Genomic DNA, 144,179 nt, shown 5'->3' with positions numbered 1-144,179 from the left:
TGGTGTTCGTGTGTTTTAAACATGTGATTTAAAATTCAACTCGGAAGACGGAGGAAGAGACCTTTAACTAGGAATGAGACAATCTGTCAGTTTTGGTCTCTCCCAGTTTCACAATTTTCCAGACTTAAATTCAGTTCTCTACATTTCTGCAGCAATTTGCATTATTATTATTATTGCAGTGGTACCTCCGGTTGTGAACGGGATCTGTTCCAGAAGTCTGGATGCATCCTGAGGAATTCACAACTGGAGGACCGTTTCTGTGCACGTGCGCGGTGTGATTTAGCACTTATGTGCATGCACGTGGCACGTAGAGCATTTCTGCGCATGTGCATGCGACGAAACCCGGAAAAATACTTCTGGGTTTGCCATGTTGGCATCCCAAAGTTTACGTATCCAGAGGGATACGTAAGCGGAGGTACAACTGTATTATTATTATTATTCCTCACAGTTTCAACAAATACATACATTTTTCAAAGCAGTTTCCCCAACGATGTGCACTTTCTGCACGTTAGTTTCTCTAATGTTTTTTTTTTTTAAAATATTTTTATTGCTTTTTAGAAATACAGAAAAAAGAATAAAGAGTGGTTATAAGAAGATAGGGTATAGGTAACAAGTTTCCATATTCTTTTTCCTTCTATTCTATAGGACTTCCCCACATCCTCCGAACCCTGCGTTCTCTGTCTTATAAAGCATCAGCAATTTGTTAACTTATTTCAAAACTTATTGTAACTTCCATTTTATCATGTTCCCTATTTTCAATTTTACTGTCGCTCAATTCTTATATGTTTTATATTAAACACAATAAAGTTATTTCATTATTTTACCTCTGAATTCTTGTGTCTTAATTTTCATTCCAATAACTTACATTTGCTGAAGCTAGAATTTCCTGAAAGGTGCATTTTTTTTAACATTCATACAACTTATAGTGTTTTTTCAAATAGTCCTTAAACTTTTCCCAATCCTCCTCAGTTGTTTCTTCTCCCGCGTCTCGGATTCTGCCAGTCATTTCAGCCAGTTCCATATAGTCCATCAACTGCGATTGCCATTCCTCCAGCGTGGGTAAATCTTGTATCTTCCAGTATTTTGCAATCAGGATCCTTGCTGCTGTGGTAGCATACATAAAAAAGGTTCTGTCCTTCTTAAGCACTCTCTGGTCCACCATGCCCAGAAGGAAGGCCTCTGGTTTTTTAGGTAAGGTAAATCTCAATACCTTTTTTAGTTCATTATGGATCATTTCCCAGAAGGCCTTCACTTTCGGGCAGGTCCACCAGAGATGGAAGAATGTCCCTTCCGCCTCTCCACATTTCCAACATTTGTTGTCAGACAGATGATATATCTTGGCTAACTTGACTGGGGTCATGTACCACCGGTATACCATTTTCATAATATTTTCCTTCAAGGCAATACATGCCGTGAATTTCAAACCGGTGTTCCATAACCTTTCCCAGTCTGCAAACATAATGTTATGCCCCACATCCTGAGCCCATTTTATCATAGCGGATTTGACTGTCTCATCCTGTGTATTCCACTTAAGCAGCAAGTTATACATTCTCGAAAGTAGTTTACTTTTTGGCTCTAACAATTCAATCTCTAGTTTCGATTTTTCCACCTGGAATCCAACTTTTTTATCTATTTTAAATACCTCTTGAATTTGCGCATAGTGCAACCAATCTCGTACCTTAGTTTTCAATTTCTCCAAACTTAGCAACCTCCAATTGTCTCCAGTTTTTTCAATTATTTCCCAATATTTAGGCCAATGGGCCTCCATGTTGGGTCTCTTACGTGCCTTGGCCTCCACCGGTGAGAGCCACCTCGGAGTTTTACTCTCCAATAAGTCTTTGTATTTTATCCAGACCCTCCAAATTGCTCTTCTGACAATATGGTTTTTAAACAATTTGTGCACTTTGGCCTTGTCATACCACAAATATGCATGCCACCCAAACGCATTGTCAAACCCTTCCAGATCCAGGACATCAGTGTTCTCCAATAAAATCCAATCTTTCAACCAGCAGAAGGCTGCAGATTCATAATATAGCCTCAAGTCTGGCAGGGCAAATCCCCCTCTTTCTTTCGCATCAGTTAATATTTTAAACTTTATTCGGGGCTTTTTGCCCTGCCAAACAAACTTAGAAATATCCTTCTGCCACTTTCCAAAACATTCCACCTTGTCCACGATCTGTAGGGCCTGAAACAAAAATAACATTTTCGGCAATACATTCATCTTTACAGCAGCTATTCGGCCTAACAAGGAAAGTTTCAGTCTTGACCATATATCCAAGTCTCTTTTGATTTCTGACCAGCATTTCTCATAATTATCTTTAAACAAATTCAAATTTTTGGAGGTCAAGTACACCCCTAGGTATTTTACTTTTTTAACCACATTCAGCTCCGTTTCTTTAGAGAACTCATCTGTTTCTGTAACTGTCAAATTTTTTGCTAAAACCTTGGTTTTTTGCTTATTTAACTTAAACCCCGCCACCCGACCAAAATCAGAAATTAATTCTAACACTCTTTTAGTGCTGGAGACTGGTTCCTGAAGTGTTAATACCAAGTCATCTGCAAATGCTTTCAATTTATATTGTTTCACTCCGACCTCAATCCCCTGGACCAACCGGTCCTTTCTAATCATATTTAGCAACACCTCCAGGACTGAAATAAACAATAGGGGGGATAGGGGGCACCCCTGGCGTGTCCCTTTTTCAATTTTAAACTCCTCTGTCACCACATTGTTTACTATCAATTTAGCTTTTTGTTCTGTGTAGATTGCTTCTATACCATTTTCGAACCCCCGCCCCACTCCCATCCCTTCCAAATTTTTCTTCATAAACATCCAAGAAATATTATCAAAGGCCTTCTCTGCATCAACAAAAATCAAAACCGCTCTGGTATTCAGATTTGTTTGTAGAAGTTCCAAAATGTCAATAATGTTTCTTGTGTTGTCAAACAAATGCCTACCAGGGAGAAAGCCAGCCTGGTCTTTGTGAATCACTTCATTTAGTACTTTTTTAAGTCTATTTGCCAAAATATCTGCAAAAATTTTATAATCCACATTTAGGAGTGAGATGGGGCGGTAGTTCTTAAGTTGGGTCTTTTCAGTCTCTGATTTAGGTACCAATGTGATGAAAGCTTCTTTCCACGTTTCCGGTGCCCTCCCTCCCTCCATTATCTGGTTGCAAACCTCCATCAAAGGTTGTATCAAATAGTCCTTTAAAACTTTATAATATTTGGAGGTTAAGCCGTCCGGGCCTGGGGACTTGCCAAGTTGAAGATTTTGAATGGCACTTTCAATTTCTTGCTGTGTAATATTACAGTTCAGGTTTGTTCTCATTTCCAGGGGTATTTTTTGTAATCCATTAGTTTTTAGAAATTGATCCACCTCTGAGGCTTTTTGCGGCCCTTGTGTATAAAGTTCTTTGAAATACCTCTGGAAGCACTTTCTGATTTCCTCGGGTTTCTGAACCATTCTCCCTTCGATCTCTAGATTTGTAACCGTATTAAGCTTTTGTCTCTTTTTCAACTGCCAAGCTAGCAGTTTCCCACACTTATTCGCCGATTCGAAGGATCTTTGTTTCATTTGTTTAATTTTCCATTCCACCTCTTGGTTTATCAGTTTTGAATATTGCGCCTGGAAGAATTTCACTTCTCTTAACACGTCCTTCGACTTAGGCCTAGATCTTAATTTTTTCTCTCCTTCTCTTATTTTCTCCAATATCTTCTCCTTCTTTTCATTCCAGAGCCTTTTCTTAATTGTGTTTTGTTGTATTAGAAACCCTCTCATAACTGCCTTACTTGCGTCCCAGATTGTTCTTTTTTCCACGGTGGTATTCAAATTTATCTCAAAATAGTCCTTTAAGGTTTTTTGGGCCTTCTTCACAATCTCCTGATCTCTTAATAAGGTGTCATTCATTTTCCATCTGAAGGTACCGGTTGTGTTAAGTCTCAATTCCACTTTCAAAGCACTATGGTCGGAGCAGGTTTTTGGGCAGATTTCCACTTTTCTAGTCTTAGGTGCCAGTCCTCTAGTTGTCCAGATTTGGTCGATTCGTGTCCATGTCAGATGAGCTTCAGAAAAGAAAGTCCCTTCTTTCCCTAGAGGGTTCTTAACCCTCCAGATGTCCACTAAGTCCATATTGTCTGTCATTTCAAAAAAAGTTTTGGGTAGTCTGCCGTCTTTCGATATGTTAGCACTTTGTGACTTATCCATATGTACAGAGACAACCCCATTCATATCACCCAGCATAATGATGTTGCTATAATCCAAATAATCCAGCATGGTCTCATGCAGCTTCCTGAAGAATTCCGACTTTCCCTCATTTGGAGCATATATTCCTAATATCAAAATTTTTTCTCCTTGTGTCTGTATTTCAATCGCCAAAATTCGGCCGTATTCATCTTTAAATAAAAATTTCGGTGACAGGCTCTCCTTTGCATAAATCACCACTCCTCTCTTCTTAACTTTGTCCGAAGAAATAAATTCTTGGCCTAGTCTTTTGTTAATTAACACTTTTCTATGGAGCCTTGTCACATGTGTTTCCTGTAGGCAGATAACGTCCAATTGTTCCTTTTTCAAAATGTGAAAGACTTTCCTTCTTTTTTCCGGGGAATTTCCGCCATTTATATTCCAACTAAGAAGCTGCAGAGACATCCTGAATCAGTTGACGGGTTCTACAATGGGGTATCTAAGCTTCCTCCCGATCCCGGGGGAGGTAATGCTGGTCCTGGTCCTGGTGGTATATCTCTTGGAGATGGTCCCGGTGGTGGTGGAGGCCAAGAAGCTGCGGCTCCTTTTTGCAGGTCCTCCTCGTGGTCGTGTAGGAACTTCTGCTGGTCTTCAGGTGATTTAATCTTTATTTTCCTTCCTTTGTAAGTAAATGAAAGTCCTTGTGGAAACTCCCACCTGTAAGGAATTCCGTTGTGTCTCAACAATTTGGTCAAATCTATATAGGTAGTCCTAAGTTCCAAGAGATATTTGGGTATATCTCTGTAAATTTCGGCCCTTTTACCTTCTACCTCCAAAGATTTCTTAAAATGTAGGCCTAGTATCTTATCCCTTTCTTCTCTTGATCTCAGAGCAACCAAACAGTCTCTGGGCTTATCTTTCTTTACTGATTTTCCCAGTCTAAAGGCTGTCACAATTTTAAAGTCCTTTTCTTCCTCAATTCCCCAGAATTTGGTGAACAAAAGTGTCAAAAATCCCTCTAAATTATTTTGTTCCAATTCCGGGATAGCCCTTATCCTGAGATTACTATCTTTACTCTTCAATTCAACCAATGCCAGATAGGCTTGTTGTTCCCCTACCTGCCTTCTCAAAGGTCTTACCTCTCCTTTAATTTCATCCACCTTTAAGTTCGCCTGTTCTGCTTTTTGGTTGGCTTCCACAGCTAATTTAAAGTTTTCTGCCGTAGCTCCTTGCAATTTCTCAATTGCCTGAGTGTGCTGCGAAACCTGTTCAGTTAATTTGCCAATAGAGGATGTAGCTTGGTCAATCTTTGATGTTTGATTGTCCACTTTTTGGTTTAAGACTGCCAATTGTTCCAAAATTTGTTTTAAAACTGTTTCAGATCCTCCAGTTGCCATGTCTTCTGCAGCAGGCTGCACTAGTTCCACCTCCTGTGCTGTCAGCACAGTTGGGACAGATGATCTGCGATGATGAGTTAAAGTTGTTTGCAAAAGTTGCCCAGATTTTTTCTCTTTTTCTTTATCTTTAGCTTTAGCTGCTCTTGTTCTCCCTGTGCCGCTCATTCCACACCTGCCTCTGTTCAAGGTCAAATGGTCTTTTGTCCCATGAGAAAAACAAGTCCCAAATATAAATAAAAAAACCACGAAAGGTTTCAATAAAACTCAGTTCCCATGCAACTATGTTTCCACAGTCCTATAGGGGGAGTATTCCAAAGCTTCGAAAAAGAAAGGAACTATTTTCCGCCATTGAAGTTCCTCAATTCCCCATATTGAGTTTAGTAATTCCCAAACACAAAAGGAAGGTTTCCAGGACTTCTAGTTTTTTAAAATCCAGCCATAAAGTATCAATACAAGTCCATGTAACAATGTTTAATATTAGTATCTCAGTCTATGCAACAATTTCGATCTCTGCAACAATATCGTCAGTTTGACAGCAGTTTGACAGTTCTTTTTCTATGCACTGGCAGCCCGGTGACGGGGTTATCTCTTTCAGCCCCGTTTAGCCCAAAGATTGGAGGATAGTTCTAAAGAATAAAAGTCTATACAACCCACAGTTCTTTTCCTTTCCTTTTGAGTCTCTCAATGCACCCTTTCTTCCACTTTAACAATCCCTTTTTAAATACTTCAGCTCGTTTCCGAGCCCTTGCTTTGATCTGATTAGCAGAGTCGGAAGGCGGACTTCCTGTTACTCGCCTCCCGCTTTCGGCCGAATTTCTTCAATTTAGTTGGAAAATTTAGGACCCTTACTCACGGGTATGTTGCTCCAATTCCGATAATTTCAAGAAGAAAGGTCAGCGCTCATCAGCAGCAGCAGCGCGGCTTTGCTTCCACGAAAAGAGCGATGAACTCACAGCGCCGCTCCCCCTTTCACGTTCCGGAGCCTCTTACGAGGCTCCTTCACAGCTTCTGGGGGGGCTCCAGGCGCCCGCCGAGTCCCACGGCCGCAGGCTCACTCTGCCTGCGGTTTTTCTTGATGGGTCTCCGCTTTGCCGCAGCGGACGACCCTTTTTCGCGGAGCCCCTCTTCACAGCGCAAAGAGGACCGCCATTGCTGTTTCGCGCCGCCTCCGGAGGTTATGATGAGAGTAATTAGCCTCCCTACCCCCCCCCAGGATGGTGGGGGGGACTGCCTTGCCTGCTGTGCCCTATACCACCCCCGAATTTGTGGGGATGGGGGCACTACGCACAAAGCCCTCCTGTGGGATTCCTGTGTTCCTGGACGCCGTCCCTGATCCGCGCCACTAGCTGCAAGAACTTCAAAAGAAACAATTTGGATGAAGGAATGCACATATCTCAAGGAAGAAGGGGGAGTAAAGACTGCTAACAGAAGAGATCTCTGATAAAATAAGACGAGTCAGAGGAACAAGAGAAATCATGAGAAGATACACCAAGACTCGGTATGGCAAATGACTGATGGGGGAGGGTAAAAAAACTTTCCTTTCTTTCCTTATGTGATTAAACAAGAATCCCCTCCCCTCATGAGTCAGAAATGTCGTTTTAAGGACTTAAGCTGTGGATTTAAGGCTGTCTGGAGATAAACTTTCGAACCAAAGCATGTTTTAAGAAGAGCGTGGAATGTATAAGAGCTTTGGAATGACGCAGTTAAAAATGCCGTTGCCATATTGGGAAGTTCTGTCGGAGGACTTAAGTCTGAGAGGAGAAATAGAGAAATAGAGCTGTTTTTATATTGTGGGTGAAACTTCTCAGTGGGACTTAAGAGCGACAGTTTTGCGACATTAATGATGGAAAGAGCGATGTTATCTATGAAGGCGATGATATATGGAAACCATCTCGATTTGAGGATTGGAAGAACGGAAAAATTCACACAGGATTATTATTGGTGTTTATCGGCTTAAGGAGACTATCAGGAGAGATCATAAAGAAAAAAGAGAAAATATATGAACAAGATGTGAAGTGGAAACAGCAAGATAAGACTGTATAGAATTATGAACTCTGTTTGGATCGATTTGGACTGATTTGGACATTAACGCAGTAGCAAGAAGATGATCAGAATCCCCCTTTGGATCTTGAAATATGGGTCCCCCCAATAAAATTTAAAATTCGGCTTTGTAATTCGGAATTTATGTGATGTGATTTAATTTGATTTGATTGGCCGGTTAATAAAAAATATTTTTTTAAAAAAAGAAAGGTGAGTGACTAGGTTAGCATATTGCATAACTTTAAGTGAAACAAGCATTTGCCTCTTCAGCCTCTCAAAACACATCCTAGCTCACTCCCATGGCATTCAGGGACACACACACAAAGCATTGAGAAGCACACGCAGTGGCTCGAGGTAAAGGAATATTCAGCCACTGAGACACCCTTAGCTGAGTGTAGTGCCTTAAATATTTCACTGCTCAGTTGGTAATATGCATTCAGCTCACAGTGCAGAAGAGGGCAGGATCAGTTGCAGCCAGAAACTTCTGGCTCGTTTTCTGGTGCCTTTCTTTTCTGATCTCATATTCATGAGCGGGCTAATGCGATGCAATGGGCTCACTTAGAGAAGGTGAATTGTGCTGAGAATGTATAAAGGTGTTTGAGGTGCAAGCGGGGGCACTGAGCTTGGGAAAACCCGGGGCCTGGTGTTCGTGTGTTTTAAACATGTGATTTAAAATTCAACTCGGAAGACGGAGGAAGAGACCTTTAACTAGGAATGAGACAATCTGTCAGTTTTGGTCTCTCCCAGTTTCACAATTTTCCAGACTTAAATTCAGTTCTCTACATTTCTGCAGCAATTTGCATTATTATTATTATTGCAGTGGTACCTCCGGTTGTGAACGGGATCTGTTCCAGAAGTCTGGATGCATCCTGAGGAATTCACAACTGGAGGACCGTTTCTGTGCACGTGCGCGGTGTGATTTAGCACTTATGTGCATGCACGTGGCACGTAGAGCATTTCTGCGCATGTGCATGCGACGAAACCCGGAAAAATACTTCTGGGTTTGCCATGTTGGCATCCCAAAGTTTACGTATCCAGAGGGATACGTAAGCGGAGGTACAACTGTATTATTATTATTATTCCTCACAGTTTCAACAAATACATACATTTTTCAAAGCAGTTTCCCCAACGATGTGCACTTTCTGCACGTTAGTTTCTCTAATGTTTTTGTCCACTTTGTTTGGCAAAGTCCATCGCAAAATTCGGAGAAGGGTTAATTTCAGAGCATACCTGGGTTTCCATTTGCCTACTTCTGTTTCCCATAGGTGTCTGGGTGGCCACTGTGAGAACAGGATGCTGGACTAGATGGGTCATGGGCCTGATCCAGCAGGCTCGTGTAATGTTCTTACTGGTTTGTGAAGTGCAAATTAGGTCATTTCTCATTAAAATGCAAACAAAATTGAATTTCTCCCTCATCCCTAGCTTTAATCCATAGCATTCTATGCATGGGTGACATTTCAGATTTTAAAGGGGACAGAGGAGCTGCATTTTAGCAGAGAGGGCAAGAGTTAGCAAGGTCTTGTGATCTGCTAGATTTAAGGCTAGATTGGAGAAGCCGTGTATTTTAAAAGAATTTGTTATCGCTTTCTTTGACATGGTTCATGATAACTCAAGAGCAATGAACAACATTGGACAAGTACCCTTAGTTTATATGCAGAAGTATTTCTGAGTTTGATAATCATACCTAAAATCTAGCACCATCTATAGCACAATGCTGTTCATGTCTATGCAGAAGTAAGTCCCAGTGAGTTCAGTGGAGCTTAAAAGGTAAAGGGTAAAGGGACCCCTGACCATTAGGTCCAGTCATGACAGACTCTGGGGTTGCAGCGCTCATCTCGCTTTATTGGCCGAGGGAGCCGGCGTACAGCTTCCGGGTCATGTGGCCAGCATGACTAAGCCGCTTCTGGCATACCGGAGCAGCGCATAGAAATGCTGTTTACCTTCCCGCCAGAGCAGTACCTATTTATCTGCTTGCACTTTGACGTGCTTTTGAACTGCTAGGTGGGCAGGAGCAGGGACCGAGCAACGGAAGCTCACCCTGTCGCGGGGATTTGAACCTCTGACCTTTTGATTGGCAAGTCCTAGGCTCTGTGGTTTAACCCACAGCGCCACCCACGTCCCTTCAGTGGAGCTTACTCCCAGGTAATTGTGTATATTATTATTATTATTATTATTAGTAGTAGTAGTAGTAGTAGTAATACCTCTCATCATCCATAGATCTCAGGGTGGTAAACACCCAAGAACTGAAGGATACATATTTGTGCAGATCGAACTATGCTAGCCATTGTGACACCAAATCCATGGTATTATATGATACAGTTAATCATGATTATGAAAACGATCTATAGGAATTTAGTAAGTATCCAATTAGGAGAGCATTGGCACTTCTTTCCACAGATGCTGTCTGCTGCTTTAGATAGACATTCAGTCTGAGACATTGTATAACTAGCAAAGGTGTAATGGATGATAGTCTTTCATTTTCATTTCATTTTATTTTTGTTGTTGTAATGATTAGTCTACAAGGAGATTAGACACAAATCTACTGACTATTGTTTTTGTTTGTTTTAGTATTGAATCATGGTCTGTGCAGCAGAAAATATAGAGCTTTTTCTAAGGAATATTACCCCAAAGGTTGCTTTTTATGTTTTGTGTCATTGAAATTTTTAAACTATGGATGGAGTAGATTGCTTCAATGATAAGTAATTGCATATTTTATGACACATATTTTATGTGTTGTTATTATTATTATTATTATTATTATTATTATTATTATTATTAGGTTCATGGCAGGGTACCTAAAGTGGTGTTATAGCTTAACAGGCTCAACAGATAAAAGTATTCATTTATTTGTTCAAGGAGTGCAGGGGTTATTCCCCCCCCCCCCAGTTTTTAAATTCAAGAGCACATGTGATTTTTTTCAGCACGGTGTCTTATTTAAAAAAGGGGAGAGAAGAAACATAGCCATTGTAGAACGAAAGAATGACGGCTTAGTAGTCATTAAAATTCACAGACACCTCACATCCAATTTCAGAAGGCTTCTGTCATTATTATATATACCCACATATACTGCTGTTGTTGGGACTGTTTCATTTCCTACTGCTTTGATCTACTGGGAGATGCAGTGATTATCCACAGATACAGGAACATGCTGACACCTTGCTTGTTTTAAATGCTGTTGTGTGCAGCCCAGACTGAGAATTTTAACCCTTATGGAGGCAGGAGCACTTGGCATAAAAATGTGGCTATGGGCGAAAATGCAGTAAAGTGTGATGGTGGTATTGGGGTGACTAAAAGATCAAATTGGTGAAACTACGATGTAACACCCAATGCATGGCTAACCCTCTAAGTAAGCACACAAGACCACATTGGGTAGAGGGTTCTTGAGCACCAGCTTATCCACAGCAATACCTGGCAGAGAGATGCCAATATGGTTCAGTGCAAGCCATTTGTTGTTGTTATTTAGTTGTTCAGTCGTGTCCGACTCCTCATGACCCCATGGACCAGAGCATGCCAGGCACTCCTGTCTTCCACTGCCTCCCGCAGTTTGGCCAAACTCATGCTGGTAGCTTTGAGAATACTGTCCAACCATCTCCTCCTCTGTCGTCCCCTTCTCCTTGTCTACGGAGGGCAGATTTCCTGTACTTCTAACAATTTTGTAGAAGAGAGAACTTTAGCAGATTCATCTTATATTACAGGGATAATAAAATCTTCCCCTCCTAAAATAGCTTCTTCTATGTACAATTTTTAAAAGATACAGGAACCCCATCTTCCTTTGTATCTGATCACTCTGGCAATATGATATAGGAAAAGACCCTCCCCTACTCTAAACTGTGTTCACCATGTTTGTTAGTCCGTCACTTGACTTCATCTATTTCCATTTTTCCAGTCCTTTTCCATAATAACTCCTTCGTTTGCACCTCCTCTGCCTACACTTACATTTGCATTCTTCATATCTTTGCATATGCAAATGGAAGTGAGGGGAAATGGAAAGCTTTTTAAATGCAACTACCACATCACAGACATTGAATTCCTTGTGGGCAAAGGAGCTCTGACTGGCAGAGTGAATTTCCCCAAACTCAAGGGGTTTCTCCTTTATACACAAAGAGATGCATATGTAGGCATGCCCTTCCACTGAAGTAAATAAGGAGAAGGCATATTTTGTGCATTCGTGGAGCTCTGAACTGGCTGTGAAATAGCTAGTTGCCTTGTGTGTATACAAGCAGATGGGCTGCAGTTGTCCACACAGTCTTAGCTCTGTGGTGAACTCTCCTTCCTTGGAAGTTTTGAAGCAGAGGATAGCCACCTTTGATGGATTGTTTTGCTGTGATTCCTGCATTGTGTGGACTATGACTATGATTAGATGACCCTTGGGGTCCCTTCCAACTTTACAAGTCTATGATTCCATGAAAGTGATGAGAACTTCCAGTGTCAGTCCTATCTGGGTTTGGTTTCCTTTCAAAGGGACGTCACAGGAGGCTCATGGCTTCTGTAACAGTTCGTTATTCTTGTTTGCAAATACAGTGGAACCTCGGGGTAAGAACTTAATTCGTTCTAGAAGTCCGCTCTTAACCTGAAACTGTTCTTAACCTGAGGTACCACTTTAGCTAATGGGGCCTCCCACTGCCGCTGTGCCGCCACTGTACGATTTCTGTTCTCATCCTGAAGCAAAGTTCTTAACCCGAGGTACTATTTCTGGGTTAGCGGAGTCTATAACCTGAAGCATCTGTAACCTGAAGCATCTGTAACTTGAGGTACCACTGTATACCACTAACAAAAATTGGAGGCAAGCAGCATTCACACTCCTGTCAAATCCACATCATATCCCTGGAGAGAGGTATTAGCCCACCAAGTGCCTTCAGGTCACAACTCACCATTTGCCTCTTCCTCTTTCTGTGTTTTGTAGACTGTTTCATAGAGTTGGAAGGTACTATAGATGCCATCTAGTCCAACCTCTTGCCAACACAGGAAATCTACTGCTAGAGCATCCAGCTTCTGCTGAAAAGGATCAGCAATGGAAAGTCCATCACCTCCCAAAGCAATCAGAAATCCAAGGCACTCTGTTCTATTGTCTCCACATGTGCACCACCATAACCATTACGCAGTTGTGGGGGCTATCCCCTTCTCAAGTGGATTACTTTCTCTTTTCAGTGAGATTTCTGCAGTAGGAAACCATGCTCTAACAATCTGTTCCCATTCAGAGATATTCCCCTCGTCTTTAGTTGCTGCTGTGAAAGTAACAACCACCCATCCCTAGCCTTCATTACCTTTGTGTGATCCCGGCTAGTGATTCAGCATTGCTTTGGGGCAAACCCAAGTGATAATTTCACTCAAAGGGGAGAAGGGACTCAACTCTACCTGCCCCACCTTCCTGCTATAGAAGGGAAGAACTCTCTGTTAACTATGCAGTTGTTGTTTGCACCTGTCTATCTTGACAGACAATGCACCTCCAGGGGCGAAACATAGATTTGTAGAGTTGGAAGGGACCCCAAGGCTAATCTAGTCCAACCCCCTGAAATGCAGGAATCTCAGCTGAAGCATCCATGACAGATTACAGATGGCAAAGTCATACCACTGGAGAATCCAGCATGAGAACTGAATTTCAGACTTTTTCTTTTTTAAGCAGACAAACTGCTCCATTTTACCACCAAACTTCACTTGACTTTAACTCTGCAGTGGTTGCAAAAGGTCACTGTGGAGTGAGAAAATTTGTTTTCTGAATCCACCTGTCAGAAACACCATGGAGCATCAGTCTGTGATTAATAGGTCACGCGTACATCTTAAAAAACAACAACACCTTGCACCACATTGAATATCTAATGAAGACCTTTATCCTCCCTTGTTGGCAGTTGAGAACAGTTACTATGATCTAGGAGGCCTTTTCGATCTCTGATATCTCTTATCTGGCAATTTTCTTGGAAAGGGTTGGATGGCTTCTGAGTAGAAGCCATTACATGCTGCCTATGAGGCCAGCAATAACCAGGAGTTTATTCATGACAGAGCAGGGGAAATCACCAAAGTAATAGCTGTGACTTTGAAGTATGCCAGATGATGCTCTGTATGGAAGCATCAGGTAGGAACAAACTGCAGGGTTTGAATTTGCCTTGAATTCCAATGCAATTTTCATTATTAGCATTATAAACAAGTTCATGAAAAACCCAGAGAAACACCTTTCCCACAAGCATGATAGGTTTTTATGTCTGTTGTTGTTGTTGTTGTTGTTCTTTAGTCGTGTCCCACTCTTAGTGACCCTATGGACCAGAGCACACCAGGCACTCCTGTCTTCCACTGCCTCCTGCAGTTTGGTCAAACTCATGCTGGTAGCTTCGAGAACACTGTCCAACCATCTCGTCCTCTGTCGTCCCCTTCTCCTTGTGCCCTCCATCTTTCCCAACATCAGGGTCTTTTCCAGAGAGTCTTCTCTTCTCATGAGGTGGCCAAAGTATTGGAGCCTCAGCTTCACAATCTGTCCTTCCACCCCCAATTCCATTTCCTGTGGAGCATGATCAGAAAATGATAATAACATGGGAATAAAAGGTGACAGCAAGCGATCAAACCAACAGCAATTATGTACAAAAGGCTAGATGCTTTGCTTCTTCACTGTGGTTTGATCTCACAACAACCCTATGTAGCAGGGCATGCTCTCATCCCCATTGTACAGATGGAGATCTGAGGCAGGGCTACCTTATAAGGCAGAAAATAGGCTCTGTTTGGCAACCCAGGGATGTGGTTCAGGGAGAAATGCTACAGCATGATCCAAAAGCCCATTTAAATGGGGTGTGCTACAGATTGTGTTTATAACTGCAGCCTTAGTTAAGAGTTGTCATGAGCCCTTTTTTTATAGAGCACAGTTCTCTATTTGACGGTGTCCTCTGTTTGAAAGCACCATACAAAGGGAGAGCAGAGACCTTGAAGTTGCAACTCAACCATAGCTGTCAACTTTCCCCTTTTCTTGCAAGGAATCCTATTCAGAATAAGGGAATTTCCCTTAAAAAAGGGGAAAACGTTGACAGCTATGAACTCAACTGTTTCCCATCAGTTTTTAGCGCATGATCTACACATTGCTGTAACGAGTGCCCAATGATTCTGTCTGCATCAGCTCGCCCTGCAATTCTCTGCAACCAAGATCCTCCATACACCTGATGGTGCATGAAAGTCTGCATGGAGAGAGTTGCAGAAAACCAAGAGGCTTTCCTCGAATGCATGATACTGACCTCAAACAGAAGCGAGGTCGTTGAGAAGATAATTTTTCACCATCATCCTACAAGCCATTTCCTTCCATATAAATTAGGCAGCTTGTTGGCAGCCTGACTCCTGGCTATTGTCCAACACATCAAATTAGAATGCAGTGATTTGTAAAACAGAATGCTTTCTAGTCATACAAATGGAAAGCCACACTAGCCTGTGGTGTTCACTCTGCGTGGGCCGGGTGCCTTGCTTATTGACAGGGCAGAGGGCAAGCAAATAAATATACTTTATTGCTCTGGATGGATGCAACATGCATCATTAACTCAGGACTTGCCAACTTAATTAGCAAGCGGTAATGACTGCACAAGGACAGATATCTGCCACGTCCATGGAAAATGCCCTTCATATTTCCTTGAAGCATCCCAGGTTTCACACAAAGAAATACTTGCAAACTAGTTTATTATTATGGTTATGGTCATAGCTGTCAAGTGTCCCTTATTTGAAGGGACAGTCCCTTATTCCAGCGCCATGTCCCGCTGCTGTCCCTTATTGATGGATGTCCCTTAAATGTCCCTGAAATGATGTCCCTTAAATTTCAAAGGAAGCAGCAACTCTCCCTCCCTCCTGGCCGGCCAGGGAGGAGGGAGGCACCAACTGTGTTGCTTGGCTGCGTTGCTCACCCAATAAGAAGTCTAAGAACGACTGGGGGGGGGGTGGAGCTTGCATGCCTTGTGCTGATCAAATCGGCTGCGTTCCCTGGGGACTCGCCTTTGCTAAGCGCTTCCCAGCAGAGAGGTGACGATGGTTTTCTTTGAGGCTTCGTTTGGCTGCTGGCTGGGCTTTCTGCCTTTGGCTCAGAAGTTGAACATACCTGTGCTGAGTGCTCGGATCGGAATCGGATGGATACGTCATCGAAGGCCCACTCACCCTTGCCGGTGAAAAGGTCTGTCTGGAGCGGGGGCACATGGTGGGGGAAAAGGAAAGGAGATCTCGTGGGAGGGGGGGAGGCTGTGTGTGTGTGGCTAGTTAATGCAAGCTGAGGGGTTTTTTGAATGCTGGACACCATTTTGTTGCATGTGCTGCTGCAAACTTTGCTGTGCAAAGCCAGGCCGGGGAGCCATCTTAAGTTGAGGCTGCATAGGCCTTGTGGTGCATGTGATTCAGATTCTATTCAGTTGAACCTCTGGTTACAAAGTTGGTTGGACAGTATTCTCAAAGCTACCAGCATGAGTTTGACCAGACTGCAGGAGGACAGGAAGACTGGAGTGCCTGGAACAGATGAGGCTGCAGGTCCCTTATTTTGGCTGCTGGTCCCTTATTTTCAAGGCTGCTGGTCCCTTATTTTCAAATCTGTAACTTGACAGCTATGGTTATGGTTATTTTTTAGGAATCCACAAGATAGGTTTATTGTGGGCTTGGTGCTGCTCATGCCAGCAGGTTTGGCAGAGGGCCCACACAAGTCATCCTCATCAGACCACTGACCAATATTATTATTTTTGCCATTCAACCTGAATTAACCCTTTCCATGGAAAAATCCAAGGAGTGAAAAAGAAAACGTGGGGAAATTTGAAGGTGGTGGAGATATGGGATGGGAATTTGATGATGATGTCTCATGTGGATGCTGCAATTTTTTTTTAAAAAAAATGCATTTTAACCTGTTGTAACTGTTATGTATACCAGTGACTGCTATCTTTCTGTGCAATGTTTTTGGACCTCTTGAGCTCCAGTAGTTTGCATACCACAGAGCTCCAGGGTACAGTTTCATTTCCAGTCTTGTTTTGTAGCACCAGGAGGACTGTTATGTTTGAGAGGCCTGCTTCCTCCTGATAGGTTTTCCTTCTATCCCAAGACAACCATAAACCATTCTGGGACCTTAGGGCAGGTAACAAAGCGAAAGAATAAGAATAAGAATAATAAGCACCAAATCCACAGAAAACTGAAAGAGCACACCCAGTCCAAACAGAAGCAATATTAAAAATTATGGTTGCACATGACCACCTTTTTCAGCAGTGTTGCTTTATGGCAAAACATTTCAATTCACTTAGAGGAGCATATTCGAGTTTTGCATGAGAAAGTTGCTGCATAATTTCCTAAACGATACATGAGCCCAAGAGGTAGAAGACAAATTGAGGAAAAACAGACAAAAATACACTTTGTGTTTATTGTACAAGAGTAAAAAATTTCCTGGCTCCTTCTAGAAAGTTTTTGTAAGTATAGCTGCAATCCCCCACACACAATTTCTTGGTAGTATTAGCACAATAGAATGCAATGAGACTTAGGCCCTGTCTGCACTACACATTTAAATCTGCGTCATACCATATTCCCCTAACGATTTAACAGTCAATCGCTGTTCCCGAGGAACTCTCTGAATTGTAGTTCTGTGAGGGGAATAGGGTTCTCCGAACAACACTTAACAAGCAACAGTTCCCAGGATCCTCTGGGGGAAGCCATGACTGTTTAAAGTGGTATGCTACTGTTTTAAATGTACAGTGCAGATGGGGCCTTTGTGTAGAGTGAACATTCATAGGGTTGTACTGCAAATGAATTGTTCAGAATTAAACATAAGCAACTATTCTACACCTGGGATGGCATCACTGAGGACGCTGAGTAGCTTGAAACCACCCACCTCACTTCATTTGTAGCAGGGCCTCTGAAGAGGATCTCAGCTGGATGATTTTCCAGTTTACTATTGAAAGAATACTGCCTGCGTGTGAACATATTCAAAGGAATGATGGGAGGTGGAGAGGGCCAAAAAATCTGATTGTCAGGGGAAGGATGGGAGGGAGAACCATATCCTGTAGACTGCTGTAATGAGAAGATGCTGTGGGTTAAAATTTTGAGAAGAGTTAGAATGAACAGATTCTGCTCTTTGCTCATTGGCTATGTAGCAATCTGGCCAAGCAGAGTTTTACCTCTGCAGAGGACAGCATCTTGAGGGAAAGATATTCATCCTGAGAAAAAAACAGAGGAAGAGGGAGCGGAGAAACAGGAGCAAGAGATGATATCAGTCTTTATTCTCTCATATGAAGATGAGCTCCAAGCTTCTTTCCCTTCAGAAAGACACCATCAAAACATTGGGGAAGGGGGGGGGGGAGAGATGCTCCAATTTCAGATCAAAAGATTTAAACGAGGAAATTATTTCCTGCAGAGCAATCAGATATCGAGCCTTTTACCCAGATGGTTATGAATATTAACCACTGCTTTTGTCACATTTGAGCTATGCCAGCTTAGCTTCACATTCCCTGTACAACCCAAGGAATCGCAGCAAGTCATAAACCAGTGGCACATGCCGCTGATTAATTCCCCTCCTTACAGTTCACACTGCCTGCATTCTTTTCTTTCTTTACATTTGCTGTAAGATGTCACCAAGAATAAAACATGTCTGACACTCAAGAAGATCCCATGTCCTTCATTGTGGCACCTGTGAGAGAATGAGGGGGGGATGGCAGTTTTGATGTGATTATCGTTATGGAGGCAGAGCAATTAATTGTTTCATCTGTCAGCTCTGCCTCAAAATTAAATAACCTGACCATCTTTGTGACAGATTTTCTGATGGATTTTAGTGTGTGTTGTTCATAATGGTGCAATCATAGTAAATATTATACATATTAATAAGATCAGCAGCACTGGCGTACCCATAATGTTTTTTTATTACTATAGGCAGCATTCAAATTGCATTACCAGGGAGCGGGGGACTCCACTTGGCTTTCTGGTCTTTGTTGCCCATAGAAATCAAGCCACGTTTTGTATCTAATTTATATCTTGCATCTGGAAATATAATCAGCCAGAAAGAGTTCTGCCAGTATATCTTGTTAAAGCATTATTGTGAATGGGCCGATCACTATGGTTTTTTTTAAAAAAAATGATCTGTACCTTGATTGTGGACAAAAGATTTTTAACCGGTGCTTAATGCTGGAAGTCTCTTTCTAGCCTTTGAAGTGTCAAGTTCTTTAGCTATTTGGAGAAGCAGAGAAACAATTTCATTCCACTTTAAATTTTAGTGGCGAATGAGTCAGACAGTGAGCATGGAGTTTAGCTCAAGTTAGCTAAATTGAAGCAGCTTTGTAGTTAATGCTTTTGTTCTTTAAGAATCAAATACAGTGGTACCTTGGGTTACATACGCTTCAGGTTACATACACTTCAGTTTACAGACTCTGCTAACCCAGAAATAGTGCTTCAGGTTAAGAACTTTGCTTCAGTATGAGAACAGAAATCGTGGTCTGGTGGTGCAGCAGCAGCAGGAGGCCCCATTAGCTAAAGTGGTGCTTCAGGTTAAGAACAATTTCAGGTTAAGAACGGACCTCCGGAACGAATTAAGTACTTAACCTGAGGTACCACTGTACTCAATAAGCAGTTATGCTGCCTGATTAAGGAGTTTGCAAACTTCCAATATGCTTTGCCTGAATATTTGTGAATATAAACAGATATTATTCATTATTCCATATTATCGTGTTATTTTAGGGGTGAAGCTTAATTTATGCAAATTTCTTCAGGGAAGTGTATTAAAGTTGTTTCTGGGTATGAGGAATTCCAATCTGTTGTTGTTTTTGTGATTGGACAGCATTTAGCTTGGTAAATGTACGTTTGATGAAGAAGCACATAAACAGATTTTGGAAAAGCAAATAATATTAATTTTACGTTCAGGTAATGCCAAATAATAATAAATAAAAATAATGTTGCTATATAATATAACTCAAGGTACTTGGCAATCATTTTTAAAGATTTCTGTGCAGTTTTACACACATTTAACTTAGCAAGCAAAACCAAATTATATTAATTTAACTAAAATTAATTGGCTCCCAGTACGTTTCCAAGCACAATTCATAGTGTTGGTGTTGACCTTTAAAGCCCTAAACGGCCTTGGCCCAGTATACCTGAAGGAGCACCCCCATCGTTCTGCCCGGACACTGAGGTCCAGCGCCGAGGGCCTTCTGGCGATTCCCTCATTGCGAGAAGCAAAGCTACAAGGAACCAGGCAGAGGGCCTTCTTGGTAGTGGCATCCGCCCTGTGGAACGCCCTCCCATTAGATGTCAAAGAGATAAAAAAACTACCTGACATTCAGAAGACATCTTAAGGCAGCCCTGTTCAGGGAAGTTTTTAATGTGTGACATCTTAGTGTATTTTTGGTCTGTGTGGAAGCTGCCCAGAGTAGCTGGGGAAACCCAGCCAGATGGGCGGGGTACAAATTAATAATAATAATAATAATAATAATAATTATTATTATTATTATTATTATTATTATTATTATTATTATTGTTATTAAAATACCTTTTGAATTCCGAGGTCTTGTTGCAACTTTTTAGCACCCCTCATTTTTGAAATTTGAAAAATTCAACATGTCCTATTAAGTATTCTGTGTGGTCTCCCATTACTAGAAAAAATATCCTGTATAGAGTGCATTTCAGAACATCCTTCTTGACGAAATCGAGTGAGCCTATGCATAACAATATACATTTCTAGTTTTGATGAAGTAGGATAGCATCTGTGGAGGTTCATGCCTCAGTTAATCAGTCTAGTCTCTGAGGTGCTACACCACTTTTTGTCTCATTTATTTTACTGCAGTCCTTATTGCCATAAAAAACAACATATAATAAATTGGGATTTTAATGTATGTGATTATTTCTGCTGCTATCTTCAAACTGTAGAACATATAAAGTATTCCCTGCATGATTCCTTGGAGCCTGGAAGAGAATGTCCAACTGTCATTCACTAGAAATAACAGACTTGCCTGTTGTAGAATTCTTATATAAATTAGCTGGTTTTGATCTAAAGAAGAGAGTATCTGTCAGGGGCCCCATGCCAACTCTGGGCAGGACAGATCTTTCTGCCATACATCTCTCTCTCTCTCTCTCTCTCTCTCTCTCTCTCTCTCTCTCTCTCTCTCTCTCCCTCTGTGCTGGAAGAGAGACAAATTGTTGTTACCCGAGATCTAAACTGATCACTATCAGAAGGCTTCAGAATTGGGCAAAGGGCTGCAAGATTGCAGTTGGAAGTGCGGAACTGGGGTGGATTTCTGATTCTAGTGCATAGATATGTGGAACATAAAGGAAGACAGACCCAAACAATTAGACTCTAATAATCAGAATCTAATATAGGTGTGGGGAATCTGCATATCTCCAAATTGGCCATGCTTGTTGGGGCTGATGCGAGTTGTAGTTCAGCAATATCTGGACCAAAGGTTCCCCACACCTCATCTAATGTAGCAGAAATCATGTTCAGAAACATGCCCCATTGCATGGAGCAATGCATATCCCAGTATCTATTTGTCTCTCACTTGCACACCCTTGCATGTTGTCGAACATACACAAATTCCATACAGATGACCAATAAGAGGTCTTATCCCAGGGCATTTTCGTCACCTTCTAGCAAACATATTACGGCACTCTGCACCATCCTACCTAGTGGTAAGGAGAACTTTATATCACAAATCAGGTGCTGATGTGCAGTCCATGTGTGGCAGAACAGCAGTCTGCATAGACTCATGCACAATTTGGTTTCTGCCACTAACCTACACAGGTTAATTATCCTCAAATCACATGGGAAGTTCAATTGGCTCTAAAAATAAAATGCAAGGGAATGTGTTTAAGGTTCCCTTACTGTTGCTTGTACAGAGTGCGGCAAGATAGTGCATTGTAATGTGGAATGCATTGATTTGCTGTTAAAAAGACTTACAAGAAACTTTTGAATGAAGTGTAAGCTTAATGAACTGAAGCTGGTTTAATGGTGGACACAGAACCGTGAGCAGACTGCATTCAGAAAGAGTATTGCAAGTTTCGTGTTCACAGGATCAATAGATCATAATGGGGAATGGGGGAATGGGGAGAACGTTCCACAGAGTATTAATATAGTTAATTAAAGATGGCTGTCAAACCTAAACATTTATGTAATGAGGAACCATCTCCAGTACAGATACGAAAAGTTTTAAATTGTATTTATATATAGTTAATACTTCAGGTTCTGTCTTATGAATGGTGAACCATATATATTTTCAGTGGAAAGAGAGGTGTCATTTAATGAAGATGGTGCCATCTTTGCCTCTGAATGAGGGAGAAACTTCATTCAGTTCATATTTTGAAGTGAATGTTCCTCATCCACAATTTTCAAAGTGATATGCAAACTGAAGCATAGGCATACTTCATAATTTTTTACCCATCCCAATTTTGCAATGCCATGTGCTACTCCTGCTAAGTAATGTGTAGAAAAATGCATATGCTACTTAAAATATAGGGACGCGGGTGGCGCTGTGGGTTAAATCATTGTGCCGCTTGGGCTTGCCGATCGAAAGGTCCACGGTTCGAATCCCCATGACAGGGTGAGCTCCGATTGTTCGGTCCCAGCTCCTGCCAACCTAGCAGTTTGAAAGCACGCCAGTGCAAGTAGATAAATAGGTACTGCTCCAGCAGGAAGGTAAACGGCGTTTCTGTGCGCTGCTCTGGTTCGCCAGAAGTGGCTTGGTCATGCTTGCCGCATGACCCAGAAAGCTGTCTGAGGACCAACGCCAGCTCCCTCGGCCTGTAAAGCGAGATGAGCACCACAACCTCAGAGTCATCTGTGACTGGACTTAATTGTCAGGGGTCCCTTTACCTTACTTAAAATATGCATAAAATGCATATATTAGTAAAAATAAATACACAAAATAATATATAAAAATGTAATATATTCAGGGAAAATGAATGTTAGGCAAAAAGTGTATTGAAATGTGTATCTTGGGTGATATTTATACTAAAATGCAAATGAGGAATTTTTTTTGAAAAGTCACAAACTGATTTGGATGTAATTTGCCAAATTAGCTCACACTGGGTTTAGGGGGAAACATCAGGCCTTAAGAGGGATTATGAGAGCAAAGGAAAGGAAGATTGGGGATTTGGTAGTTTATAGTCAGGTTTTGGAAGTCACTGAGTTGAAATCTGAGCCATCCCTAGTTATAGTTTCAAATGAAGCAGCATGGGAGGGTGAGTGAAACTGTCCATTTGGGTCTCTTTCAGGTTCCATACCTCCCATCTTAAATTCAGTTCTCATTAGTTTGCAATGTTCAGCTCACCAACCCCACACCCCAGCCTCAATTTACTTCAGGCAGTGTTTCCCTTCCTGGGACAACATTGTCACCCCTCTTCCTGCCTCAGTTTACCCCCAGGACCACAACTTCTCCCTGCCTCAGTTTCTCTCCCTCAGAGTGCAATACCTTCTGTCTCCATGCCTTAGTTCCCCTTCCCAAAACTACAATGCCTTTATTCCTCAGTTTCCCCACCCCCATATTAGCCCTCTTTCCTACCCACAGCTTCTCCCTCAAAGAGCAATAATATCTCCTCCTGTCACTGCTCCACTTCTGTCTCTCTTTCTTCCTCCCTTTCTCTCTCTCTCTCTCACACACAGACACACATCCATGCCACAGTGCCTTCGTTGTGAGTGTGGGGACATGGTCACAGAGCGAGCAAAGTGTGTATAGACCGGCCAGCCGCAGTTTGGATTCTCTCTCCCCTTAGCTGCTGTGGCAGCCAGAAAAACAACAACAAAGCACCCTGGATCACAAAAACCTTTGCATCAGGTAGTTGGAATTACAGAGGTGGCTTTTTCCTTTTTTGCAAAGTAGGCAGAGACAATACACAGATGCAACCATTCCTCCTTGCTTTGTTGCTGCTACTGTTGTTGTTGTTCAAGTTATCTTTGCTTGCTAGTACAAATATTGATAAGGGGAAAAGAACGGAAAGCCTGAAAGCCTGCTGAATCTGCTAAGCAGCTCCCTGAATCCTGCAGACCTCAACACCTTGCAAGCACTTAATCTCACCCCATCAACAACGGCAAAGAAAAAACCACCTTCAGCAGAGGATTCATTGCTGCAATTTCCCAGCAACTTGGATAAAGGGGACTCAGCTCTCTTATCAAGGTGACACAAACTGACCACAGTGGAATAGTTAGATGTTGCCTTTACAATGCGCATAAGCTGCCATCTGCCAGGTTGATCCCTTAGCGGCAGATTGCATAGCAGGGAATGCGCTGTGCTTGCCTCCCCCAGCTCACCTCTTACTGACACATTATTTCTGATTGTCTCCCCTTTCCCCCACCCTCACCACCTCTGCGAATGTCACTGAGGTTGGGATTGTGCATAGGAAACGGGGCAGCTCAAGGAGCCATGGGACTATTTGCCTAACTGGAGCAGAAAGATGTTGTGTCAACAGGGGCAGCAGGAATCATGAGAGAAGTAATGACCAGCTTCACGCCCCCCCCCATCATGATTGTTTACATAGCACACTCACATGTGGTGATCTGTGATTTATTGCCATGTTGAATATTATGAAACGGTTACCATGATGTGGACTTCAAACCAATTTCAGATGATGTACAGTGGTACCTCTGGATGCGAACAGGATCAGTTCTGGAGCCCCATTCACATCCTGAAGCGAACGCAACCCGTGTCTGAGCGTGCACGGGTCATCATTCACCGCTTCTGTGCATGCACGTGACATCATTTTGAACATCTGTGCATGTGCGAGTGGTGAAACCTGGAAGTAACACGTTCCATTACTTCCAGGTTGCCGCGGAGCGTAACATGAAAATGCTCAACCTGAAGCATATTTAACCTGAGCTATGACTGTATTAAGGACACGGGTGGCGCTGTGGGTTAAACTACAGAGCCTGGGACTTGCCGATCAGAAGGTTGGCGGTTCGAATCCCCGAGACGGGGTGAGCTCCGGTTGCTCGGTCCCTTCTCCTGCCAACATAGCAGTTTGAAAGCACATCAAAGTGCAAGTAGACAAATAGGTACCGAGCCAGCGGGAAGGTAAATGGCATTTCCGTGTGCTGCTCTGGTTCGCCAGAAGTGGTTTAGTCATGCTGGCCACATGACCAAGAAGCTGTACGCCAGCTCCCTCGGCCACTAAAGCAAGATGAGTGCCGCAACCCCAGAGTCGGTCACAACTGGACCTAATGGTCAGGGGTCCTTTACCTTTACCTTATGACTGTATTGATACATCACTCAGACCTAGTGCCATGGTAAGAGCATATGAAAAGCCTGCTAGGTCAAGGCCCCTCTAATGCAGCATCCTGTTCTCACAATGGCCAACCAGATGCCTATGGGAAAGCAGAATCTGAACCCAAGAGCACTCTCCTGCCCTGTGGTTTCCAGCACCTGATATTCAGAAGCATTAATGCCTCCATTTGTGGAAGTGGAGCTTAGTCTTCATGGCTAGTAGCCATCAATAGCCCTCTCCTCATTTAACCAACAGTGGTTGAGAATGCCTGAAGACAACTGACATTTGTCCATTATTTCCAGCAACTCCCCAACCATGTAGCACCCCATAAAAGAGACACGATGTCTCCTAAGTGTCCCTTTTTCATTGAAAAGTTTGATCCGGCAGTTCTGTCTGGGGCTGTTAGGTTTTGTGGCTATTAGTAATAGCACATATAACCAATTGACTCCACTTTTGTGATGCCAGCCGCACAAATCCTGGGCTCCTCCCCAGAGCTGCCACGGTGTTTGCTTGGAACATTCCTCTCGTTTTTTCTCTCCCCTCATATGTGTGCAGATGAAGTGAGCCCTATAATAAAAATAAAGATTTATTAGCCTTTCCCCCGTGTCCCCAAGGCTCAAGAGAGAGGAGATTATTGGAGCTACCACATCAGACAGTCAATGTTCTTGCAACAGTCATAAAACTTCCATTAGATGCTGAGAGGAGGAGGGAAGATGGGGAAAGATATTTACTCCTGCAACCGCTGCAAAAGCCCGGAGTCAAATCCAGAGATATTGGCTCACTTCACAGTGCTTTGATTCGACAGTGTATGAAATAAATAATGTAGAATTAAAGTGAATCCCAATAAAAAAACACACGATGCCCAGGATATTGACGATCCTATTTCTCAAATGGCAGGTTATTGAACGTACAGGGTCTGCTACACACACAAAGAAAAACACGCTGTCGACTCCCCCCCCCCCTTTTTAATTTGGTCTATTTGCACAGAGCGGATGTTTTCAGGCGGAGATGAATTTAATATGTTATTTATATGGTTTATTATCTAAACAGCTGGGTCTTTTGCAATGATGCTCATCTTTGTAATCATCTCATGCACTTACTAAACGCCCCATCTGACTCCCCACCCGGCGAGGGCTACGTTGCTGATTTAAAAGATGCAAGATCAGTTCTTTAATCAGAATCAGGGCTCATATTCAGAATTGTTGGAAGTGAAGGTTGGAGAACATAGAAGTGAGCAAAACGATTAGCGTGAATATGAACAAATCCACCTGTTGTGTCCTGTTATGGCAAGAGAACAGCAAAAATCATGTAGAGTGGTAAGGATTTTCTTTGCCTTATACTTTGTATAACCATATATTACAGACTTTGTTTTTTAAAAGTGGAATAGGCATTCACTGGCCCTAGAGAGCCTCAGAATTTTTCACCAAGCAACAAAGATTTATGTAACGCCCCCATCCAGCACCCACTCTTATGCACTATACCAGCCCTACCCAACATGGTGTCCTCTAGAAGTTTTGGAATACAATTCCTATCAGAGTGGCCAATGGTCAGGAATTATGGGAACTGTAGTGCAATTTATCTGGCGGGCACCACAATGGTTAAGACTGTGCTATATCGCCAAACAAGTGTATTCTCATTTTGGGGAGACACTGTTTTTGGGCCACTAAAGCAGGCATCCCAGGCACACTTAAGGGCCCATTAAACACTATAGGGATTACTTTGCATTAAACATTAAACAGGGCTTGGCTGTATTGATGGATACTTAGCCTTTTCAACAGGAGCAGAAGGTGACAGTGGCTTATGCACTTGCAATTGGGACCATATTGGCCTTCTCAATCTCTCCACCAACCACTGGCTCCCTGAAGGGCGGATTTGGACAGCAGGACTAAGCCAGGCTGACCAGAAAGGAAACTTCCTGATGATCTGCACCTGCTATATTTCAGTGCTGGCTCTATTGGGCTACCCAGTTGCCTTCCTCCAAAGAAACATCCAACATCTATTATGCTTAAAACCTCCATACTCAATCTGATTAATCTGATCATCATCCCCCATGGGGATGGCTGAATTGGTAGAAGCACACCAGACCAAGAAAGCTGGTCAAGACCCATAAAAACAGAAGAACAGAGGCATTAAAAATGGTTATATTGAGCGATTCAGGGGCAGATTCATTATAGGTTGACGACTGTTTTGTGCTCTTCCCGGGATACGGCACAGTCATAAACCAGGGTTAACATGCCAATTAAACTGGGATTTCTGATGCTTTACTTTGTCAGCATCACCAGTAGAATGATGTGATGGGGCTCTAGAGTAGAATATGACATGTACCACATAGCCTTAATGCCGGCTCAAAATGCATTCAATTTCATTAATGAAAGTTGTTGACACTGTGATTAGATCATAGCTGTCAACTTGCAGATTTGAAAATAAGGGACCAGCAGCCAAAATAAGGGACCTGCAGCCTCACCTGTTCCAGGCACTCCAGTCTTCCTGTCCTCCTGCAGTCTGGTCAAACTCATGCTGGTAGCTTTGAGAACACTGTCCAACCAACTTTGTAACCAGAGGTTCAACTGAATAGAATCTGAATCACATGCACCACTAGGCCTATATAGCCTCAACTAAAGATGGCTCCCCGGCCTGGCTTTGCACTGCAAAGTTTGCAGCAGCACGTGCAACAAAATGGCGTCCAGCATTCAAAAAACCCCTCAGCTTGCATTAACTAGCCACACACAAGGCATGCAAGCTCCACCCCCCAGTCGTTCTTAGACTTCTTATTGGGTGAGCAACACAGCCAAGCAACACAGTTGGAGCCTCCTTCCTCCCTGGCCGGCAGGGAGGGAGGGAGAAGAGCTGCTTTCTTTGAAATTTAAGGGACATCATTTAAGGGACATTTAAGGACATCCATCAGTAAGGGACAGCAGCGGGACATGGTGCTGGAATAAGGGACTGTCCCTTCAAATAAGGGACACTTGACAGCTATGGATTACATATATGGGAGTCTGTTTCTGCTGGACTAGAAGCAAATGCATGCAGTTTGTTGAGAGAGAGGTGGAGTCATTTCTCAGTAGCAATGTTAGCATTTAGAAACCTAATTCCCAATTGATTTTTCAATAGAAATTCATCACCCTATAGCCAGATTACATTTCATCTGCAGAAGAAGGCCTGTAAGGCATTTTTTTAAAAGGTTACATCAGAACTGAGCAGGTGGTTTTTGCCTCTGGGTAGACTGTTACAAAGGGCTATACAATGTGCTGCCCTTCAGATGTTGCTGGATACTAGCTCCCATCAGCCCCTGTCAGGATGACCAAATGCCAAGGAAGATGGAAGCTTTGTCCAACAATATCTGGAAGGACACAGGTTAGCTGTCCTTGCTGCAATCAGTTCTGGGATTGCTGAGGCAAATGGAAAGAACATCTTCTTGAATGTGATGGTGGTTGCTCAGAACTGTAATCCACTTTGAAGACCTCTGGGTGGAAAGGCAACGTATAAATGTTTTTAAAATAAATAAATAAGTTGAACCTGAATGTTTGAGGAATCCTAATGTTCTCACCTTAGGGATGTGGGTGGTGCTGTGATCTAAACCACTGAGCCCCTTGGGCTTGCCGATCAGAAGGTTGGTGGTTCAAATCCCTGTGACGGGGTTAGCTCCTGTTGCTCAGTCCCAGCTCCTGCCAAAAGCACGCCAAAAAGTGCAAGTAGATAAATAGGTACTGCTGCAGCAAGAAGGTAAACGGCATTTCCGTGTGCTGCTCTGGTTTTGGTGTTCCATTGCACCAGAAGTGGCTTAATCATGCTGGCCACATGACCCGGAAAAACTGTCTGCGGACAAACACTGGCTCCCTCGGCCTGTAAAGCGAGATGAGCGCCGCAACCCCAGAGTCGTTCGCAACTGGACGTAACTGTCAGGAGTCCTTTACCTTTTTTAAAACCTTTTTAACGTTCTCACCTTACATATCCGAAATTCAAACTCCATCAGAGCTGCAGCTGAGAAGCAGATAGGAGCAGAAAAATGGTGGTGGATAAGCATCTCTCCATATTTGGTTCCAACTCAGGCACCTAGTATGAATGCATCCTTGATTGATTCAGTTGCCCCAGACTGAGAACTCCCCATTACTAGGCATGTTGGAAGAACCAGCAGAAATGTTTTTTTTTCCTCTTGAGAAAGAAAAACAATAGGATTTTAATGTGACAATTATTCTGGTAACACTTTACTCGTGTGTATATATGGCTGTTCATTACTGCCGCTGAACACCTTTCATAATTATTGACCTGACCTGAATCAACCTATTGGATTTCCACCACAGATCTGAATTTATTATGTGCATCATTATCATAAACATTAATGGCTGGTTGGAGTGGCTGGGAGAGCAGCCTGCAAAATGGCACCAGCATCCTCCATGCATCTATCATTAAAGGGACAGGTGTCTTAGCCATGCACATTTATTCCTGTTCAGAATGCATGACACATGTGTGCTAGACTACCAATGCAGACAGTTAATTCAACACGAAGCTTCATGGGCAATGGTCAGTGACACGGAGAGTTGCCATCCAAAACGTGTGGAGAGCAGTAGGTTAGGGAAGGCGGCATTAACATGCAAGCTTGCATTATGAAAACTTACGCATGTGCACTAGTGGAAAAACAAGAAGTGGTAGCCCAGGAAGGAAAGAGAGTATTACTTCCTTAAGCTTTGTTTCCAGTGGAGAAGAAGACTCGAGAATCAAGAAGGTAATATTTCACAAGTCAGCAAAGTCGCAAGTCAGTTGGTCGCAGACCTTGTTGCATTTGCCATAAATGGGACCATGGGAACTGGCCCTAAATGACAAATGAGACAAATAGGCTGTGGGATCCCTGCCTACAATGTCTGTGTGGGCCAGCCATGCCCTGAGCCTTTGTGATCAGTCTGGCTCCTGGCTGAGACATTGAGGAGCAGCGATACACTGGCAGAGGCAGCAGCTGTGACTCGGCTGCCTTTCGGGATGACATTCTAATCTATAAATCCAAATAGATAGCTTCCTCCACAGCTGCTACAGGAACCATGTGTTTGTGATTAATGAATCTTTTTTTAACTGTCCACTATTAATTTTTCCCAGCCTTATTATAGCTAGTAAATCTGTATGGCGTTTTTGTATTCCCCCCTCCCCCACCCCGGTCTCAGTCCAATCTTATTGCATTCAGTAAATCTTTTTACTTTTTTCCTTACCTTGTGGTTGCACAATTCTGCATACACAGATGAGGAGTCATTGTTCACCACATCTTTTTCTATTGGGTTAACGTCTCCAGCTTCACATGGATCATCCATCACTTGGGCATTATTGCCCTTGAACCACAGCACTTGCTTTCCCTTTCCTTTTTAACATGCACAGATAAAAAGCTTTGGTCTGATGTCTCCAAGGCACAAGTTCACAACAGATGCCCCCAAGTACAAAGCCCTCTTGTCCTGCTAGACCTGTCATGTTTTGATTGGGTTTGGGGCTTTGCATTGCAGTTGTGTTCCACTGCAGCATTGGAAAAAACCAACAAGATACATACATTCAAAACTCGTGGAGACATTCTGAGACTGAAATACATTTGATATGTAACACCTGAATTTGCCTGCTTCAAAATTCTGCCTGAGGGGGCAGGAATAAGAGGGGGAGGATATTTTAATTCCAACGGTGAAACTTCACATTTCCATGGTTTACATCAGGCATGGGGAACTTTTGGGCCTCCAGATGTTGCTGAACTACACCTCCCATCATCCCTGACCATTGACCATGTTTGAAGGAGCAGATGAGAGTCATAGTTCAGTAATAGCTGGAAGGCCAAAAGGCTCCCCACACCTGGTTTGCACAGATTCACATCAAGTATCTCTACTGTGGTCTGTTCATGGTGTTTTCAACTGAGAACTCCATAAAGAATGATTTGGATGTGTGTTTCTGTCAACACAAAGGGATACAGGCTGGAGACAAGATGGGGAGCGACAGTTATCCACAAGCTCACAACATGTTCACTGATATGCACCATCCCTGCAAATAATTGTTTTCTCTTCCCACTTTATGTTGCCTGTTTATTCATCTACTATTTTACTTATTTCGTAAAGGTGGTATAGATGCTTCTCCCATCTGTGTTTTATCCTTCCAATAACCCTGTAGGCTAAGAGATTGTGACTGGCTAAGGGTCACCCATTGAATGTTATGGCTGAGTTTTTCAACCCAGGTTTTCCAGGTCTTACTACACCACACTTCTTCAGGAGACACTGGTTATACATGCAGCAATTCACCTATTTCCTGAACCATGAGTTTGTTCTTTGCTAAATGTCAGATAATTGTGAGTTTAAATACAATAGGCAGTTTAAAGTCAGCAGATCTGGGGAATGGTTGTCTTCAAGTGATGGCAGAATGCCAATACTGGTGTGGCCTCTCATATTTCAGCAGGGAATGTATTCCACCACACTGGTTCCACTAGTAAAAAAAGCCTGCTCCTGTGTTGCCACAAGCTGATGATAATCATCAGGCAGCGGCAAAATTAACTGGATTCCATTTGTTGATCTTAATGCCCTTACAGACAATGGAGGGGAAGATAACATTTCAGGTAAACTAGTCCAGAGTTGTTCAGTGCTGCATATGTAAGTAGCAGGACCTTAAAAATGGTTTGTTAGTTAATAGGCAGCCAGCTAGTTATAATCAATATACAATCAATAACTAAATTATAGCTCTGAGGAGGCTTGCTGAAATACTGTAGGGCAGTGAATAAACAAATGCAGGAGGAGGAGGATATGAAACATCTGCCTAAATCATGCCCGTGTCTTTTGAGAAATGCCTGGGTTCCTGTTTGACTGAAGAAACCCTCACTTCCACACTGTCCTTTATATGAATAGGGAACTGATTCCTTGAGAATGTGCATCCTTATATAGACAAGGCAGCACAATCCACACCCAAAAAGGAGGTATCAGCACCAATTCCATTGTGTGCAGAAGTACAAAAACTATTTTTTGGGGAGGGAAACACTAGGGAGGGTGAGCCCACCAGAAAACCTTGGTGAGGGTTTATTCAGTCGAACATGAACCCAAGCATTTTGCAAAAGACATACTTAGTGGGTATGGAATGCTGACTGATTATTTGGACAGCGCAGGGATAGAATGGTCTCTTGGAGGAAGGCATGGCAGGCTGGCACTTTCAACCAATGGCCTCCACAACACAACATTTCTGTTGCAGGTCTCACTTACAGAGACTTAGTAAGCACATTTGAGATGCTGGCCCTGTTATGGTAAGTGGCAGCTAAAATTAGTTATACACCAAAGATTTCTCAAGATAAATTAATCTTCTCTTTGTAGAGAACATATGGCCAGGACGGGAACCAGATGGGCTTGAGCTGCTGAGGCGGTAAGTTACATTCTCCCTGCCGGAATTAGGTCCCGTTTACAAGGAGCAGATTACCAGGTAGCACAGATTGCAGGTGTCCCTATTTGGGAGAGGTGATGTAGCATGCCATGGTCATGGATGATGTGTTTTCCCACCAGCGCATTGGCACGTGGACATTTTTAATGGTTCCCTCTCGATTCCTGCTTCCGGAGCTCTTTCTGTTCAGTTTCAGCTGTTTTAAAGGAAGTTTTTTTTAAAAAAAATAATCAGGGATTTTGATTGCCTTTCTTAGGCAGGGCAGTTCAACCAGACAGGCAGGTGAGGCATTGCCTAGGGCCACACAGTTCAAGGGGCGACAGAGAGCCAGAAGCATCAAAAGACTTTTACCCTTTCACGTACATACTTTCTACCATGGACAGCTCCCCATTCCATGTTTGCAATATTGTTTGTGCGAGAGAGATTGAGGCACATTGCCTGGTCACTTTCCAGCCCACCAAAGGTGGTAAATCATCAACATCCTAATAATAGATAACCAATACAAGCCATTCAGACTGATCTGGAAAACAAGCAACTTGCAAGCAGAACAAATGTACACATACAAAGGTCTATTTGATGTGAACATAGCGAAGACTGATGGGACCTGTCTGTTCCTGAGTTATGTAATGCACAGGTCAGGCACTCATATTTCTCAGTCAGAGCCATTTCCACAGTTTTTAGCTTATATTTTGGGAGGTTTGGAGACACAGCTGATGCAAAGCTTCCCTGGAGCATCCAGATGGCCACAGTTATAGGCAGCGAGCCAGTCTAGACTGGCGCTTGGTCTAATCCAGCAGGACAGTTCTTAGGCTGGAACCAAGTGTGTCTTTGTAGTTTGTTGCATAATTATTTTTGGATTCAATAGTGACAGGCTCTTAAGAGAAAGGAAACGAGAGCAAAAGAACAACACTTATTCCCATATGACCCAATAAAACCACCGCCATCTAGTCTTCTTGCTAATGTTCTTCTTGTACAGAATTCATATGACATGATTTATGTCAAATTCATGCAGTGTCTTCTAGATAATGGGAATGAGTCTGCACGGGAAAGACAGGCAGCAAGCCTAATAAAATGTCACTTTGACTATGGCAATTTTCAAACCCATATTAATTTATTGCAGCCTCTGGGGGACACTTTGTTACAAAGCTATTACATCCAACACTTGCCCGCTTTATTGAAAGGTGACGAACCAAAAACAAAAAATCTACAAAACACACACAAATTCCCAGCCTATCCTATACATATCACAAGAATGTATACATAAAAGCAGTATATTATAACTATGGTACAGATGTAATTTTGCTGCATGATAATTTTGCAGACATTTTGATTGTGAGAACCATCATCTTGATTGTAAAACCTACTTACGGTTAAAAATAAATGCACATAAAAGTACGAAATCCTACATACTTTTAGTCAAATGTAAGTCCCATAGAATTGAGTGGCATTTGTGCCAAGGTAATTAAGTTTAGGACTGCAGCTTGGCATTTGATGTGGGCTTGTCCAGTATGAAGTTGTTATCTGCATAAATTTTGTATTGGTGAAATCGATATTTACATGTTTATGCACTTTTAAATTATATTCCTGTAGTATGGGGATTAACAGCAGGACAACTCTTTGGCCACTGTGACAATAGGATGCTGGACTAGACGGGTCATTGGCCTCATCCATCAGGCTCGTCTTATGTTCTTAGGTACAGTGGTACCTTGGGTTACCTACGCTTCAAGTTACATACTCTTCAGGTTACAGACTCCGCTAATCCAGAAATAATGCTTCAGGTTAAGAACTTTGCTTCAGGATGAGAACAGAAATCGTACTCCGGCGGTGTGGCAGCAGCAGGAGGCCCCATTAGCTAAAGTGGTGCTTCAGGTTAAGAATAGTTTCAGGTTAAGAACAGACCTCCGGAATGAATTAAGTACTTAGCCCGAGGTACCTCTGTGTTTGCAACCAAAGGGAACTTTGATCCTTTGGTTGGATAAAGAGCCTTTATTGTTGCTAAAAGCAGTGCTTTTTTCTGGGGCTATGGAGGGGTACACGTACCCCTAAACATTTTGTGAATCTTTGTACTTTTGTCCATTTACTGTATTTAATTTTCCCAATTTGAACTATAAAATAGTGATTTTCTTGAGTCAAAATGAGAGTACCCCAAACATCTTTTTTTTTTAAAAAAGCACTGGCTAAAAGACTTTGATCCTGGAAGGATAAACACCCACTGTCTATTATACAACAGTCTGAAGACCTCACTGCCCTGGCTACATCTTAATTTCATGAGAATACCTACTGGATTACTGGACGACTTGTGTTAACCAATAAATGTAACTTATAATACATGTACTGATGGATACACCCTTAAACTTCTGGTATCCATAATGTGAATTGCTGGTGATTTTTTGTTACTATTAGTATTATTTATATTGTATTTATTTTCCTCTATATCATGTTTCATTTATTTCCACCCATTACTTTTGTTAAATTTTTGAATAAATGAATCTTTCAAAAGGATTGCAACCCTTCTTTCTGAATATATATCAAAACAATTACAACAGATTTATATGGAATTTATAGTTCCATTTTGATTGGTTTTGTTTTATGATTGGAATGGTTTCCTCTGTTTTTATCCTCTATCATTCAATAGTCTATTGTTTTAACATGGGACCTTAGAGTGAAGGATGGGCAATAAATTTCTACCTTTCCCTTGGAATCGAAATTTAAACTTTTCTGTTAGGTGATCTGAATGGCAACATTTGGACTCATAAGATTCTAAAGAAGTCCTATTCCTTTCTGGTTACCCCAGTAAGTTCACCGTTAGATCTGGAACTTCAATGGTCCAAAAAATCAATAAATTGTTGATATGAGGTCATGACTCACTCTACTTTAAAGAACATTTGACTTGGTAACAGATCGGTCTTCCTAAGGCGTTAGGTGTGACTGACTCTTTGAGCAACCGCCAGCATATACATTATGTCTCCACAGGCTGAGAAGCTGACCTTTCACTTTCTTCTCTTTGAGGATTTGGATAAGTCTATACAGTGGTACCTCTGGTTGCGGACAGGATCTGTTCTGGGGTGCCGCTTGCACCCTCAAATGTCCGTAACCAGAGTGGCGCTTCTCCGCATTTGCAAAGCGCGATAGAGGGCTTCTGCGCATGCGCAAACTGCGCAGTACACTTCTGTGTGTGCGGCAAAACCCGGAAGTAAACACTTCTGGGTTTGCCATGTTCTTAACCCGAAAAAACGCAACATGAAGCATTCGCAAGAAGAGGTATGACTGTACATTCCTTCTGTGGATTTTAAGGACATTTTCACATAAGGCTTACGTGAAAGCATCTGGGGTGCTATTTGTGTCATGTGGCAGTGTTTTTGACATGAGGCGGTGTGTAGAGAAGAAATTGTATGTACATTTAACCTAGAAGAGGTTTTATAGTCATAGCTGGCATTCTGTGTATGTACTTCCTACATAAGAACAGCCTGCTGGATCTGGCCAAGGGCCAATCTAGTACAGCACCCTGTTCTCACAGTGGCCAACCAGATGCCTGTGGGAAACCTGGAAGCAGAACATGAGCACTCTCCTCTCCCGTGGTTTCCAGCAACTAGTATTTGGAAGCATTGTTGCCTCCAACTTTGAAGTCATCATAGCTAGTAGCCTGCCAGGCCTCAGGGAAACCAACCCCCACAGCAGGGTGCCAGGAACCGTTAAGACAAGGAAAAGTCCTTACCATCTGCTTTTATTAAATATTTACAGAGAGAGGCTTGGGAATACAGCCTCTTGGAATAATGGCGTTGCCCCAGGTAAATCTCTACCCTTATCTCCCTCATTCACCATCTATTCTACAGGTGGCACTGAGGGCCTTTTGCTTCTGAGTCCTTTTCTCTCCTACTTTTAAGGCTTGCCAAGTTCTGGGAGGGGGGTGGTCTGGAACGCTTTGTAGTGTCAGCCAGCTGCTCCATGGGAAGGCGGTCTCCACCATTCTTCCTCTGTCCAGTCCCTGACATAGCCTTTGATAGCCCTCTCCTCCATAAATTTGTCTAATCCTCTTTTAAAGCCCTCAACGTCAGTGGCCATCACTGCCTCCTGGGAGAATGAGTTCCATAGTCTACTATGCACTGTGTGAAGAAGGCTTTTAAGTGCCCTACATCTTCAAACATTCAGCTTCATTGGATATCCATGAGTTGTAGTGTTATGAGAAAACCTTTTTCTATCCACTTTCTTCACACCATGCATAATTTAATAAACTTTGGTCATGTCACCTCTTACTCACCTTTTCTCTCAACTAAAAAGTCTCAGCCAATGCAACCTTTCTTCATAGGTTATCAGAACTGTACACAGTACTATTTTCAGTTCCTTTCCTAAAGACCCCAACCTATAATGTGACTTTTTCATGGCAACCACAAACTACATCAGCATCTTCATTGAGCGATCTACTATGACCCCAAGACCTCACTCCTGATCTGTTCTCTCTAGTGCAGACCCCATGAATGTGATGTGAAATTAAGATTTCTTGATCCAACATGCATCACTTTATACTTGTTTTCATTGAATTGCATTTGCCATTTTACTGCTCATTCGCTCAGTTTGGAGAACTACTACCAGTTATTGAAGGTCTGGTGTAGCCAATATGATTCCAAGATTAGGAAGAGCTTTCTGGTGGTGGTAGTTGTTTGACAGTGGAACAGACTGCATCAGAAGGTGGTGGTCGCTCCTTCATTGGAGGTTTATAAACAGAGGCTGGATGGGCATCTTTCAGGGATTCTTCAGGTGTGGTTAATGCATTTCTGGGGCTGGACTAATGACCATTTTGGGTCCCTTCCAACTCTCCAATTCTATGGTTCTATGGTTGCAGCTCCAGGCTGAAAGGCACCTGACCTAGTCTCACTCATGACTCTCAAGGGTTTTCAGAAGCTCTGGCCTCCCAATGATGCTTCCGCCCACTTGATAAACACGTTACTTTTAATATAATGCAGGAAAGAGGTTATAGGCAACTAAGAAGTTTACAGACATATGACAATTCTACTCCATGCTGTTGTGTTTCCACAGGAATCCTTCTGTCGTTTCTCGAATGAAGCAGTGTTGGCTCACCTGAGCTTGGTCTAATGTGAAATTGGCACAGCTTATTCTCATTTGCCATCCGAGAGCCACATGCATGTGGAACATTCAGAGCAGAATTGAGTGATAATATTACCCCCTAAATTGTAACATTTTAGGCTGTGACAGGGAAGGTGGTGGAGGGGAGCTCATGTCTGAATGCTTGGGGGGGGGGAGGGACCCTCATGGCACACAGAAGAATAGCAATGTGGAGGAGGATACTAACATTGATATCTTCTTGTGAAAATGAATACCGGACCCTAAATTTCAGCTGGGCCAAGTCCACACTATTGTAGTTCCTTGTTCCTCACATGTAAATGGAAAACTAAGAAGGTAAATTCACTTCTAGCTAACATTAAAACTGATATCTCACTTTCCTGGTTTTGGCTCATCTTCTCCATTCCCTTGTCATCCTGAGGAACCCGCCCTCCTGTCTTACATATTCCAAATTTGGATGATACCACTCTGACTTTGCTTCCATTTCAAAATGTTAGGACTTTGGTACCCCGGGAAACCAGACATTTGATGCAAATGATTACTACAAGAACTCTCACTGCATGTTTGGAGAAGTGATTTCCATATGTTTTAGAAAAGCAACCTTCTATATGGAATGAAAGAAACCAAGGCTGTCCATTGTGGGCTCTTTCTTCATAATGAATAAAATATAGTTAGCTTCATCTATATGGGTACATTAAGTGTGTGTGATACTATATATATCTATATACACAATGTCAACAACAACAACAAATCTTTCCAGTCTCAGTATGCTATTTCTTTGATTTTTTCTTTCCACGTTTTGACTTCTCTGTCTCTTTCTGCTGCTCGCGAACGGGCTCTTCCAGAGGCAAAGGCTCACTATAAAAACTATATATAGGGGGAAAGAAAGGGAGAAGTTTGCAGTGTGAGTTGTATCATAAGGCCAACTGAAAACCACACACAATGGGAACCATAATCATCCTGCAGGTGGTGTTAGGTGTTAAGCGTCATGTTGCAACATTCATGATAAGCTTGTGAACTCTGGTTTCTATTTCAAGGCAATATAATATATCAATCTGGCAGCATGTTCTGAATGCCACTATGGTGAATTTACATGTGCCTCACTGTGTGATCATCCCATCACTGTGCAAAGGTTCTGTTCTAATGCAGCTGTGTTAATGGTAAGAAACTGATAAAAGAGCATTAATACAGCAGACCCAATGTGTTTTAGCCAAAAACTTGTCGCAGCAGCATTACAAACCAGAATCCTGCATATTTATCATGTCTGCCAACACTTCATTCAGGTATGGAATATAGAACATAATTTGGCATCTTGAGGGTATCAGGTAGTATGCAATACTAGTCCTACTCAAGAGTAGACACATTGAAGTTAATGGACACGACTAAGGTCACATTCACACCATACAGCTGAAGCATTATAGGTTCAAAAATTTCAGTGGGTCTACTCTGAGGTGGACTAGCTGACTACAACCAATCAAACCGATCTTTTAAAAAGTAAGTTCCTGGCAGAGAAAGAACAGAAATGTGCAAGCAATGATTGGTGAAGGTTAAAACAATGGAACCTCAGTGGGTTGGATTTCTGTTAACAAGCAAGTAAAATAATAATGCCCTGAAGCCCATAGCTGCACTATTCTGCAGTCGTCCCCCTGCTCTACTCTATAGTATTCATATTATTCTTTCCTGTTTGCACTCTGACAGCCGTCTTGTAAAGAAAAAAGGAAACCTGTCTTGAAAGCAGAATACATTATGCAAAGTATATACAGTATATGTAAATTTAATTTGCATAATTTATTAAGGATGCATAATACGGTTTTTGCTAGGCTGTGGTATATAAGTCTTTAAATAACTCTAGTAAGACATCCAATTCAGAAGAGATTCTGCAGATTTAGGCTCAGTCCCATACATTAACCTGTGACTCCCATGCTCTTATTTTAGAATATCTCACATCCTAACCATGTCTACTCTGAAGTAAGTCCCATTGCAATCAATGGGACTTACTCCCAAGTAAATGTGTGGGGATTGCAGCCTTGGCAGATGTAAGAGAATGTAATGAGCTAACCTATGCTGAATCAAACTCTAATGTTTATATAAACCACCAACATCAATTCTGGTGGCAAGTATCACAGGCAGCGTTTCTCAGGCTGAGATCTTTTAACTGGAGATTTCAGGGACTGAATGTGAGCCTTCATATATACAGAGAACGTGCTCTGATATTAAGCTTGCTTGCTCCAAAGGAAGCACAGGAAACCTGCCTCCAGATATTTGTGACCAAAGATCCCTTCAGGCCTGACCGTTGGCAGTATTAGTTGTGGCTGAAGGGAGTTGGAATCCAACAGCTTTTGGGAGGCTGCAAGGTTCCCATGTCTGGTTTAGAGCATCATAATTGCTTTGCATATTAGGCTAAAGTCAGCATCCTCAAGTTTTTAAACATGACCTGATGGGTACATTCAGCATCAAACACATGTCCTAGTAATGGGAAGTGGCCTTTTAGACTCTCTGCATCAATTTTATTTATGTCAGAGGCGGATTTAGAGGAGTGTGACTGGTTCAGTCAAACCGTGCGCCTCAGAGGCACTGCTGGGGATGCCACAACTATACTTTAGAATAGAATACGAAAGGGAGAAGGACACTGAACTTTGGTGTTGAACAGGGCACCGCTGAAATTTGAGACCCCAAGATCCGCCACTGTTTATGTACTACATTTTAATTTTGGGGGGAAAATACAAAGCAGATTATACTAAGATGGGACAGGTAGAGCTTTAGATTCTGGGTTTTGTTTTGTTTTTAAAGGTAGATTCCAAAGCCTGTAGAGAGACAGTGACAGGCCCAACTAAACTTCATGCCTGATCAGGGACTTGAATGTGGGTGTCCCTGGTCTAAGTGCAACATGGTAGCTGCCACACTATGTGGTCTCTCATTCAATCCTTTTGTACTTTCAAATGATGCTTTAATTGCCTCTAGTGTTTTACAGACATGCCCCAGCGTAAAACGGTTACTGCATCACAGGAAAAAGATACAGGAAAGACTCCATACTCTCACTCCCATTCTGTCATTGAGGATTACTCTTCTGCAGAATCTCAACCAGCCTCACCCTTTACCAGGTAAAGTGAAATGGCTACAGGGGTGGAATTAGCATATCCTAAACGAAATTAGCATGCTCCTGACAAGCTGAGAATTTCAGATGTGTCCTAACGATAAACTGTAAAGCTGTCAAAGCAGCCAGGTACAGTTTAGTCGAGGAAATGAGCCCATTAACTTGGCATCCTTGTTAGGAGTTTGCTTATAAGCGTATCCTGGGTTGGTATAACTGTCCCCCCCCCCAAAAAAAAACCAGCCAATAATCATCATATAGAACTATGAGAATCTACAAACTTAGAAATCTCTCTGACAGTGAGCAATTAACAAGGGATTAGCTCACAAGTTATGACATCAACATAAGTAATAGTTTCCCACTTCCTGATTCAGGAAGCCATCATGGATTATTGCCCCCTGTCATATCAGCCTGTCGCCCAACAGCAGGAACTCTGAGCAAGTTGGCTAAATTGCTCAAAATGTGAATTCACCATAAGTTGGACAAAAACTGGGCACTGAGATACGATGGCAGGAAATCAGTTAGTCAGATGATCACCCTGGGTGCTTCCAAACAGTGACAAAGTAACGTAAATACATTGGCAGGGGGGTTAATGGTATGCTAACACTAGATCTGTTCTGTGGTTATTGCAGCTTTATCTTGTTTCCATGTGGGAAAGCAGCAAAGAAAGGACCAAAAAGGGAAATGGAAGCTGTCAGATCAATAATTATTTGAGCAAAGGTTGTGATTTTACTGGATACTAGGGATGACCAGTAACAGGAAGAGGGTGCTGTAGCCTCCCAGCCTCCCAGTCTTTCTCTTAATACCAGGTTTTTAAAAACAAGAAAAGGTGTGCCAGTCTTGAAAGGGGGTGCTTTGGGGAGGGAGCAGTGTTGTCACAAGTTGGTTTTAGGTGCCAGGTGCTGCATTTAGTGGCCACCATCTTCTTTCCCCAAAATACCTCTGGCTCCCTGTATAGCTTCACAGCCAGTGTAGCTTTGCTGGGACCCAGTGGCATCGAGGGTGGCGGATGGCAGTCATCGCAGCTGTGCCAGGCCTGCCCTTCTCCTCTGAGTGCTGAACCCTTGCAACTTAACAAAATGATTAACAATAAAATACTCCTAGCATCAATCACCCCAGCATTTGCCCCACCATGCCAGGTTCTGATGTCGGGCTTGGTTTTTATTATCATAGCCCCAAATCCCACCATTTAAAACACAAACCTTTCCAAGGCAGGGACAGAGACCTTCTTTGGATCTTCGAAAGTGGGACTGGCAGGAGAAATGAAAGAATTTTTGTCAATAAACACATGTAGGTATTCTGCACCACCTCTTATGCACATTTTTAATAGAAAGTTTGAATTTCTTCTCTTTTTTTATCTTAAGCCAATGTTGCAAATGTCTGCTCATCTGGTGTCAGTTGTGAATTCCTCCTGGTTAACCAATTACTCACTCCATTGCTTTGAGGCCCATATATACACACATGTCCGGAGGAGGAAAGTAAAGTTTCTGAGGGCTAATGCATGGTTTATTTACCAAAAAAAACCCACAAAAAAAACAGGATTAAGCTATTTTAGACTGTGTATGTATAATACATGCCAAAACCATTTTATGAAATAAATTGGATTTAATGACTCAATTACTTCTTCATGACAAGTTCCACTTCCCTATTACTAGTTGCAATTATTATTTACTACATTTTTATTTTTGTTTATTAAATTTATATACTGCCCTTCATCCAAGATGGTTTACAGTATTAAAAAAAATACGCTGCCTTTTGTGTATAACAAACAAGCAAGCAAGCAAACAAACAAACCAATACACACACCATTTAAAAAATCATAGATTGTTTACTTAATCAAAGGCCTTGGAGAATAAGACTGTTTTCACTTGGCGTCTGAAGATATGTAATGAAGACACCAGGCAAGCATGCCTGGGGAGAGCATTCCACAAATAGGGAGCCTCTGCAGAGGAGGCCCTGTTTATCCCACCCTTCCCCCAAGGAAATCAGGGTGGCATACATTTTCCTGCTTTTACATCTCAGAAACCCTATATGGTAGCTTAGGCTGAGAGTAGGTGACTAACACAAGTTTACTCAATGAGTTTCATGGAGATTTGAACTCTGAGAGTCCAACACTCTCACCACAAAATGACATTGACTCTCTTTTTAAATGGCAGGCATATGCAACTTGCAGACCTATTACGTGTGTCTTAATCAACTCATTTGGCACCACACCTGGGACTATACAAACTATGGAAGTTGTTAAGCACCTGCATGCCACAAAAGGGGAAGCTGGTGTGTTGTGTCCAGCTTGCTGGGTCTCCAGTTTTGCAGGCCTGATTTAATGCTTGCTGCTCTCAGTTGACAAAGTCATTGTCAGGGATATCAAGACATGAGATCAATTTCATCACCTGACCCACCCAGAACTACCCCAGTGTCACAAGTAAAGGGAGAAAGATCAGAAGATCTTCCACTCAAAAGGAAGTGTTGCATAAATCTCATGAATGCAGATGAGTAATAATCTTAAGAGGTTTCTCGTGTTTGGGGGCACAGGAATCCTGTAACTGATTCAGCAAATGTGAGTCAAGTTGATTCCACCAATATTGCAATCAATGCTTCAGACTGGTTTAAGGCACCATGTACAAAGGTAAGAGGTACAAAAAGCTAGCCTACAATGAGATACATGTACCTCTGCAAACATCGCTTATTAACTGCTAAGGTCTCTGGAGAAATGGAAGAACTTTAGAACATGCAAGCTACGGCTTGTTCACTTAATTATTCACTTGTTCACTTAATTATTATTTCTTAATTTGAGAATTCAATCAACACAAGAAGCAGGAAACAGATGCACATACTGTACTGATTAGTTGGTGATGATGGATGGGGAAAAGTCATTGCTATTCCTCCCCCTGGGAGGAGTCAGAAGCTTGTACCTCCCGTTATACACCTCGAGCTTTTCTAAACAGGCCTACCCAACACTCTGAAGCCCCCTGCCCCTAAAATTAGCACTCTGCTACAGTCTGAACCACCATGATAGTGTACATACACCGGCTGCTATTAGACTTGGACCTTCCAAGTTCTTAAGCAGTGTACTGCTTGGAAAGTAGTTTTTTTCTAAAGTACAGTACCATATTTTTTCATGTATAACATGGTCCCATGTATTTGGGGGGACTCCAAATTAAGAAAATGGGGGGAGATTGCCCAGAGTTGCTGAGCTTTTTTTGGGAAGGATTGCCCATGGTTATTGAGCTTTTTTTAGGGGGGATTGCCAGAAATCACTCACCCGCCTGACCTACGCTGCTGTTCCCTCACCGGCAGAAGCCACCAATCGCCCACCCAGTTGCCGCAGTGACAGCCAATGAACACGAGTCCTTGCTGCAGCCACCAATAACATGCCCAATGGCCGCTGACAATCTTCGGCTCATGGCAGCAACCAATCCCACGCCCCCCCCCTATGCACTATCCGTGTATAAGACGACTCACTATTTTTAACAAAATTTTTAAATTAAAAAATACCTCGTCTTATACACAGAAAAGTGTGATAGGTTTTATCTTAAACAATTGCAAACACAGTAAAAAAAAGAGTTCACTTGTAATATGATATATTACATCAGTGGTTCAGTGCTCATTTCTTCTCCTTCCAAAATAGATTTGATCTTGAACAATTGCAAACACAGTAATAAAGGGTCCACTTGTGATATACCAGTGGTTCAGTGCTCAGATGTCATTCCGGTAATTAGACATTTTGTCACTAAAGAGCTTAGTCATTGAGCTTTGTGGTAAATAATATACAAGAAAAGACAATATTTAAATGACTTAAAAGCAGGGGTTATATCTGTCCCCATCTGCATGTTTCCATCAGGAGGAGCATAGAAAGAGGACAATGTTAAACCTCCTAGGAGGTTTAACAAACTGAAGGACATCATTTATGGGCTGCCCAGAAGCTTCTGGTTGGCCACTGTGGAAAATGGGATGCTGGTCTAGTTGGACTTTTGGACCAGGCCTATCCTGGAAAAGTAGTGGGTAGGTTCAGTCTATCTGGGCCCATCCTGAAAGGAAGAGACCATAGCTTTGCAGGCAGAATATCTTAGGTTCAATCCTCAACATTTCCAGGTAGTCTGGAATAGACTCTCTGGAGCTCTCTAAAGGGTAGTAGGCAGTAAGCAGCTGGATGGGCCATTGGGCAGCCTCAGTATAAAGCAGCTTCCTGTGTTCCTAATCTCTGCCAAAGCTAAACTGGAAGTAGTAATAGAGAGAGACTGCCAGATTCAAAAGATGACACCTCTCCTGTATAGCTAAAGAACCTACAATATGCAAATTTTATTCGGCACCAGCTACTTCCATCATAGAGCTGTAATGATGGCAGAAGGCATGGTGGCTGACATCCTTCTTTGTATGCAGTTATGAAGATGGTATTGCCTGCATTTAATCCGGTTAATTTGTATTTAATCTTCCACTGATTCATGGAATATCTTGAAGCCTCTCATAACTAACTGCACTTTAGGAAAGCTCCTCTTAGACTTTGGTCCTCACAGCTAAAGTCACATACCCAACAGAATCCACACCTTCTAAAGAGAGAAAGATTACAGCAATGACTCATGTTTTCTTCTGAACTTGTGCTCCTTTGCTTGCAAGTTGTCTACCAAATAAAGGCAAGGGATTGCATCTTGATCTAAAGGGACACCATTAATTTCTTTTTTCTTATCCCTGCACAAAGTCTGAGAAAGATTCCGTTTACAATTGGGTTAGATAAGAACCAGCAGAAATCCCGGGAGGGTCAGCAAAGTAATTCACTCCTGTGACCCATCCTTCTCTGAAGCCTGGGGCCTTGGTGTACAAAAGAAAATGTCTATTGCAAAAGGCTAGTTCTACCGATGTTTAGTTTAAGTGGGGTTATGGGTACAGAGGCAATAATTTATGGCACTAAAGAGATAGGTCTTTTAATTTTGAGAGAGGAGGTGAAACAGAAATATATTTTGGCAAAGAGTCATCTTTATGTTACTCTAATATGTTAACTTAGCTCATCGCTTTAACAGGGCCAGTCTGAAGACCAGTGATAGAGGGACAAAGAAAGCTATTAGCACCAAAATGAATTGGATATTCCAAATTTACCCATTTATTTATTTGTATTGTGACCTGGATCTGTAAGAAGGTAGGGATGCTATAGTTCAGTGCTTGCCAGGACTCCACATCTCTAATCTGTTTAATTTAATATATGTCAACACCTTTGTTTTACATTTTTTTCTGGCTTTTCACAAGTTTGTCTTTTATTACAGGGCACCAAATGTGCACCATACACATCTGAATGCCGCACACAGAAGTGAGCCACAGCTAGATTTGCAGTCACTAAACACCTGTCACAGACTTTGAAGGTATTCGAACTCAGGATGAAAGGAAGGAATGTGCTAAGAGGAAGGCATGCTTAGCAAACCCTCACCATAATCAACTCCTGCCAGGAAACCAATGTCCCCACTGTGGAAGGACGTGTGGATCCAGAATTGGCCTCCACAGTCATCTATGGACACACCGTTATGACCGTGTTCATGGAAGACAAATGAATGATTGTCCAAGAAGAAGAAGAAGATCGACTCTTCCATCCAGCATTACTTGTAAGTTTTCCCTAGCAATTCTTCTATAATCAGGGACATTAGTTTTCTGCAAGTCACCAATAAAAATTCTCCAACCAATTTTTTCATGCTTGATATGAACAGAATGAATTACGCTACTGGTTTGGGATCATCTGATTTAAATAGGAGCCCCATGCTTAATCTAACCTGGTGGATTTGCTCAGTATTCCACTGGGAACAAGGTTCCACGATTCATAGTATAAAAGCAGTGGTGACTAAAGTTCCTGGATTCTGAATTTCTGTTGTACTTGTTACAGCTGTACCCGGAAGGAAGTTCCTCCATAGGACAGTATTAGTTGAAAGGTACATTAAAGGGGCAGTGGAAATAAAGCTTATAAAAATAGGACTGCTGAAACAAGTGAGTCAGCCCAGTACCCATGAACCTTAGCAATTTCCCTAACTACCTTCTTTTACAGCTCTTACTTTCTCTTTACACCGCTTCTCACCTCAAGATAAGGCAGTGTGGCTTTACAAGAAAATTAATTTTGAAACGGCAAAATAGGGAAAAATTCTTTATAGCAAACTGGGGTGATGGCTCTACATAACGAAGTGCTCAGCAGAGCCCATTAAAAGGCCCACCTGCACACAGATCTCTTGCTAAGCCTGAAAGTTGGCTCACAATTCTCTTATATTAGCTCCATCATTTTTCATTCTCAAATATTTTTGGTGGAGAGATACATTTAAACCATAAACTTGACTGCTTGCTCAAGCCCAGCAGATTACAGCTGTAAGGCAGCTACTAGAAAACAGCTAACAGGGATCATATATATCCAAAGTACATCACTGAATAGAGTGAGATAGTTGTATTGGCAGCAGAACAGGCTCATATAAATGTGCATCAACCGGTAGCAATTTAATGAGCGAGGGACCATTCCCAGTTGAGTTGGGTGAAATCTTTGAGGTCTGGAAAGCTGCATGTACACTGCACACACACACACACACACACACACACACACACACAAACACTGCTTCTCCATCCCGAATCCACCTCTTGAAGCTGCCTCTTGGACTTTTGTTAGATGTATATTCACACAGTGTGTCCTTCCACCCTGAGATATGATTCTGAAATTGTATTTTGGTATTTCTATAGCTCTCCCTCTTTCTTAAAAAAGAATAAAATCTGATTTTAGTGCAATTGATTTCCCAAGCCCTTGGGAAAAAGTGAGCTAGAAAATCCAGCTAAGTAAATACCATTGCTTGAAAGGTTTAGTGATGGAGTGATAAAGTGTGGCTAAGAAATGAGTGCCATAATGAAAAGATTAACCCTCTCTGTTTTTTTCAAAGGATATTTTAAAATCCTAGGACCACAGTCCTTTCAATTTATTTCAGTGGCAGAAATAATGATGGGCTGGTGATCCTATACACGGAACCTCTCCTCTGGACCAATTGTGTCACATATACTGCACTGAAAGGACATGAATAGTTCAGCTCCTCTCCCCACCTACACTAGAGATGCCATCTGACTGCATCATATGTGGGCTGAGATGGGAACATCAGGGCAACAGCATCAGAGGAAGTCAATACCTGAGGTTGTGGGCTTGAGTCCTAGCACTGGTGCAGGAGGAATAATAAACTGTGCCTTCACAGTGCTGCCAAGATCTTGGTGCAGAATCTCCCACTAGCAACTCAGAGTACAGGTCTCAAGTGCTGCTCTTTATTTCGAAGGGATGGAGGGGGTTCATGCTGGGGAACTCCACAAAAGCAATATATGTCAAGGGCCGTTTGTAAAAACTTCCAAACAGGCAGCAGCAAAGGTTCAAACGCCTTGGGATCTGGACATGATTTACAGGCCATTTCCTTGTTTCTTCCATTACTTGATTTAATTCAAAAATCATTTTAACTATTAGCAAAGTTCCAGTGTGTGTCACCGTGCTCAATTATTCACAGCAATGGACAGAGACGTTGACCAACTGCACAAGCGTGAATGCAATTTAGGAATGGGGACTTGTGGCTCCCCGATAATTTATTACGGCCGATTATGCAGACCAGGAGAAAGGCAGGGGCTTACTTACAATAAATGTGCAATCCACAATCCATCACAAACTGAAAGACACACTGAATACCCAGGTTCCTTAGCCTCCTCTGGATTTAAGGCCTTATTAGCAAGGCAATTTTGTTCTTGTTACATTCTGCTGTCCGGCATGCTTAAGACAGCCAAATGCATTACAGATCTTCCTATTGGACCGTACGGACATACAGCAGGCTGGGCATTAGCAGACCCAGGAGGCACATTCAGCCTCCATTACAACATTTGTTCATAGTCCACAGCTATCAAAGTTAATCTTGAGCAGGTTTCTAACTGTCTCGCTTGCAGAAAACAAAATGTAAGGAAAAAGCAGAGGGGCATCTCATAGGACACTCAAATGCACATTCTCCAAATTGCTACATTTGCAGCGCATTTCTAAAGGGAGTATGCTGCAATGATAGAAGAGGATAAAATTATGCATGGTGTAAAGAAAGTGGTTAGAGAAAGGTTTTTCTCCCTCTCGGGAGCATCTATTGAATATGAATGTTGGAAGATTCAGGACAGACCTTTTCATAGTCAAACTATGGAACTCACTCCCAAAGGAAGCAATGATTGCCACCAACACGGATGGCTTCAGAAGAGGATTAGACAAACTCATGGAGGATGAGGCTATCTACAGCTTCTGACTCTGGTGACTATGTTCTACCTCCACTGTTGTGCTCAGGTCCTCTTTGTGGGCTTCACATAGGCGTGTGATTGGCCACTATGAGAGGATGATGCTGGAAAAGATGAGTCACTGGCCTGCTCCTCTTATGTTCCTATGATATAGCAGATGCTAAGCCTGGTGACACCAGGCAGCATTGCAGGGCAGCTGCCAACAACCTTGCACCACCTCCCTGCCGCTCTTCTCACCTTGCTAGCCATGCCACAGCTTCTGCTTCCTCCACCCATGGCACTGGTTTTGTTACTACAGTTTCCTCTCCTTGTCCACTGTTGGTGGGGCTGTCCCACCCTGCTTGTCTTTCCACCAGTAGCAGACATAGGACAGAGGATGGGAGGGCAAGAGGAGCCAGAGCTGTCCACCCTGAGGGCCCATGCCAACCTGGAGCTGGCCCAGACAAAGACCATGTGACAATCACAGAGCCAAGGCAATGGGTACAGTTTTGTCTCACCATGTCAGTCAATAAAGTAATTAGTCAGGAGGTAGCTGCCCACATCCTGCATGTTGTATTCTTACATGGAATTAACTGTGCACTGTTCACAAACTCTTCCTTCTTTCACTTCCCTTGGACTAGCAGAAACTTTGCAGAATTAACAGACCTATCAGGGTGCTCTATATAACCCTGTTGTTTAACTTGTATATATAACCTGCATGGAGTCTGAACCAGCAATCAAAGTTCAACATATAACACATCGTGCTCCACTTGTCCCACTCCTACTCCTCTGCCCCTCTTCCAGCTGCTGCCACCAATTCACCACTTGTCTGCTCCAGTTAGTGACTTTTTTAACACTAGAAGATAGGAATGGGGAGAATTTGTGTTCCAGTTCACACATAAAGGGGAAAATCTCCCTAACTCACTTTTCCCCAAACAATATGCAAATCATAATCTACTCTTCTTTGAATTTTGCAGTGGAGTTCTCCAGTCAGTAATGTTTATAAAAGATGAATTCACTAGGGTAAAATGTGCATTAAAATGCATATAAGTGAAAATAACATCAAAATGCATCATGTTAGAGGAAAATGCTTCGTAAGAATGTGTGGATTAGGATAAATCTGCTGGTGAATTTTCATGAGGGTTTAAAATTGCAAACAGATATGGAAATATGGAGAAATGAATTTAAGGTTGGAAACATGAGAAACAGAGATAAACCAATATTGACAGTTTTGTCTATCCCTACTAGAGGGCCATGTGTGCAACCCCCATAGCTCTGCATTTAATGCAAGATCAGTACTATGATGACTGCATGAACGAGACTCTCTTGTGTTAAAGAGCAGTTTCTGCACTCTCACTCTTCACTTTGTGGTACAGAGGTCTGGCACATGAATCATGAGCCAGGTGGAATCCTGAACAGATACAGGAACACTCCCGACTGCAACATTTTGTTGCTGGTCTCACATGTTTTGCCTGTTTGCCTTTTGATGGAGTGTTTTGTGTGTAACGTCCTCTCGCTCCTATGAACTGCCTTGTTTTAACAAGAAATATATTGATTATTCACTATAAACACTTAGTCATCTGAGCAGAGGACAGAATGTGGTATGTGTGCGTGTTTTTAAAAATGGTGCTCCTTGTAACAAATTCAGCTACCTTCAACTTTTCCTGAAAGCCAGTGCCAGAGTTTTGTCTTGCTGACCTTTGAGCAACAGACTTTCCTTTCTGCTGCTTTCTAGCATTCCTTTGCTATGTCGAATGCATCCTATTTGACAGGCCATCAGCCTGCTTTCCTGCCCCCAACCCCAGGCAGTTCATAGTGGCAGGCACAAAAAGGAACACAGCTGCTATGTTTTCATAGATCTGTGAGTCATTGGTTGGACTCAGATCATTGCCCTGCTTAGGGTAAGCTGTACAATAATAAATAGCATCAACTCAACAATATCTGCAAGTTGCTAACTTGTTGGCCTTACTCTCACTCCTCTTAGTTTCCGGACATGATCATTTGACTGTTGTTGGTTTGTTTTTTTAATGCAACTCCTCTCATTGACTGTTCACACACCTGCAGTTATTTTTGACCTTCAACTCAACAAAAGTGTTAATTGCGAAAAAATGTTTGGCAAGAATTAAAGTTAAGTCATGCTCATCATGTGCTATTGCTCCCCCACTGCCAGCTCTTCCACATTAATGCCTATACGAAAAAGGAAAGTGCAGTTGGCCATAGCCTTCTCCATTTTCATATCTGTGCCCAAATGGCCGCCAGTTCTTCCTTATCCATTGATCTTCCTCTCCACTTGTTAATAATTGTGATCCTCTTTAATTTACACCCAGCTAATTGACTTCCTGGACTCCAGTCCATATACATGTCTACTCTCCCTGAAGCTGGTTTCTCATTCCCCCCTCCCCCATGGGTGCTGTATGGTTGGTATCAATGGCACTGGTCTAAAGGGTCACTCAGTAGAGCATGAAACTATTAATCTCAGGGCCATGGGTTCAAGCCCCACATTGGGCAAAAGATTCCTGCATTGCAGGGGTTTGGACTAGGTGATCCTCATATTCCCTTCCAACTATGAGTCTATGAACTCCATCCCTTGTCCAGACATCAGGAGTTCTGAATAAGGCTGCAGAAAGGGCTCATTTCAAGCTGGTAGATGAAATACAGTTACGGCACTTTGCTATGAACAGAGAGCAAGTTTTGCTATAATATTGAGCAAAGTGCAATACAGTAGTAGATTCCCTTAGCACTGGCTATCTTGAGATGGATGAGTTGAGAATTTAGACCTGTAATACAAAGGTTTTTTGGGGGGAGGACTTGGTATGTTACCATTACAGAGTTTCAATAAAAAGAGAGGCTATCGCATGTTTTCCTCTATATTACTGAAAGTGCTAGTTCCGATACAATATTGTTTGATGATGGCTCAGGTGGTCTTTAGATATCATATCTCTTAAAATAAGGAATGTCTATAACTACCACCTTTTGGAAAATATTGCCAAGACTTGATAGAAAAATGTGTATATGCTATATGAATATATGTGGATCATATGTGGATATATGAATGAGTATAGTCTATATGAATATATTAAATATTACTGTGCTTCTAGAGATAGGATTAGATTCATTAGTCAGTGATTGTAAAAAGCAAACAGGACCTTGATCCTACAAATGTTCATGGAATGTTCATGGAAGAAGTCATGAAGGAAAACATTGCACTGAAAGCACCAAATCCCACTTCCTTTCTTTCGATATTTCGATTATTTTACAGAGAGAACAGATATTTGGAAACGGGTGAAAATGCTTCCTGACTTCCCCTCTTATCTTTACTTCATTCTTCAGTGTATGTTAGTTAAGATCACAAGCAAGCTCCAGTGACGCATAAAGGGTTTCCTAATCCCTCCAGTTCACACAGAGGCATCTTGTTATCAGCAGGGAATGGATCAGTTCCTAGACTCCACAGCCACAATCCATCAAAACATTAGTCATCATGACTAAATCCCAGTGAAAGTGATGACATGACTTAACTTGAGTCCCATTTATTTCAACAGGGCTTAACAATGGGTTGTGCCTGCTTTCTTTAAAGACTCTGAGATGCCTGGCACTGTGTGTATGTGTGCTTCAAAGTACTTCAAAGTAGAGGGAACACAACAGTGGTGCCATATATTTAGGATGTGAAATATCTCACCCTTAGAATTCCTACACACAAAGACAATGAGTTTCTAGCAAAGTCAGAGTCCACAGCCCTTGGTCTAGGAATCTGACACTGCGCTATAGTTTAAATTCCAACCGTAGCTAGTTTATGGGGTGGAGGGAGGAACAGAATGAAGTCATGTTGCTCCCAGATATCAGTGTCGCTCCAGTAATAAGACTCTAGCCTTCTTGAACGTGACTGCGGAGAATACCACAGGAATGAACAGCCATTAGTCACCCCTGGCAAATGGTTTAACAGACTGTAGTGGAGCTGATGCTATATCCATCCATTGAGCACATGCTTTGAATGGACTTTCTTCCTCCAGTCTCCTGAGCTGCTAAAAACAGACTGTAAATCTTGCTCGGCGCTGGAGTTGCTGCTAAAGGCACCCACATGACATAAAATAATACGCACCAAAGCACAGGACTGGCAGGTAGGGACAGCCTCACATCGCTGATGGATAATCAAGGCCGCGTCACTAGTTCCAGAATAAATTCCAGGGGTGGGGTGGAGAGGCAGTTCAAAATGAATTAAGCACATTTGGGGAACATGTGTCCATTTGATGCATTTGTGTCTTTCGTTCAGTTTCCTCAATTTGGGCTGTCCATAGAGTACAGGACACACAACTGGAATACAGAGTAGGATGGAGGAGAAGGAAAATACGCAGCACCGCAGAGTCATACAGAGATGGGCTGGGAATAATAGAAAAAAAGGGAACAAGATGGGGACAGACAGCTCCCCCTCAAATATCAACAACAGACTCTCAAGAGGGCTGCGGAAGCCCCATTCTGCGAACATGCACTGTTTCTTTTGTGTAAGGGAAGTTAGGCTCCAAAGCCACATTACGGATGAAAAGGGGATGAGAAGGCAGGAGTAGAAAGGGAAAGGGGCTATAAGAAAGAATGGATGGAACTTGTGTTGTAATTCAGTCTGTTACATTGACATTGACCCCTACAAGTTTAAGAGATATGTAAGGGGTATGGATGGGCAAATCTCAAATTTATTTTTCTCTCTGCTTATTTTCCAAAGGTCCGTCAAGTGGCGAACTAGATGCTTTGCAATGGCAAACTAGATACCTTCAGGAAGCCCACAAGCAGAACCTGAGTGCAATAGAACTCCCCCCCCACCACCACCACCTTACCAGCACTAGCATTCAAAAGCATAATGTATCCAATAGTGGAGTTATAATGCAGACATCATGGCCACTGGCAGCATTATCCTACACAAATTTGAATTTGTCTAATCCACTTTTAAAGCCATCCAGGTTGGTGGCCCCTTACTACAGCCCATGATAGCACTTTCTCCACACTTAATAATCTTATATTCCTCTACATAAATGCCTGCTTTGCTTGTTCCATAGGGCTTGCTCATGTTCGTTGCCCCTTTCTGAACCTTTTCCAGCTTTACAATATCCTTTTGGAAGTGAGGCAATCAGAACTGTACCCAGTATTCCAAGTATGGTCTCACCACAGATTTATATAATAGCATTATAACACTGACAGTTTTATTTTCATTTCATTTCCAAATGATCCCTGACATGGAACTCAGCCTTTTCACAGCCACCACACATTAGGTTGACATCTTCATTGACCTATCCATTTTGACCCCAAGGTCTCATTCCAGGTCAGTCATCACCTGCTTAGGCTCTATTAGTGCACTTGTGAAATAAGGGGAAAAAATGCCCCAATGTGGCACACATGCATACACTGAACTGCATTTGCCATTTGGGTGAAAAGGAAAATGATGGTGCCCTTTCCTAAGTGATGCAAGTCTATTAACCCAAAAGTTCATTTCTCTCATTCTTAATGGAAACTTCAACAGACTAAAAAATGAGTCTCTATTAAAGATTTGGTAATATGCAGATTTATATAAACATAATCCATTGATTACATGTCAGTTGAATAAGCAACAACAAGTATCCAACTGACTTCCAAGTTCTACTGAAAGTAGACTAATGGAATTAAGAAACCTAAGTTATTCATGCCCACTAACATAATGGGCTAACAAGCACTAAGTCTGAGAACTAGCTTTGGATACAACTCTAAAAACTTAATCAGTCAACAGGCTTAATGTTAGGAACCTGAAACACAGCAAGGAAGAATTTAGAATTCAACCTTTTTTCTTTTTTTAAAATTATCCATCTTGTTCATCAGTTGCCAACATGGTACCCCTGAATGTTCTTTAACTACAACTCCCATCATCCCTGACCATTGGCCAAGTTGGCTGAGACTGATGGGAGTTGTAGTCCAAGAATATCCCGTCAGTTGGATTTTTACAATCAAGTGGTTTATAAATTTTATAAAATACATAAATAACATCTGGGTGGTATCCAGTGGCTACCCCTGCTCTATTTATATACTTAGCAGCAAGAACAGCTAACAATGGAGTTTATGGGCACATCGTACTTCTTATAACAGCTCATCTCTGGTCACAGTGCACCAGTTCATCCAGTTCAGACCTCTGCATGACACTGCCTCCCCTGTCCCCATTCCCATCTTCCCCTTCCCTTGGACTTCCTGTTTTACCTAAATTTGAAGCTCTGTGGCAGGAAGTGGCCCATCTTGCAGTCAAGGCAAACTTGGTTGATCTGCTTCAGCAGGTCTTTCTTGCTGAAGCTGTATCCGTTGAAAACACAGCCCCCAAACACTGGCTTCCCTCCAGCATACATCTGTTGACAAACAGGCAGGAAGGAGGGGAACAAAAATGCTTTGCAATAAAATATATATATAAGCGAGTTGGAAGACTTGGACCAAATGGTTTCCTTTTCCTGTTATGCACAGGAGGCTTAAATGTTTTCATCCAGACATGAAGGGGCTTTGACAGCTCTCTCTCTCTCTCTCTCCACACACACACACACGCACACACACACACTTCCTACACATCACTTAACACTCCTGATGTTGAATGAAACATCATTCACTTTGGGAAAGCAGAAACAGTACAGGTCTTACAGCCTGACCACAGAAAGGCTTACTGCAAACCCTTTTCGGCTGCTGTGTCCCTCGCAGGCAGTGCCTGCTGACCACACCCCTATTCCCCACAAATCACAGGAGGTTACCAGCTCCTTTTTGTGTGTGCCAGATATCAAGACAGCGACATATTTTCACATTTCTGTAGGTGTGTGTGGTTGCAGCAAAGTTCAGTGGCTCACTCTTGGATATATAGAAGATTAAATTGCCAAAAGTCCTGTATTTTAAAACTATTTGGTGTGTGTTTGTGTGTTGGGGGAGCATTATTGCCTAAAAGAACTACAGCAATATTGCTACCACAAGGCAAAGAGTCCACTTTTCTTTTCTTTTTTAAAGGAGGGTATGTTGTAATTAATTTTAAAATTTATGGTGGGCATGCCTCCCTACTACCTAGGGCCAGTTAAAAAAACTTGTTTTGTTTTTGTAATAGATTCATATACACAAATAAATAATATTTCTATTCAATGTACAGCAATAGCAATATGTAATGTACATATCTGCAGGCAATGTGCTATTGGATAGGGGGCTCTTATTACAAAAGGGTGTCAAAACTATTATGGAACTTGAGCTTTCTGGGCAGCAGGGGAGCACAGAGGAGAAGAGAATTTGTTTGTGCAGCAAAATGTCCTTCGGCCTCCAGACTGGAGAGGAGTGTAGCCCTTCAGAGTAAATAAGCTGGCCTTACCTTACTACTGGGGACGCAGGTGGCGCTGTGGGTTAAAGCCTCAGCGCCTAGGACTTGCCGGTCAGCGGTTCGAATCCCTGCGGCGGGGTGCGCTCCCGCTGCTCGGTCCCAGCGCCTGCCAACCTAGCAGTTCGAAAGCACCTCCGGGTGCAAGTAGATAAATAGGGACCGCTTACCAGCGGGAAGGTAAACGGCGTTTCCGTGTGCGGCTCTGGCTCGCCAGAGCAGCGATGTCACACTGGCCACGTGACCCGGAAGTGTCTTCGGACAGCGCTGGCCCCTGGCCTCTTAAGTGAGATGGGCGCACAACCCCAGAGTCTGTCAAGACTGACCCGTACGGGCAGGGGTACCTTTACCTTTTTACCTACCTTACTACTAATGCAGTGCAGTAGTTTATTTTATTTTATTTTAAAAAAGAGTACACTGTAAAGGAAAATTCATTGGGCAAGAATAAGATTACAGAATATGGTCATATCATGCTGGATAGAAAAGGTTCAAAAGCAGGTGGAGATCAAAGACAGGACACTGCAAGTGCCTTACTGATGTTCATATGGGGCAAATGAATCCATGATAGGGGAGCAGCAAAAGTAGCCAAGTTGCTGTCCTTCAGATGTTATCGGACTACAATACCCATCATCCCTGACCTTGCTTACTGGGATTTATAGGAGCTAAAGTCCAACAACATGTGAAGGGCACCACCTTGGCTATCCTTGCTGTTTGCTCAGAAGCATCAGCTTTCCTGAGTTCCAAATGTTCTCTACATCTCTCACTATATGTATGGGGGCATATCAGTATTGGTTAAAATGAATGCATGTAAGTTAGGATGGAGCAATGATGCTTTTGCCAGCTCCCCACATCCATTCACTTAATGGATTCCAAATAAAATGGATTCCATTCACCCCAAATAAACATGTAAAAGGTAAGTATCCCTAGACTTAAGACAGGACAGGGGGTGGTGTGTGCAAGGCACAACACTACTAGGCAGATAAGTGGAACAGCAAGAGAGTGGGCAGTGAGGCTAGGTGTAGTGCTCATGGAGAAGGAGGAGGGGGTACATTGCAGGGGGTTGGACTAGATTGCCCTTGAGTCCCTTTCAACTCTAAGATTCTATGATTCTAAGTCAGAGCAAGAAAGTCTTGAAGGGCTGACCGGCCAGGAAGGGGTGAAGAGGATAGGAGAGGAAAGAGACGTGGGTGGGAGAGAAAACGTGGCAGGCCACAGAAACTGGCATATGAGCCAGGAGAGAAGGCAGAATGTGGAGTTGCTCGGGAGAACGAGGTGGGGCCACGGAGAGAACAAGGGATGTGGGTGGAAGGCCTGAGGAGGCAAGGATATGAGATCAGGGAGGTGGGACGGAGGGGCTCGGAAATGGTAAGGGTCCCTGTAGGAAATGGGTTGCTGGCAACCACATGCTCGCCCTGTGTGATTTAACGTTGCTTCCGTGCAAGGAACAAAGCATTCATTGTGAAGCCAAAGTTCTTTGGCAGCTGTAAGTTGCAGCCTCTTCTCTTCCCAGCTCTGCCCATTCAGAGCATCAGCAGTTCCCTCTAGTGGGCTACTGCTTCAAGTGCCATAGAAAGCACAGTATTACTAAGTTTTAAAAGTCACCTTTACGTAGGAAGTAATGAAGTTTCAGGTGGTATTCACTATTTTCCTTTAAAAAAACAAAAACAAATACCCAGCTGGACAGATGGGAGTTGTTGCTGTCATTGATATTTTTTTAATCTTTATTTTAGATTTATGCAGAAATTGTTCAGTTTGGTTGTGTACTTTTCATTAATTTGGTCATGTGCTTTATTTTTATAATTATTTTGTTATGTTTGTAATTTTGTAATTTTTTTATATGTTGTAAGCTGCCTTGAGTGTGGTTTTACTTTTGGGAAGTGGCATACAAATAAAATGATTGATTGATTGATTGATTGATTGATTGATTGAACTACAGTTCCCAGGATTCTTTGGGATAAACCGTGACTGCTTTAAATGTATATTACAGATGGGGCCTTAGTCTGCGTATGTAGTCGGCACCAGAATGATTCATTAACCCCGTGAATGTCGCAGTCATAAGATATTGACAAGGCAGTTTCAAATACACCTGCTGGGCTTGCCCATTTCTATCTAGAGAAGAAAAATAGTCTCTATGCACTCATTAATTTACCTCTGTATATTATGGCTGGCAGTGCATAGAAGGTCTATGGCCATGGGTTGCAATTTACAATGTCTTTCAGGTTGGAAGAACAAATCTTAGTGTGTTCAACAAATCTTTCCAGCTGATAAAAACACCCCAGATATTACTGTTCTTCTAAGTCATTTTATAATCCGGTTTTTGCCCCCTGTGTGCAGACTAAGATAGCCAAATAAATATTCTATGCTTGATTCTTCATATGGAGTCAGCCTGCAAGAGTACAAGAACCCTTCTATTCTTGTGCTCTTCAATAGGCAATATTTTGATACAAAGAAACAATCCTTTTCAGGATAAAGGCATGGGTCTATTTATTTTTACTCATAAAAATATTTATAGGCCACCCCATCACATAAAATTTCAGGGCAGTATACAAGTACAATAAAATGTAACATAAAAAAGATACAAAACAATCATAAAAATAGCTGGTTCATCTTGGAATAGTTTGAACAACTGAACAGACCTGTCAGTATAAAGAGGTCTTCAAGAGATGTCTGAAAGCTAGCTGTGAGGTTGTGTGCTGAATTTCTGCTGGAAGTAGGGCTGCCATATGTCTGGGTTTTCCCAGATATGTCCAGGAATTGGAGTGTCAAAATGGCATCCGGGTGGATTATCGATGAATTAGCAAATATCTAGGGAAACCCAGACATATGACAACTAGGGCGAAAATGCTTTACAAATCCCTTTCAAGAAAAGCTCAACAACTCCCCCCCCCCCCCAAGAAAATTGGGAATATGGCAAGTCCAGCTGGAAGAGTATTCCTCAATAATGAACTAGTGAGAATAAATGTCTGACTTCTAGTTGAAGCTTCTTATGGCTAAAGACCTTTTGGCACCTGAGGTGAACCACGAAATGAGACTCCCTTCCCCACCAGGGAAGAAGGGTTGAGTGAAGCTCTGGATCAGGAACAAGGGATGAGTGAAGGTCTACATCAGGGTCTGCTGCCCCCGTGGATCCTGTCGCCTGAGGCGGTCACCTCATCCTGCCTCATGGGTGGGCCAGGTCTGCATGGAGGGCAGCTAACAGTGCTCCTCTGGATGATCTCAGTGATTGAGCTAGATTATAAAGGCTCAGGTGGTCCTTAAGGTACCCTGGACCCAACTTGTTCAGGGCTTTGCTTATGAATACAAGAAAGTTGAACCTGGTCTAGTAGCTGACCAGGGTATTTTAGCAGAGATGCCACATGCTGTTGGCCATCTGCCCCTACCAGCAGTCTTGTTGCTTCCTGCTGCACTTAACTGGAGCTTCTGGACCAGGCCCAAGGATAGCGCCACACAGAGCACAGAGCAGTATTCCCAAGGTTTGCAATGCATAGACTACAGTGACTACAGGATGCTACCCACTGGGTTTTTAATTGTATTTCAACTCGGTTTTTAAAATTAATTTGTTATCATTTCATTGCTTTATACGGTAGCTTAGTGTTGCGTTTTATTTAATTTTTTGCTTTGCGAGCCACTCAGAGAAGTCATCACGAGACAGCTATATTAATGCAGTAAATAAATAAAATAATCCAAGGGAATGCTCACCAGATGCTGCTGCCTGGCACCCATCCATATTCAGACAGTTATTATGCAGATTATTTGCACGTGTCACATGCAAATATTATGGTTGCAATTCTAAACATATTTGCTTGGAAGTAATAGCATTTGAAGACAGGAGTGCCTGGCGTGCTCTGGTCCATGGGGTCACGAAGAGTCGGACACGACTAAATGATTAAACAACAATAGCATTTACTCCCAAGCAGACATGCATAGGATCTAGCTCTTTTAAAAGGGTCTTGGTTCTTACATTTCTGGTGAACTCAGAGGTAACTAAATTAAATTTGGGGTGTAAAGGATAATATACATCTGTGAAAAAGTTGAAAAGAGTAGATTAATTATGTCAGTACTAATTATGATCACAACAATATTGTGGAAGAGGGGAGAAAGCTACCTTATTTTCCCACCATTTCTTTTAACTATTTCTTCCCATGTGGATAATCTTGGGTGCCAGCCTTCTGCTGAGATGAATCAAAGTTCTTACCAGTGACCCACACCCCACCTCTGATTCACTTCCACCCCCATTTTTATGCAGTTAAAATATTCTCTCCTGCTATTAGAATCAATGTTGCCTGTACTTCAAAGTGGTATATAATATGATTAACTGCACTGGGACAGAGCAAGGGTGAAGTCAGCCAATAGATTCTTCTGTGCTGAAGGGAATGAATAATATCCTCCAAACCCTTTGAAACTCTGAACTTGACTACCCAGTGTGTTAGACTTCCATGGCCAGCAGTTTACAAGCATTTAATAGAGCACAGAAAGGCTTTCATTATCTGATTTGGCGCCTCTGTCAATGGGTCTAAATAAAAAACATCTCTCCTTGTGTGCTTAAGGCTCCCAAGAAGAGAGCAATATACTGTAGGAATAACTAGAGTGGGAGCCCCAGTCATTCAACACAGTAGCACATTTTCTGCACAAAACATGAGGTTTGGGGGAGTCAACTGAATTCCAAGCTCTATTGCTCACTTGTTATATATAGACAGATATTAAAACAGATCATGATGCTGAGTTCACAGGTCAGATGATGAGATTAAATCAAGTAGAAAGAGTGTTTTTAAATCTTCTGTTGGAACCAAAGAGAGGAGACAGGTATTTTACAGTGTATTTATAGGGATTGTGGATACAGTGCATAATCATTATGTAACTAGGACTACAACCCCAAACATACTAGGGAGTTCTGTGAAAGTCAACCAAGAGTCTCGTCAGCACTGGATATAGTGCACTTCCCCTGCACAGGGCGCTGAGCTAAGGAGCCACATAAGCAGCAGCAGCAGCAACTATATTTATATGGGTACCTACTTGTCAGGGAACTGCCATTGGAGCCAGAGGCAGAGGCAAGGCTCCAGAGCGATGCTGGAGAGGGTCCCAGCAGGGAGAGAGGTAGCCCATCTGCTGGGGAAGGAAATCAGCATAACACCATGGGTGAAGGGGGGCAGATGGGGGAATTGGAGAGAAGGCTCCATCCAGGACTCTTCCCCGGAGACCAGTGGGGAGAGCACGGGTACTCCGCTGCCCACACCCTCCCTGCGCAGAAGACGTCCGCGCAGGGAGAGTAGGAGGAGACTTGGCGTCAAAGAACTTCTTTGCTGGAAGAAGTTCAAGAAACGCCCACTGACGGATTCTGCCAGCGACTGAAACAGCCACGAAGTGAAGGGCTGTCCAGACAGAAAGGGTTCAACCAGGTAACCTAGCCAGGAGTGGCGGCAACTTACGCACGAGCAACCCCTATAACCATTACACTACTGAAAAGATCAACTGAACCAAAAGGAATTACTGTGAAAATAAATATTTGGGGGCCCACCAAATTTTGTCCTTATCCAGGGCACCATATTACCAAAATCCGCCCCTGGTCTAGTGGCACCCTAAAGGCCAACAAATTTATAATAGCAAAAGCATTAGTGAACTCCTCAAAAGGTTGTGGGGTCTCATTTATTAGAAGTTTTTGTGTGTGTGAATTTTTGCTAGAAGTAAAAGACCAGATACTTACTACCACCATTCCAGGAACAACGGCATGCTTCTGCACCAGCAGAGGAGGATTTTTGTTTAAAGGGCACTCAAGATCATACCTCAGGAAGCGGAAGGGATCATGCTTGCACTGGGAATGGAACAAGTGATACTGTCAGTGTATTGGAAAGGTCCTGGGGGTTTCTGTTCTAACCAATCAAATATGTGTAACGTTTCTGATGCTAGGGAGCAGAAACAGTGTAGCACAGGAAATAAATATTGCCAACTCCAGCAGGCAGGCAGATGAAGTGAAGACAGTGAGGGCTCTAGCAGACCTCTCTGTTTTCCTTGCATATGAGTAGGGTGTTTTCCATTCTCTTTTCCCACCCACTGTTTGAAAACCTGACTGAAAGCAGGGAGAACCTGTTGCAGAGACTTATTCCAGCCATTGGCAATATAAACTGCTAAGAGACTATGAGAAAGGCTGAGATTATCAGCTTTACCGTAGAGCCCACTGAACCCACATCTCAGCCAGTGTGGTGTAGTGGTTAAGAGTGGTAGTCTCGTAATCTGGGGAACCGGGTTCGTGTCTCTGTTCCTCCACATGCAGCTGCTGGGTGACCTTGGGCTAGTCACACTTCTTTGAATTCTCTCAGCCCCACTCACCTCACAGAGTGTTTGTTGTGGGGGAGGAAGGGAAAGGAGGTTGTTAGCCACTTTGAGACTCCTTAAAGGGAGCGAAAGGCAGGATATCAAATCCAAACTCTTCTTCTTCTTCTTCTTCTCCTCTTCCCCAAGGACTGATTTGCCATACATTGCTTCCTTCATTCCAAAGTCACCAAAGCCAGTTTCAGACTGATATCTATCTACTGCAGGCACCTCAACTGTTGCCGTGCCCTGGTAGCTTAAACTGAGCAAAGTCCAACAGCAACAGTGCTCTAAGGAGTACCAGGCTTCTGAATCTAGCCTCCATTTTGATTTCTCACAATGTGCTGATGTAGCGTTAATGTGGCACATTGTGGGGAATTAAAATGGCAGCAAGATCCAACCATTGTGTACTGGTCAAACAAACATTTTAAGGCGACTCCAGGGCAGACATCAGCCATGAGCCCTGTTGAGATGCTGTGGTCCTCGCAACTGCCCATGGATGACAGATACTGGCACAGGCCCTGAAAATGAATGTGTTGAAAAACGATATCACAGCTGGAGGGATCATTGTGGGGAGGGAAAATGCTGTGGCTGGAGTTCCTGTGCCTGTAACAAAGTATAAATCCCTCTAACCTCTGTGTCCATTTTTCTTGAGGGATACGAGAAATTCACAGAGGATAAATACATAACAGTCACATTGCTAAATTGCTATTCTATATTCAGAAGAAATAAATACCACCAAATACCAAATTCTGAGGACAACTGGTGGGGGATCTGTTTTTCACCTTCTTGCCCTGCCTGTGAGCTACAAGATGGCTGCTGTGGGAAGCAGAATAGTAGACCAGATGGGCCTTGGCAGTCTGTTCTAGCAAGGCATGTTCTCATCAGGCAATATGTGTCTGTGTGCGCATGAGCTGCCTAAATGACAGGGAGCCTGTCCAATACCTTTAGTGAAAGGAAGCCAAGTAAACAGGGCCTCATATCTAAGGTGTGTATATGCTTCACCAAAATCCAGTTTAAGTACCAAAGTAGTCCTATTCTTGTGACAAGGAAATACTGATAGGGTGTTGTGAATCAAATATGGAAATAAGCAGAAGCTGTTTATTTGTATGACTTTAATTTACAGTGTAATTCTATGGATGTTTTGCAGTTCCATTGTGCCTATTGGGGATTAGAAAGTGGGCATAACATTGCAGCTTTATCTATTTTGAGAGGAGTGACAAAGAGCTTTTGGTGCAGAGAATAGAAGGGGTCACCCAACCATTGGAAGGTCTCCTTTTGGCTTCCACCCTCATGTTTCAGAGTTTATCTTATTCTCAGCTTCCATACGCTCCACAAACATGCTTTTAAACTTAATTAAAATGAACAGGAAGAAGACTTCTGTGTCAGATATCAAATCCTATGCTCACAAAATACAAACACAGATGTACAACCAAAACAACTTGTCTGTGTGTTTGTGTGTGTGTGTGTGCGCGCGCGTGCACATGCACGCACATGTTTAGCAGCTAGCTTACCTGAATACAAGGTGAGGGACGGCCATGTTGCATTTGTATGTACAGATTTTCGATGGACCACTCAAAGAAAGGGGAGTAGGAATGATTTTGAGGCGAGATCACACAGATCACAATGACCTGATCAGGGTCTCTTGGGGCAGTAATAAACTTTTCAAATTCCAAGTCTGTAATCAACGGGATCTTCACCACACACCTGCAGCATAAATCATCTCCATTTTTAGACATAATTTTGTGTAGCACGACAGGACAGTCAGCAAGAGAAATTGCCCAAGGTTCTGGTGGACGAACTGCATCCTTAGCTGCAGACACCTCTGCTTTGCTCCTGTGAGAAGCACGTGATGCGGTTGTGAGAGAAAGAGAGGTAATTGTGGGGGTGGGGGGCAGAGAAAGCAAAGTAAAGTTGCGACTTGAACCCTAGTCAGAGGTTGGTTAGTTATTTTAAGCATTTTCATACTGCTCTTCAATTGTATTCATGAGGGTGGCATACTAAAAGCACAGAACCATTAAAACATAAATAAAATAATAATCTAAAAGACACAGAATTAAAAGAAGTAGCATAAAACAGCCAGCAGCATTTAAACTGCATCTTCCAACATGGGGAAATAAAAAGTCATTTCTGCCTGGGACTGAAAGGACAATGAAGTTGGTACATATGGAAACAGGTGGTCCTTGGGATGCTGTCTTGTATTGAGTCAGGCCAACTGTCCACTGAGCTCAGTGGTGTTTACACTGACTGGCAGCAGCTCTCTGGGATTTCATAGAGGGCTTTCTCCCAACCCTACCTGCAGACGCTGAGAACTGTACTTGCTGCCCTTTGCACAAAAGGCAGATGCTTTACCACAGAGACATGTCCTTCTCAAGTACAGTTCTGTTATGGTCCATCAAGGGCAAAATGCCAAACATGATAGAAAGCAGGCTGCATAGTTGAGGACCTGGTCAGCAACTAGTTAAGGAGATGAAGGAATGAGTGGTGGGCCACAGCTCGAATCAAGCCTGTCATCTTCTAAAGTGGCTTGCCAACAATCTCTGTTTCCATAGTCCTTATCCCAGTTAATGCCTCTTTAATTTTGGGGCTAGCTAAGGAGGGGCAAGGGAGAAGCTGGGTTTGATTTTGAACTTCCCAAAACAAAATGTGAACCAAAAAGCAGCAATCTTCTGAAATCTGCAGTTTTCTGAATTTTGTGGTGCAGTTCTCCAGGCCCCCTCCCCCCAATGTTTATTAGGAGAAAGAGTGGACAAAACTGTGAACACACAAAACTACATTATATCAGGGGAAACAGCAAGCAAGCCCATTAGGATAAATGCACACTAAAATGCTGATGAATTTTGTGAGGGCTTCTTTTGAAAATATTCAAGCAAGCAAGCAAGCAAGCAATCACAAGCTGGGGTACAGGTGTGATGAACTAAAGATTGGAAAAAGGAGAAACTGAGAGAAACCAAAACGGACAGATTTGTCCAGGGTTGGTAAAACAGGGACTGGGTTTTCTGCAGATTGATGTTTGTCAGCAGTAAAGAGATTTTGCTGGGGAAAATGGCATGACACAACAAGACGAACACTCCAGCCCATGCTGAGAAAGCACAAGCAGAAGTCTGTATGAGGAGTAATTCTCTCTATAGTTTCTCTCCTGTTTACGTTTTTGGCTGTTTTAGTGCTCCAGGGAACATTTAGCACAGCAGTTGTCAATTTAGTGACCTTCTGATGTTTTGGACTAAGGCTCTATGATGGACAGAGCTTTGGTCAGCCTCCTGAAGACTTCAGAAGCCAATCAATGAAGAGAGATTGGAGAGTTCAAAATTTGAACCTGACAGTTAAACTGTCAGATTGGGATGGACTATAAAATAGGAATCAGGCCGGGATGGGAAGGGCTGAGTTAGGGCTGAGACAGAGATAAATGATTTTTAATAGATTTTTAAAGTATGTGATACTGTGTTTCAGTATTAATGTTGTGTTTTTATTGTTGTAAATTGCCCTGGGACCTTAGGGTGAAGGGCAGGAATAAATTGTAGTAGTAACAATAACAACAATGATAATAAACTGTCAGATGGGAATCAGACTGGGATTAAATTAGAGCCTGGAAAGGAGTTAGTTAGGCAGGGCAATCCTGACTATTTCCCTGAGGGGAAGGTAAAGATATTCCCAAAAGGGCCTAGGTGTGTTTTATTGGCATAGTAGAACAAAATAGCCATCCTAGGAGGAATCAATTTATTCAGAAACAAGTTAAAGTGAGAGTTTTATGTAAAGTTCTTAACTATCTCTGTAAAGAGCTTTTGACTGAAACAAAGGGTTGTGCCTTACCAAAGTAACCATTACACTATAACCCTTATCGAGAGTGTATAAATGAAATTCCAGTTCAGTTTACAAAGTGCCTCATCGTTACTTTGATCCTCTAGTTGAGGGATAACTGGCCACAGGTTTTCTCTTCACATTATTAAAAATCCTTGCTGCTGGATATTAGGAAACACTACCACATACAGATAACATCAGACCTCTCAAATTTTACTGGCGACAGGGAGTGTCTAAATTTCAAAGAACCCAAATCTGGTCACATTACCTCACTCTCATCTTTATCAAGGGAGGTTGCCACAATGCCACAGGCTCCATTCAGCCCCGGCCAGGTAGAAGTGGAAGTCCAAAACCATCAGGTGGGCACAGGGCCAGATTTAGGTTTGATGAGGCCCTAAGCTACTGAAGGTAATGGGGCCCTTTATATGTCCAGCTGTCCTTTGTCAACAACAAATTGTCTCTGTTTTTTGTGTTGAATATATGCTATATGGTAATTTATGGACCTAATAGGTATCTAAAGCCACATAACAAATAGGAGCCTACACAACACAAAACACTGTTGCTGTATGTAGGTTTTATTTTATTTGTTTTTTATCTTATATTCTGGAAATGTACATCCAGGTTTTTTCCCCTTTAAATTTTGTGGGGGGCACCCAAGAAAGCGAGGTCCTAAGCTACAGCTTGTTTAACTTATACGTAAATCCGGCACTGGACGGGCACCAAGTTGGCAAAGACTGATTTAGCATCCGTGTTCATGCAAATGCACCCATTATGGCAGCTTTTTTTTTTTCTACTGCAGGATGCTTGCCAATTTGGGCATTCTTTAGTGCACCTGAGACCAAGCATCTCTGCATCCTGCACCTTCTGCATCCATTTCATGCCTCTGACGCAATGTGCCATGGCCTACAAGTCAGAAGCAGCCTGCAGGGCAGTGTTGTCCACCCAGTTTCCCAATGTAGAGGTTACTGCTGCCAGCTGAGAGGCAGATTGGCACAGTAAGGGTGCAGTGAAGGGAGCATCAGAATGGCTCTAGCGCTGCACCCACACCACACCTTGCCCCTCTGTCCTGATTACTGCTGCCCACTGAAATGCCTGCTTACAAGGGTCATATCTGCAGCCGGCTAACCCACATGATTAGTCCTGCTTTTCTATAGAAACTAAGACACTTCCCCCACAAAAGATAACCCCACTGACCTTGAAGGAGGCCTATATTTCCCCCTGAAAGGCTTATCAAAGGCAAGATTCCGTGTAAGATATGGCTTGACGACTGATCTCCGTTTAGCGGCCAAAGGTCTGGTATCAACTCGATCCCAGGCCAGAAGTACTGGGTCCTTTATCAAAAACTTCACTTGCTTTGAAGGGGCAAGGTCAATTGGATAGTCTACACAACATATCCCTGCCATAGAAACCAAAAGAGAATTGTCAGTTATTTTTGACAAGGCAGGCCCATTGGAGCTACTGGGACACAGCTCTCCCAATGAGAATGTCACACATAACAATAATAACAATAATAACAATAATAATAATAATAACAATAATAACAATAATAACAATAATAACAATAATAATTTTTTTACGCACAAGCACCTGTGCAGATATGGCGCTTCAGGTTGCGGGCTTTTCATGTTGCAAATGGGCCTCCGGAATGGATCCCATTCGTAACCAGAGGTACCACTGTACATGAAATTTGAGTATCAAGACTGCCAGCTTTTCAGTCCCAGTTGTGAAGGTTACCCCTCCCTCTTGTTGTTACGAGGGCAATTCCAGCACCTGTATAGGGCAACAGAGGGCTGATTGAAGAGCAGTCCTTCTTGCCCTCTGAGCATGCTCAGAGCTATTTCTTTGAAGACCCCATCTCCAAACAGTGCAAAGCACATTATTTATACTAGTCAGAAGAATAATGTGGTTGCTAGCTTGAGCTATCTTTTTGACTAAGAGAGTGCAATGGGAGACACAGTGTGAGTCTCTTTTGATAATAAATATCAATAATTCTTATTTAGGTTCAGTGGCATAGCGTGGGTTGTCAGCACCCGGGGCAAGGCAAGTAATTTGCGCCCCCTAACCCGTGGATTTGCGCCCCCTAACCCTAACCCCCAGATGTTGCACCTGGTGCAGCTGGCCCCCCCTGCACCCCCCACACTACGCCACTGTTTAGGTTTCAAAATGCTGTGTGTGTGTGTGTGTGTGAGAGAGAGAGAGAGAGAGAGAGAGAGAGAGAGAGAGAGAGAGAGTTTGGTAGGCTACCGCAAGAACAGGATGTTGGTCTTTGGTCTGATCCAACAGGATATTCTGCTGTGGGGATTCTATTTGTACAAAGGATACACGTTGTAGAATCGCCAGATTAAATAAAAAGAGCTTTCTCACTGGTGAGGCATGTGCACTCTGTGCATGCTCATTTCATTTATTTCTGAGTCTCATAGTGCCTAAACAGGTTTTAGTTTGTGGGGCACTAACATCACACTTTGATTGAGTTAGTTATCGTCTGCACACTTTCCTTCTCAGTAAGCCAAAAATGGTAAGAGCCTCATTGTCGTTAAAAAACAACAACAAGCACACCAGTTTCTTGATTCTTTCCTTTTTAGGTTATGCTTTCTTTTGTTCATTATTCCAAACATGGTCCCCTTCACTCAATACAAAATTGGGGCAGGCAAACTGGACAGAGACTGTTTATTTATTATTTATCGGTATTATTATCCATTCTACTTTTCCTCTGAGGAGCTCAAGGTGGCATTCATGTGCCACCCAAGTTATCATGTGCCACCCAAGTTATCCTCACACCAACCCTGTGGGGTAAATTAGGCTGAGAGACAGATGGGCCAAAGGCCACACAGTGAGTTTCATGGCTGATTCTAACACTACAGATATGAATATAAGCACAAAACCTAATAATAAAAAATCAGGTTCCACATTCTGAATTTTATACTTTTTAATGTTTAGATTTTGAACTTTTAGTGGAACAAGTAAGAACCAAGAATTTGGCCACACCAAAATTCATTCTTCACTGGATGAAAGACCATTTCATTCATTCATTCATTCATTCATTCATTCATTCATTCATTCATGGTGTGTGTGTGTGTGTGTGTGTGTGTGTGTGTGTGTGTGAAGCTTGTACTATTATTCATTTGAGTTTTAATTTGTATCATCATGTTGGGTGTGGGTGGATTTAGGTTTGTAAGAGAGATAGAGAGACCTCAGGATGCAAATTAAATTACATGCAATATGAATACCACATGACCAATAAGAATTACTATACCTACCTGAGACCATCAAAATACCATTTATAAATTGTCTCACTATCTTCTCAAACCTCTTCTTAATCTCTGTTAAGGCTCTGACCCATTGTCCTTCCTGGTCACCACTATCTGTGCTTTTCCCAGTTGGCTGTGGTAAGTAAAGAGAAAAGGAATTATTATTATTATATTTGGACAAATGGAAATTTATCCATGGGAGAAGTGGCCCTTGCTGCATTTTGTGCTATTTGGAAATAAGGGAATATCCCCTGCTAAAACCCACAATACCAGCATGCACAGTTCAGCACCTAACCTTCCTCTGAATGCACAAGGCACTGCAGTTACAGATTCTAGCAAATTTTACAAATATGGATTTGAAAATATTTTTGTTTTCCTAACACATACATCAACAGTTTTGCTCTCAATGAGAAAAGGGAATTTAAAATATACATACATATCTATATATCTCTATATTGTACACACAACACACAGACACACACACACACACACACACACACACACACACACACACACACACAGTATTTAAGAAGTGGAAGCAGTAGGGGGGAATGCCAGCTGGGACAACAATGAATTCTTAATCTAAAGAATGGCCCAATTAACACCAAGTGGCTGAGAAATATGTCATTCAGCCAGCCTATGAAGGCAGCCTGTGGGGTAATAAAGCATTTTAATGCAAAGGCTGTCTTTCCACAAAAGTGCATTCACAAAATAAATATTTAGAAGAAAGACCAGGAATTAGGCTCTTAAAGAAAGAAGGTTGCCTTTAATGCAGGTTTCAGTGCCGTTCCTGAGGGCTACTCTTCAAAGGTCAATTGGACTCCAGGGAAGCAATTTGAAAAGAGTCAAATGTGGCATACCTTCTTTTTATTATTATTATTAAGAAAGAGGCAAGCATAGTTTGCTTACTCGCCTTCATAGAAGAGTTAGCTTTTGCTGATAAGCATAAAACCCGGCTACAGGGATGTGTTAGCTAAAGGGCACAGCACTCTAATGTGTGAGGCTTAAGGCAATGTGCTGGAAAACTTAGGACCAAACAACGCATGAAACCAAATGTGCTGTTAGGAATCACATTGGTGGAAAACTATGCACAGTCTGGTCACCTCACCGCAGAAAGATTGATGTAGAACTAAAAAGGACTCAAAAAGGGGCAAGCAAAATGATAGAGGCGGTTACTGCCGAGATCCGTGATACAAGCATGAGGCATCCCTTGTGATGAGACATCGCTAGCAGTACAATGTGCGATAGCATAACACAAAAATATCACCACAAATGTGATACGCTGCCTTTTCTTATCTGGAATGGAAACAACCAGACTAAAATGATACTCCTTAGGCTTCCTGTTTCCGGCGGTGAGAAATGGCTGACTCCCACACGATCAGACCCCAGCCATGCTGGTAATCCAGGGTTGATATGGGGGTAATTAGTCCTGGCAGACTCCCCAGGGTTGGGGAGGACTGTCTCATAGACCCACAGACCATCCAAGATTGTCAGCTTGCATCAAGGTGCAAGCGGCAGGACTCTGGGTCCCAGAGCACAACACGGCTGGCCCTCTCCGAAGTCACTCTCAAAAGCCGGAAATATCTGTTTGATAAAATAATTAGATTTGGACAATAAACAGCCATAGTCTGGACCAAAGAAAATTGAGAAAAATCTGCAGAACTGTACAGTCCCTGGTGTTTACGCTCGGACTTCAAAGAGATTCTCATCATGGCATTTGGATTACGGAGGTGATTGGTATGTCCTTTTTTCTCTTCTCAATATCTACAATTCGTTTTCTATGCCAAGCCTCATCAAGAAACCTTTTTTTTTTAAAAAAAAAGTACAGATGGACTTCTATTTATAATTAAGTATTTAATTGCACAGCTTTACTTAGACTTGAAAGACTTGATGAAGATAAAAGAAGAAACAAGATGGCACTTGTTAATATGACACAGCACGGAAAAATAAGAGTTCCTCCCTTTTTTGAGGAAAGTGGGAAATAGCTGACTTTATAAAGACTTGAGACAACAATTTGGGATAACATACAGTGCATCTCCCAGTAGTGATGTATGGAAGTGAGAGCTGGACCATAAAGAAGGCTGATCGCCGAAGAATTGATGCTTTTGAGTTATGGTGCTGGAGGAGACTCTTGAGAGTCCCATGGACTGCAAGAAGATCAAACGTATCCATTCTTAAGGAAATCAGCCCTGAGTGCTCACTGGAAGGGACAGATCATGAAGCTGAGGCTCCAATACTTTGGCCACCTCATGAGAAGAGAAGACTCCCTGGAAAAGACCCTGATGTTGGGAAAGATGAAGGGCACAAGAAGAAGGGGACGACAGAGGATGAGATGGTTAGACAGTGTTCTGGAAGCTACAAACACAGTCTGACCAAACTGCGGGAGGCAGTGGAAGACAGGAGTGCCTGGCGTGCTCTGGTCCATGGGGTCACGAAGAGTTGGATACACGACTAAACGACTAAACAACAAACAACAGTGCATCTGTTTGCAGAATTCCTTCATTATGAGCGAGAGAGAAGGCCAAATGGATGTCTCTCAAACCCCCCCCTTCTAAGGCCCGGGGGGGGTGTTGTGTGGTCTCCAGGAAGGCTGATCGATCATCAAATGACTTATATCTGTGGAATACAGTTCATTTACATCGCAACATTGCAAACAGTATGCTCAACAATTTAACAATTAACCACATGGAAGTTACTGCGTCATTAAATTTCAAATGACAGACTTGGACAACAGCCCGGATTGGAAGACTGGAATGAAATCAGGAAAAGCTGCGTTGGCAAATCAACAGTTGAAAAATTAAAATACATAAACAAAGCTGAACTCAATGGATGAAAGGATATATGATTTCTGACATGATTGAGAATCGCATAGCCAGGGACGGAGAACTTTAAAGCGTTAAGATCAGAATGTGGAAAATATGAGAAGAAGAAGAAGAAGGCAGGAATGAAGATATTGTAGATATACTTCAGAGGTCCAGACTATGGGAAGCCCAGGAAAAAATAATAATTAGGACTGTAATTTGGTTGTTTTTTATTGGATTATAATTGGATTATGATTATGATTTGATGGATATGTTAATTGGTTGTTTTTATTGGAAAATTAATAAAAACGATTTTTTAAAAATGATACTCCTTCATCCTGTGGATTGTGGTGGTACCTATGCAGTTTGTTGTATGCTATCTTAAATTATTATTCCATTTTTAATGCTTTGTGAGAATTTACTATGTATATGTGATTTGTATGTTAGCTGTATGTTAGGAACTTACGTTGAGGGACGATCAGATAGATAGATAGATAGATTCTATCACAATCTACAGTGTACGGAGGTAAGACTTTTGTATGCCAAAAAGAGAGATAACAGGATTGCTGTACTAGAGAAAATTAGACCTAGGACAAGTTTTCAAATGTTACTTCTAGAAGTTTCCCTCAGGGTTATGAAAAAGTTAATGGCACGCAGTTACTGGATATCCTATTGTTACTTTCATAATGTTGTTTCCATGCTGTGACTTCTTACCTGCCTATCAGATTTGGATCTATGTGTGCATCCCTCTCTTACCAAAGACAAGGTGATGCTTTCACTTTGTTCGGTGAAAGTAATTGTCATTGAATTTTGATTAACAACCTTGAGTTTTAGCTGTTCATTTATCTAAGGAATAAAAGAAGATAATGAAAGTCTTAGGGGCTGATTCACACAATTGGCATTTGCCACTGTCATCATGCTTACATGATTGTATCCAGGGTCAGTCCTACTCAGAGCAGTCCCATTAGTAGACATGACAGACTTAATTTCAATGAGTCATAAAGGTAAAGGTAAAGGTACCCCTGCCCGTACGGGCCAGTCTTGACAGACTCTGGGGTTGTGCGCCCATCTCACTCAAGAGGCCAGGGGCCAGCGCTGTCCGGAGACACTTCCGGGTCACGTGGCCAGCGTGACATCGCTGCTCTGGCGAGCCAGAGCCGCACACGGAAACGCCGTTTACCTTCCCGCTGATAAGCGGTCCCTATTTATCTACTTGCACCCGGAGGTGCTTTCGAACTGCTAGGTTGGCAGGCGCTGGGACCGAGCAGCGGGAGCGCACCCCGCCGCAGGGATTCGAACCGCCGACCTTTCGATCGGCAAGTCCTAGGCGCTGAGGCTTTAACCCACAGCGCCACCTGCGTCCCTCCTTCAATGAGTCATACCTGAGTATAATTTAGTTGGGTGCAATGCAAAGTGTAAAAGCCTTCTTTCCCACATCTAAAAGTTCCCTCAACTAGTGGTGAAGAATTTGTGGGGAAATGTTCCCCAAATTTGGGGTGCAGGCTCCACATTGTTTAGGCTTCATGTTACTGTGATTCTGATGGGGAGCTCATTATAGTACTTTATGTCCACAGCAAACTCAAGTCTTGGACAAATGAGGCATTTGAGTTCCAAGCTAGATGACATTAGTTGTGTGAGTGCACTCAACACGCCATGAGCTAAGCCATGGTCTGGCTAAGTGTGTTATCCAAACCTAACCTCATAGCTTCTCATCCAGACAACTCACAAACAAATCTTGATTACAGCTCATGGTTTATCTGGAGCAAGACAAACCACAAACCAGGGTTGAGATGACATGCTAAGCCAAACCATGTATTAGCCCCCAGCAGCACAGCAGAGAGAGGACCAAGGGAGAAGTTCAGCAGCTGTGATCTTGTCTCTGGGAACCCTCACACAAGTGAGTTTGTGGCAACTAGCCCAGTGCCTGCTGGCAGTTCTGGGATTTTAAAAATGTGACTCTGGAAACCAGCAGGAACAAAGCATAATCTAGAATCTCTGCCTATAATTTCTCTCAGCTAGAAGAGCACACGTTTAGAGATCTTTGTAGAATTCTAGAGAGACCAACCACAGAGACAACTATTCCAAAAAATGTGAGATGTTAGTGGATTCTTTGGTCTGAGAGTTTCATTTGATACCTGATAGTCTAACGACTGCAGAACCTGGTTTTTGGAATACCAGCTCCAGTGCTGGGTTAAATAGCCATCCTTGTCTCTAATGCTCCCTCCTTCATTATTCATCATCAGTGCTATTGAACAGCTGGGTGAAAGGAAAAACAGTTAAACTATGCAATTTAATACTAAGGGAGAAGTTGATGGGAATACATACATAATAAAGATTCTGACTGTAGTGATTGCAGTAATATTGGGAAATTCATAACAAGGAACTCAGTGGCCCAATTTTTTAATATCCTGAACTGACGTGATTGAACCATGATATTCATAGCCCACAATAGCTGTTATAATACTGTTGCACACCTCCCCAATCTCCAAGCGGTGTGAGATTCCAGAGGTTCCAGGTTCATGTTTCTTTGGGAATGAGGCACAGTGAAGACTGTGGTACCTTTATGATGAAGGGTTTATTTACACACATATATAGCCTGAGCCTATGAAGGAGGGGTTCACAGCATCAACACCCTAAAGGGTCTTGTTTCTCCCATAGCCAGAGCCTTAGATTCAAACAAAAGCTTGCTGCTTTACTTCTAGGTCACATCACTGCCAACTCTCAACTCTCACATGTGTCTTTTTTTTTAACTACCAGCCAGCTGGGCCACTACGTTTCTCTGGTGTGGAAACTAAATCCTTGCAGGTTTCAGAAATTGTTAAAACTGACTAGTTGCATGCATTTACATCATTGTGTGATTTCTTCTGATGATGATAAGTCAGGTGGTCAATCTAATGATCCCTTTCCTCATTCCCACAGGCACACCAGTCAGTTTCACCCTTTTTAGGGGTCCCTACTTTCCTATGGACAGACGAACCTGCCAGAGCAGACTAGTTAGCCCATCTAGTCCAGCACCCTGCTGTCACAGAGGCCACCCAGATGTCTGTGTGAAATCCTTAAGCAGCACCCAAGCACAAGAACACTCTCCCCTCCTGTGGTTTTCAGCAACTGGTATTCATGGCTGCCTCCAGCCATGGCCTCTTTAACCCTGGCCTCTCAGTTTCCTAAGATGTCTCTATAGCTGCTGTGCTTTTGTTCTGGTTGCTCTTTACTCCCCAGGAAATATCACGCGTAACTGTTTCTGGCCTGCCCCTGTCTGGCTGCAGAACTATGTTAGTCCCCCCCACTCCCCTTTTACAATCCCCTTTCCAAATCCTCATCACTCCAATGACCTTTTTCTCCCTGAGCAATGCCATGTAGCGTAACCATTAGTTACACCCAGTGGGGTTATGCTTTTAACATCTGCCATTAGCAGCTTCCTATATCACACGCTTTAAAGGCTGAGAAGTGAGATAATTAATTAATCCTCCCATATAAAAGGAATGATGGATGCAAATCATGACAATAAATGACCAGTAACAGATCTACACTACTTGATTTTAAAAGTCTACCATGAACGATAAGGCACATTTGATTTAATTGGGGTTATGTCCCTTGGCTTTTCCATCCATGTCACTGGCTAGTTATGTGACCTTGAGCTTTCTCTGTGTTTCTTGTTTATTCATCTGTAAAACTGAGATAATGCCTCTCTCACATGATACCTAAGAGGTCCAGGAAATGAAGGCATTTCTATAAGCACTCATTAATATCTTTATAATCCTGAAGTTACTACCACCACCAGAGTTGAATGTTCTGAGCCTATGAGACATGTGCAGGTAAAGCTATCAATATAAACAGCTTGCTCTAGATGAGCATGGCTTGGGTCAGGATTACGGTACCCATGTGTGCTACTTTACAGAGGACAGTCCTCTCTTTGAAGGGCTTTCACAGGATGACAGTCCTCAACTAAAAGTAGTCTTCTGTTTGGGCCGTTTGGTTCAAGTCCAGTTTAAAGAAAAGCAAGCCATAAGAAGAGAGAGCAGCGGCCTTGAAACTACCCATCAACAGTGAGCCCCTGAACAGCAGTCTGAGCAGGCACCCAGTTGAGCTGGCCACAGCCTTGCCCACTATGGTGAGATGGATTGTGGCTAACATGTGCGCCTCCAGATGTTGTTATACTACAACCTCCACCATCCCTGATCATTGGCCGTAGAGAATGGAGCCAATTAGCCCTAGAGTCCAACAGTGTCTGGAGGACTGCAGGTTCCCCATCCCTGATTATAGTAAATTATAGTAATGAATTCTAAATTTGCATCTATACATGTGTAAATTACATGCACATTTGTGACCTTTCTGGTGATGCCCATCCTTTTTGGCCTAAGCAGTGATGCCCATGTGGTGGAGAGGTAGGGAGCTCAGGGCATGCATGTGCACCAGTGGGAGTGCCAGATCAGCAGTGTCAGCCCCACCCATTCACCTGCACAGCCCCAAGACTTTTCTAGGTAAGCAGAAGCAATGCCAGTGCCAATTGTGAACAACTGAACCAAGGTCAGTATAATTCAATGTGGAGTTTTGTTTTTTTAAAGTAATCTCTCAATATGCTTTCACCACTGTTTTGAAGGTGCTGCTCCCTTCTTGTTTAGACATTTGGGAATAAGGAGAGTCCTACTGGATCAGGCCAATGGCCTATCTAACATCAGTACTCAGAATCCACTGCATACTCAGCTGTTGCACTTTTCCCCGCTCCACCCCCTGACCAAACATTTAGGATCAATAAGGGACACTCACCTGGCCTTAAAGCAATAGCGTATCCACGAATGGCCCTGAGACGTAATTGTACCTAGAAGCGTTTGACTAGGAGCATCCTGAAACAGAAGGGTGATGGTTCTTCCTACACAGCATATGGGAAACTGGTAGACGGCAACACTTCCTGATGGGTAACTTTGACATGGGTCAAGTAATATCACACTTTTTTAGAAAGAAAAAGAAAAGAAAGGCATTTATCTTATTATCCGTTGTGGGAACTTGTATTATTAAAAGTCCTCAAATTACCAGCTTCTTAATACTAAGGTCATAGCCACTGCTTTTAAAATAAATAAATAAAAATAAATAAGGTACCAGCACTCACCATGAAGTTGTTACAGTAACTGCTCACTTTTAACATTGGGGGTGCGTGATGGTACTACGTGTCTTTGAGTACCCCTTGAAAAAAAACCACTGGGCATATCTCTGAATTATAAGGTCTATGGTTCTGATTTACTCTTGACTCCTGACTACTGGCTTCCTCCTCTAACCAGCTCCTTGTTTCCTGCAGCTGATTCATCCCAGACTCTTGCCCATGACCTGGTAGTGTGGGGGAAGGGCACAGGGGGGAGGAATCACTTTAAAGTCTCTGCAACTGCAAAACTAACACAATTAATTAGCCTCCTCTGATGCACTAGCTTTCCCCATGAAGGGAGATTAGCAAGTGCGTACTCTATATCTGAAATCATTGTCCTCATCATTCTAGGGCTTTTTGCCTTTTTGTATCATTTTCATATGCAGATCCTTGCCAAACTGCCAGTAGTGAAGTTTTATTCAAGGCTTCTGAGTGTCTGATGGAGCATAAGGTGCCTCTGTCTGTGAAGCAATCTGCCTCAGAGGAGTTATTTCCCCGACATGTTCATAAACAAGGCAGCAAGGAAAAGAATCTATTAGCCAAAGTGATCAGCTAGAAAAAAGGGGGTATGTAAAGGTCTCAAAATGAGGCTTTTGTGTTTAACGCACTGTGTTAGAAAACGGAGACTGACAAATGGAGTCAATTGAACTACAGAAGTGATCTGAAAGCCTGTACTGTCAGAGTCTTTCATTCTTAATTCCCAGTTTGGTGGAAAGATCAAATGGAGCATGTGCTTCTGTGAAACAACTCCAAATGAACTGCAGCCAAGGGGCTGTCAAGGAAGTTTGGGGAGGGAGGGAGAGAAGAGAAAGCAAGAGGGCAAAGGATTTGAAATAGCTTAGCTCTGTGCTCTTGCAATGCAAGCAGAGAGGCTTCAGCAGCACCTGCTAAGCTAGCAGTACTTGAATTACATCACCCCCTTGCTTTTTTGTGCCATTGCTCCCTTAGCTACTGATCTTAGAAGGCTACAGTGCAGCCATTATTTGGCTGGCATTGGGGGGGGGGGGAGATTCTTGGAGTGTGGCTGTAGATCTCATTAAGGCTCTCTCCTCTGACCTCTTTTCCTACCCTCAAATTTGGGGTACGGTAACGTGACATCCCACAGAAAGTGAGTCCGTGTCCTCTGCAAGCCCTCACACAACAGGGATGAGGGGATTTCTGATAGTTTCTCATTCTGTGGGTTTGCTCTGTCCTAAATTCTACAGCTCTCAGATGCCAAATTCATTAAAGGTAAAGGTAAAGATACCCCTGCCCGTACGGGCCAGTCTTGACAGACTCTGGGGTTGTGCGCCCATCTCACTCAAGAGGCCAGGGGCCAGCGCTGTCCGGAGACACTTCCGGGTCACGTGGCCAGCGTGACAAAGCTGCATCTGGCGAGCCAGAGCCGCACACGGAAACGCCATTTACCTTCCCGCTGGTAAGCGGTCCCTATTTATCTACTTGCACCCGGAGGTGCTTTCGAACTGCTAGGTTGGCAGGCGCTGGGACCGAGCAGCGGGAGCGCACCCCACCGCAGGGATTCGAACCGCCGACCTTTCGATCGGCAAGTCCTAGGCACTGAGGCTTTAACCCACAGCGCCACCTGCGTCCGCCAACTTCATTAGGAATCTCAAATTAATTTCAGAACTGGAACGGGCACACTTTGCTGCACCTTTTCTTCCATTCACTCATTTGCATCCTTACATCCACAAGTGCAATGCAATTTCCCCTTCCCTCCCCCTTTGTGCAGCCCCCACTGCCAAATCTACTCTGGGTTCCTCCAAAGTGGTGCCTAGTGCCTATTGGTGCTGGTAGGGTAGAAGGAAAGGAGACCAACAGCAGGTGGCGCTAGAGACAATGACAGGCAGAGCCACCCCTGACTCATTGATTGTAAGGCAAGCAAACAAGGGCAGACTCAGGTTGGTGGGGCACTGCCTCATTAGACCTAATGGAGCATCTCCACTGGCTTCCCCCATCACTCTTTGGAGGAAGCCCCGCCCCATTTGTCCTGCGAGGCCAAGCCATGTCCACCTACCCTGCGCCTGATGTCACATACAGTGGTGTCATGTGTGGAGCAGGTTAAGATGCAATGTGCCAAAGCAGGCACCGCTGATCCATAGGTCAGTGGCCCTTGCAAAGTCCAGTGCATCACGCCCAGTGCAGTTCTTTGCAGCAAGCCCCACAATCAGCTGACCTGTAAATATTCCAATCCAGCACAGGAGGTTTGGCTTACAGAGATAAACCATAGATCCATTAAAGGTCTGAAAAAACTGCTAATCAAGAAGCCACACTGAATTTTGTAGCTGCACTCAGAAGAAGCCTAATCCCTGTACAGTAGGGATGGAAAAGAACAACAACCAATCCTATTTCCCAAACTCGTTCCCCATACATTCCTAAGGATACAACATCAGGGATGTTCCATCGGGAAAGGAAAAGAAGAACTTCTTCCCTTTCATACGCCGGACCTCGGTAGCTATTAGGGACACTGAAGCCCTTTTCAAGGCCTGAGACGGTGATCTGTGGATTGTCATGTAATTTCTCAAGATTAGGGGCCTCGTATGGCCTTTTGTTATGGCTGCATTCCTCTCTTCCGCTCTAAAAGGAACAGAAACAACAGCAGTATCTCTTATTAGACACCTGTGTGTCAGCAGAGTTGGGACTTCAGTAGGTTTTTTTAGTTAGTTAGTTAGTTAGTTAGTTAGTTAGTTAGTTAGTTAGTTAGTTTACCACCTTTCATCCAAAGATCACGGGGTGAAGGGGGGGGGATAAAAATACAAAATACATAATAAAACAAGAACAAACTGATGTCATTCTCAGGATTATTTTTTCCAATAGCTCTCATGTTCGGGCTGCCAGCAACTTTACAGAGCAAAATAAATGAAAGGGGCTGAAACTTAGAATTAATTCGCACATACGTAAGTGCCACTTGGGAGAGGGAGTCTGAACGGAATGAGGAGGAGGGGGCCCCAACACAGCAGGGCTGGCTGGCTACATTTTCAAGAAAAGGCAACATCCACACAATACATTTAAAGCACTATCATACCACTTTATCACTCATGACTCCCCACAAAGAATCCTGGGAAATGTAGTTTGTTAAGGGTGTGGAAGGTGGTTAGGAGACCCTGTTCCCCTCACAGAGCTACAATTCCCAGAAGGGTTTAACAGCCAAAGACTTTTATGAGTGAACTCTGGGAACTGTAGCTCTGTGAGGGAAACGGGTCTCCTAACAACTCTGGGCACCCTTAACAAACTACACTTCCCACGATCATTTGAGGGAAGGCATGAGGACTGTGACTGTTTTAGTGGAATGCAAGTGCACAGAAGAAGAACCTGCTAGATCAGGCCATGGGCCCATCTAGTCCAGGATACTGTTCTCACAGCGGCCAACCAGATGGCTGTGGGAAACCCTCAAGTAGGAACCCAGCACAAATGCACTCTCGTCTTCTGTGCTGTCCAGCAACTGGTATTCAGATGCATTACTGCACTTGGTAACTAGTGGTGTGGATGGGGCCTAACTGAGTAATACACATTTCCATCTAAAGATGAGGTAGCCCTAAGACCATTCCAGAGTCAGTAATGGCCAAAATGTTTTGAGCGAGGTTTGAGCTACATTGTTGGCTGCCGGTGCAAATCCCCAGTTTTGTATGTATAAAACCCACTGATCAATCCCTGTCCTCTTCAAGTAAGTCTCTCATGGTGCAGGGTAAGGAAAGGCCAGTTCCTGGGACTCTGGAGAGCTACTGCCAACCAGAGAACCAATTACACGCCTAGATGGACTCTATGTAAAACATCTGTCTACATATCACCCCACTGCAGATGTGGGGTTGCGCGCTGAGCTTTCGACCTATTAAAATAACCCGTGAGATTACCCTATAAAGGTGTGTTGTATCCTAAACATTTGAAGATGCTTACATAGTCCGGCAAATTTCTCGGAGCAACTCCCTAGCTTGAGGACACGGGTCAAGTCTCTCATCATAAGCTTTACCTGGAAAACATACATACATACATACATACATACATACATACATACATATATATGGAAAGAGCTCTCCTAAAGTCTTCCTGTAAATCCGTCAGATATTAAATTTTATTCAATACAGCCTACTGGATACTTTTGACATTTCCACATGGTGTTTTTGTAAGTTGCAAATAGCCTTTTGTACATTATACTTCACATCACTTTATCAAAACTGGAAGTCAAAATTCATTATTAAATTCTTTGCACTCACCAGTAAATCTCAATCTCTCTCTCTCTCTCTCTCTCTCTCTCTCTCTCTCTCTCTCTCCCACACACACACACCCTCCCTCTCTGTTTTCTTTATAGGCAAATAGCCATGTGGATAGCCCTGCTGTACCAGCTCAATAGCCCGGTTACACTAATGACTGCTACACCATGGTTATGTTGGCATATTATAGTCATGATCCTGTGCTCCTCCAGCAGTAAAGTCAAATGCAAAATGATACCAGTATCTACAAGAGCTAACACAGCAACAGAATTGCAACATTGGCTCCCATAGCATCTGTGGAAACTCTGCCCTACAGAGCATTTAGTATTCTCTCATTTTCTAGGAATTGTATCTACCTGTGCTCTTTTGCTGCTTGGTGTCTTTCATAGACAACTGAAAGCAAAGACAGTTCATTGACATTTGCTGTATAAGCTGGGTGGTGGAAGAAATAGGAATCGCTGGAAGTATTGGTGCCATACCACGTCCTGTGGCAATAAAACACAAACTGATGAGTTAAGAATTCCTTTCAATTTCACATTGTTTTAAAAATGAAAACCCTCTGGAGAGCAGGAATTAAAATGCCTCAGAGGTACCACATCTGTGAAGAAAACTTGAAATGGCAACCCAAATGGGCAGCCTGATGGAGCAGCTGCTTCATCAGGAGGAAAGCTTACAATGTTTGGTTCAGAGCAGAGACATGATAGAAATTATGTACAGTATGTATAGAAAATGGAAAGAGAAAGGTTCTTCTCCCTCTCCTCACATACGAACTCAGGGGCGTTCAGTAAAGCTGAATGTTGGAAGATTCAACTCACACAAAACAAAGTACATCTTCACACACTGCAAAATAAAACTGTTAAGGGTGCAGAAAGTTATTAGGAGATCCTCATTCTCTTCACAGAGCTACAATTCTCAGAGTGGTTTAACAATCTAGTTATATGGTGGAATTGTTCTATCATGCATTTCAATTACGAGTGGATATTTTATAATTGATTTTGTCCTTAAGAAGCCATGTTGGCATGTATGTAGTATATATATATATATATAAATTAATAAATAAGAATAAAATAATGTAAGAATAAAATATGCTGGCCTGGACTCTGCCACCTCATTCGCATCTTGTTCTGGTGCATGCATACACCGAGGCCGAGGCCCAAGTGTTCTTGCTACCATACCCACTTGTTGGCCCATCTTCATGACACATGCAAAACTCCTGGGAACAAAAGCATTTCCAGCTGCAAAGGAGACTAGAGTATAAACAGTTAAAGGAGCGGTGCTATCACAGGGTCCAAACACCTGACAACACTGTTTCTTCCCCAACCTCTCCTCCTAGGTTCTTTGGGTGTGAATTCAGCTGCATCTTCGCGTGTTTTTGGGATCAGATTTTGGCCACCTTCCAAAAACCTCCTTGCAATCTCCTCAACACTGGGGCCTGGGAAGGAGACATGATGGTTAGAAATTAAAGGTAATATTTGAACAATTGGGGTGCACATTTAGATAGATATAGACATTAAAGCAGCTACCATGCATAAAATAAGAAAAGTGTGTGTTCATAGCGGCAGCGGAATGTAATTTCCCATTAACCAGTGTGATTAACTGCAGATAAAAAATGCTGCTGAGTGAAACCATTGGTCCCACTACCTTGGTGTTGTTTAATTGGAAGCAGTTTCCCAAGGTTTCTGTTATTATTACCAAGCACTTGTTATTATTAGTGGGAGAGGCCAGAGATTGAACCTAGAACCTCAAAGCAAGAATGAAAGCACTAGCCCAAACAAATCTGGCCTCTTTACAGTCCCATGTCAAAAAAAATTGCATATAATTCATCAGTGCTAACTCAGCCTCTGAGTGCTAGCTCAGCCCAACTCAGATCTTACAGATTTCATCCTGTACACTCAAATATAAGGCCAAAGGTGACAGGGTCTGCCCATGCAACACACATGTTCAATCGGATATTTGCAATGTGGCTACATTCACACAAGGGTACATGAGAAGGCAATAATCCACATCACCAGGAACCCTGGTTTTTGGTGTTTCCAACTGCAGGGACCATAGCATGTGCTGGTAAGCACATGACAGATATGTGCTGCCTTCCACAACACTCAGTTTCATCCTGGAGGATGGTGCCTACTTGTCTGATAAGGTTCAGGATTTCCAAAGAGATTACTAAATTCTATGTGTAAATTGAAGCTGGCAGGAACACTTAGTTTAGAAGATCTCACCAGCAGCTGCTTCAATCATTAGTTTCATCTTCATCTTCAAGAGTTCAGTGAGGAGATGGACAGACCGTTTTTGGAATTTGAGAAGCATCTGTTGGTCTTCAGATGAAGGGGTCACATAATTCGCTTTTAACCTTGAGGGTGTTGGACCCACCTTCTGAGCTCTTGAAGTAGGAGTGGAGGAAATATCAGCGTCCTCCGTGGAAGCGAACTTGACCACAGGACAATATAAACCAGCAAATGATTTTCTCGGTGGTGTCACCCGGAGCTCATCCCATGTAAACTCAAAGATATTCTTGACCCCTCGTGGCACATGGAAGCCCATTTTTCGCCAAAGGATAAGCATTTGTACCATGTCTGCCAGAACTCTTGGCGCCTTGGCTTTGATTTGTGCATAGTCTACACTTTTCACTGGGGAGGCCCTTGGGCTGGGCTTCTGGTCAGCCTTTTGGTCACCCTTGTGATCAGTCTTTTGGTCTCCTTTGGAGCTACCCTTTGAGTCGCCTCTTTGGTCAGTCTTTGTGTCTGGTTTTGGGTCATTCATATCACCACTTCAACTATTCCATGGGCTAGAGTTGATGTGAGGAGATCTTTAAAAAATGTGGTGGAGAAGAATGTGTTATTGTGTTATGAATGCCTTCTACAGCTAGTACTAACACTACTTCACACATATTTATTTCATTTATATCCCACCTTCCTCCTCAGGGAAGCATGCCTAGCGTTCCCAGATGGTATTCTATTCACATCAGCCAGATTTGCTTCCACAAGATTTCTGCATCTTTCAGAGCACACCCTGGGACCCACATGGAACTTGGTCCTTTTCCAGAGGACCTGCACTCTACAATAGCTAAACAAAAAAATGTGGTGGACAAGAAGAGGTTAGAGTTTGCTAAATGGATATTAGGGACAGGACAGGGAAGAACCAGGTGACAGAAGGGGCATAAACTAGATTTGGATAATCAAGAAATGGTTTGCTAGAGGAGGTAATTATGTTGATTGGCAAAGAGAAGTGCATTCTACACAGATAAACAAATATAAATGTTTTGATTAGGTAGGGGTGTCTGTTCTTTGAGATTTTATTCAGCTTGGGTCAAACCAACCTAGATGGTAACCTTTACAGGACTCTTACAAAGTGGAAGCCTTTCCGAATCATTTGCTTTTTGACCCTGGGAAGACTATGCAACTATCCCCAGCCCAACCAGGTTATTTGTCAATACTGCGGACTCATTTCTAGAAAATGCCTTCTTCCCCTATGCTTTTAAATCACCATATTCACCACTTCAGAGTTCCTTGGAGGATAAGCAGAAAACACACATATAAGAGACAGCTAAATAAAATGGGGGGGGGTGGGAGCTCAAATTTGACTCTCCTAGAGTCAAGCTACCCCTCTGAAGCAAGGCATATGGTGATATGTTGGTAGGAATGCTGCTTTAGAAGGCCCCAAGCACAAATGCCTCATGCTTAAAGAAAGCCTGCTGTGATAGCTCAGATGGTAGAGCATGAGACTCTTAATCTCAGGGTCCTGGGTTCAAACCCCACGTTTGGCAATAGATAGCTGCATTGCAGGGGGTTGGACTAAGATGATCCTCATGGTCCCTTAAGATTCTATGATTCTTTGCACGGTGAAAACAATTCACAGGCTTTGGTGGTTTGGTTCCATCTGCAGCCCTCATACCAGTCATACTCTTTTTGCTGCAATGGAGAGATTAACAAATAGATTAAGAACACACAACCTTTTCTGTTTCACTTAGCTCTTTCTTCAGCAGTCAACAGGTATATTAAAGCTCAGCTTCAGGTTTCAGTTTGAAGACTGTGACATCAAATGAACCAGCTATAACGAAGGAGAACAGGATGTGCATCTCTTCTGCTTTCTTAAAATTTAATCTAGAGATATGTATAAACTGTGGGTCCAATTCAGTCAAGCCACACTTAGAACCACTTTGTTCTGGTACTCTTAGAAATACATCTTAAAAGAAACTGACTGCAGTGGCCTAAAGACAGAAGCTGGCACAATAGGCTTGAAGGACAAAAAATGAACTGAGTTATCATGTATAACTGAAAAGGCTATGAGAATTAAAACATGGAATTCAAGAGACATTAAAACTTCCCAGCATAAGCAGGCAGCCATGCTTGTTTTTATTGCCCCTATGTTCACCAATGAGAAGTCCAAAAATAGTCCCAGGCATTTCAAGTGTGACAGATAAATTACCCTTGATTTAATTAGAAAATGCATCTGAAGCACTTTCTTAATTACAAAGTAAACTTTCAGCTGGAACTAATAAACTGTCAGTCTAAGTTTTATGGAAGTTGAGGTTTCTACGGCTAGCTAGAGGCTAATACCCTCTACAGAGGAATGGCTAATTAAGTTCAGCCTCCTCCTCACACAAGCCAGCTCAGTAGAGACTTCTTTGCACTCATTTAGGGCTTGCTTTGCGATCTCAAATGGAAAGAAGCAACCAACATATTAGACGGGCTGTCCAGTCCACCCACCTGAACCATGAGAAGACAACAGGGGAGGCTGGTCCATTAGGGAAATGGATTGCTGTCCCAACCTCCATCTGCCCTTAGCCAGACCCCACCTGCTTTCCTACTTATGCGTCCCCGTGGTGACACTGTCATCTTCTTCCTACTTAGCCTCAGTGTTGCTGTTGTAGAACACAGGAGGGAGATGGCAGCAGCCAAAACTGGAATTAGCTAGCTATCCTTGTGAGTGGCTCAGGCTCCATCTACTGTTGGTCTCCCTGCTTTCTGCTCCCCCCCAACAGCCCTAATTTACCATCTCTGATTGGACAGTTGCTGTGTCAGTGCAGGGATCATAAATTTATGGTGAAGGTGCGGGATGGAAATGTTGTAAACAAGCTAATAAATGCTATTGTCCTTTAAAAAAAAACAAAATATTCCCCCCCCATACCTGATAAGCACAATTACTGCATTTTGAAGAGTGTGCCATTTGCCCAGTCCCTACAGTTAGACTGGGAAGAACCACGTGGCCAGTTCTACTTCTGACTAGGGATTAGTATGCAGGAAGCCAGCATAATTTTTATTTTATTTTCAAAATGCATTTGTATCCCACCCTTCCTCTAAAGGAGGTCGAAGTAGCGTATATAGTTCTCCTTCTCCCCCATTTTATCCACACAGCAACTCTGTGAGGCAGGCTAGGCTGAGAAACAGCGATTGGCCCAAAGTCACCCAGTGAGCTTTGCGGCCGAGTGGGGATTTGAACCCTGGTCTCTCAGGTCTTATTCTGATGGGCCCTAGATGGTTTGGAATGTGTGTGTGTGTGTGTGTGTGTGTGAGAGAGAGAGAGAGAGAGAGAGAGAGAGAGAGAGAGAGAGAGAGAATGAACTGCAATGCTTTCAGTGAAATGCTTTGGATTACTTACTGTTAACTGCAGATGTTCCAAGAGTCGCAGCAGCAGCAGTTGAAAGTTGTGTGGCGATGCTGCACATTCCATATGACATGCCCATTCTTGCATCATAATAGGAGAGAGCACTGTTATGTAGATTCTCACAGTGAGGTTCAGGCCACTTACGCAAGGCAAGAATGAGCTGAAGCAGCTCAATTTGTTGTTTTTACAACACAATGGACACTTACCCTTCCCAGGTGGGTGGCAGTTACAGCCTCTCGCTCTGCTGCCATTCCGTCAGACAGCTCTCACATGGTTGCTGGCCATTTGAGAATTCCCCCGGCTGGTGTGATCTCAGGGCGGGGCTTCCCGATTGAACGCCAGCTTCAAAACAGACCAATCAGAGGCCTCACCTGATGGGCAGTGCCTTGCTGGCAGGCCAGGCATTGGCTACTGCCTGCTGCCATGCGCGGTCAGGCAGCAACGCTTTAAAAGGCCGACTGCGCTTACCTTCCACAGTGCTGTTGGCTGAAGTGCTTTTATATTGAAAATGTCGGAAGTGAAAATGAGAAGCATCGTGAGATGGGGAAGGGCCGGAGCTCAGTGGCAGAGCATGTGATATGCATGAAAAAAATCCCACATCTTGTGCTTGCCATCTTCATGCTAGCTGGGAAGGGCTTCTGCCTAAAACCCTAGAGAGCAGCAAGCCTGTGTATACATTACTGAGCAACACCCCACATACAACTATGCTAGAAACTGAAGCCTGCAAACCATTATATATTCCTAGCAATGCTGTAAGCCACAGGGTGCCAGCTGCTGGAGTCAGAGTATGCTCTCATATTCCAGGGTTTCTAAAGAGATTTGTCTTTAGATTGGTCTATGTTTTTCTAACAACCCTTCAACCTATTAAAGTTCCTCTTAAGTACTAGAAATCAACAGTTGATTAAACTTTTGGGTACATAAAACAGTTGTCTGACCCTTGTGCATAGCTTGTCAATATTTTAGTAGTCTGTTGCCATCTAGTGGGCTGTAGCTTTGTTAAGTCTCAGGAATGCTTTGGAGGATAGAGGTTGCCACCGTTCATTGAGCTTACTTCTTGAAGAGAAATGTGATCTTGAGACACATGGAATTGCTGTTCCCTTCCACCCACACACACACATTTGCACCCACTCACCCCGCTTGTTGGCTGCATCCAATGCAACACTGTTGTTCCTGTTTATATCACTGAGATAAGTAAATCAGGAAAGGGAATACACAAGTGTCGCCTTATTTTTTAAAGCAATTGCAAAGCTATGAGCCCCCCCAGATCCTACATCAACTGTATAGCTCAAACTAAAATAGACACTGTAGAATTGGAAAACGCATCCAGTTTTATTTTACTGCCAGCTGTCATCCTAATCACTCTGCATCAGTGAAAGGGACAGCTTTAAATATTTAAGTAACACAAAACAACTGTTCGGGTTAGGGAGATGGGTGGAAAAACCCCGCTGAATCTTTCCATTATATTAAAATAGCAGCTTCTGGTAACACTCACCCACATGAACTGCTTGCTTTGTCAGCACTGTCAGAAATCCAGATGATTAATGGGATAGCAGAACCAGCACCATACTAATCTTAAGAGGCTTCCATTCAACGCACTATTTTGCTTGGTATGTGAACAAATGCCAGCTGCCACGGGGTGAACATGGTTTATAATTTAGAAGACCTTTCATGGAATGCTGTTTACTATACCCTACAAGTTGGCACTAAATTACTCTTAATGCTGGGATGCAAAGGCTTGGACAACTAATTCTGCATGCCAAATGGTGTGCTGTGTTTCTCAAATAATAGTCTGTCATGCTAAATAATAAACTATATTTCAAAAACTAAGGGGATTTTCAAAAGCAGTTTGCAAAATAGCATGGTGGCCTCTTTCTGGGTATGAATACTTATTTTATTTTATTTTATTTTATTTTATTAAAAAGAGTCATCATTCCCTCTGATCAGGTCCAAGGCCTTAGATGTGCCTAAAGGAGGCTCTTGGATCTTAGTCATCGTATGGCAGCGAATACAGAATACTATAGCAATAATCTTTAAAAGCAGAAACCTTTAATGCTAGTGGTGACAGAAGTAGCACAAGGGCTGCAGTAAGATGCATACATGACAAAAGACATGTGATACCTATCCTACCAAGGTACCTTTTCTCTCGAGCTTAAAACTAAATGAAAAGTGAGAATCCCAAAAACTGTTTTCTGATTAATCTCTGATAAAACATCTAAAGCTCATGTTACTTGTTTATAGTATGAAAGCATGTCATCTAAAGTTTGGTAAGCTGGCTGCTGATTTTGCAGTTCACTGTCATGTTCCTGAGAGGGGGGGAACTGATTGCTCTGCGAGCTGCTACTGTAAGGTTCAGTTGATGGGGGTGGCAGGTTTCTTGTCAGGGTTTCTGTTTTTTCATATGAGGTTCCAGGCTTGTTCCAATTCTGGCTTCTAAAGTCATGTGTTCTCTTTTGACCCATAAAATAAGCAGAGGGAGGTGCAAATTCCGGGTCTCGTTCATTTCTGAGATCTTCCTGCTTCTTTGACCACAGTCCAAAAGTGAATTCTATTAACGGGAAGGAGGGAAAAAAGAGCAAGCTGAATTTTATTTTATTTTTTTACATACTATGCTTAACCATCAAACTCTTCCATTAACCCAATCTTGGTCACACTGTCGCATAGCCACAATAAACCAGAGAGGCAGAACTAACGAAGAAAACACATTTTAACACTATGAATGTGTCAACATTCCTCTTGCATGGTGTGCCCTCTAGTGGTTTTGGTAGGGAATAAATATTTTGAGAACAAAGTCGCCGGTTGAAATAAGTTCTTTTTTCAGGTGACAATTTTTCACTAAAAAGTCCTCAAGGGAATCAAGGAGCACATCAGAGAGAAGGTAAGGCTAAAATGTTTTCCATTTTTGCCTAATGAATAGAGAGGTAGCATAGCCTTCTCCCCAAACACCTGAGATTCAAATCCACAGGAAATGTGGTGCCTTCTTTTTCCCCCCATGCAGGACTATTACAACATGAAATTCCTTCGCCAGCCCACCTAAGCAGAGATTATACTGACACAGTATGAGCAGCTCACCATTCAAAGGTTTTTTATACCATGCTAAGCTGATGCACATTTCAAGTCTTTACCTTTGCCTCTATCCCACTCTCGGACATAGGGCACGCCAGGCTTTGTATCTTTCCTTTCCTGAATGATCACTTCCACTTTTCTATTTTCCGCGGAAACCCTTGGCACTTCAATGGGCTTGGATTCAGCTGCTGCTGGCATAGCAACTTCTTCTTCTGTTTTAGTGGAGAATAAAGATTATTAAAACAAATGTTACTTTGAGCCAGGAGATAATTCAACAAGCTACTGCCATGCTACAAGTTGACACTCTGAAGCATTACCTAATGGGGTGTGGGGCGGAGCATCTCACTGGGACGTTCACTCCCCACCCCGCAAAGAAAACTGCTGTAGATAAAATCACGACAAAACAAGAAAGTGAAGAAGAAGAAAATTAAACCCCTAGCGTTTCAATAGATAGCTCAAATGTTGCTTAGCAATGTATCTTTTAAAGGCTGCATTGGAATAACAAGGGGGCGGGACTAAGCAAGACTGAAAATATTTCACTATAGTTTCCTAGACTTCAGATAACTTTTGGCCCTGCAGATGTTGCTGAACTACAGCCATAGCAAGCATGGCTAATGGTCAGGGAGTTGTAGCTCAGCAGCATCTGCTGAGTCAAAGGTTCCTTCTACTTACCCCAATTGTTTTATATCACAGTTGGGGAACTTCCAGTCCATGGGCCCTCCTTGGCCTGCCATGCCCTCTCCCCATAACTACGCCCACCCATCAGCATGACAGTGTTGAATCCTGAATAGGTTCCACTGCCCTGTTCCCAGGTGAAAGCAGCATCATGCAGCAGGATTTACCATATTTTTTGCTCTGTAAGACTCACGTTTTCCCTCCTAAAAAGTAAGGGGAAATGTGTGTGCGTCTTATGGAGCGAATGCAGGCTGCGCAGCTATCCCGGAAGCCAGAACAGCAAGAGGGATTGCTGCTTTCACTGCGCAGTGATCCCTCTTGCTTTTCTGGTTTCTGAGATTCAGAATATTTTTTTTCTTGTTTTCCTCCTCCAAAAACTAGGTACGTCTTGTGGTCTGGTGCGTCTTATAGAGCAAAAAATACGGTAATATGCTGAAGAGCAGAGATTAAAGCCCTTTCCTTTCTCCTTCAAGCAGGGAGCGAAGGGGCATTACTGCTACTGCCTGCCCACTTAAAGGAGTAGAACAAAGCACCACTTCAACCAGGAGGGGAGAGACTGATTCAAATAGCACTTTGAAAAGCTGCAGAGGGGATTTTGATGGGTGGTCAGTTTTGTGTACCTGTCAAATTTTACTCACAAGGCTGATACTGATAAAAATCTGGACCATGGAGCCAAAAAGGTTCTCCACCTGGTTCTATATTGAGCATGCATCATGACCTTCACTTTGCCAGGCTTCACCAGTCTTACAGAAGCCAATTAACATTGGCAACAGAAAGTGCCTTGAAGTAGATGGAAATAATCCCAATAATCTTAATGAAGACTTAACAAAGGCTTCTGAATATCTGACAAATGAGAAAGTTTGGAGACTAGGCACACATGGCATATATGAGCTCTCAATTGGAAAAAAAAAAGTTTAGCCGTATCAGTACATCCCACAATCCTCGATTCCCAACTACTTCCCCCTCTCTAACATGCATTCTCTAAGTGAACATCTTTCTCTACTCTTCTCAAAAGCTGCAACATCTGTTTTATCTGAGCAAGCCATACTCTGAGAAGTCCCAATGAAATCATGGCTAACTTTATTTCAATGGGTCTTCTCGGAGTGTTGCTTAGTCAAATATAACCCTCAGAAAATGGATTCTGAATACCATCTGGGGGGGGGGGGAATGCAATACAATAGAGATGAAATATTGGTCTTATAATCAGCGTTTAACGAGGTCCTCATTATCAGTTCAGTTTTATGAATACAAATGTGGATCCTTTGTTCTCTGCATTTAAGGAAAGTAATTTATAGAGAAAGTACCTCCATTTTCCTTTGTGTCACCTTCTTTCAATCGCTTTTTCGCTCGAAGCTTGGACAGCCTGGCTTCCAGAACAGCCTTACGTTTCTCTGCTAAATGTTCACGTTTTGCTCTCTGGTCTGTAGTCTTAGAACAGTCAATGACAATTGATTTATGTAGTCAGTAGCAAGTGATTTAAGTTGCTATTTCCAATAATTCACTGCTTACAATCACACACAGACACTACTTAACAGCCATGTAGTTTATTTCAACCCATCTCTCCCCCCCCCCCTATTTTTCAAATCCAAACTCTGATATTGCAAACACTTCTGTAAGTGACCAAATAATTACTAAGGCATTATAATAAAACCTTGGTATGATCAAATCTTATTTCAGAGACAGTCTTAAAATAAACAGTACGGCGTACAAGTTTTTCATTGCAGCCACACAACTAAAGGTATTGGGTTTAGAAAGAAATTAGTATATTAAATCAAAGTCACACTAAGAAATCTATTTAGGAAACTTGAGCTTCTGCATAATTTTCTGCACCTAAACCTAAAGAATAAACTGCAGCCCAATTTGAAGTTTTAATCTCCCTACATTTGCACACATGGAGATTCATTACCCACAGATGTCACAATAATAATTCGGACACATATTGGCAGTTCTTGATTCAGCTACGATTACTACACGTCTTTCAAAAGGCTGGCACTGGACAGTTTAGGTTACTGCTCATATGCACCAACCATACAATACCCAAGGAAAAGCTCCACAGTGGAACATATATTTTCCCCCAGCACAATTGTGAACACTTAAACTTACCTGTTCTCTTAGCATTTCTAAGGTTTCCATTTGCTTTCTCCTCAAAGCTTGATCACGGGCAAAGGCAAAGTAACCAACACCAAGCTGTCTGGCCTCTGAAAGGAAGATTTTTTTGTACAGTGTTATGAATTCATCCTACATTAAACTACAGGGATATTGGGACACAGAGAGTTGCCTCTTAGGATGATATTCAACACTAGTCCCAGGAACACAGAAGAGTACTGAATCCATCTAGCTCTGTTTTACCGAGAGTGATCTGCCGTTCTCCAGGGCTGCAAACAGGAGTCTTTCCTATCCCTACCTGGAGATGCCAGGGAATTAAGCAGGGATCTTTTGAAAAAAGAAAGCATGTGTTCTACCACTGACCTACAGCCCTCCCTAGCCAAAGGAAGACAGTGCTTGCTTAAGTCAGTTTTGAATGAAGCGGAATAGTAACCTGTTTATTACACCTCTAAATACACACAGATTACTCAGATCACAACAATCTTAGCCATCTTTTTTCAATGGATTTTCCCCACTTTCAACAGATGAAGGATGGGGACAGAGAATTTCTACTCTTCTGACAGTAATCACTCTGGATCGAGATTAAACTTTTTATGATTTTATTGTATGACTTTATGTTTTTATATATTGTTGTAAACTGCTGTGATATATTTTATGATACAGCAGTATATAAACATTTTTATCACTAATTAGGTAAAGATGTGTGATGTATTATTATTATTATGTGGTATAAGTTCATGGGACTTCCCACATTTAATTATAGCATCCTCTGAATTCTGCACGCTGATGATCACCTTGCTAAAAAAATCAGGATATGGCCTTGATCGAGGAGATATCCTGAACTGAATCTATTTATGCAATGGAAGTAGAAGCGCATCTCATTTCTCAAGGCAGATCTGCATGCACAGTAAGAATACACACCATTTTCTCTAATGTCCTCATAATGCATTGGTCCCATAGGTTTCTTTAGGGCTTCTTCTTCTTCCCTTTCCCACTGCTGACGCTGAAGCTCCTTTCTCATATCTTCAGACAACAAAGTCTTCTCTTCTGTCATTTGCCTAAGGGGGGAGGGGAAGCATCCCTTAAGAGTTTGTGAGTGAGAAATGGTTGTAATCCTACCAGTCCCAAAACCAATTAAGTATATCCTATCTAAAAGCACAATGCCATATAACAGCAGCTCTCTAAGAGCCTTAGAGCACCTCTGGGTAGATATTCTGCTGAACTGCCAAGACACTTGCAGAGCAGCCACCAAAAAGCATTTCTCTACATGTCCTTTGAGTTGTACATTCTACAATATAAATGGATTGTAATTACTCAATGCTGTAAATTGTTACATAGCTTTCAGAAACTATTTCGAGGGAGCAATGTGCTGCTGACACAGTACTGTAAAGTCCTGCCTTAAAAAGCATTTCATTCGTTATCTAAAAAATAAAAAATAAAATGTTAAGAGAAAAAACTGGAAAATTCCTAAAAATATAAGAAATAGCTCCTCCCACTGCCAAGTGTTCACATTTCTCTGCAGAAGGCATTCTCTTGATGGGAAGCAAAGACGGAATAAAAAGAAGATAAAACAATTGGCAAGCTACCCTCATCAGATCAACAGAGTTACATTTCAAGATCTTTTTATTTTTCCTACTTAGCTATGAAAAAAAAATATGAATGAGCCAATTACTTAATAACTCATGCGATTAGTTTCCCTAAAATGCCCATTTTGCCCGGTTATCATAAGACTTAATAGTGGAAAAACAAATCAAGTTCTACTTAATAGAACATTATGTCCTTGACTTGATCAAAAAGCTTTGAAATGCATTTATCTAAGAACAGAAAATGTCAGACTCCTCTAGGTTTCATTAGGACACATTAAAATTCAATTTTATTGCCTGCGGACTGTCTCACCAGAGTGGTGCATGCTCTGGTTATCTCCCGCTTGGACTACTGCAATGTGCTCTACATGGGGCTACCTACCCCAGAATGTGGCAGCTGGACTGGTGACTGAGAGTGGCTGCAGAGACCATATGACACCGGTCCTGAAATACCTACATTGGCTCCCAGTACATTTCCAGCCAAAAAATTAGTCATCCCTGATTTCCCCAAGCTGATCCTCGACAAGAAGCAGTATAACATTGCTAACTTGGCTGCAAACACAAATTTGACCAGAATGCACAGACAAATTTGTCAACTTGCTCATCTCCTAGAAGCTTTTTCATGTATTTTTGTAGAATCTGTTCTCTACAAAAAAAATAAAGTGTCCTCTTAGCTCAAACCAAACAAGATTCTTCAGGAACCTGTGCAGGGCCTAGGACATGGGGAAAAGAAGCAGCTGGATGTACCCTTCTGTGAACACGGAACATTTTCCATCAGAGTCCAAATGGCCAAGTACCATTCCATATGTGAAAGAAAACAACAGCTATTTAATTAAGTACAAGCCTCACCTCTTCCCCTGAAGCTCTTTATCCATTTGAAGCAGATGGGGCAAATCTTTCTTCATACAGCGTCTAGAGCGGCCCAAGGAATCCACATAATCTACCCTAGAATTAAATGGAAAATCAGCTTTATACAGAAGTAACAGTCTGATTTATAGCTTAGAAAATAAGGAAACAAATACATACATGTAATATGCATACTTTGCATAGAACATCCTTTAGTTACCTCACCATAAATGTTAGCAGTCACAAATTTAACAGAGCACCATTTCCGTTTTTTCCAGCATTCCCAACATTTATGAGAGTCACCGTTTCTAAAACTCACTGTAATTCAGCGGCTAGCTTTTGTGATAAGGTAGTTAAGAGAACCATTAAAATTGTACAACAGCATGCATCTAAACTGGCACACTGTGCCTGTTCCCTGTGGCGAAAATAATGATGCAGCATTGACTTCCCACAAAAGTATTAAAATCTGAAACAATATTTTTCAAGACTCATTTAATGATCACTTCTGCATTTGTTCCACTATTTCAATGAAAGCTGAACACAAATGCAAAGCAGAAGGTCTGTCAATGTTCTTTTTATGTAAAACGGTTTCTCAGTTACTTCTCTTATCGAAAACTGTTCAAGATCCAGACAAGTACAGTAGCAGTAAATGCTGCCCATTAAGAGTGGTAGTAATATTTGGTGTTTAATGCTCCAAATTATTTAGAGTGCACAGACCCATAGCTGTCCAAAGTCTTGATGGGCCCAGCATGCAGTGCCAATTATTAGCTATCAATGAGTTATGCTTTCATTATGTTGCTTTTTCCAAGAATGCCAAGGACCCAGGAGTAGCTCTCTCTATCTCTATCCACCCCCAGGAGCACCTACTGGTAGGTATCCAATTCCTGTTTATCAGAGTTTTTTCCAACTCTGGGGGCCAATTTGGGGGGCGGGGGGTGGGGAGAGAAACCTTGCAGCATCTAAACACTTTTCTTACACATTCGCTGACTGTCCAGAAAACAATTTATGAGTTGTTGGTAGTACTAAGATGACTGTTTGCAAGATGCATGCTTTTACAACTAAAGTAAATTTAAATATCTAGAAATTTAACTTCTGTAACACAAGCTGTAACACAATACAGCAGCTCCAGGCAAGCCAGGAAAATAGCAGTTGTGATCTTATGGGCCAACAAGTTCACAGAAGTCTTAAGAGAGACTGACAAATATCAATGCTTTTAAAAAGTATGCACTTTTGTTTTATGAAAATATTGCTACTAAAAAGGGAAAGGTAGCTGTTTATCTAAGAGATGTGTGTACATCTGATAGGAGAGCAGTGAACAGAATTTCAGCTGGTTGATTTAATGGCTTCTGCATATGAATCAGACTTTAAAATGCTGTTCAAAATAATATTATGACTGAACTCTATCCTAAATGGAGGAGGGGGTGAAATTCATGCGGCATCTAACCAAGGAAAACGTACAACTGAATCACCCTTAATATGAAAAAGCATAGTCTACTGGAAATTCTTTTGCAAGGAAAACCCATGGAATACTGTTTCCTTATAGGTAAGAAAGTTAACTATAGATTAGTAGTATCCTTCACTTAAGAGATGCTCTCTGTGTGGGAGGTGGTATGGGAATGATGGTAGTAATTGCAGAGAAATAACAGAAAACAAGATTGAACCAGCACAATGCTACCACAAACCATTCTTCAGTGGGGTCCTGAGGAGGTGGAATTTCTGCTTCAGAAAGTCTCTCTTCCTCCCTGTTTGCCTTCTCTGCTGCCTTTCTAGCAGCTTCATTTGCACACAGCTCCTGTACTTCTCTCCGTTTGTCTATAATCTTCTGGGTGAAATCCACAAGGTACAAATCCTCAGTTTCTTCATCTAAAACAGAAAAATCAATCTGTAAATGACAGATATCAAAAGGACCCAGCCGAGAGAGAAGTCAATATAAAATTGCAGCAATCAGCTCTACCGCTGCCAACAATGCCCTTGACTATGCTACATGACAATGTGCAGAAAACAGAATCTGACAAGCAATCCTAGGGAGATAGTAGCCAATTTTGCTGTACATAAAGAAGAAGGCTTTCACTCACCTGGAAAGTCTCCTTTTGTCATCTTCTCATAGAGCTGTGCTTTCTCTTCTAGTTTCTGCCTACAAAACACAGGAACACATCCCTTTCAGTTAACCATGAGAAAGCAAGAAGTCTTTTGCCATTACAGATATGGGAGAAAGATTTCATTTCTTACATCATTGCCTGCAGTCAAGGCTGCTTCCTCTTAAGGCAGCCTATGCGACCTAAACCAGCAGCAACAGGGGCATTTTTGATTCCCAAGCGTGGAATGGTGAGAACACTGGGTCACTACTGATGTAGCTGTGGACAGAACGGCAACATCCTCCACACAATCATGGGCATGCATATATACAAGGACCTCTCAGGAGGAATCATAGGAGGCAATTTTACTTTTTTAAAAAAGAGGCTATAATGCTTTCCTAGAGGCCCAGAAGGCAATAATCAAAGCCATGGGCACTATCAAATGTAGCAATGCTAGGGAGAAACTTTGTTTGGTTTAATAAAGCAACTTATTTTGGTAGAAACAACAGGAGCCCTAGCTGCAAACACAATTCTCTCTTCTCTCTGCACATTACTTCCTTCCTTGTTCCTTCCTTTTCTGTAATGCCACAGTTTTTAATGAATTTGCCTGTGTGTTCCAAGCCATTTGTTCCTTAGCGCCCTCAGGAGCAAGGCGATGGGAAAAGAGGGATACTACTAGTTCCAGTTGGAAAGACACCAAACCTCCAAGAATGTGATGCCGTATATAATTGTTGAAATGCAAAGAATGTTACACTCCCCTCACACAGAGAATGAAGGACATTACTTATTATTTGCAGATAGACTTCAATCCTGAGCACTTCCTAGGGACAAATGACCCACTGAAGTGAACTAAGACTTCTGAGCAAAAATGCTTATGAGCATCCTACGAAGTTGGAGACGTATTTCAAGGGAGCATATGCCTGAATCTGAACTCTCTCATGTGCAAACTGTCTGATAAATCACACCCTTAGAAATGGACTTCAGATGTATTTTAACAGGCAACCTGTGGTATCAGATGCACAAATGGTTACACACTTTGTGTCAGATAAATTATTGTCTATAGCACAGGCATTCAAGCCTAGGGCTGCAAAAGTTCAGAACTAATTTCAGAAGCAGAAACTGAGCATCAGCTCTGAAGCACACAGTCCTATTTTACATTTGTTAAGTGTATAATATGTAACCAGACTAATGAAATTTTATGTCTTTCCTTCTCAGAAGTATTACCTTGATTTGTCCAATGTCTGTTGCTCTTCTATCTTTTGTTCAGCATCTTTCTCAGATCGATCTGAAACACCTTTATTCTGTTTCGTCCAAATGCTCGGCTTCTGCAATATTAAATTTTCAAAACGAAACATAAATACTATACCAGAGTTCAGTTATCACAAATAGTCATAGAACATCCAGCACCTCCATTGTCAGAGGCAGCATGCTTTTGAACATGAGTCGTTGAAAACTGCAAGAGGGGAGTGTGATGTTCCACTCAGATTTTACTTGTGTGCTTCCCAAAGGCATCGGGTTGGCTACTGTGAGAACAGGATGCTGGACTAGATGGACTTTTGACCTGATCAGCAGGCTTTTTTTGTTTTTTTGTTAAAAAAAGAGATAGATCTTTCCATCATCTAGGCTCCAGTACTGGCCAGTTCTAAATACATCAGAGCTCAGGTGTGTGACATGAGGCCCCTAGCCTATATCCAGCGCACCAAAGCTTTCCATCCCTACAAAACTCTTCCTAAATGTAATAAATGGTTTGCAAGTAACTTGCCTAACAGTAGCATGGGGTTCTACAGGCCCTCCTTCTTAAAACGAGGTCTATTCTGTAGTATAAGGGACGCGGGTGGCGCTTTGGGTAAAACCTCAGTGCCTAGGACTTGCCGATCGTCTGGTCGGCAGTTCGAATCCCCGCGGCAGGGTGAGTGCCCGTCGTTCAGTCCCAGCTCCTGCCCACCTAGCAGTTCGAAAGCACTCTTAAGTGCAAGCAGATAAATAGGGACCACTTTATAGTGGGAAGGTAAACGGCGTTTCCGTGTGTTGCGCTGGTGCTGGCTTGCCAGCTGCAGCTTCGTCATGCTGTCCACGTGACCCGGAAGTGTCTTCGGACGGCGCCAGCTCACGGCCTCTAGAGCGAGATGAGCACGCAACCCCAGAGTCAGACACGACTAGCCCGTACGGGCAGGGGTACCTTTGCCTTTATTCTGTAGTATAGAGAACTACAGAATTATTGAATGTCAGTTTACACAATTCTTCAAATTGCATCTTTTTAGCTCATTAGCCTTGAGCCTGTTACATTTCTGGAAACTACTGTTCAGAATTTCAGGCAGATGTTCAAGGAGAAGATCCCTCTTGAATTAGAGTTCCACTGAATTCAACAAGACTATTAAGTTGTAGGCTGCAATCCTATGTACAATTCCCATTGAATTCAGCAAACTTATTTCTGAGCAGATAGTTATAGGATTGAATTGTAAACAAACTCTACCTTGTTTGTTGCTTTAGGTTTTACATGGACTCCAGCATCTTTCAGAAGTTTTTCTTTTTTGAATTCTTCCTGTTTTCTGAAAAGTTCAGCTTTCAAGTCTATGAGCTGCATCAAGCACAGTGAAAAAGAAAGACAAAGAACATAAATTTGCAACTTACTGTATAGTCCAGCAACTGAAATACTTACAACCTTGAGAAATTAAAATACTGGTAAGGTGACCAGCGCAAATGCATATAAAGTGAGGGTTGACAAAACTTTACCCCATACGATGTTTGGTTAGAAATATACCCAATATAATATAGGAGTAATAAGCAGTTCTAGATTCAGATGTTCTTTAATCTATAGCCTTACAAAAAGACAAGGACTGGTATTTGATTACCTCAGATAAAACTTGATTATTTTGAAAACTCAACTGATATGCCACACTTGCATTGACTGGGATCATTCTTGGCAGCAAAGAAAAAATGGGTCACCTGATGTTATTTCCCTCCTATCACAGTGGTTCTTGGGGGGGGGGGAGGATGTAAGAACACAACTTACGAAGCTGAAAAGGTTTCCAACCACCAATTTAAAACAGTAAATTGCAACACAGTTTATTTTATGGAACATTATAGTGTACACTGTCATTTTTAATCAGTCATTTTAAAAAAGATTTGCAGAGGGGATTGATGAGATTGACAGTCCCAGCTCACTCTCCCAATCAATATACTTGATCAAGCAGAATATTTATATTCCTAAGAGAATATCCAACATCATCTTATTAGACATTGAACATTACTACCCAAGTGTTTCTTTTATGCAAAACCCCCCAAAAATGTGAATAAAAATTTACCCGAGCATTTTGCAACACAGCAGTGGGATAGCTCAGGTGTCTGACCATTGCTCAAAATTTTCATGTATAATAATAATAATTTTTATACCCCGCCCATCTGACTGGGTTTCCCCAGCCACTCTGGGCGGTTTCATGCAAAATATTAAAATACAATAATTCATCAAATATTAAAGTTTCCCTAAACAGGGCTGCTTTCAAATGTCTTCTGAAAGTCAGATAGTTGTTTATTTCTTTGACATCTGATGGGAGGGTGTTCCATAGGGTGGGTGCAACTACCCAAAAGGCCATCTGCCTGGTTCCCTGTAACTTCGCTTCTCGCAGTGACGGAACTGCCAGAAGGCCCTTGGCACTGGACCTCAGCGTACGGGCAGAATAATGGGGGTGGAGACGCTCCTTCAGGTATACTGGGCCGAAGCCGTTTAGGGCTTTAAAGGTCAGCACCAACACTTTGAATTGTGCCCAGAAACATACTGGGAGCCAATGGTGGGATCATTTCTAAAAACACTGGTCCATACTTCACATAAGAGTAGTACATTCTGGCTGGCTTGAATGAACAGGTCTGATAGCTGTCTACATCAACAGCATAAAAATATTATTGTACTCTGGGTAGCTAAAATATTTTTAAATGAAATGAACTAGACCTAAAAATGATCCTAAAACCTAATTGGGTTTCCGCTCCCCTTAACGCCGCTTTCTGAAATATTTGAATTATCAGGACACGGACAGAGCTGGAAAATTACATTCTCATCAGGACCTCTTTGCATTTAAAGAGCCCAGGAACTGTTAAGATGGCCTTGACAATCTGAAAGGTTCGCCTTCAAGAGAGGCCCTTGGGATTAGCAGAGGAGCTGAGGTGTATGAGAAAAGGTGCTTAACTTGTACCTGGTGCTCAACCCTAATGTCGAAAGGTAGATATTCTTACTACACGCCCCCCCCCCTTCAACCCTAAGGTCCCGAGGCAGGTTACAGCATTAAAACCACAATATTAACAACAATCTAAAGCAACTTATAACCATAAAAATTAAAAAAGACAAGTAAATTAGAGCTTAAGGGCGCATGTAAAGTAGCACAAAGAAACGATTTGTTTCCCACAGCTAAGCCTGGGCGGCTCACAATCTGTGCAAGAGCGGCAACTTCTTCTGTCATGCCAAAGGTAGTAATGCTGGGTTTTCCAAGTACCCCCGAGCATGTGCAGAGCGCCGCCCTTCCAGCAGAGGCTGGGCCTTCCAGCTCAGCCCCCTTTGCAGGCGAAGAAGGGCAAAGGCGGCGGGGTGGGTGGGTGGGTGTGTCCGGGACCCTATGGGCTCCCTCCCCGTTTCGCCACTCACCGAGGAAACCGTAACATCCAGCGGCTTCTTCTTCTTGTCCATATTGCCGCCGCCGCCGCCGGCCGCCCCAGCGACAGCCGAGAACAAGCGACGCGGAGACAGTAAACAAAACGAAACGAAACCCCGTCTCCGGATACTTCCGGCGCGTCGTAAAGCGCGAACCCGACTTCCGGGATGGAGACGGCGGCTTTAGTACCGCCGCTTACGACAGTGTCGTAATGGGGCAGACAGGCTTTGCGGCGCCAGGTGTAGAACGTTGCGGGAGGTGCGCTAAGGGAGCAGCGCGGAGGAAAACTAAGGCTTGTTAACATAAGAAGTAGCTCTGGTGGGTTCATTCAAAGGAATGTCCAGTTGACTATAATCAGTTGCCTCTGCAGAGTCCAAAAGCCTGGCATGGAGGCAACAGCCCTGTTGTACCTCTTGTTGCTTCCAGCAGGTGGTACTTGCAGGTTACACCGCCGTTGAACCTGGTAGTATAGCGTAGAAGGCAGATGGGGGCGCTCTTGGACAGATTGCGGGGTGATTAGCAGTACATAGAGGCTTTCTTCTGGCTCCTAATTATTTAACAATAACTGTAGCGGAGACTGCACGGTAATTAAACCATAGGAAACTCACCTTGTTCGTAGCATAGACAGAAGCAATAAACAGGACCTGATGTTCAGAGGACGAGGATAATTGCTTGCGGAGCCAAAAGGGCACCCCTCGCATACAAGGGAGAGATAATCAGCAGGCTTGGGGAAGCATCGTATGAAAAAGAAATCTTTAAAGGGGAAAAGGTCTTAAGCGGGCGGGGTCATAGTTCCCTGGAAAGAAGTCCAAAGGAGCGAGTGTGCTCAGTAGTCGTAGTATACTTACTTACTATTAAGGGAGAAAGGAAAGGAATAGCCCTGTTCAGATATTCTTAAATTTGTATGTGTGCAGGGGGTACATGGATATGTGTGTTGGTACATCCCCCTGTCCTTTTAGTACTGAGAGGAAAGGTCGGAAGGGAGACTCTTAAGTGTGTTTGGCTGAAATGACAGTCTTCCTCGTGCTCCAAATTCCTGATCATGAGAGGATAGTAATCATGTAGGGAGGTTATGGTGAGGTAGTCATGCTCCCCTGCACATCACCTCCATGTGCAGAATTTACGCCAGTGTGGTGTAGTGGTTAAGAGCGGCAGTCACCTAATCTGGGGAACCAGGTTCGCGTCTCTGCTCCTCCACATGCAGCTGCTGGGTGACCTTGGGCCAGTCACACTTCTCTGAAGTCTCTCAGCCCCACTCACCTCACAGAGTGTTTGTTGTGGGGGAGGAAGGGAAAGGAGATTGTTAGCCGCTTTGAGACTCCTGAAGGGGAGTGAAAGGCGGGATATCAAATCCAAACTCTTCTTCTTCTTCTTCTTCTTCTTCTTCTTCTTCTTAAGAACGCCTAAATAGGGCTAAATAGAGAAAGTCAGACTTCCCTTCTCTACAAAGATCCTCATGATTCCCTATTATAAGAAAAAGTAGAATGTCTTTGGTAAACCTTCCAGCTTCTAATTTTCCATAATTAGGGTTACTCTGAGTCTACATTCATTTGTTAGTAGGGTTTGAGGTTTGATCAAATGAGCCCTTGATGGACTTACTGATAAACTGAGCTAGGGTGGCGTGGTGGCTAAGAACCTGAACCATGAGCCAGGAAGTACCTTGTCCATATATTATGCCTACCTTGAATGTATTGCGTAGCTGTAGCCTCTCATTCCACCCACCCCAAGGCTGACTGCAGCACAGTGCTTCTAACTCTAAACTGCCCAATGTGGTGGAAAAGCAATGTTACAGAGACACCAATTTGAATGGAAGTTCCGACTATCCTATGAGGTTAGAATTAATTGGCGTAATAGACTGTTACTTAAGCTCTGATTTGGCTGGGAAGCCACACTGGCTCAGGCTCACGCTTCCCTTCTCTCAGATGTGTATGAGTCATTTTAATAAAGGAGAAATGTGCCTTGGTTTGACATGTTTGAAATGTGGTGTGTACCCAGTCAGTCAGTTTCACACTGTGATGTTGCATAATTTATGGGCTCAAGCCACGAGCGTAACCTTTCGCTGGCATTCCCTTCCTCAATTAAGAGAAAGAGAGCAACAGGCAGTAATGAATACCTGTTCAGTTGATGAGCAAGCGGGGGCTATGGAAATCAGACTCAGCCCCTCACCCCACCCCTGTTCCTTGATCTGCTATTGGCGTGTGATTCACTGCTCTGAAGAGTGGCCAAGACAGATAGTTTCAAAGGCTTTCCGTTCATATCAGTCCAGTACTGTCTAAGGAGTGACAAGCTTTTAACGTACGGTTCCATCAAGGAGGGCTGTGCCTAACACAAGTACTGCAGGTTTGCTTCGCTTTGTAAAAGCGCCATGCAATTGATCAAAGTATTTTAATGATCAGAGGTATAGAGTTCTGGAAAAGCCTCTCTGGAACATGCCTAGCCTACTAAAATTGGAAAAGTGCACACTCCTCTAGCATGGAGTGTTGGATTACCCTTGCCTGTTCTAGCACAGGGGTGGAAAACCTATGTTGCTGGACTACAGTTCCCATTGTGCCTGACCATTGGCCATGCTGGTTGGGGATGATGGGAGTTGGAGTCCAACAACAATAAGTGGAGGGCCACAGGCTGGGGAACTCCTGTTCATTATCCTAGCTTACATTATTAAGTGGATATTATAATACACCTGACTGTGGTTAAGAATGTGAAATATTTGGGGATTAATATGACAGCTAAAAATGTGAATTTATTTAAAGATAATTATGAGAAATCTTGGACAGAAGTGAAAAAAGATTTAGAAATTTGGTCAAATTTGAAGCTTTCCTTGTCTGGTCGAATTGCGGTTATAAAGATGAATGTATTGCCTAGAATGTTGTTTTTGTTCCAAACATTGCAAATTGTGGACAAAATGGAATGTTTCAAGAAGTGTCAGAAAGATATTTCGAAATTTGTCTGGCAGGGCAAGAAACCCAGAATTAAATTTAAGATTTTAACTGATGCAAAGGAAAGGGGGGGATTTGCCCTGCCAGACTTTAAACTATACTATGGATCGGCAGCTTTCTGCTGGTTGAAAGACTGGCTGCTTCTTGAGAACACAGACATTTTGGATTTAGAAGGTTTTAATAATACTTTTGGGTGGCATGCATATCTGTGGTATGACAAGGTTAAAGCACACAAAACCTTTAAAAATCATATTGTCAGGAAAGCATTGTATAATGTCTGGATTAGATATAAAGATTTGTTGGAAAATAAACCCCAAGGTGGTTGCCGCCAATGGAGGCGAAGGCTGTGAAAAAGCTTAATATGGAGTCCAAATGGCCAAAATATTGGGAAATTTTGGAACAAGAAGGGGACAAATTGAAATTGCAGAATTTTGAGAAATTAAAAGATAAAGTGCGAGACTGGCTTCATTATTATCAAATAATGGAGGTTTATAAGATGGACAGGAAAATTGGCTTCCAGGTGGAAAAATCAAAATTGGAAACAGAATTGTTAGAATCCAATACAAAAAATTTGTCAAAAATGTATAACTTGCTGTTGAAATGGAATACGCAGGATGAAACGGTGAAATCAGTCATGATTAAGTGGGCACAAGACATTGGTCATAACATTATGTTTGCTGACTGGGAAAAGTTGTGGACCACCGGAATGAAATTTACGGCATGTAATGCCCTAAGAGAGAATATTATGAAAATGATTTATAGGTGGTACATGACCCCAGTCAAGCTTGCAAAAATTTACCACTTGCCTGATAATAAATGTTGGAAATGTAAAGAAAATTAAGGTACTTTCTTTCACCTTTGGTGGACGTGTCCAAAGATTAAGGCGTTCTGGGAAATGATATATAATGAACTGAAAAAGGTATTTAAATATACCTTTCTGAAGAAACCAGAGGCCTTTCTCTTGGGTATTGTCGGCCAATTGGTGCCAAAGAAGGATAGAACATTCTTTATGTACGCTGCAACAGCAGCAAGAATACTCATCGCAAAGTATTGGAAGACACAAGATCTACCCACCTTGGAATAATGGCAGATGAAGGTGATAGATTATATGGGACTGGCAGAAATGACTGGCAGAATCCGAGACCAGGGGAGAGAGACAGCGGAAGAAGATTGGAAGAAATTTAAGGACTATCTTAAGAAACATTGTAAAATTAATGAATGTTAGAATGACGTTGGTTTAGAAATTACGTGGTTTCCAGCGGTAATGGATAAGCAAAATGAAAAGAAAGGCTAAAAATTAAATGAAAAACAAGGGAAAGGATTTGCTGAATTAATAAATTAGAAATTGGAATACAGAGAGGGGAGGTACGAGGAAGTCGGGGAAGTAAGTTATAAGAAAAAAAGGGATTGAAATTATACTTGTCTTTTATTTTTGTCTGTTTATATTATTGTTTTGTTTTGTTTTTATACAACTTTTGAAAACTTAATAAAAATCTTTTAAAAAAAAGATATGGAAATATGGTCAAACTTGAAGCTTTCCTTGTTGGGTCGAATTGCAGCTATAAAGATGAATGTATTGCCAAAAATGTTATTTCTTTTTCAGTCATTGCAAATTTTGGACAAGATGGACTGTTTCAAGAAGTGGCAGAAAGACATTTCTAGATTTGTCTGGTAGGGCAAGAAGCCTAGAATAAAATTTAAAATACTAACTGATGCAAAGGAAAGGGGTGGATTTGCCCTGCCAGATCTTAAACTTTATTATGAATCAGCAGCATTCTGCTGGTTGAAAGATTGGCTGCTTCTTGAGAACACAGACATTTTGGACCTAGAAGGTTTCAATAATGTTTTTGGGTGGCATGCATATTTGTGGTACGACAAAGTTAAAGCACATAAAGCATTTAAAAACCATATTGTCAGGAAAGCATTGTTTAATGTCTGGATAAGATACAAAGACTTATTGGAAAATAAAACCCCAAGGTGGTTGTCACCAATGGAAGCAAAGGCTCAGAAAAAGCTCAATATGGAGGCCAAATGGCTGAAATATTGGGAAATATTGGAACAAGAAGGAGATAAATTGAAATTGCAGAGTTTTGAGAAATTAAAAGATAAAGTGCGAGACTGGCTTCATTATTATCAAATAAGAGAGGCCTATAATTTGGACAAAAAAAATTGGCTTCCAGGTGGAAAAATCAAAATTGGAAACAGAACTGTTAGATCCCAAAACTAAGATACTTTCAAGAATGTATAACTTGCTGTTAAAATGGAATACGCAGGATGAAACGGTTAAATCAGCTATGATTAAATGGGCATAAGACATTGGTCATAACATTATGTTTGCTGACTGGGAACAGTTGTGGACCACCGGTATGAAATTTACGGCATGTAATGCCTTGAGAGAGAATATTATGAAAATGATATATAGGTGGTACATGACACCAGTCAAGCTTGCAAAAATATATCATTTGCCCGACAATAAATGTTGGAAATGTAAAGAAGATGAAGGTACTTTCTTTCACCTTTGGTGGACATGCCCAAAGATTAAGGCTTTATGGGAGATGATCTATAATGAAATGAAAAAGGTATTTAAATATACCTTCTTGAAGAAACCAGAGGCCTTTCTCCTGGGCATAGTCGGCTAATTGGTGCCAAAGAAGGATAAAACTTTCTTTATGTATGCAACAACAGCAGCAAGAATACTTATAGCAAAGTATTGGAAGACACAAGATCTACCCACCCTGGAAGAGTGGCAGATGAAGGTGATGGACTACATGGAATTGGCGGAAATGACTGGCAGAATCCGAGACCTGGGAGAAGAGATGGTGGAAGAAGACTGGAAGAAATTTAAAGACTATTTGCAGAAACACTGTAAAATTAATGAATGTTAAAATGATGTTGGGTTGAAAATAAGCGATATTAGCAACAAAGTTATTAATAATATGCAAAAATGAATCGGTAATGGATGGAAATATAGAGTTATAATATGTTAAAAATAGAGTTAAGATAAATGAAAGAGGGTAAGGATTTGCTGATTTGATTATGTAAATGGGAATACAAGAAGGGGAGGTGTGAGGTCAAAGAAACAAGCAAACGAGTTTAAAGTTATGAAAAACGGATTTGTTTTTATTTTTTTATTTTTTTACTTTCTCTTTTGTCTTTTGTATGTTGTATTTTTATTTTTTATTTTATTTTTTCATGTATTTTTGTATTCTTGTTTTTGTCTATGTAAAACTTTAATAAATATTTCATTAAAAATATATATATATATAATACACCTGACCAGGCTCTTTACATAACAAAGAAACTGTATTGAACTTTTTAGTGGTCTGTTTTTCCTGTAAAATCCAACTTTAGCAATATAAAAGCAAAGGATTGGAGGGGTTTCTAAAAACACATTAAGTTCAAATTCATTACATTCATTCACACAGAAAGTTGGCCTCAGAAGAAGAAGAAGAAGAGTTTGGATTTGATATCCCGCCTTTCACTCCCCTTCAGGAGTCTCAAAGCGGTTAACATTCTCCTATTCCTTCCTCCCCCACAACAAACACTCTGTGAGGTGAGTGGGGCTGAGAGACTTCAGAGAAGTGTGACTGGCCCAATGTCACCCAGCAGCTGCATGTGGAAGAGCGGAGACACGAACCCAGTTCCCCAGATTACGAGACTACCGCTCTTAACCACTACACCATACTGGCTCTCAGTGAATGGATTTTACTGACAGGGTTTATTGGGCAAAAAATTTCTGCCACCTTATGTTTGCTAGATAACCTTGAAGGTCTTCCTTTTGCTACTGGGTATGGCTTGATGGTTTGTACTTTAGACCACATTGAAAGCAACCCCCCCCCCCCAAAAAAAACCAATTCAGGGCACCAATGTTTGTTAAAGCTTGCTGTGAATTGTAACTCTGTGAGGGGTAATCTATACTGCCCAGAATTCATGGAGGGAAGGAACGTGCTAACTGTGCTTTAAGGGTGCAACGTGTATGCAAGTCTTTCTTGAAACACCTGGGAGCATTTGCTCGGTAGTAACCTTTTATATAGTGCACATGAATTTCAGATGATGCTCTGCTGCAGTCTGTAGATTTGATTGACCTTAAAACAGTAATATTGATTGATCTGATGAGCGGATGGCCCTGCTTATGAGGAATCAGTTGACTAAATGACCTTAGCCCCCCAAGATTCTACCCGCCCATTAGGGTAATGAGCCTAAAATAAGAAGCACTCTTGCTTGATCAGAACATAAGGCCAGATTCTCCAGCATATTTTATGCCTGGCATCAGGCAAGCAGGTATCAGTCGGACTGCAGAAGCAAGGCAGCAAGGTATGTCCTCAGGAATTGGTAGGTAATCAGAGGCACACTGTTCTGAGCAAATACCTATGGCACTGTCTAATCAGATGGATAATCTTTTTCCTTCTGAAGGCCATCCCCATGCGGGTAATCTAGGAGCCTCATGCTGACAGTGGACAGGGCCACAGCCAGTGGTGGGCAGGGTAGGGATGCCCTTTACCTTTTTGCCAATCCTTTCTCTCCACCCCCCCCCCCCCGTCCCCTACTGAGCAGGCTGCTTGGGAAGGGATATCTTGCCAGAGATCTGATCATTTGCAGAAAACGCCTCTTTCCATCACTCCAGCCATTTTGTCCATTTCTCCCCTTCCTCCTCTCCCTCTGGGCTGCCCTGTCACATGCATTTAATTAGGCTGAACCCTCTGGCTGCAGGCTTCTCACCCTTGATGCAAATCACAATCTGATGAACCAGTATAATTAAAAAGAAAGGAAAACAATGTTATTAACTTTTCAGATTGCATATAGCTGTCATTAAGTGTATGTAATATACTTTATTAGAGATCTGTGAATGCTAAGTAAGCCATTGTGTTTCTAATCTAATGTCGTTGATAACTCAGGAATAATTGATTCAGCACTTCTTACTAATATGCTCTAGGTTTTAGCACAAAATTGCCTGGATAAAACACACACACACAATTATCACCTAACATTTATTAAAGGAAACAAGTTAAAGAAATTGTCCCCAAGATTAGGAGGTATTAGGTTCCTATCATCTGATAGACCTGAAATATCACAAAAATCTCTTTATGAGGCAATTTCACAAGATGAGATATGTGGAAAATCACAGACATACATCATAAGCCCCTGCTTCCCCCCCAAAAAAAGGGGGGGCACCATTGCCTTGGAACAGGTGACTTTAAAGAAATAATTTTAGCAAACTAATTTGATGGACTTGCTATTTTGAGAATAATTCTTGTGTTGTTTGTAATAAAAAAGCCTAAAAATAGAGCCTCTCAGTCTTTTAGTGTGACATTGCTTCAGAGAGAGAGAGAGAGAGAGAGAGAGAGAGAGAGAGAGAAGAAGAAGAAGAAGATACAAGCAGATGTTTCAGCATTACAGACAGCGTGTGGACTGATAAAAGAAACCCTTGGAACAAATATCACAGGAAGGGAGGAATTATGCTTCACAAAATTCATCTACCCCTTTTAAGCATTTGCCTTAAAGATGCCCACAATAAGTACTATATCCCTAACAAACAGCAACTGCTTGCATGCTAATAGTTTCAGATCGCCTTCGGCATATAAATTTATCTGCAGTGCAAAGGAATGATGTGTCTGATTAGTACAAGGTGCAGGAATATGAATGTAGCAGATACAAAGCATTTGAATTTTCTACAACTCTGAGGAAAGACTTAGTAATAGCTTGGTTCGATCAGTCCAAATACCTATAAAGTCAAGCCTTCTGTTCTCGGCAGTTGCCGCATGCAGACATGAGCGCAATAGCCCCCTTCAGTATCAGAGGCCGTATGCTGATAAACATTAGTTGCTGGGGAACAGGAGCAAGACAGTGCTATTGGGAGATTTGTGGGCTTCCTTATAGGCATCTGTTTAAAAAGGTAAAGGGACCCCTGACCATTAGGTCCAGTCGTGACCGACTCTGGAGTTGCGGCGTTCATCTCACTTTATTGGCCGAGGGAGCCGGCGTACAGCTTCCGGGTCCTGTGGCCAGCATGACTAAGCCACTTCTGGCAAACCAGAGCAGCACACAGAAACACCGTTTATCTTCCTGCCAGAGCGGTACCTATTTATATACTTGCACTTTTGATGTGCTTTCAAACTGCTAGGTTGGCAGGAGCAGGGACCGAGCAACGGGAGCTCACCCCGTCGCGAGGATTCGAACCGCCGACCTTCTGATCAGCAAGTTCTAGGCTCTGTGGTTTAACTCACAGTGCCACCCACGTCCCTAGGCATCTGTTTAACCACTGTGAAAAATAGAATGCTAGAACAGACGAGAGTTTGGCCCGATCCAGCACAGCATGTCTTAATTTCTTACATTTTAAAAACTCTGCATTGTCATTTTGAACCAAAGGAGCCTAATAAAGACCATATTAAGCTGCAGTTTCCAACAGCAAAAACAAGTGCAGCATGTAACTTGAAGTCTGGCAAGCAAACCTCTAAACTATTTTGAGGTGTGTGAGAGACAGCTGTGTGTGAATCTTTCCCCCAAGATTAACTGTACCACAAACCCATCCACTATGTACTAAGTGCTGCAATCATTTCCTTTTTGTCTTTTAATTAGTGTATTGTATTTTTATTTGATGTTCTTGCTTTTGTTCGATTTTTTAGTTTATTCCAAAATAAAAAGAACTCAAGTCTTTTCCTTTTAAGGGCCTCATACTAGCTCCATTAAGCTTGATGGTGCTTCAGTTGCAATCAAAAAGAAGTTTGATCATGAAACCAGAGGAGACACAATTAGAAAGTTATGTGTATGTGTGTGTATTTTCATGCTTATGAGGTGAGAAGTATTGGATTAGTAAGTGGTTCGTGTAGTTGATGGGCCAGAAAAAAATATTATCTTTTGTTGATCACAGAGAACCAGAAGTTAATACTTTTCGTTTTAATTTGGAAAGGATGACTTGTGAGAAATCTTTTTGAGTAAATCAATGAAATATTATCCTACGCATGGGGCTTACAGAAGAATAAATGGTTGGCTTGTTTGGTAAAGGCTAGGATTACAAACTGGAGAAGGGGAAATCCCAACTGAGGGGTGGGTGAAGCAGAGGAAAGGTTTAAATCTATTATACAAGCCTCTGTTTACTCCCTGATTCTGGGCAGAAAGACAAAAAATCTCTTTCAAAATGGCACATGGGAATTGATTGTCTAAGATCTATTTCGGGGTTTATCAAATCTCTTTCCCTGAGGGTTGATACCCCATCTGTACACACACACACTTACTTTCAGAATTTAAATAGGGCTGAAAAGGAAGTACATTTGTGAAAACAGAACTTGCCACTTAGGACTCAGGGGCAACGTAGTCCATCGCACCCTCTCTTCTACCCCCCCCCCCAAATAACTGGTTTCTAATCAATTGACAGGAAATGTTTGCCTTGACTATCAACCCTAACATCCATCTTCTGTGAAATTTTATCTCCCCCCTTCCCCTTCCCCAATCCACTGTAGCTGATCTTAAAAAATGAAAGGTGCATGTTACTTTTTCGCAACTTGAGTAGTGAGGAATTGAAAGATATTTTAGCCCTGAGAGATTCCATTTTATTAGGCACTACCTCATTACTGAGCACTTACTTTGCAGAATGTTATAGTGCACTCGGTAAGCGTAAGCACTAGGTATCAGTAAGAAGATGTTCTGCCATATTTTCACTTTGTGAAGATTTTATCAAGAAGATCTTTGGAGCATGTTGTAAACTGCCCTCACATTAAGATGTCTATTGTGGAACTCAGCTACAACCAAAAAGCACCTTAAAACTGCACTGCACAACAGTTTTGACAACGATTATTATTATTTTAAAAAATCATATCCAATACACATTGATAGAATTTCTATCGAAACGAAAGAACACTAAAGCAGATTCTGTGAAATATTGTGTTGTTTGTTGGGTATAATAGGAGGGGAAATATTAAAAGCTGACCAGAAATAGTTTATGTATGCCACTACGGCAGCTAGAACTTCATTACTCCAAAAGTGGAAACGGAAAGAATTACCGACGATGGAAGAATGGCAGACGAAGATGCTGGACTATGTGGAATTAGCAAATCTGATGTGGAAAATCTGAAACCAGAGTGACCAAGCGTTCCAGAGAGAGTGGAGTAAATTTTTCAATATATAGACAATTGTTGTAAACATATAAAAACACTAGCAGGACTGCGATAAATCTTGCAATGTTTATTAGAAGGAAATTTCTACATGTGCTTAAAGTTTAAAAGAACATTAATAAAAAATGTAGAATTATGAAGGTATAAATGTGTGGAATTATGATGTATTTATTTAAAAAAAAAACCAGACGATGAGACGGAGGGAAGTAAAGTGGCTCAGTAGAGCTAAAAATATGGAAAAGGAAATAAGATGTTATATTAATGTTAAAAATAGAAAAATTAATTAAACATGAAATATTGTGTTGTGTGTTTCAAGTATTCAGTGATGACTTCTTGAATCTACATCTGGCTTCTAAATATTTTTAAAATACAACTATAAAATTCTATGCACGTCTACTCAGAAGTAAGATTTATTATGTTCAATAGGATTTAATCCCGGTTCAGAACATAAGAAGCACCTGCAGGATTAGCTCAATGGCTTATCCAGTCTACCATCCTGTTCTCACAGTGGCCGACCAGATGCCTGTGGGAAGCCTGCAAGCCGGACATCGCTCCTGCGATTCCCACCAACTGGCTTTCTGAGGCATACAGGCGGTGACCATTTTGTGTGGGGATTCTGTTCCCAGCCCCTGTGCCCGTGGCGGAGCACACATGCCCTGCCCTGTTATGGCCCTGTTAGAACCTCTTCTGGGTCCCAAAGGACCCTTGCATCTGCAATCACACATCAATTGGAGGCGCCTAAAATGGCTGCTGCCTGTACCGTCTCCAACAGTGGAGGCTGAGCATAGCCATTGTGGCTGTTAGCAGTTGATCGCTTTATCCTCCATTAATTAATCTTCAGCTTGGTAAGGCTGCATAGACGTGCAACATGCATCTCAGTTACATGCTCAGTAACATGAAAGAAATTTATTTCATGTGCTTGTAGCCCTTGTTGGAGTTGAAGACATGGGCCACTTGTTTCAAATGCCATTCAAGTTTAGCAACTAAAGGAAAACTTATGTTTGTGACATGCAGGACAATTTTTTTATTCATGTATTTAAATTTATACTGCATCCAACGCCACAGGCTCAGAGTGGCCTACATTTTGCGTATTTGTGTGAATGCTTCTTGCATCTTTCTTGCATCTTTCCCCCACTCTCCGTAAACCTGATGACATGTGCTGGGTTTTTATGTTTATTTGTTTTGAAACATCATTTCATGTGCACTTCCTCCTCTGTGTGTGATAAAATGCAGGGCAAAAAAACAAAACAAACCCTGTGATTTTCCTATAAAATAAATAGAACTTGGCCAAGTTGAACGTTTTCCAAAAGTGACTTGAATATAGTAAATACTAAAATACTAAAGTGTCTAGAATGTATTATTAAGGCTATGTGGTATACATTATTGTGTATAATGCATCCTGCAAATGTAAGCCAGTTGGCAAGTACATTATTATCATGTATCTCTCTGCAGTAGAAATTACCGAAAGGTAAGCCAGCTCTTTAAGGAACAGCATGGAAGAGCCTTGCAATTTGCCCTTCCACCTCTTCAAACCTTCCCTTCCACTCCCAGCCATCTGTTTCTTTTTGCTGTGAGCATGTGAGATTGCTCTATCCTGACAGCAAAATTAGGTCCTGACTGATGCTTTGCAACGAGGTTTTCACATAGTGTAAACCAGAGTTGTGGATTTTTCTCCCTGTCTTAGGGACCATTTATGGAGCTGCCTCAAGTGCCTAGATAGAACTGTCAATCCATAGAAATCAAGGTGGATTACAATTTCTACTGCGCATATACAGACCCCTCCAAGAGGCTGACAACTTGCAGTTTCTTTGTCTCTCTCCCCAGCGCCAGAATGCCATGTTGGAAGAATAGTCTTGCTTTTTGTCTGCAGGGATTGCAGGATAGAGGTAAGGCTGGAGGCATATATCATATGGGAGCGGTAGATTAAAAATATTTGACGGCAATGGAGGTAAAATCGGACTCTGTCCTCCCAGATTTTCTCCCGTATTCATTGCTAGAGAAAGGGAAAAGGGTATACAATCCATTTTTTTAAAAAAAAAAAATGTATAAATGTGGTACAACCTAACACCTGACAGAGGAAAGTAAGAATATTCATTGTTTCATCCCCATTAATGGGAATGGGGCTTATAGAATGGCAGTGTGCAGGTCAAATGTGTGAATCACTTCCACAAAACATGTTGGCACAAACTCGGCAAAGATTTGCCAAAATTGTCAATGAAGGGGTCAACAGCTGGTAACCCCCAGACTAAAGCTGGCTTCTGGAATGGTGCAGGCTAGCTTTCACCCCAGGTGAAAGTGAGATGTGGTAGGAACAGTGGCTGAAAAAAGAATGGGTAAGGCACTTGGCCCATCAATGTCCACCTTCAGAGAATGGGACACCCAGCAAAAAGTCATTGGCTGCAGGGTACTCAAAAATTCCCAACCACCGAATTTAGTTGCATATCATATCCTAAACCATATCAGATAGTATTGTGCCAGCCAAAATAGGTATGTTGAGAAGGAAAGCTGTGGTATTCACTACATGCTCAGAAACCACAAGCCAGCAGCCTGTATACATAGTGAAATAATAGCTTTGGTGTTAAATTCCTATTATGCATAAATTAAATAGGTACAGTTGGAAGGTAAGATTGAGTAGTCTCACTGCCACTATTCAGATCTCTATTTATTCAGACTTTAAATGCCTACTGATTTCCGCCCCCTTCCCTCGTGTTTTTCTCCAATGGAATTGTACCTAAAGGGTTTACTTTTGATCTTAGCAAAGAGGTTATTTCCTTGTCTCAAAACATTTCAGCTCAGCTCTTTGTGTTCCTTCAGAGTCAGTTGATGTCACAAAACTGTACATGTCTCTAGCACTGTTTGCAAAATTATTCTGTTTGCATCCCACTGTGTTTGAGATGAATTATTTTTAAACCTGCCAGCTGATAGCAGCTGGCACGAGAGCTCAAAGCACCCGTTCAAAATGGCGGAAACATTTGTTCCCGCACAGATTGAAAATGGTGTACAAGCTAAAACATGATAAATGTGGGAAATATGGGAATAAAGGAAGTAACTTGGTCCAAATTTGAAGGCATTTTACACAATTGTATTGCTTTACAACATTGACGCTGTTAAGAAAACTGCTAGATAGGATATTCCATTAGAACCTGTATTTTTATAGTTTCCCTGGGAAGAAAGGGAAAGATAAAAATACAATATGGAATTTATTTCTAATCTATTACTTGTACCAAAGTTGTCTGCTGAGGGTAACGGAAATACAGTGCTTCACCAGATTGTTTTCACTGAAACCGGATTTAGAATATAGTGACCGTAACAGAACTGAGTGAATTTTCAGTCCTAAGCATATTTACTTGCAAGCAAATCCCATTTAAATAAATTGGGGTAACTTCCAGGTAAATATGTTTACCACTGAGCTGTAATTTTGTACAAGTGAGAGAAGGCAGACAAATACTGAATAAATTTACAGAGAATTGGGTTTTATTTGTTCAGTAATTGAATATGGAATGCAATTATTTCTAACTATTTACAGTGTTTCCCTCCTATCTGATTTTCAGTCAGTTACTCTCAAGATGGGGCCTGCTTGTTAATGAGTGTTAATGTGTTAGTACCTCTTGCTTAATTGTGATCCTGTTTGTTAAAATAATTGCTAAGATAAGATGAATAAAATGTTTTATTAAAAAAAATAGGTGGGAAAGAGGGGCATGGGTTTGATTCCTAACCGATCCACCATGAATGGAAGGGCTGCTTCTGTTACTGGAAGGGACTGGGACCCAGTAGAGCTTCCACTGGAGTACTGGCATGGGGTGGTGTATTTTTGCTTACCTCTCATTCCCCCTTAAGCCCCCTGCCCTGCCTCTCATGCTGCTCCAGAGGGTCCCCCAACCCTCCACAGCAGATTTTAGAGGGTCAAATGGGCTACAAGAGCAAAGGGACATTGGGGGGGGGGGAAATGCTGCCACACTTCCACTGGTGAGAACATCCTATTGGTGGAGGCAGTTGAAGGAAGGAATGCTGCTGAATACCAGACACTGGAAGCCACAGGAGGGGAGAATACTCTTGTGCTCAAGTCCTGCTAGCCAGATTCCCACAGACACCTGACTAGCCAAGGTGAGAACAGGATAATGGACTGGATAGGCCATTGGCCTCATCCAGTAGGGCTGTTTTTTATGTCCATATAAAATGCCACTCACTGAACTCTCCCAAGAGCATCACTTAGGTTAGAAACAAAGCCATTATCTGTTTTATGCGCCATTTCAGCAATATTCCTTCCTGTAAGCTCCTATCTTGTCGTCGTTTCCTGAAGCACTAAGGTTTAAGTTTTGTTTTGTTATTTAATCGTATTGCTTTTCCTACTTCGATGGTGGGATAGAAATTTAATAAAATCAATTAATTGGAAACCAATACTTGCTTCCATGAGTGTTCGTGCCAAGAAAACAATGGAGCAGCGCTGCTGCTAAGGATGCTGTTTTTATTGAGCAGTAGCTAATCAAGTCACATGTGGAGCCCTTGCCTGAGTAATTATGCCAGCCCACCTCCAGTTCACTGAACTGCAACAACCTGAAAGGAACAAAAAATAATGGGCAGAATACATAGGTGTTTGTACTGTCTAAGCATGGATTGCTTCAGGGATAGGTGATGTCACTGACATGTTTGCACTTACTGTACTGTTTACTTTTTATTTGCATGTGACCCTTCAGTAGAACTATCCCTAGGTAGAGAAGCCAAAGTAAATAACCTGTCAGTACAGGGCTGAGAGTAGGTTTATTTTATTTTATTTACATATATTAAGATCAAAAGGATCAGAAAATAATAATGTCAAGCATTTTCACCAGAAATAATTGCTGCTGTTGTTTGTTGTTGTTATTTTGAATGCCCCATGTTTGCATTTTGAGGTCATATCTTGCCCGCATTGCACATGCCCAGACATTTACTCGCTTTATCTCCTATATTTAGTGTGGGATAATTCATGCCCCCAGAAGAAAAGCGTGGATTTCTGAAAATTATGGCAGGTTGCCAAACTATACCGGTATGTAGGGTTCTCAAGTGTTTTTCTGGCCTTGCTCCTGTCTTGTTGACAGAAGCTTGTTGTTGCTTAGTTGTTTAGTCGTGTCCAGCTCTTCATGACCCCATGGACCAGAGCACGCCAGGCACTCCTGTCTTCCACTGCCTCCCGCAGTTTGGTCAAACGCAAGTTGGTAGCTTCGAGAACACTGTCCAACCATCTCGTCCTCTGTCATCCCCTTCTCCTTGTACCCTCCATCTTGCCCAGCATCAGGGTCTTTTCCAGGGAGTCTTCTCTTCTCATGAGGTGGCCAAAGAAGCTTAGCATGCAACAATTATGCAGATGATGCTGTTCATAGCTTGCAGATAAATGGATGAGGAAAGCTTCATGGGTTTTGTTTCTGTGGTTAAAGGCCCCAGGCAGAGAGCCATCAGCAGTGTTGGCAAACCTAGCAAGGAGCATAGGAATGATTTTGCAGAATGGAAGGGTATACTTCTTCAGGAGGGTGTGAAAGTTCTTCTTGAATAGGTATGGGCAAATCCGTTCATTTCAGTTTCTCAGTTTTTTTACCCTTAATTTCATATTATGTGTTTTCATATCGGTTTGTGAATGTGTGCTTTTGTTTTTTGAAAGACCCTCATGAAAATTCAGCAACACTTTACTGCAAATTTTTCCCAATATGCACATTTTTGCATGCAGTCTTGCCTAATTACACAAATTCGCAAAGCAATTTCCCGTAATATAAATCCTTTTTGGGGTATATTATTTTCACCGATGTATGCATTTTATGTACATTTTACCCGGCCTAGTGTATTCATTTCTGTACACATTACTTGGCTGATTCAGAGATGTGTGAATTTTGAAGGATAGCTGTGCTTCAGTTCATATATTACCGTATTTCAGAAAGTGCGAATTAGGTTAAGTTTGCCTTTAAGGTTAACTGAATCAAATCCCCCCTTCCATCCCTATTCTTGAATGACCCCAAATGGCAGCAAATATTTCCTGCTACCCTATTCACTCCTCTAGGTTTTACTATATTAAGGCACCATATAGTGTAAGTACAGGGTGAATCTTTTAAAAGAGGCCCCGTGGAACATGTGTACTCTGTATCCATGGGGCCTCTTTTAAAGGACTCACCCTGTATAAGCTTGCCATAAACTAGATTTTATGGAATCTGTGTATTGGCAGTAACCCCCGTCAATAAGGGCTGAGTGAGCATGCTGGGGCTATGGGAACTGCTAATACTGACCTCCTCCCCATTCTTGGGAATTCTGGCATAAGAATGTGGAGAGGGTGCGTTCTTCTGGTTTCCTTCTAGCCCTGTAATAATATGGCATTCACCTTTCCTACTTGGAATTGGTACTTTCTCAGTAGATGGCAGTAAAAGACTGTCGCTGGAGATTCACAGTTCAGATGGCTCAGCAGGGTGGCAATCGTTTAGCAAAACATGCGGCTTATTAATGAGAACATCTTTCTACCCCTGTAGCCCTATCCTCTCTTTAAATTGCTATACTGTATTGTGAGAATTAAATTGGTTTTTGCAGTTTTATTTTCAGAGTGCCGGAGGCATAGCTTCACCTCGCATTTAAACAAAGAGAGCCACCTACTCCTGCCAAAATGGAAGGGATGAAAGGCAAGAATTGCCAGTCTCACAGGGGCTGGCCCCAGCTGCGAGTTCAAATCCATGCTCAGGGATGGGGTAGAGGAGAGAGGTGAACATATCACATTCTGATCCTTCTGTTCCTGAACTGATGCAACTGACCAGAAGACAATACGAATAATACATGAAATTAGCAGCAGCGGATGCAGTTACCATTGACTTATTCAGGAAAGGCACTCTTAGCAGTGAGGTGAACCCTGTGTTTGGAATGAAAACTTCCCCCTCAAAAGGAAAACTTCCCCCTTTGAGGAAGCCCATTGAATAAAAGTAAACAATATAGTTGGGTGCAGCTTATTGTACTGCTGCTTCAGCCATTCCTAGATCTGGGTGCGTCTCTGATTTCAGTCATTTTTGGTTTTCCAGATCTCATGGCTGAGAAGGTTCCTGGGTCTTTTAGGTATTGCACATCACATCACTTTAGCATCTCCTATCACTGCAGATCAAGGCTGGCCCAAGACATTTTGTCACCTGAGGTGAATCAGAAAATGGAGGCCCCTCCAGGAATTGTAGTTTCTTTATTCCTTTTTTAAGAATGGGACTGAACTGGGGGCAGAGCATATGGGTCCCCCCCACACCAAAATGAGTCAAGCATTGGCTACAGCAGAAAGAAAGCAGCTTTAGCCACATCAGTGAGGCAACTCCCAACTCGCCTGGCTCCTCTCCCCAGCCCTTCAAACAGAAGACTTCCTTCAAATAGAGGACTACCCTCAGTAAAATAGGACACATTGCGCTACCCTAGTCTTCTACTACCTCTGTATATGCAGACCAGGCCTATGTGATGCTCTCTTTGTGTAGAACATGCCCCAGAAAGTTGGTGTTTCTCACATAGCGGAGAGGCACCACAGCTGGTAGTGGGAATTGGTCTAACTGATGAGGAGAAAAATGCACTTCAAGTGCTATAAGCAATACTGAAGCTACCATGAAGATCAAGAACACATGGTAGTCCCATGTGGTAATATGGCAAGAGAAGGGAATCAAGAATCATAACTGTCAGAATACTAGAATTTTAGGCATATACCTGGCTTCCTCAAACTTGGCCCTCCAGATGTTTTGAGACTACAATTCCCATCATCCCTGACCACGGGTCCTGCTAGCTAGGGATCATGGGAGTTGTAGGCCAAAAACATCTGGAGGGCCGAGTTTGAGGAAGCTTGGTGTGATGGGATGATGAGCTGCTTGTGCGTAAAAGCTTAGTCCCTCAGAGCTTGGTCCTGGTTGTTAAAGCTCTGTCTATAGCGGAGCCCCTTAAACATGACTCCCTCAGTCGCTGGCAGAATCCGACAGTGGGCGTTTGCGGAATCTCTTCCAACATAAAAGTTCCTTAACGGAAACGCGTCTTCGGGATTCTCGGCGCGACAGTTTCCGGCGAGGAGTGGGTGTACCTATAGGAGGTCCTGAAACCTCTCCACTGTTTTCACTGGAAGTGTCCCTGAGCCATCCCTCTGACTCGCTTTCCCTTGGAGCTCCCTCTCTCCCCCTGCTGGTTCCCTCCTCTGCTGCTGAGTCTCTCCTAGCCTCCATGAGCCCTTCCACTACCTGCCTTTCCGATGGCAGTTCCCTGACATCCACCTCCCCTCCAGGGCCCCCTTCACCCCCTTCCGCCCCTTCCTCCACGGGTGGTGAGGATGCAAAACCCCGGAAAGAGCCTCCCTCATCTTCCGAAGACTCGAACACTTCCCTCCACCGGCTGCCGTCCCTTGTCCCTGAGTACTCCTCCTCATCGGAGTCTACTCCTTCTTCCAGCTCCGATTCTGGGAACCCTTCGAACTCCTCTTCCTCGTTGGTGGTGCCAAAATATTCCCTCCGGAACCTCGTCACAGGCTGAGGTTTCCTTGGGAACCATTGATGAAACGTTTCTATTAAAACCTCGTCATTGACTTCTTCTGCAGTTACCCAGGTGTTTTCTGCCTCTGGTTCCCCTTCCCAAGCTACCAAATACTCCACCTGATTCCCCTTCCACCTGGAGTCTTTCTAAGTTGAGTTGGAGCTGACGATGGATTGCTTCCATCTCTTCCACAAAGTGTTCCGCTGCCGGGACACTCCATCTGTCCCCTCCTTCCCCTGGAAATGCCCTGGGATGACACCCATAATTGGCCAAAAAGGGGCTCATCCCTGTGGATATATTCTCCGCATTATTGTAGGCAAATTCTGCCAGAGCCAACTTTTCTACCCAATCATTTTCTCTGTCATTGACATAACACCTCAAGTATTGTTGGAGAACACTATTTGCTCTTTCCGCCTGCCCGTTGGTTTCTGGGTGTCGGGCAGTTGAAAAATTAACCTCTATGTGCCGTAAGCTCATGAGCTTCCTCCAGAACCTGGACATAAATTGTTTCCCTCGGTCTGAGATCACCCTCAAGGGGGCGCCATGCAACCTAAAAATGTGTTTTACAAACAATTTGGCCGTCTCTTCTGCCGTGACCGCATGTGAGCATGCTATAAAGTGGCACATCTTGGTTAAAAGGTCCACTACAACCATGATAGCTGTTTTCCCTTTGGATTTCGGCAGATCCGTCATAAAATCTATGGATACTGCCTCCCATGGGCGTTCCGGTGTGGGTAATGGCTCCAATAACCCCGCCGGTGCCCGCCTCTCCCCTTTTGCCCGCTGGCATCGGTCACACCCTTGTACATATTCACGTACATCTTCCCTCACCTTGGGCCACCAAAACTCCCTGGTAACCAACCACATGGTTTTGTGTTGCCCGAAGTGCCCCGCTGTGGGGCTGTCGTGCAACTGTTTGAGTACCCTCCCCCTCAATTCTCCTTCAGGTATATACAGTGCCCCCTTGTAATACAATGCCCCGTTCCTTTCCTCAAAACCTCCTGGATTCTCTTTCTCCCTCCGGAGTCCTCTGAGCTTATCTTGGGCGTATGCATCGTTTTCAGTTCCCTCTACCAGTTCTCTTTGCCCCACCAATGCTGCCCCACACACCCAGTGGTCCTCTGGGATGATATGTCTCTCTTCTGGCGCTCCCTCCCCCTCTAAATACTCTGGTTTTTGAGAGAGAGCGTCCGCCCTGACGTTCTCCTGGCCTGGCACGTAGCAAATTTCAAAGTGGAATTTGGAGAACTCCTGGGCCCATCTCAGTTGTCGTTGGTTAAGTACTCTGGCCGTTCTCCAATATTCTAGATTCTTGTAGTCAGTGCACACTTGGACTTTGTGTTGTGCACCAATCAGTAAGTGTCGCCATTTCTGGAACGCTTCATGAATGGCGAGTAATTCTCGGTCATACACGGTGTAGTTCCTCTCGGATTTGTTCAACTTTCGCGAGAAGAAGGCACACGGTCTCCACGGCGACGCACTCTTTCCCGGCTGCAGAAGCACCGCCCCTACCGCTCGGTCTGATGCGTCAGTTTCTACTCTCATCGGTTTTTGTAGATCCACGTGTAGGAGCTGTTCTTCAGACGCGAATGCTTCCTTTAACTTTTCGAACGCTCGCTGCGCCTCTACCGTCCAAACAAATTTTTTCTTGCTGCTGAGACAATCAGTGATGGGAGCCGTCAAGTGGGCAAAGTTCTTGATGAACTTCCGATAGAAGTTTCCAAACCCTAGGAACCTTTGCACGTCTTTCTTCGTTTTAGGGGTCTTCCATTCCAGTACCGCCTGAACCTTGCCGGGATCTATGGCCAATCCCTTATCTGACAAACGGTACCCCAGGAATTCCACCTCTCTGGTATGAAACTGACACTTCTCCAGTTTCACCCACAGCTGGTTTGCTTGCAGCCTGCTCAATACTTCCCGGACGTCCCGCACATGCTGCTCCTCATTCTCTGAGTACACCAACACGTCATCTAAGAATGCCACGCAATTCTTGTAAAGCAAAGGTCCCAGGACGTGGTTCATGAATGATTGAAAGCAGGCGGAGCCTGCTTGTAGACCGAAGGGCATAACGAGATACTCAAAAGCCCCCAAAGGGGTGAACATGGTGGTTTTCCATTCATCTCCCTTCCTCATCCGTATCAGGTTATACGCCCCCCTCAGGTCCAGTTTGGTAAAAATCTTTCCTTTCCTCACTCGGGTCAAAATGTCGTCAATTCTGGGCATGGGGAAAGCCACGGGCTCTGACACGGCATTCACGGCCCTGTAATCCACGACCAACCTGGGTTTATCCATGTTTTTTTTGTCCACAAAGAATACTGGACTACCCCCACCGCTCTTGACTCCCTGATGAAACCTCGCTTGAGGTTCTTGTCAATGAACTCCCTCAACTCCTGCATCTCCCGATCGGACATGGCGTACAGCTTGCCCACTGGCAGCTGGGCTCCCTTTGATTTGACAGTCAAAGGGTCTACGCGGGGGTAGTTTATCTGCTTCTCTTTCGCTGAAGACATTACCCAGGTCGGTGTATTGTCATGGTACTTTCCCTTTATCTGTTACTTCCATCCCTGCTAGAGTGGCTTTGGCTCCTCCTTGAGCCCCTCCCTCCTTGCAGTGTTCTAGGCAATGTGCTGACCCAAAGGAAACTACCCGCTGGTGCCATCCCACTAGGGGGTCATGCAGCGCTAGCCAGCTCATTCCCAATATGATGGGCACTCCTCCCAGGGTGGCCACATTAAATGCTATCACTTCCGTGTGTCTTGCCACCTTCATTATCATTGGGACAGTCTGTTGGTTAACTTCTCCCCCCAACAGCTCCCTCCCATCGATCGTGGTCACCTGCAAAGGGTTATTTAAAGGGATAGTCTGTATCTGGTGTTCAGCTGCAAACTCCTTACTCATAAAATTACAGGAGCTGCCTGAGTCCAATAGCGCCTTTATCCTTAGTGGGTGACCGTTTGGCAGCTCTAGCAGCACCTCTACGACAAGCGCTGGTCTTGGGGGTTCTGGCGTGGGCACCTTCACTGCTCTTTGGTCTGGCTGCTGTGCCCCGATGCTGGCAGCCAGGCGTTGGCTTTTACCTGCTCCTCAACCCCCTCCTCCTCACTCCCAACAGCTCCCGCCATCCCTTGCCATCCCTTCCTTTGCGGGCAGACTCTGGCAAAGTGACCTGGCTGTAGGCAGAGGAAACATTTCTTGGCGCTCTTTCCCTCCTTCTTCCGCCCTTCATTTGGATTTGAAACTCCGCGTGCGCGCGCTGTTCCAATCTCCATCGGCTCTACTGGCGATAAACGCTGCTCTGGAATCTCTGGAATGTGGAAATCACTCCAACGGTCCCCTTTCCCTTCCCGCTTCTCCAAGGCTCTCGCCTCCTGGCGTGCTCCTATGGCCAGCGCGGATTTGGTCAGCTGGTCCATAGACTCCGTCCTGGGCGCCCGGGAAAGTTCGTCCTTCACCGCTGAGGATAGCCCTTCCTCAAACAGCATTTGTATGGGGTCCGCCGACAGGTCCCACCCTAATTTATGGATCAACATGGTGAACTCAGTCCAGTACTCTCGGACGGATCGGTTCCCCTGTTTACACACCATTAACTGTCTGCGCACCACGCCCTGCTCAATCTCGCTGGAAAACATCAGATCCATGGCGCGAAAAAACTTTCTCGAGTCCTTTAGGGCGTCATTATTCGCTGCCATCAGGGGCCTCACCCAGTCTTTCGCCCCCCCTCGAGATGCCCAATGACAAACGCCACTCTCGATCCCTCATCAGGAAAGTCATCAAACTGCAGATTGAGGGCGTATTGCATCTCTTTCCTAAAGGCTTGGTAATTTCTGGGATCACCCCCAAACTTTTGCACCAATCCTGGCACCTTCCTTGCGAGTGGGGTGGCCTTTCCCTTTTTGGCATCCTGAGCCTGCCTCTCCTCGAGCCTCGCCGTTTGCAGCGCTAGCTGGACCTCCAACACCCTGTACCTTTCTTCCAGGCTTGGACCAGCTCCAGCTCCTCCTGCGTCTCTGGCTCCGGTTGGGTTGCTCATGATGCCTCTCCTTGCACAAGCGGCTTTCAGGGACTGTCGGATTGCTGTGATGGGATGATGAGCTGCTTGTGCGTAAAAGCTTAGTCCCTCAGAGCTTGGTCCTGGTTGTCAAAGCTCTGTCTATAGCGGAGCCCCTTAAACATGACTCCCTCAGTCGCTGGCAGAATACGGAATCTCTTCCAACATAAAAGTTCCTTAACGGAAACGCGTCTTCGGGATTCTCGGCGCGACAGTTTCCGGCGAGGAGTGGGTGTACCTATAGGAGGTCCTGAAACCTCTCCACTGTTTTCACTGGAAGTGTCCCTGAGCCATCCCTCCGACTCGCTTTCCCTTGGAGCTCCCTCTCTCCCCCTGCTGGTTCCCTCCTCTGCTGCTGAGTCTCTCCTAGCCTCCGTGAGCCCTTCCACTACCTGCCTTTCCGATGGCAGTTCCCTGACACTTGGCATATAGAAAAGGCTGGACAGGGTTAAAAATGTATTTGATAAATTATTTTTCCTGGATTAAGGACCAGAAAAAGACACATTATCTGCTTAACAAAAGGTTAATAACAATTTTGCAATTAAGAAATGTATGGAGTTTTCTTTTCATACTGAGGATTATACAGCAGCAAACAATTCCTTGTGAAGTCAATAGCAAACTTGGCAAGGTACAGAATGCACTTAACACACATGCCACTGGGTTTTAATGAAGTCCCCAGAGCAAGCCGGTATACACACAAAGCATGGAAAGACTTGCTTACATTACACACCAAGTTTGCAGATCAGCCCCAGATGTCATTGTATTGAAATGCCACCAAGATTTAAGCAACTGCTGAAAACACCTGCACTTGATAAAGCAACAGTATACACCAGAGATGTGCAATAAATGCTATATGTTAGTCACAGGTTAGCAGCACAGACAAGGGGGAAAAAACACCAGCCATGACTGCCCAGAAAACTTGACTTGAAATAGAAAATTAGTTGGTGGGTTGAGAGAAAGAAAGGCACCTTAAATTTTCTGGGAGGTTTTTCTCATTTTTTGCAGGTGGGGACTCTGTGCAATTTAATTGCCCTCTCCATCTAGTGCTCCCAAGCGATAAAACGAATAAACAACTCGAGGTCCAGGTTTAATTTCAAAGAAAAAATAATGGAAATTGCTCGTGCCATGTATGTATGTGAGATATATTTCCTGTACTGGAAACTTGCATGGGATATTATGTCACATCCAAGGAATCTGTATTTGAAACTTTTGGTTGTATCCTATGTTAGTCCTCCTCAGGGTAGACCCATTGAAATTAATGGGCATGGCTAACTTAGGTTAGTAATTTCCTTGGGTCTACCTTTAAGTAAGACTACCATTTAATTCCCATGCGAAATTTAACATGGAACTGAAGTTTTTTGGGGGGCGGGGGGGGGGGGGAAGAAAGATGAACAAACTGGGTCTTGTCTTGAGCTTCATTAGCTGGATTTGTTCAAGAAAATTAGGAGACCAAGATTTATGGGGTTCTTGGTGGAAATTTGCAGAGGAGCAAATTTACTCAAACAATCTGAAAGATGGTAAAAATGTTTCCAGTTGCCCCACAAAGGGCTCCGCTGCTATGTTGCTGAATAAATCTGAGCTAAATTAGCCGTGGAAGACATTGCATCACATCTGCGGCGTACCCACGACTGCGATGCCAACTGCCAAGATTTTGGAACTCAAAATTGATCCAGTTGGAATGAATGGCGGAACAGCTGTTGTCTCCTGCGTTACACCATTACAAGCGCAAGTTAATAGCATGAAGCAATTGTGGAAAAGGAGCTTGTGCTCCTTTGCTGACAACTTGGAATAGGAGACTATGCAGGGTCACATGGTAACGTGGTCAGTTGTACCAGTAGATTGAATTACGAGCCAAAGATTCCATCAGCGGATCAGAAATCGATACGCGGCAACGGCTGTGGAACTTGAAAGCAATCCTCTGAGAAATACTAGAATGTGAGAAAGGGGGCAATGAGGCACAGTAGGGCTGCTTTTGGAAGCTTAGGTGGCGGAATGCTTTTTACCAGATTTGGCTGGTATGCCAGCTGCACTCTATCCTGGGGAAGGCAGACCTAGACAATATGGTGTTGCAGTTAGAATGTTGGACTAGGACCCGGGAAACCAATATTCAAGCCCCCACTTGCCTGTAAAACATCACTGGGTGACGTCACTGGCCATTTACTGTCTCTCAGCCTATCTTCCTTCACAAGGCTGTTGTGGGGATTAAAAGAGATGGGAGGAGAACCATGCAAGCTATCTTGAGCTCCTTGGAGACAAAGGTGGGATATAAATGCAAGCAATGAATGAATGAATGAATGAATGTTGGTTTACCTCCACTGTTAATATGCCTCTGAGTGCAAGTTGCTGGGAAAAGCAGGTAGAGGGGAGCACTCAGGATCTGCTCAAGCTTCCCATAGGCACCTGATTTGCTCTTTGGCCTGATCCAGCAGAGCTCTTCTTATGTTCTTTAGTAACCTTCAGACTGGAGTACTCTAACGTGTTCTATGTGGGTCTCCCCTTCAAAAGCACTTGCAAATTTCAACTGGGGTGCTGCTGCCAGAATGTCGACTGAGATCAGCCAACTGGAGTGTATGACCCCAGGTGTTGTTCAATCTGCAGCTATTATGTTATCTGAATCAACATATGAGATCAAGCTTTACTTCCCCAGCCCCCATGACATAGCGCAAGTGGCTCCATGGAACAGGGGCCTTTTTTATCATCAGTGTTTGTAGTTCTAGAGGGGGAAAATACCTGGTATTCAGACTTTTGAGAAGTGGGGAAGGAACAACCTGATCCAACCCTTTTGTAATATACAGAAGTTTGCAAAACCGGGTAATTTAAATGTGGAAATACTGTTAAAGCATTCAATAGCGCTCCTCTGAAGTTGCTAGCTACCCCATAATCAAATTAATACACTATCTTTTATCAGTGCTGCTCTTAAGACTGTGTCCCTTGACAATGCTGATTCCAGACATCAAAGGAAAAGTCCAAACTATTATTTATTATTATTAGAAATGTGTTGAATTACTCTTTGCAAAGGTGAAATGAAATGTACATGCCATTTATAGGACTGATGGCTATCCGCTACCTTTATACTACAATGAGCAGACCTTGCAATTACTCACAACTAGCTTTAAAACAGAAATCATTTCCTCTAATACAAAATTCCAGTGGTGACTGCTGACAGACATAAAGATAAAATGGGGTCACTGAGGGCCAAACTCATGTGGCACAATTCATATTATTTGGCCTTCCACTGTTGTTTTAGAACTAAATAGCTGTCATGACCCCAGGATCAGATTCTCTTTCTTCAGGGAATGAGGTAGAGGATTTGAGTCAGAAATCTGGGACAGATGAAGTTGTAATCTATTATCACACCCACATCATACATTTAAAGCATATTGCCCCCCCCCCAACAATAATTCTGGCACCCCCCGACAGAACTGCAGTTCCCAGCACCCTTAATAAACTACAGTTCCCAGGATTCTTTGGGGGGGGGAGTCATGTGATTGAAAACGTGCTTTAACTCTGTGAATATGACTCTGTGGTGTGAATATGACCCACAACATTTAGAGAGCACCTTGTTGACTACACCTGGTGACAAAACAGGATGGGCCATCCCTGAGAACTTTACTCATAAAACACTGCTTTGCACCAACTGCCAATTGAAAAACAGGGGTGGGACTTCCTGCAGGCCATTCTGTGTTTGAGAGTTGGTGGTGGTGCCTTCACCAACTCCTACTTCCTTCTCAAAGTGGCCATGAGATGCACCTATCCGGTAGCTCTGGACCAGGGTACCTGAAATATTGACTTCCCTTTCATTGCTCAGTACCAGCATTATGATAAGCAAACGGAACCATGTTACTCCTGTCACAGCCTAATGCTGATTAGTTGGCAGAGGTGGGCCTTTTTGCTAGTGGTCCCCGTTCTATGAAGTCTGCTCCCTGCTGAAATACAGGAGGCCCCAGCTTTACTGACATTCCATCAGCTTTTGAAGATGCACATGTTTACACAAGCATTCTCTTGATCTCTAGCCTGAGCCTCTTGTTTTAATTACCATGTCAATTTAATGGGGTTGTGTTCCTGCATATTTTAATTACAGATGCATGTATTTGACTGGGATTGTTTTACTGTGTGTTGTAATTATGGATGTTTAAATTTTAATGCTTGTGTAATTGGTTTTTATACTTGTACACCACTTGGAAGCCTACCTGGGTACTGAGTGGTATATAAATTAATTAACAGCAACAAAAACAACTACGGGATGAAAAACGTGCCAGCTGTCCAGTGGTTATGGGGAAAGTGTCTACAGCAAAACTTGGCCAATCTGCTGCACACTTTTTGCTGGTATGAGAGTGAGAATTTACTCTGTAACCTCATAAAGGTTATCTCTCACTGCCGACAATGTAATCAATCCTACAATAGAGAGAGATCCATATTGAGACCTACCGGTCTGCTAATAAAGGCCTGGCAAAGTACAGGAAGATCTGCCAGTCACTGCTAAGAAATGTCGTCCTCCAGGAAATTAAAAAACCCTGCAAACTTTGTTATCCTTATGTTATGGCTCTGCTGAATACTGTGAAATCAGTGAGATATTTTTGAGGCCATAGGCATAGATTCTTAACTCTTTGTGAGCAGTCATTTAAAATGAAAAGAAAAAAACCCTATAAAACTTTGACTGAGTTCTGCCACCCTATTCACACAAGTGTGTGTGTGTCATCGAGACTGGAGACAAAACTACTTTGCTCACCTAACTGTGTACTTAGAAAGGCAATCAACTGCCAAATACACTCAGTGAAAAAAATATTTTATGATCCTTTATTCTTCCCACCACCATGTGTCTGTTTCCTTCTTTCAGCTTGGACCATGAAAACCAATGATGCGTGCTTTACTTCTTCCTACAGACAGCTTGACTTCAGGCTCCCAGTTATGGCTGAAATATGTTTACTTGCTAAAACTAAGTCATCCGTATCAGCCAAACTTTTGAAAAAAGGCCAGATCATGGAAGATCTCCTTTGGTTCTAGGTCATCCAGTCTGAAAGCAGACAAAAGCCAAGTGATATGGAAAGGAATACTGGCATCTTTAGAGGTCACACATAGTCTATGACCATTAAAAAATAGTGAATGGCATTACTGGTTCCATGGGTGCAATGGGTCAAATGCATATGGCTGTTAACCAGAAGGTTGGTGGTTCAAGCCCACCCAGGAGTCACTGTGGGCAGGATTCCTGTGTCGCAGGGACTAGATGATCCTCTGGATCCCTCCCAATTCAATGATTCTATGAAGGGGAGGGCAAAACAAGCAAAGATGCTATCTTGTGATGTGCATATGGCCTTGATGGACCATAGCTGGAACACATGATGTGCAGTCAACAAATGTGTGTGTGTGTGTGTTTAAACTTACTGGATTTTCTGTTGTTGTTGTTTTAAAAAATCCAGATTAAATGAGGCTGACATTTTGATGCTGATGATGAACTTATTAAGTGCCCTGTTGGATCAGTCCAAAGGTCCATCTAGTCAAGCATTCTTTTTTCACAGTGGCCAACCAGATTTCTGTGGGAAGCCCACAAGCAAGACCTGAGTTCAACAGTGCTTTCCCCCCGTGTGATTCCTAGCAACTGATATGGCAGAATCTTGGCATATGGCAGAACTTTGCCATTGTGGCTAGTAGCTATTAATTGATTTATTGTCCATTAAAACTGTCAAATCCTTTTTTAATGCAGTCCAAGTTGGTGGTCATCACTACATCGTGTGATAATGACTTCTATAGTTTAACTGTGGAAAAGGACTTGCGCTCTTGATTTCCAGCATTCAGTTTCACTGAGTAACCCCAGGTTCTAGCTTTGTGAAGAAGAAAAACTTCTCCCCCCCCCCACATTGTGCATAATTTTAAATACCTCTGCCATGTCCCCTTATACTTGCCTTTTGTTTTAACTAAAAAGCTCCTTTCTTCATAGGCAAGTTCCTCCACCCACTTGATCATTTTGGTTTCTTTTCTGCACCTTTTCCAACTCTACTGTAATCTTTGAGGTGAGGCAATCAGAACTGTACAGAGTATTCCAAGTGTGGTGGAAGCATAGATTTGTATAATGATATTGGCAGCCCCCCCACCAGTCCCTTTCCTAATTATCCCAAGCACAAAATTTGCCTTTTTCACACTGGCTTGACATCTTCATTGAGCTATTCACTACAACTCCTACATCTCCTTCCTGGTCTCACCTCCAGTTCAAACCCCCATCTATGTATAAGTGACATTAGGATTTTATTTTATTTTTGCCCCCATGGGACCACTTTATACTTTCTTCCATTGAGTAAGATGTGCCCATGAGGAAGATGGACATCACCCCCCCTTGCTCCCTTGGCCGTAGAAGGAATAACAAACAAATCTGTATGATCAGGGGTGTAGGAAAAGGGGGAGGGGTGGTGGTCCGGCCCAGGTGCCATCATAGAGGGGGTGACAAATTATCAAGGAACAATTACTGCCCTACTAGGGTGGTTCATGTGACGTGTGTGGCACTGTGGGTTAAACCACAGAGCCTAGGACTTGCTGATCAGAAGGTTGGCGGTTCGAATCCCCGCGACGGGATGAGCTCCCTTTGCTCGGTCCCTGCTCCTGCCCACCTAGCAGTTCGAAAGCACATCAAAGTGCAAGTAGATAAAGAGGTACCGCTCCAGCAGGAAGGTAAATGGCATTTCCGTGCGCTGCTCTGGTTCGCCAGAAGCGGCTTAGTCATGCTGGCCACATGACCCGGAAGCTGTACGCCGGCTCCCTCGGCCAATAAAGTGAGATGAGCGCGGCAACCCCACCCCAGAGTCGGTCACGACTGGACCTAATGGTCAAGGGTCCCTTTACCTTTACCTCGGGCAGTTCATAAAAAACTTTTTTTAAAAAAATGCCTGCTCCAAAGGTCTTCTCTTACTGCACTAGGGATTATATAGCTATATATGAAATTTCATGCATATCAGTTAATATCTTGACCCTCCTCCACAAAATAGCTGTTTACTTGGCCGTTTTCCTATGTTGTGAAGGCTGAAATTTCAATTCAGTGGAGCAGGGTCAAGATATTAACTGATATGCATGAAATTTCAGATATAGCTATATAGCCCCTAGTTTAGGAGCAGGCATTAAAAAAAAAAATTATGAACCACCCTACTACCTTACACTCTCCTGGGCTTCCCGGGTCCTGGAAAGTCAGCCTATGTGAAGAAAATGAGTCTAGGCCGAGTAGATTAGGCCTTGCCTTGCCTTTGCCCCGCCCCCTGCAACAGCCGATTTTTCTTGATTTTACTACTGTGGTGTTTTTTTGTTTTTTGTTTTGGTAAACCAGTTTGCAGGTTTTTAAAAATATTTTTTATTAAATAAACAAACAATAACTATAAATAAAATAACGCAAGCCAAAACATAATCAATCCTGTAGATTTAAGTATCTGTCCATAATAGCCTACTTGTTATCAGAGGCCCAGAATCCACATTCCTTTGTAAGAAAATATGAAATAAGGAAAAACAATTTTTGCAGGCCAAAAAAAATATGAAAAAATACCAATGTGTGTGTGTGGGGGGGGGTGTGACAAAAAATTTTCCGCACTGGATACCACCTGACCTTCCTACGCCTCTGTGTATGATACAGAGTAGCAGCCTTGGAAAAACTGTGGAAACAAGTCAGGGGGAATGCTTAATAAATACATCACCTGAAAGTGAACTCTATGACTCTGAATCACACATCTACCTTGCAAATCAATATTGCCATATATGTAGCCTTCCCTGAACAGGAGTTCTGCGCCTCCTCAAGTTTGTATCCCTCTTTGGCAAAAGTACGTGGTCCATCCATTTATGCTGGTAACTTGGTCATTCTTACCGCCACTTAAAGTAGCATCACCAAGAGCACAGACCACACACCTTTTCTATCCCCTCATGCTCTCTTTCAAATAACCTTCCTTCAGCAATAAGGCATGTGCACTGGCGGCAATGCAACAGATGTGGATTTAGGAGGCACAACCAGTACAGCTGCACTGGGCACAGAGTCTTGGGGGGCAGGGCCACCGCAGCTATGATACAGAATGGAAGGTGAGAGGCAGGGGGTGCTGAATTTTTGTGTCGCAGAGGGTGCCACTGAAATTTGAGACACCAAACACACCTATTGACTGAGGCATTTGCTGGCTGCTGATGTGGGCCAACTGCCATAACTTTTAAAGTTACAGTAATTTTTGTAGGGATTAGATCCAGGTAGGTAGCCGTGTTGGTCTGACGCAGCCAAAATATATTTAAAAAATTAAAAAATTGTCCAGTAGCACCTTAGAGACCAACTAAATTTGTTCTGGGTACAGTGGTACCTTGCAAGACAAATGCCTAATAAGACGAAAAACTCGCAAGATGAAAGAGTTTTTCGTTTTTTTAGTTGCTTCGCAAGACAAATTTCCCTATGGGCTTGCTTTGCAAGATGAAAACGTCTTGCAAGTTTCTTTCCTTTGTCTTGCAAGTTTCTTTCCTTTTTCTTAAAGCCGTGCATTCACTTCGAGGGGCAACTCATAGCACGCAGTGTGGTAGCCTTTTTTGAGGTTTTTGAAGACTTTGGTGATTTTTGAAGCTTTTCCAAATTCTGTGCTTGGCAAGACGAAAAAATCGCAAGACGAAAAAACTCGCAGAATGAATTAATTTTGTCTTGCGAGGTACCACTGTATAAGCTTTTGTGTGCATTCTTCAGGTATCTGAAGAAGTGTGCATGCACACGAAAGCTTATACCCAGAACAAACTTAGTTGGTCTCTAACATGCTACTGGACAATTTCTTTATTTTTGTAGGGACTGCTACATTCTGCTAAATTTCTTTTGTTGTCTTTGTAGTACAGTGGTACTTCTGGTTGCGAACGGGTTCCGTTCTGGAGCCCCGTTCGCAACATGAGCAGAATGGAACCCACATCTGTGGGTTGCAATTCGCCACTTCTGCACATGTGGATGACATCATTTTGCGTGTCTGCGCGAGTGGTGAAACCTGGAAGTAACCCTTTCTGGTACTTCTGGGTTGCTGCTGGACGGAACCTGAAAACGTGCAACCTGAAGCAAAGCAACAAGAGGTATGACTGTACCTCTAACCAGGGCTCTTTTCAGCTCAACCAGAACTCACCAGAACTCAGTTCCGGCACCTCTTAGGGGGGCGCCAATGCCATTGTAAGAGAGCATGGTTTAAATAAGTTTGAAAAGGGGAAAGAAAGTGGAAGTGTGCAGGGGGCGGTTGGCGGGGAAAGTGAGGTGTGTGCGCGCGCGCCAGACGCGTCTCGAGCTTCGCGCAGCTCGCTTGTGTGGGCTGTGGAAGAGTCGGCCTTCCGCCCCCTTCGAGGACACGGCGTCGCTCGCACCTCCTCAGGGGGTGGAAGTGGAGGCGCAGGCAGCCGCCCAGCCATTAACAAGCGCTCCCCTTCGACGTGTTAGCTAGCGCCGTTCCCCCGCGTGCCTCTTCCTTCTCCGTTGCAGAAGCGTACCCTACATACCCTCAACCCAAGCCGGGGGGGGGGGGGGCGCGCCGGCCTCCTTTCCGACAGCCTTGCTCGGGTGAGGCGCCCAGAGCTGGGAGGCAAGGAGTGCGCGTGGCTGCCCCACCACCCCGCCTCCCATGTGCTGCCTAGCGAGACGGGCAAGCGTCGCCTCTCGCCTCAGCTACTTTCCCTTCCTCCTTCTGGACCGCGGGGGTCGCCGGAGAGACTCCCACCACGTGCGAGGAGCGGCGGCTGAGGCGGAAAAGGTCGAAAGCGCGGGAAGGCGGCGGCGAGCGAACCAGCTGCTTCTCGCTGTCGCCGGAGGAGCCCTTCTCCTCCCGCTCACCTGCGCCGAGAAAAGATGCCGGCCGAGCGCGAGCAGAGCCGGAGCGCGCGGCTGAAGCCTGAGCCGGCGGCCTGCACCCCCTCGGTCGGCGGCGCCTGCAGGGAATGAGACGCGAGCGCCCGGAAAGAAGGAAAGGCGCGCGCTAGAGACCTGGGCCGGCCAGGCGCTCGCCGAAGCCCGGAAGCCCGCGGCGGGATCCTCCCGGACGTCGAAAGATTGGACTCCCCTCCTTTCCCTCCTCCTCCTCCCCCCCTGGCTTCTCTTGTCACATAGTACGGTCCCCACACATTAAGAGCTGCGGCTGCCGTGGACGTACCTCAGTCACTCCAGGGCAGGCAGAAAAGGTTTCGCGGCGCCGCTAGTCCCGCGCACCTTCTGTATCTCGATCTATACGCGGGGCCCTTCCGCGCACTCGCCTTCTCGGCCGATTCCCCGCCCGCTCCCCTCCTTCCTGCCGGCCCCGAACCCAGATGGAGCACGCGGCGCGAATCAATGCCTAGCGTGGCCGAGCAGGCAGCCTGGCTCCCCCAGCGGCTCGCTGCCCGCGCTCGCCTCTCTCCGAGCCACAACACTTTCGGCGTGCTGTGCTGGGCTGGGGTGGCGTGGGGAACTCTCCGCTTAGCCTTATTCTACCCAGGAGGGGAAGCCTGCCGCCGCCGCCAACACCTTCGGGACTTGTGCACAAGCGCGAGCAGGTTGACCCTGTGCCGGGATGCCGGGCTGGAGGAAGAACCTGACTCTGTGTCTGCAGAGGATGCAGGATGACGGTAAGGCTCGCTGGCTGGCTGGTTGCAGGAGCCCCTCCGGGGCAAACGCTGCCGCCGGAGGGCATGCGCCTGCCGTTGGCTTGGGAAAGCGCCCGGGAGCTGCCTTCGCATTGGGTTTTTTTTAAAGTCTGTTTCTCTTGTCCCTGGTGGGGGGCATGCTTGGAAATGCAAGCCGTCTTCTGAGGCCCCCTGCTGAAGCTCTTTATGTTATTATTGTTGTGCATTTATTGTGTGCATAATGATTTTAAATAAAGTACAACGCGCTTTCCAAATGATTTATGTATCAGGAATGGAAGTCACCTTTCTAAACTGGGGGCGGGGGGCGGGGAGGAGGTGGAGGGAATCCTCTTTGCAACACATTCGGCAGCATCGTGAGCTTTGTATTGCTCTTTCTTGGTCGGTGATGGGAAGAGGATTAGGCGAGCAGAATTGTTGAAGTGCCTGATATGGTTTTACCCTCTTGTCAGAAAATGTGGGGGGCATATGTGGAGAGGTGTAGTTTGTGGAGGAATAGAGGCAAGGACCGAGAAAAAGCTAAAAGCTTCATTGTTGATGTTTCAGCTGACAGGGGTCTTTTTGGGCGGGGGGATGTAGACTAAGGTTCATGTGTGTGATTTTATGCTGGTCCTGTTAGATTTCCTGCTCTCCTGTTAGATCTCAGAGGTAGAGGATGAAGATGTTTGCAAGATCTACAAGGGAGGGACAGTAAATGAGTGCTGCACCCGGAGCTCATAAAAGTTTGAGGAAATGTCCCACCAGGTGGCGGAACATGAAGGATATGGGAAATCTTGCACGTTTGCTGGTTTCGCTTCATGTGCTTGAGAGGCTGAAAAACTGCACTCCTTGAAATCACCAGCCCCCCCTTTATTTACTTAAGTAGCAAAGTCTCAACTGATAGACATGGATTTCATCATTCGTATGTGTGTTTGTCTGATGGAGAGTTTATCTGCCTTTGCCTCATGCTTGATGTGACTTGAGAGTTCCTCCGACATGCATCCTTTTATGTGCCAACTTTGCCACTGAAAACATGGTAACTCCTAAGAGGGATTAAGAATTGTGGCTAGTCAACCATTTGCACCCTTTCAAACTAGCAACATATTAGGCAAATAACTTTCTGCTCTCCACACTGTATGCATTAGATAAGGTTTGTATAAGTAAATAAACCAATGGTTTCAGGAAGTCCCATTTTTCCTGTGGGTTTCCACCCCATAAGCCTCTGGGTTACTGCCTATGTCTGAGCCACACATTATGATTAGTTATTAAATTTGTATACCAGCCTTCCATCTGAAGATCACAGACAGTTCACAACATAAAAATACAAAATGAGGACACAAAATAAATAATGAAACTAAAACAAACTAATAAAAACAAACAACCTAGCTAGCTCAGTTGGTTAGAGCGTGATGCTGATAACACCAAGGTTGCAGGTTTGATCCCCATATGGGACATCTGCATATTCCTGCATTGCAGGGGGTTGGACTAGATGATCCTCAGTGTCCCTTCCAACTCTACAATTCTATGATTCACTAACCCCCCCCCCCCACAAACACATTTATAAGGCCATAGAATGTTAATCAGCCAGAGGCCGAGGTGCTTTTGCCTGGTGCCTAAAGATATGTAATGAAGGTGCAAGGTGAGCCTCACTGGGGAGAGCATGCCACAAATGGGGAGCCACCGCAGAAAAGGCCCGTTCTCATGTTGCCACCCTGTGGACCCCTCGAGGAGGCATACAAAGAAGGGCCTCAGATGATGGTGTCAGTGGGTGCCACAGCTTCTTCACTGCATTTTAAACACAGGAATTGAATACTTTTGAGAGAGAGAGAGAGAGATGCTGCTGAAATGCTTTTGTTTGGAAGCATCCTATTTCAAATTGGTATTTTAGCTATGTTCAACTTGTTTCTCTCACCAAGATGCAACCTATATGCCATCTTCCACTGTGAGTTGGGCAGCAAGTCCAGTGACTTCAAGTTGTATACAGACATTGGCAGTTTTGAGCCATTTCCTGAACTCAAGTGTGGCATTAGTGGTCTTTGCTTGTGTTTTTGTTTAAGGTTTTCCTCCATGACTTTCCCAGCAAAGCAGCTTCCTTTTAATTTAATCTCTTTGTCCATCGATGAACAGTAAGTAGTTGGGCTATCGGTTGGCCATGTATTGTGCTTGCTACTCCAGTTTGCACAGGATGTGCCTAGAAGCCAAATAAATAATGACACAATTATTAAAGGATCTAAAATGGGCTGTAGACCTTTTCTTTAGCTGTTAGGAAATTGAATTGGAGGAGTAGGGGAGCAGATTATCTGGCATCTGGTAAAGTGCTGGCAGATGTTGCTTATTTTGACTTGCTGTCCATTGATTCTAGAACTTTGCAGGCTCAGAGGACGTGATCGGCATATTGGGAACATTGCATTGTTATACTTGATAGAACAAGCTCTTGCACTGCTTCCTGATATTGAAATTTTGATCTTGTGGTTCTATAGTGGCTACTGTCATGCAACCAGAATTAAATGAATTACAGAATGGCAAAAACAAGGCAGTTTCTACACTGTTCTTTTTATTTCTCCTGATAACTTTGTCATTTCCAAAGAGTGCTCTCCAGAGAAATAAGCCTAACCAATTATATGGTCATTTCCAATGCTTTAGCTGTGTATGAAAATTGGAAGAATTTCTTGCATAAGATAGTCCTAGATTTGGGGCCTCCATAATGATTACCTAAAGTTAGAAGACAATATGAATTATGTGCTGAATCTCAGGAGAAGGGATTCCCTCTCATCTTTTGAAATTACATCCTTCTTTCTTCTTCACAAAAAAGCACTAAGCAATAATGTTTTTATATTACAGACTGAGACAGTGCCTTTCCACTGGGAAAACAAGAGATAGCCCATCAGTATTGCACTGAGAGTACATTGTTCAGCTAGGCTTCAGAAAAAAACTTTCTGTGTCTTGTCCTGATATAATGGCATCACAAACTTGCAACATAGCTTTGTTCAGATATTTCTTTTGAAAGCCCAGCTCTAAATACAGTCTTCTTAATGACTGTTTCCAATTTTCTTTGCTGCTGAGTATGCTACCTGTCTCTGCCTGTTGTCACTGTGTGATGGAGGAAAAAGATGACATTCCTAGTTCAGGTATCCATGACTTGAAGCCATTAGACTAAAAAAAACAAACCCCAAAAACTTTTTGGTGAAGAGAAAGTGTGCATTATGCTATAAGTGAAGGCGGCTTGCTGGGCTTATTTCTGTCTGCAGAGCATTTGTGTGTCAGTGGCATGTGTTTAAAGGAGTTAAATGTGCCAATTTCTGGTGGGATGCTTGAAGATGTCACCCTAGTGAAAACAGGGAAAACACCAATTTTGCAGATGCAAAGTCATCAATACATCACAATACTGTGCATACTTACTCAAAAGGAAGTCCCACTTAGTTCAGTGATACTTACTCCCAGGTAAATAGGATTGCAGCCTTGCAGCCTAACCTAAGTGTCTTTGCTAAGAAGTAATTCTTGCTGTATTTAGTGCACCCTTCTCACCTAGTAATTGTGTTTAGGGTTGCAGCATTAGTGGTGTATGTTATATTATTTTATATGTTATGTTATATTATATGAACCAGTTTCTAGTTTCTGAAGTAAGTGTTTTGGAAACCTCAGTCTACTTAGGAAGCACACCATCTTGGTTACTGGAGAGTCTTGTGATCAATAACATTTAGTATATAGTCACTTTTCATTTTGGCACATCACAAAGATGCTGCCCCTTTCTGGGAAAGATCCTTGAGAGCGTGGTTGCCAGGCAGATCCAGATACTCTTGGAAGAGACAGATTTTCTAGATCCATTTCATTTTGGATTCAGGCCTGATTTTGGCACAGAAGCTGCTTTGGTTGCCCTGTGGTGGGAGAGACCTGGGGGTGCGTGTGATCCTTTTGATCCTCCTTGATCTTTCATTGGCTTTTGATACCATCAACCATGGTATCCTTCTGGAGCTGCTATCTGTATTGGGGGTACTGCATTGCAGTGATTCCACTCCTGATTGCATGTCTGACTCCATAAGGTGGTTCTTGGGCATCTAGTAAAACCTTACATTTCCCCCAGGCAATTTATGGACTGAGTGTGCTGCTAAATCTTTCCACCATTCTTGGGAGGGACTGTTTTGAATTATAAAAACATTAATGTTTCATATAAATTTAATTGTCCCCCCCCCATTTCATTTATAGTATAATGTATTTGTGTTTATGTTTTTACAGGTTAAGTTGCTTTTACGTCAGTGATGGGTGGGGGTGCTGGGGTTGTAGACTAAGTGCTTGTAGATCATCATGGGGTAAGTTCATACATAGCATTCCATATCTATGGGATGATAGAGTGGTGGAATTTCCTATTAATTTAACACACCAAATTCCTTTGATAAATAAACTGTGATTTTTGGAAAGGGTGCCCAATTTGGTGCTCACTTTGTTATAGAAAAAGCTAAAGCATTCACATACATTTACAAGGCCATTTTTGTGAGGCACAACGAGGGTTATGAACCATGAACATTCAGTCAATGGTTAAGTAGTAACACTGCTTCTTCTCTGTACCCCCAAGCCCATGCTGTGTTTCCTGTTATTCCCTATCTAAACCACTTTGGGGAGGGCTAGGATAGCCTTACAAGGCATAATCGAAATGCACAGTGAAGCATTTCGGACTGGAGCAGTGGACTGGAGGAAGGGGTGTAGTTCAGGGGTTAAGCCTTATGCTGATGGTTCCAGGTTCAGTCTCTGGCATCTCCAAGTAGGATGAGGAGTGATTTCTGCCTGAAACCTTGGGGATTTGCTGCCAGCCAGAGTCAACAGTCATGAGCTAGATGGACCCAGGGTCTGTCTTGGTATAAGGCAGCTTCGTGGTAGCTCTCAACAAGTGGCACGCATGAAACATTTTGATGTCATGTTTTCATGTATAGTCATCTGCAGGAAAATCATCCAGGTGTCAGCCTGTCAGGGCAAAAGATTTCATGTCAACCAGCCAACAGTTTCTGCTGAGCAGCATAGCCTCAGGGCAGCTCCCATCCAATTTCCTCATGCCTGCCTGCCTGCCTGCCTGCCAGTGAATTGGGCTTCTTCCAGGTTCTCTCAGCCACTGCAATCACATGAGAGGACTTCTCTGCATTCACTTCACCTCAGAGATACTGTGTGATATTCGGCAATGGCACACAGCCCTTCCCTAACTCCTCCTGTGATGATGCTGAACAAATAGAAGCGTTAGGGGGAGCACAGATCCCTCAACTTTGTGAATAACTTTCTCTGCATGAATCAGCTTGGGAAGGGGGGTGGGCGGGCGGTGGAATTGTACCAAGTGAAAGCTGTTCTTTAAAAGCAGAGATATTGTAGGATTAGGTTGCTGCTGCATTGTTCCTTTCTTTCCGCTGTGTCTATCCAGTTTATATGGTTCTGTGGTGGTTACCTAGGAAACAGCTGTAGGAGTGTACAATGGAATTTTATTGGCTGTGTCATTAGGCTGACTGTTAAGGTTGTGGGCAGAGGTTCCTATTGGTAGGTCTGAGCAAGTGAATCCCTGATATTGTTTTGATTTGTAAGATGAAAGAGTGTGGCTAGGTCTTTAATAAGCTATACCAATAACCCAGCTTTTCACTGTGTGATGCATGGCCTACCTTAAGCAATCAAACTGGGAGAGGGGCAGTATTTAAATAGAAATTAAGTTGATGATTGATTGTTTTTTTGAAAAGGTTCTCACTTATATCCCATGTATGGTTCTAATATTGAACTGCTTTTCATCTGCGGTTCAGGTTTTTTTTTTGAAATTTGATTACAGACATCATTTCTTTAATTACACACTTACTTGTGGGCATAATTTCAATTATTTCCCCCTTACTACTTGTTTACTGTGTTGTTTGTGAAATAAGAACAATGACTTAATGCTGGTATAGATTTCACTTTTTAAAAATGCAATACTTTTTCAAAAGGCATTTGATAAGATGCTTGTGTTGAAGCTGCTGCAGCAAAGGTAGATGAAAGTGCATGAGCAAAAAAACAACCCATGGGCTGTATTGTACCCAAAGTTTAAATTCTGCTTGCACCACAGACTTCCCCTCCTGCCCCTCCCATTCTACCCCCTCTTTCCCCATGCACCTTCAAAATCTGCTCCAGAGGGTTGGGGACTCACCAGAGCAGATGGGGGGGGGGGCATGCAAGAAGCAGAGAGGAAGGGGAGATTCCATTGTGCAGATGGAATGTCACTCACACAGCATTGTATATAACCCTGTATCTTTGGTTCACTGAACTGAGCTGCTTTCCTGCTAATTCCTCTCTCTAAAAATGTAGAGCCAATGTCTAACATGTATTTGTTGTTCATATTCAAAGTCCTGGCTTTTTCCTGGTGCATGCACTTGCAGGAAAACAAAGTGGGCATTTTCTGTTGACGTTGACCCTTTTTTTTGTAAACCGCTTTTACAGAGGTGTATAAATGTTGTTAAATAATAAAAAGGATGCTTTCACATTTCAGTTCATTGTGCACTTGGTGCTGCTCATACTTGGAGGTTTTCCTCAGAGTCCACATGGCCTTGTCTTTATCAAAATGCCAGTCTGTACTTTTTCTTTATAAAATCGGGATTTTCCCTCTCTGCAGTAAACCAGCTAAATAAAAATCGCCCGTAATACACCTGCAGCCTGTCATTCCCAATGTAGAAGCTCCTTGGGTGGTTTGATGTGTTATGGCATTTCAGTGGGTAGCCTCTATTGCCACACTCCTAACAAGAAGATTTGTGGAAAACTTGCAATAATAGAAACAAATGTTTTGGGCTGCTTAATGCTCTGGATGGAGATAGGCATGTGTGTGTCAGTCTTTCTGCAAATTGGGATAATTCCTCTCTCCTAATCTTTTCCTACTCAAAGCCAGCTTCAGCATAAAGCACCCAGGGACTGTTTTGCGGAGAGGCAGGAGAGGAATCATTTGAGTCCTGGTGTTCTTCTCACCGTTTTCGCCCCCAAGCTCCTCCACAAATCTCCTGAGATGGAAGAAAAGCATTGTGCCTGGATATAGCATGGGGAGATGCAGTGGGAAAAGGAAAGCATCTCCATGGAGCTTTCCCCGCTCCCCCACAAACCTCCCCACAAACCTCCATGTTGGAACTTCGGAACAGGGAGATTAATTTAAGGATAAGATCGATACCAGAAGTGGAAGAAGGTAATTTAGCTGAGTTTCTGACCAAAGAATTCTCCAAGTTCTGGGGTCTAGAGGAGGAAGACTTTAAAATTGTGTCAGCCTTCAGACTTGGAAGACTCACAAAGAGAGAAAAGCCCAGAGACTGTTTGATTACGTTGAGATCAAAGGAGGAAAGGGACAAGATTTTGGGCCTGCACTACGGAAGCTCCCTGAACATTTCGGACAAAAGAATTGAGATTTTTAAGGACATTCCTAAACAGCTGTTGGATCTTAGATCTGAATATTTGGACTTAGTAAAACTGCTGAGAAGCAACTCAATCATTTTTAGGTGGGACTTTCCCCAAGGATTATCTTTTACCTTTAGAGGGAAGAAGATTAAAATTAGAACTTTGGAAGATAGAGATAAGTTTTTGACTGCCTACGGAGAGGACCTTCATAAAGGACTTGAACTACCCTCAGGGCCTGAACCACCACAGGTGCCTGCACCTCAGAACTCTGAAGACTCACAGAACAAAATACCATCCCAAGGAAACTAAACAGATCCATCCAGGATGTCTCTGCAACTTTTAAGCTGGAATATAAATGGCTGCAACAGCCCGGAAAAAAGGAAGAAAATCTTTCACATATTAAAAAAGGAGCAACTAGACATTATTTGTTTACAAGAAACACATGTGACTAGGCTCCACAGAAAAATATTGGTAAATAAAAGGTTAGGCCAAGAATTTATATCTTCGGACTCAGTTAAAAAGAGAGGAGTGGTGATATATGCAAAGGAGAGCCTCTCACCAAAATTTCTATTTAAAGATGAACATGGAAGAATTTTGGCAATTGAAATACAGCACCAAGGAGAGAAAATTTTGATATTAGGAATTTACGCTCCAAATGAAGGGAAATCAGAATTCTACAAGAAGTTGCATGAGATTATGCTGGATTAT

At 42.9% G+C, this 144,179-nt stretch overlaps 3 protein-coding genes and 1 long non-coding RNA gene across 14 annotated transcripts in view; 2 read left to right on the top strand and 2 right to left on the bottom strand.

Moving 5' to 3' along the window:
* Positions 1-37,856: 37,856 nt before the first annotated feature.
* LOC310837288 (uncharacterized protein C3orf20 homolog) lies at positions 37,857-87,281 on the bottom strand. 8 transcript variants are annotated; one of them, XM_083723597.1, is made up of 17 exons: positions 86,977-87,274; positions 85,328-85,425; positions 83,598-84,184; positions 82,700-82,810; positions 81,735-81,863; positions 81,065-81,137; positions 79,556-79,747; positions 76,804-76,956; positions 74,172-74,292; positions 72,751-72,882; positions 69,245-69,368; positions 67,182-67,383; positions 63,704-64,025; positions 61,585-61,692; positions 54,749-54,891; positions 41,518-41,565; positions 37,857-38,091 (listed from the first exon to the last, which is right to left on the bottom strand). In XM_083723597.1, exons 3-17 carry the CDS (start codon positions 84,136-84,138, stop codon positions 37,995-37,997), a joined length of 2,496 nt encoding a protein of 831 aa, XP_083579723.1. In that variant the 5' UTR covers positions 84,139-84,184; positions 85,328-85,425; positions 86,977-87,274; the 3' UTR covers positions 37,857-37,994. The 8 variants fall into 8 exon arrangements, with proteins under 8 accessions (XP_083579723.1, XP_083579730.1, XP_083579724.1 ...); XM_083723604.1 differs by having other exon boundaries at positions 63,704-63,896; XM_083723598.1 differs by having other exon boundaries at positions 86,973-87,119.
* Positions 65,501-98,532, top strand: LOC310838119. 3 transcript variants are annotated; one of them, XR_014560695.1, is made up of 10 exons: positions 65,501-65,618; positions 66,787-66,982; positions 69,316-69,373; positions 77,560-77,739; positions 82,712-82,843; positions 89,978-90,060; positions 93,289-93,388; positions 93,590-93,733; positions 96,065-96,124; positions 98,128-98,532. It is a non-coding gene; the product is annotated as an uncharacterized lncRNA (long non-coding RNA). The 3 variants fall into 3 exon arrangements; XR_014560694.1 differs by lacking the exons at positions 77,560-77,739; positions 93,289-93,388; XR_014560693.1 differs by lacking the exons at positions 77,560-77,739; positions 89,978-90,060; positions 93,289-93,388.
* On the bottom strand, positions 88,293-102,126 carry CCDC174 (coiled-coil domain containing 174). 2 transcript variants are annotated; one of them, XM_083724720.1, is made up of 11 exons: positions 101,964-102,126; positions 99,804-99,908; positions 98,555-98,655; positions 97,331-97,389; positions 96,938-97,118; positions 95,259-95,354; positions 93,748-93,884; positions 92,824-92,918; positions 92,025-92,148; positions 90,105-90,257; positions 88,293-89,527 (listed from the first exon to the last, which is right to left on the bottom strand). In XM_083724720.1, exons 1-11 carry the CDS (start codon positions 102,003-102,005, stop codon positions 89,202-89,204), a joined length of 1,419 nt encoding a protein of 472 aa, XP_083580846.1. In that variant the 5' UTR covers positions 102,006-102,126; the 3' UTR covers positions 88,293-89,201. The 2 variants fall into 2 exon arrangements, with proteins under 2 accessions (XP_083580846.1, XP_083580847.1); XM_083724721.1 differs by having other exon boundaries at positions 90,105-90,254.
* A 33,810-nt stretch (positions 102,127-135,936) lies between these two features.
* GRIP2 (glutamate receptor interacting protein 2) overlaps positions 135,937-144,179 on the top strand; it is a 390,988-nt gene continuing 382,745 nt past the window's right edge. The window contains exon 1 of the mRNA XM_083723314.1: positions 135,937-136,106. Coding sequence (XP_083579440.1) covers positions 136,052-136,106 — 55 coding nt within the window. The 5' untranslated portion in view covers positions 135,937-136,051. The remainder of the gene's footprint in view (positions 136,107-144,179) is intronic.

This window comes from Podarcis gaigeae (assembly GCF_964106915.1).
Source record: "Podarcis gaigeae genome assembly, chromosome: 2".
NCBI lineage: Eukaryota > Metazoa > Chordata > Lepidosauria > Squamata > Lacertidae > Podarcis > Podarcis gaigeae.
This window is presented reverse-complemented; position numbering and strand designations above follow the sequence as displayed.

Bases quoted from the DNA above. Each gene is read 5' to 3' on its own strand.
- LOC310837288 (XM_083723602.1), bottom strand. From the start codon at position 84,138: ATGAATGACCCAAAACCAGACACAAAGACTGACCAAAGAGGCGACTCA. The intron at 81,864-82,699 runs GTTGGGGAAGAA...TTATTGCCACAG, and splicing joins CAAAGAACCTAGGAGGAGAG to GACGTGGTATGGCACCAATA. The intron at 54,892-61,584 runs GTAAGTATCTGG...GTTTGTCAACAG, and splicing joins TTGTTCCTGGAATGGTGGTA to ATGTATGCTGGAGGGAAGCC.
- CCDC174 (XM_083724720.1), bottom strand. From the start codon at position 102,005: ATGGACAAGAAGAAGAAGCCGCTGGATGTTACGGTTTCCTCG. The intron at 97,119-97,330 runs GTGAGTGAAAGC...TTTCTGTTTTAG, and splicing joins GACAAAAGGAGACTTTCCAG to ATGAAGAAACTGAGGATTTG. The intron at 92,919-93,747 runs GTGTGTATTCTT...TCTTCCTTTCAG, and splicing joins TGAGGACATTAGAGAAAATG to AGGCCAGACAGCTTGGTGTT.